General features: G+C 36.1%; 3 protein-coding genes across 3 annotated transcripts; 2 read left to right on the top strand and 1 right to left on the bottom strand.

Moving 5' to 3' along the window:
• Window positions 1–5618: 5618 nt before the first annotated feature.
• On the bottom strand, window positions 5619–96016 carry LOC133327174 (dynein axonemal heavy chain 7). The gene is made up of 27 exons (XM_061535741.1): window positions 95808–96016; window positions 95191–95452; window positions 94786–95001; window positions 93310–93472; window positions 93018–93251; window positions 91657–92946; window positions 91308–91597; window positions 91124–91246; window positions 88608–88761; window positions 87941–88549; window positions 87596–87754; window positions 86996–87523; window positions 86371–86931; window positions 84556–86072; window positions 83706–84492; window positions 82761–82943; window positions 82351–82697; window positions 81547–82282; window positions 81377–81480; window positions 78439–78804; window positions 59114–59401; window positions 58497–58912; window positions 54141–54319; window positions 34701–36074; window positions 32514–32769; window positions 17960–18111; window positions 5619–6125 (listed from the first exon to the last, which is right to left on the bottom strand). Exons 1-27 carry the CDS (start codon window positions 95929–95931, stop codon window positions 5619–5621), a joined length of 11925 nt encoding a protein of 3974 aa, XP_061391725.1. The 5' UTR covers window positions 95932–96016.
• LOC133327172 (cilia- and flagella-associated protein 91-like) lies at window positions 20604–30905 on the top strand (the record flags this gene model as incomplete). The annotated part of the gene is made up of 3 exons (XM_061535739.1): window positions 20604–20839; window positions 26633–27428; window positions 29001–30905. Coding segments are annotated over 3 exons (2937 nt in total), but the record flags the coding sequence as incomplete, so codon positions are not given.
• Window positions 96017–101732: 5716 nt separating the features above from the next.
• On the top strand, window positions 101733–105912 carry LOC133327173 (elongation factor Ts, mitochondrial-like). Its single transcript, XM_061535740.1, has 3 exons — window positions 101733–101905; window positions 105062–105310; window positions 105375–105912. Exons 1-3 carry the CDS (start codon window positions 101747–101749, stop codon window positions 105885–105887), a joined length of 921 nt encoding a protein of 306 aa, XP_061391724.1. The 5' UTR covers window positions 101733–101746; the 3' UTR covers window positions 105888–105912.
• The last annotated feature ends 3874 nt before the right edge of the window (window positions 105913–109786 follow it).

Below are 109786 nucleotides of genomic sequence, written 5' to 3' on the forward strand. Positions count from 1 at the left end.
CAAGTATTTTTGTGAGCAAAATACAGGTCGCATTTATGATCCGATTTTGTTGTAATTTGGCACAGTCCACTTATTTGGCGCAAGGACGAACCCTATTGAAATTGGAGAAAATCGGTTAAGATTTAGATATAGCTCCCATATATAGTTTCGTACGATTTTAAGTAATTGGAGCACCATTTTGCCAATAGTGGTTCGACTTATAGCCTAGACAGACGACAGCCTTAATTTGCATTAACAGCCTTAATTCAAATTAACTTGTACATTATCCTCATTTTTATGTGTTGTTAATGCGCAAAATCAAACTGAATTTATACTGAATTAAGCAATTTCAATATGGCAATGCTGTAGAAAATAAATTGATTGTTGTCAAATTTGTTTACGTTTACGAAAATAAAAATTAAAAATAAAGGCAAAATTCAACATTTCTTCGAATTTGGAGCTGTTTTATCTTCATTATAGCTGTTAGTTTTCCTTCCTGCCATGTATCAATTTCAAAAAGATGTAATCCTAAAAAATATTGTAAAGAAATGTCAATATTTTCTTCCTACACACAGACAAACAATTGTTTTGAAACAAAAAACTGGTTCATAAATGAAGAAACTCTCGTCTGTCAGGGGTAAATTTTAATTCAAATTAAGAACTTTTTAATGCAAATTAAGGCTGTCGTCTGTCTATGGTATTAGACAAAATTTTGCACTGAGTACTGAATGAGGTCTAGATTGATGTATGCGAAGTTTTATTGAAATCGCTTCAGATTTAGATATAGTTCCCATATATAGCGTACTGACTTAGGCCCCAGATTGATGTATGCGATGTTTTGTTGAAATCGGTTCAGATTGAGATATAGCTCCCATATATATTTTCGCCCGATTTAAGGTAAATGGTGCACCGAAGTCCCTATATATCTTTCGATTTGCACGTAATTTGGCACATCGTACTAAATTAAGCCTAGAATGATGTGTGCTAAGTTTTGTAAATATTGGTTGAGATTTAGATATAGCTCCCATATATACATATATATATATATATATATATATATTCGCCCGATTTAAGGTAAATGGCGCACCAAAATCCTTATATATTTTCGACTTACACGAAATTTGGCACAGCGTACTGAATTAGGCCTGGAATGATGTTTGCTAAGTTTCGTGAAAATCGGTTCAGATCTTGATATAGCTCCCATATATATTTTCGTCCGATTTAAGATAAATTGGACACCAAATACCCAAAGTTAAGCTGATTGGGACAAATTTTTATCAAGCTTTGTTGGAATCGGTGCAGACATAGATATAACTCCCATATATAGATTCGTCAGAAGGTTAAGTAAAATTGTGCACCAAAGACCCAAAGTTACGCCGATTGACACACAGTATCACACAACGTACCGAAGTTAGAGTAGTCTAACGTGTGCCACATTTTGTTTAAATCGGTTCAGATTTTTGATATAGCTCCCATAGTGGTGATGGGTATCATATAGTCGGCCCGTCCGACTTTACTACTTTTCTTACTGGTTTTTAATTAGTTTTTATTATAAAATTAAAAATACTTCTCAATTTTTTAAGACCCATTTGGTTTCAATAAATGTCCTCTTTTGTACTGCAACATCCCACATCCTTGTTATTATTTGTCCACCACACTTATTTCATAATGCTATGTTGCCTTAAAAAAACACGGACACATACACACACAACAATACATTCAAAATTTATGTTTTTTTCCTCATTTCCATTTCATTCCACGTGTTATGTTTATTAAATCTCAAATGGAAACAATGCCATGCCCACCAAAAGTTGTTATTCGCCAGATACCAACATTTGTGTTCCCTCTCTCCCTCGTCTGCTATTACTCCTCTGGTCAAGCATTGACTTGTTTTCCATCGAAGCGCATTACTCAACGCCGCATTGGCATGAACAAATGAAAAAAAAAAACATGGAATTTAATAAAAAAAATCGATTTGGCATTTCAAAGAGGCAGCTGCTGCCCATACCATTGTCCTCTGTTATCACAACAAAGGACACGCACTAAACGCGTGCTTTTGTTGTCATCACCCATGGTGTTGTTTTTTTTCGTAATGTCCACGGTGTGTGTATGTGTGTGTGTGTGAAAGCTTTTCACTCAAATCCTAGCAATTCTGCAATGTCTGCGAAAGTTATGCCATGATGACGATACGATGGATGGATGGATGGTCAGGAGGGCATGCTTGGCTGATGGCGTTCATAATGATGAATTCGTGGTCCCACCATCCAGCAGAGAAAAAAAATATCTTCAGAAAAAAGCGACGAATAAGCACCATTAGGCCATTAGTCATTTGGCATTTATTAACATTTTTGATGAAGCTATTCTTTTATGCAAACCGGAAACCGGAGCCATCACAGTACAGACATACAAAATCAACGGCAAACGAACAGAAACAAAAATGAACAGTTTGAAAACGGCATATGCCGGAGATTGCACTGCACGAACATCCCCCAGAGTAGTCTGTATCAGTCTGCATGGCTGTCCGTCTGTCTGTCTGTGTGTCCGTTTGGACATCACCATGCCTGGATGGATGGCAGGATGGTAAGCTGACTGGACGAAATGGCTTTTGTTGAATTTGCATATATTAACAAAGCAACAACAACAAAAACAACTAAAAGACACAAAGGAAAGTGCAACATGAATCGGCCAAAGTTCGTGATGCGACGAAAGTGATGGCAAATGCCGTTGACATTTCATCCGGCGACAGCCACTTATAATGGTCGGCTGGAAGGAAATGCGTACCACTCACCCTTTTTTTATCACTCACAGCAAAGGAACAGGACGAAAAATAAATCTATCCCAATTCCATTTCAAGTCATATGTCTTTATTTAAATGGCAACTACGGTTCGTTTTTCTTCACTATATAAGCTTATTAATTTTGTGTGCTATTGTTGGAAGATGAAGGAAAGGTAATCTGGTTTCCGAATTGAAAATACTGCACAATTTGAGGTCACTCCCAAGGAGGATTTATATTTTAACGGTCTAATAAAGGCGGTATGTTTTTCAAAGATTTTTTTAATTGGATAAAGAATATTTCTTCAAGGACTTCCATAGGCGTGGATTTTTTAAACAATATTTCTTCAAGGACTTCCATAGGCGTGGATTTTTTAAACAATATTTCTTCAAGGACCAATCAAGGCGTGGATTTTTTAAACAATATTTCTTCAAGGACAATACATATGCGTGGATTTTTTAAACAATATTTCTTCAAGGACTTCTATAGGCGTGGATTTTTTAAACAATATTTCTTCAAGGACTTCTATAGGCGTGGATTTTTTAAACAATATTTCTTCAAGGACTTCTATAGGCGTGGATTTTTTAAACAATATTTCTTCAAGGACTTCTATAGGCGTGGATTTTTTAAACAATATTTCTTCAAGGACTTCTATAGGCGTGGATTTTTTAAACAATATTTCTTCAAGGACTTCTATAGGCGTGGATTTTTTAAACAATATTTCTTCAAGGACTTCTATAGGCGTGGATTTTTTAAACAATATTTCTTCAAGGACTTCAATAGGCGTGGATTTTTAAACAATATTTCTTCAAGGACTTCCATAGGCGTGGATTTTTTAAACAATATTTATTCAAGGACTTCTATAGGCGTGGATTTTTTAAAAAATATTTCTTCAAGGACTTCTATAGGCGTGGATTTTTTAAACAATATTTCTTCAAGGACTTCTATAGGCGTGGATTTTTTAAACAATATTTCTTCAAGGACTTCTATAGGTGTGGATTTTTTAAACAATATTTCTTCAAGGACTTCTATAGGCGTGGATTTTTTAAACAATATTTCTTCAAGGACCAATCAAGGCGTGGATTTTTTAAACAATATTTCTTCAAGGACCAATCATGGCGTGGATTTTTTAAACAATATTTCTTCAAGGACCAATCAAGGCGTGGATTTTTTAAACAATATTTCTTCACGGACCAATCAAGGCGTGGATTTTATAAAGAATACTTTTCAAGGACTTTAGAAGGCGTGGATTTTATAAAGAATACTTTTCAAGGACTTTAGAAGGCGTGGATTTTATAAAGAATACTTTTCAAGGACTTTAGAAGGCGTGGATTTTATAAAGAATACTTTTCAAGGACTTTAGAAGGCGTGGATTTTTTAAACAATATTTCTTTCAGGACTTTAGAAGGCGTGGATTTTTTAAACAATATTTCTTTCAGGACTTTAGAAGGCGTGGATTTTTTAAACAATATTTCTTTCAGGACTTTAGAAGGCGTGGATTTTTTAAACAATATTTCTGTCAGGACTTTAGAAGGCGTGGATTTTTTAAAGAATATTTTTCTGGGGGTCCCTTAGAAGGCGTGGATTTTTTAAAGAATATTTTTCTGGGGGTCCCTTAGAAGGCGTGGATTTTTTAAACAATATTTCTTTCAGGACTTTAGAAGGCGTGGATTTTTTAAACAATATTTCTTTCAGGACTTTAGAAGGCGTGGATTTTTTAAACAATATTTCTTTCAGGACTTTAGAAGGCGTGGATTTTTTAAACAATATTTCTTTCAGGGACTTCAAGGACTTTAGAAGGCGTGGATTTTTTAAACAATATTTCTTCAAGGACTTCTAGAAGGCGTGGATTTTTTAAACAATATTTCTTCAAGGACTTCTATAGGCGTGGATTTTTTAAACAATATTTCTTCAGGACTTTAAGGCGTGGATTTTTTAAACAATATTTCTTTCAAGGAGGCGTGGATTTTTTAAACAATATTTCTTCAAGGTAGGCGTGGATTTTTTAAACAATATTTCTTCAGGACTTTAGAAGGCGTGGATTTTTTAAACAATATTTCTTCAAGGACTTCTACAGGTGTGGATTTTTTAAACAATATTTCTTCAAGGACTTCTACAGGTGTGGATTTTTTAAACAATATTCCTTCAAGGACTTCTACAGGTGTGGATTTTTTAAACAATATTTCTTCAAGGACTTCCATAGGCGTGGATTTTTTAAACAATATTTCTTCAAGGACTTCCATAGGCGTGGATGTTTTAAACAATATTTCTTCAAGGACTCCCATAGGCGTGGATTTTTTAAACAATATTTCTTCAAGGCGTGGATTTTTTAAACAATATTTCTTCAAGGACCAATCAAGGCGTGGATGTTTTAAACAATATTTCTTCAAGGACTCCCATAGGCGTGGATTTTTTAAACAATATTTCTTCAAGGAATTCCATAGGCGTGGATTTTTTAAACAACATTTCTTCAAGGACTTCCATAGGCGTGGATTTTTTAAACAATATTTCTTCAAGGAATTCCATAGGCGTGGATTTTTTAAACAACATTTCTTCAAGGACTTCCATAGGCGTGGATTTTTTAAACAATATTTCTTCAAGGACTTGTATAGGCGTAGATTTTTTAAACAATATTTCTTCAAGGACTTGTATAGGCGTAGATTTTTTAAACAATATTTCTTCAAGGACTTGTATAGGCGTAGATTTTTTAAACAATATTTCTGCAAGGACTTCTGCAGACTTAGGTTTTCACTGATTTTTTTTTCTTGGAAAATTCGATTTTTCTATGAATTAATTTCTAAATATATTTATTGAAATAAAAATTGTTACAAAATATGAAAATATAGAGTATTAGAACAATCAATCCTAATAACTCAGCTGACACAGTAACGCCGTGCCCCTTATAATCCAATGAGATGTCTCCGTTTTCGGATTACATTCCAATAACATGGCCACAACAAAATTTGTACTATGACCCGTTGTGGAAAGTACACCCCTTCGCTCAGCTGTCTTATACATGGGACACACATAGACATGCCGTTCCTTTAACTCCGATTTCTTTACCGGTTTCATCCATATCAATGGCATACGATCATACAATTCCCTTGGATATGATTCAGCTAAGCAATTTTCAACACGATCCCAACATGCACCTTCCAGAAAGATTCCATAAACATAAACTCCATCATCTGGGGCTGTCATATTCGCCGCTTGATCTTCCTCAACACGCAGCACCTCATAATCGAATACGAGCAAATCGATGGGTATGACATATTTTCGTGCAAAATTCTGTTGCGCCCCCGTCAGGAATGCCTGAGTGAAAAAGAACCCAGACAGCCAATATGTGGAGGGCGGTCCTTCGTCGTACCATTTCTGAAAAGAAAAAAACATACGATAATAATACGTACTAATTAGGATTTCATTTTTAAGAATAGACAATTTTTTATCAAAGAATTTCTTTATTTTTTTAAAGAATTTTTTCAGGGACTACCACTACCGTTTAAAGCATTTTTATCAAGGACTATGACAGCCTCAAGAGTGGACATTTTTCGAGGACTATAAGAGGCGTGGATTTTTTAAGGCTTATTTTTTAAGGATTATAAGAGGCGTGGATCTGTTATGGAATATTTTTCAAGGACTATAAGAGGCGTGGATCTGTTATGGAATATTTTTCAAGGACTATAAGAGGCGTGGATCTGTTATGGAATATTTTTCAAGGACTAAAGGAGGCGTGGATCTGTTATGGAATATTTTTCAAGGATTATATGAGGCGTGGATCTGTTATGGAATATTTTTCAAGGGCTATAAGAGGCGTGGATTTGTTATGGAATATTTTTCAAGGACTATAAGAGGCGTGGATCTGTTATAGAATATTTTTCAAGGATTATAAGAGGCGTGGATCTGTTATGGAATATTTTTCAAGGACTATAAGAAGCGTGGATCTGTTATGGAATATTTTTCAAGGACTATAAGAGGCGTGGATCTGTTATGAAATATTTTTCAAGGACTATAAGTCAAACCGTCTGTTATAAATCAAACCGTCGACATTTCATCTGATACAGAACGGCAAGAAATTTGAACTATATTCGGTAAAATTGAATAGTTTATTTTGAAAGTGATCTAAGCCCATTTTAGGTTCTAATACAAATCTTGATATTCTAGAAAAGCTTACCAAACATAATACGCCATCATTTTTAAGGGCACAAAGACACATACCAATTTTTTTACAATATTTTTTTTTTTTTGAAATAATTGAAACCCAAATATTTATATATGTTAATAAAAGAAAAAATTGAAGCAAACCAAAAGAAACAACTCTATTGTGTAGTAAAACTTCAGAATTCCCTCTATCCATTGCTGTAAATTTTATGAAAATCGGTTAAGTAGTTGCTGAGTTATTTGCATTTCAATTCAACGATGCTCCGAAATATGCTTGCCATTCGATTCTGGGCGCCTATTACCCAAAAATGAAAATCTCTCAAAAATCGGTTTTTTAAAACGGCAAAAATTTTCCACACACGCACTCACACACAATGTAGGTGTATGAAGAAAAAATGTCCATTTTTACAAGATCGATTTTTGTGGGGTTTTTCATTTTTAGGTAATAGGCGCCCAGCACCGAACAGTAGGCATATTTCGGTGCATGGTATAATTCAAATTCGAATAACTCAGGAAATACTTAACCGATTAAATTTTGCAGCAATGGTTAGAGGGAATTCTAAAGTTCTTACATGCCGGTATATGCCCGTAACTTCGTTGGCGGGAAAATATTTCTTTTCACAGAAAACTGCAACCTGAACGTCTGAAATTTGAAACATTACTTTTTCAAACATAGTCGCCATACAAATGGTTCCGACCGATTTAAGGGATTTGGAATGCCCACCAAATTGAGCCTTTCCGCCACATTTTAACACGTTGACCGACAGTTGCGTCTATAGCCGTCAAGTTCAAGTTTACTATGTGACATGACGGCTGTGCATTTACCAGCGTACAAGTAGAAGCATAGTGTCATGTTTTCGAATTTCACTTGTTTCTACTGTCCCTCAACGTGTTAAAATTTTTTTGGCTGATATTATTCAAATGTTTTCTAAAATTAAAACCTATTTCTTATCTTAAAAAATACATTTATTTAAATTTACATTTTATTTTTCATTTCAGGTGTGGTTGTGATTTGTACAATGCTCGGATTTCCGTATGATGATAATCGAAAACGATCTACAAATAAGTTGAGGATAATGATATCTTTTGGAATTATCCTGCTCTCTCAATCATAAAATTCTCAAAGGAAGAACGGCAAGACAATAGAGGCCAAATAAGTCGGTTAATTTGTTAAGAAAACTTTAATAAAGTTCATATATTTTATATATATTTTTAAATGTATGTGTATATTTTTTGCAAAGAATATTTAATAAAAATGAAAAGAAACCAAATGAAAATATTATTTGTTTTTATTTATGGATACACATACGGTAAGTATACATACATGCCCCTATGCGTCCGACATACGTTCATGTGATGACGTCACAATTTTTCTTTCCCCTGGTTTTGTGTATTTTTGGGCAAATTTCACAAAAATACCAGGCGCCCAGAATAAAATAGAAAGTATCCCGCCAAAAAAAAATGTGTGAAAAATTACAAAATGTGTAGCATACTTTTAGGCGCTCGATTTTTTTTTCGCGGGTAGTTTGTTGCCTGATGCAATTTTTTAATTTTTGGCGGGCTACTTTCTATTTCATTCTGGGCGCCTGGTAGACTAAAGATATATGTAAAATATCGACAATTGGAGAAATATTAGAGAAATGTTTTAAGCACTCAAGAGGCGTGGATTTTTTAAAGAATATTTTTTCAAGGAGTAGAAGAGTCATGGATTTTTACAAGATTATTTTTTTAAGGACAAAAGGGGCGTAGATTTTTTAAAGGTAAAAAGATGCGTTGATTACTTAAAGAACTCTTTCCGAGGACTACAAGAGCAGTGGATTATTTCAAAAATATTTTTTCAAAGACTATAAGAGGCGTTGATTTTTTAAAGAATACTTTTCCAAGGACTACATAGAAGAGGCGTGGATTTGTTAAGGAATATTTTTCAAGAACTAGAAGAGGCATGGGTTTGTTAAGGAATATTTTTCAAGGACTAGAAGAGGCGTGGATTAGTTAAGGAATATTTTTCAAGGACTAGAAGAGGCGTGGATTTGTTAAGGACTATTTTTCAAGGACTAGAAGAGGTGTGGATTTGTTAAGGAATATTTTTCATGGACTAGAACATGCAAGGATTTGTTAAGGAATTTTTTCAAGGACTAGAAGAGGCGTGGATTTTGTCAAGGACTAAAAGAGGTGTGGATTTTGTCAAGGACTTTAAGAGGCATCGATTTCTTCAAGGACTAGAAGAAACGTGAATTTGTTAAGGAATATTTTTCAAGGACTAGCAGAGGAGTGGATTTTATCAAGGACTTTAAGATGCGTCGATTTCTTCAAGGAATAGAAGAAACGTGAATTTGTTAAGGAATATTTTTCATGGACTAGAAGAGTCGTGGATTTTTTAAGGAATATTTTCAAGGACAAGGACTCAAACTCTGCACATCGTCGTATGTTTACCAAAACTAAATCACGATCGAATATGGGATCCACCAGATCCCTCACACACAATAAAATATTCCATACATTATAAAAAAATCAGTCATGAGTCAAGCCGTCGACTTTTCATCTGATATAGAACGGCACCAAATTCGAACTAAATTCGGGTTTCTAGAAAAATTTACAAAACATAACGCGTTATATATATTCTTTCATTCTATCATATTTAAGGTCACAAAGTCACAACCAAATTAATATCAAATACAATTTTCGTTTTGAATCTTTTCAAATATAAGAATTCAGAATTCCCTCTATCCATTGCTGTAAATTTCATGAAGATCGGTAAAGTAGTTGCTGAGTTATCTGCATTTTAACTCAACGACGCTCCGAAATATACTTCCTGTTCGATTTTGGGCTCCTATTACCCGAAAATGAAAATCTCTCAAAAATCGGGCTTTTAACAATGGCAAAGCTTTTCATAACAACTGACGGTTGTTTCTAAAGCAAATCGTAGCATACTTGTAGGACAAAAACAATTCAAGGTCCAATATATATATTCTTGCTTGATATGTAGTTAGAATTGTTTGTTACATATGTAATTTAAAATACATTTACTTACACATACACAAAATGTAGCTGTTATGAAGAAAAATTTCCATTTTTATACCCTTCACCACACTGTGGTACAGGGTATTATGTCTTTGTGCATATGTTTGTAACAGGCAAAAATAATCGAGATAGACCCATGGTTCCTTTTGAGAATATGCATAGAATCACTTTCTGAGTCGATTTATGCATGTCCGTCTGTCCGTCTGTCCGTCCGTCCGTCCGTCTGTCCGTCCGTCCATGTATTTTTGTTAACAAAGTACAGGTCGCATTTATGATCCGATCTGGATGAAATTTGGCACAGGTCACTTAATTGGCCCAAGGACGAACCCTATTGAAATTGGAGAAAATCGGTCCACGTTTAGGCATAGCTCCCATATAAGGGTACCCCCCAATTTTCGGTATTTTGGGGTTCTTGAGCGCGATTTTCAACCGAATACGCTGAAATTTGGTACACTGGGTTCTTATTGGGTACTAAATGTCCCCACAAAAAATTATAAATATAGGTCCATTTTTTCGGGTAGCCCTTATATAAAGGTACCCCCAGTTTTCGGTATTTTGGGGTTCTTTGGCTCATTTTATAACTGAATTCTCTGAAATTTTGTACATTCGGTTCTTATTGTGTACCAAATTATTCCACTAAAAATTATAAATATAGTTCCAGTTTTTCTGGTAGTCCCCATATAACGGTACTCCCAAATTTTTGGTATTTGATATAGAACGTATTTTTCGAAAACCGAATTGACTTTAATTTAGTACATCGAGTTCTTATTAGGTAGCAAATATCTCCACTAAAAATAATAAATATAGGTCCACTTTTTCGGGTAGCCCCCATATAAGGGTACCCCCCAATTTTCGGTGTTTTGGGGTTCTTGAACGCGTTTTTCAACCAAATTCTTTGTAATTTGGTTTTTTGTAGTCGTATATGGTAACAAACCTCCCTCCTAAAAATTACTAATATTCGCCTCCTTTTAGATGATGATGTATGAGTAATTTTGTTGGAATCGGTTCAGATTTATATCTAAATATGCTATATATAGTTTCGTCCGATTTTATGTAAATGGAGCAACATACTGCCAATATTTATCCGATTGAGACAAAATTTTGCACCGCGTACTAAATTAGGTCATTGATGAATGCGAAGTTTTGTTGAAATCGGTTCAGATTTAGATATAGCTCCCATATATAGTTTCGTCCGATTTAAGGTAAATTGTGCACCAAACTCCCAATGTTGGTCCGATTGAAGCAAAATTTTGCACAGAGTACTGAATTAGGTCCCGACTGATGTATGCGAAATGTTTATATCTACAGGATATTGTAGATATTAACATGTCTTGCATGTACCCATAGTGGTGAAGGGTATCATATAGTCGGCCCCGTCCGACTTTTGAACTTTCCTTACTGGTTTAAAGATCGATTTTTGTGGGGTTTTTCATTTTTAGGTAACAGGCGCCCAGCACCGAACAGGAATTATATTTCGGAGCATGGTAGAATTCAAATGCAAATAACTCTGGAAATACTTAACCGATTTTTATAAAATTTGCAGCAATGTATAGGGGGAATTATAAAGTTTTCTCTCATATTTAAAAATCGAACTATAAGTATCCGAAAAGTACTAAATATGGTACAATTTCGTAGCATGTCAACGAATAGAGCTAAACACTTGAATGTTGGAATTTCTAACAAGGTTGTGAAGTGGGGTCGATATAGGTTTGGATGTATGTAAGAAGTACTAAACAGTACTAAATTTGGTACAATTTGAATTTGGAGAAACGGGTGGAGATGGAATCCTCAAATTTTATATTAGCATTGCCGTCGAAGTGTAGGATTGGGATATGTAGGTAGTTTTGGAAATTTGTACTTATGTGTACGAAAAGTACCAAATATAGCAAAATTTTGTAATATATTTGGTACAATTTGGAATTGAGTGAGCCGATAAAGCTGGAAAAGAGGTAATTTTGAAAATTTGGGTACTAAATGATACTAAATTTGGTACAATTTGAATTTTGGGTGGTGAACCGATCGAGCTTGAATCCTGACATTGCAAATAATGATTAGTGTCAGAGTGTAGAATTGGAGTATGTGGGAAGGGTTAGAAACTAGTATTTATGTGTAATAAATTTTGTACAATTTCGATTTAGGTGAACCGATGGGGCTGGAATCCTGAAATTCAGAAATATTATATTTGTTGGATTGTTGAGGAAGGTAGTTAGGTATGGAAATTTATATTAATGTGCACCTAATGGTACTAAATTTAATATAATTTAGATTTAGGTGAACCAATTAAGCTGGAATCTCGAAATAGGGAAATAAGATTTCTATTAGTTTATATGATGTAGGTAAAATGTTTACCATACTTGTCAAAAAGTATCAATCTGTGTTGCCGATAGATATATACCCTATTCTTTAAAAATGCAATCATAGAGTAGTCCCCTATTAGTACTTGAAAAAAATCTTTAAACCCCGCCATAAAATTCAGATATCCTGGTATTTTTAGTTAAATAAAAAAATCAAGCTTGAAATATTTTTTGTTTTGTTTTTATTGACACACATACAAAATACAATATTTCCCCCAATCCAATAGTGAAGGTTTCATCTGAATATCTCTAATCCTCACCGAGTTATTGCCAATTGAAATTGGCTATATGTCAACATATAGCTGCTACACGATTCTGTTTGCCTGGTATGGTAAATGGAAAAACTGTAGAAATTGCAACTCCACAAAACCAGAAAAATTCAGATGTGTTGCCACATCTTCAAAATTACCTACATACCTGCTTTCTACAATACGGCAGTAATCTTACATCCAAAATTTCTGTGTTCCAGATCTATCGGTTCACCCAAATCTAAATTGTACCAAATATAGTACCATTCAGTACTTTTCGTACACATAAGTATAAATTTCCAAAACTTCCTATATATCCCATTCCTACACTTCGACGGTAATGCTAATTTCAAATTTGAGGATTCCAGCTCCACCCGTTTCTCCAAATTAAAATTGTACCAAATTTAGTACTTTTCGTTAACATGAGTACATACATCCAAATTCATAACGAGCGCACTTCACAACCTTGTTCTGCATTCCAAATTTCAAGTTTTTAGCTCTCTCCGTTCACATGCTACGAAATTGTACCAAATTTAGTACATTTTAGTACTTTTCGGTCTCTTATAGTACGATTTTTAATTATGTGAAAAACTTCAGAATTCCCTCTATCCATTGGTGTAAATTTTATAAAAATCGGTTAAGCATTTCCTGAGTTATTTGCATTTGAATTCTACTATGCTCCGAAATATACTTTCTGCTCGGATCTGGGCGCCTATTACCTAAAAATGAAAAACCCCACAAAAATCGATCTTTTAACAACGGCAAAGTTTCTACCTATGTCTGTCTGGTTTGTGCATGCAGACTTTGCCGTTGTTAAAAGATCGATTTTTGTGTGTTTTTCCATTTGCAGGTACTAGGAGCCCAGAATTGAGCAGAAAGTATATTTCGAAGCATCGTTGAATTCAAATGCAAATAACTCAGCAACTACTTAACCGATTTTAATAAAAGTTGCAGCATTGTTTAAAGGAAATTCTGAAGTTTAAATTACAAAATACATATGACACTTATAAACGTCGATTTTTAGCTATTATATTTTTGGCAACACTGTTTTTAACAGCTTACACGCATTTCGTATTTTGTTTCCCAGTCAAGCGTCTTCAGTTCGAATTCCCATGACTGATTTTTGTGTGATTTTTCATTTTCACGGAATAGGCGCCCAGAAGAGAATAGTAGGTATATTTCGGAACATCGTTGAATTCAAATGCAAATAACTCAACGAAAACTTAACTGACTTTTATAAAATTTGCAGCAATGGTTCGAGAGATTTCTAAAGTTTTATTAGATGATAGCAAAGTGCCCGCTACTTTGTATGCGGAAAGGGAATACAAAAATATATATTTCATATGGAAATCGTGAATACCGTATAATTTGTTGTACTATTTTACTGAATTTCACCTCTATTCCTACATCTAATATCAGGTTGATTATAATTTAGTACTCTTCATATACATAAGCACTATTTTACGAAATTTCTTTCTTATTTCCATTACACAGATTAAAAATATATCACAATACCAATTACACATTTCAGCAGATACCTACAGGTGCCAATTTAGTTCCATTCAGCTACCTCCATACCACCACCACAAAATTTAGTACCAAAAACCGTTGGTACCTCTTTTAAATTCTCCGTCAGTGACTCACATTCCAAATTTTAGGTTTCCAGCTCTTTTCGTTACCCAAATTCAAATTTAGTTCATTTTCCATTCTATTTACTATTCGTACACATAAATTCGAGTTTCTAATGTTGTCTCCATAGCTCAATAGCACACATCAACAGTAATCAATATTCGCGGATTCAACCAAATCCAACAAATTTAGTACCATTTACTACATTTCATACTCATAAGTAGGAATTGCTAAAACTGCATCTAGCCTACTCTTTAACAGGAATTTTTATTCCATCAAAGTCCAAAGTCTCGTACTCGTAAGTAAGAATTTCCAAATGTACCCCAATCCTGCTTCAAAATAGTAATCGTAAGACCAAATTTAAAAAATCCATCTCTATCTGTTCATTAAAAACCAAATTGTACCAGATTTGGTAACATTCTGCATTTTTCGTACCCATGTTCCAAACCTATCACAATCGAGTTCTACCTGTTCACCAAAGTCCAAATTGTACCAAATTTTGTGCTTTTCGTAGCTATAAATACGAATTTCCAAAACTACCTCAGCCATGCACTGCAATAATAACCTTAAGTCCACATTTAAGAATTCCAGCTCTTTCCCGTCACCAAAATCCAAATTGTACCAAATATAGTACCATTTATTACTTTTCATAGACGTAAGAACGAGTTTCTAAAACTTCCTTAATTATACACTGCAACAGTAATTTTAATCATAAATTTCAGGATCCCAGCCCTATCCGTCCACATAGGTCCAATTTGTACCATATTTAGTACTTTGAAAGCTTGAATAGCTTCAATTTGGTAGGCATTCCAAATTTCGTTAATCGGTCGGGACCATTTATATGGTGGCTATGTTTGAAAAAAATAATGTTCCAAATTCCACACACTCAGGTTGCAGTTTTCTGTGGAAAGAAATATTTCCCACATTCGCCAACGAAGTGACGGGCATATACCAGTATGCAAGAAAACTTTACAATTCCCTCTAACCATTGCTGCAAAATGTATAAAAATCGGTTTAGTATTTCCTGAGTTATTCGAATTTGAATTATACCATCCACCGAAATATACTTACTGCTTGGTGCTGGACGCCTATTACCTAAAAATGAAAAACCCCACAAAAATCGATCTTGTAAAACGTCAGACATTATGAAAAATTGTGCCTTTGTTAAAAGCCCGATTTTTGAGTGATTTTCATTTTCGGGTAATAGGCGCCCAGAATCGAATAGGAAGTATATTTCGGAGCATCGTTGAATTGAAATGCATAGAACTCAGCAACTACTTAACCGATTTTCATAAAATTTACATCAATGATTAGGGGAACTTCCGAACTTTTTATTACAATATTGTTTTGAAAGTGTTTTGCGTCCATTTTTTATTTGGAATTAAAAGAAGTAGAAGAATTGTAGGATTGAGACGTGGAGGTAGTTTTGAAAATGCGTAATTATTTATTCTAAATGGTACTAAGATAGTAAAATTTAGATATGAGTGAACGGATAGAGATGGAAAACATAAATTTGAAAATAAAATTACTGTTATTGTGTTGGATCTTCGAACTCTTAAGTACGAAAAGTACTAAATATGGTACAAATTGGACCTATGTGGACGGATAGGGCTGGGATCCTGAAATTTATGATTAAAATTATTGTTGCAGTGTATAATTGAGGAAGTTTTAGAAACTCGTTCTTACGTCTACGAATGGTACTATATTTGGTACAATTTGGATTTTGGTGACGGGAAAGAGCTGGAATTCTTAAATGTGGACTTAAGGTTATTATTGCAGTGCATGGCTGAGGTAGTTTTGGAAATTCGTATTTATTACTAAAATAAAAACCAATTTTTTATCTTAAAAAATACATTTATTTCAATTATATTTTATTTTTAATTTCAGGTGCGGTTGTGAATTGTACAATGCTCGTATTTCCGTATGATGATAATCGAAAACGATCTACAAATAAATTGAGGATAATGATATCATTTGGAATTAGCCTGCTCTCTTAACCATAAAATTCTCAAAGGAAGGGCGGCTACACAATAGAGGCCAAATAAGTAGGTTGTTAATTTGTCAAGAAAACTATTTATTAAAGTTCATATATTTTATATATCTTTTTAAATGTATGTGTATATTTTTTACAATAAATATTTAATAAAAATTAAAAAAAAAACTAATAAAAATATTATTTGTTTTTATTTACGCCCCTATGCGTCCGACATACATTTGTGTGATGACGTTACAATTTTTCTTTCGCCTGGTTTTGTGTATTTTTGGGCAGATTTCACAAAAATACCAGGCGCCCAGAATAAAATAGAAAGTAGCCCGCCAAAAATTAACAAATGTAGAAAAAATCACATCTGGCAACGCCATACTGAGAAATTATAAAATTTGTAGCATACTTTCAGGCGCGTGATTTTTTTTCGAGGGTAGGGTGTTGCCAGATGCAATATTTTTTAAAGGCTTAAATGAGGCGTGGATTTTTAAAGAATATTTTTCAAGGCCTAAATGAGGCGTGGATTTTTAAAGAATATTTTTTCAAGGCCTAAATGAGGCGTGGATTTTTAAAGAATATTTTTCCAAGGCCTAAATGAGGCGAGGATTTTTAAAGAATATTTTTTCAAGGCCTAAATGAGGCGTGGATTTTTAAAGAATATTTTTTCAAGGCCTAAATGAGGCGTGGATTTTTAAAGAATATTTTTTCAAGGCCTAAATGAGGCGTGGATTTTTAAGAATATTTTTTTAAGGCCTATCCAAGGCGTGGATTTTTAAGAATATTTTTTTCAAGGCCTATCCAAGGCGTGGATTTTTAAGAATATTTTTTTCAAGGCCGATCAAAGGCGTGGATTTTTTAGAAAATTTTTTTCAAGGCCTATCCAAGGCGTGGATTTTTAAGAATATTTTTTTCATGACCTATCAAAGGCGTGGATTCTTTAAAGAATATTTTTCATGGCCTACTTGAGGCGTGGATTCTTTAAAGAATATTTTTCATGGCCTACTTGAGGCGTGGATTCTTTAAAGAATCTTTTTCATGGCCTACATAAGGCGTGGATTCTCTAAAGAACGTTTTTCATGGCCTATCAAAGGCGTGGATTTTTTAAAGAATCTTTTTCATGGCCTACTTGAGGCGTGGATTCTTTAAAGAATATTTTTTCAAGGCCTATCGAAGGCGTGGATTCTTTAAAGAATATTTTTTCAAGGCCTATCGAAGGCGTAGATTTTTAAAGAATATATTTTCAATGCCTATCAAAGGCTTGGATAAAAAAAATTAAGGCCTATCAAAGGCTTGGATAAAAAAAAATTAAGGCCGATCAAAGGCGTTGATATTTAAAGAATATTTTTCATGGCCTACATGAGGCGTGGATTTTTTAAAGAATATTAAATTTATTCCTTGAGGACATCCAATTAAATTGTATTAAAAATATTTTTTTATTTTTTGTTATATCTTAAATGTCACTTAAAAATGTACTCCCCCATGTTGTTTATAATTTTCCCATAATTAATGACACTGCAGGCTCTCTTATCCCCATGCTTCCTTCCTGCTGGGAATATCACTGCCAATGGTGATAAATCTTTTGGGAGGGAAAAACAAGTCATTCAATATTAATTAACCAACATGTTTACATTTCAGACAAATTACAATCCCCACCCTCTTTTTTCACCCATCGACAAATTTGCATAGGGAGAGCGGAAGCATGGAACATGAATTGAATGAACCTACCAAAACAACCAACCACCCACCCATCCAAATAAACAACGAATGTTGCCAAGTAACCAAGTGAAATGCGCCTAGACCATCTTCACTTACCTGTAAAAATGACAAACGCCCCAGAAAATCGGTAATGTAGGCACCCAAAGGCTTCAAACTTGGATAGGATTTTGCTGCCCACATTGCTGGTATGCGGCTAATTAAAATGGATTTATAGACGGCTTCGTATTGAGCGGACATTACCACCAAACCTGAAAATAAACCCGAAGGAAAAAAATAGATTTAAAAAAATTATGAAGGTCAAACGAGATGATGGCAACAGTGGCAGAACAAAACAGACAAATGATAAACGAAAAAAATAAACACAGAATAAATGCTAAAAAATGTCATTAAAGTAAATTGAAGTTTAAATATTTAATACGTGTGTGCATGTGTGTGTGTGTTTTTTCTCTATTTCCCCACGGACATTCTTTATTGGATTTGGATCAAACGGAAGGACATTTAAGGCTTTTAATTTGGCAAAAAGCTCTAAATTAAGGTCATAAGGAAGCAGTAAACGGAAGCCAATCTCCCTCACCCATACCCTTCATTGTTGGCAACCAACTAAAAAAGGGGAAAAGGAAAAAAGGAAACCGATTACAAGAAACCATTTAGAAATCTAACGAATCAATATTTAGCCAATCTTGGCCATGGTAAGAAATGCCAATTAAGGAAATCCCAGTAAAGCTGCCTTCCAAAGGGTCAAACTATTCCAATGCAAATTATATGCCGGATGGCCATAGTGGAATATCAAAGATGGCAAATGGTAATAATACGGATTCTATAAGACTCCCAATAACAACAACTACAACAAATGACCATCATAACAAGATTTCGAAAAATAAACTCGTAATCAACTATGAAAATATGTTTGCTTCTACCACTGCGACTACAAATTTACCCAATATCTACGATACAAATGGACAACATGACCCAGCAATGTGGGCGAATGATAGGAGCCAGGTGGATAATTGCAGTCTACATAGCCAGGAAAGCTGTGGAAGTCTTAGGGGCAGGAGATTATCGGGAGGTAAGAAAGAAAAATTTTGAAAGAGTCTTTCTTCATGGCCTATCAAAGGCGTGGATTATAATACCTTTCACCTTTCTACGTGCATATGTTTGTAACAGGCAAAAGGAAACGAGATAGACACATGGTTCCTTTTGAGAATATGCATAGAATCACTTTCTAAGCCGATTTATGCATGTCCGTCCATCCGTCCGTCCGTCTTTCTGCCCATGTTAAATTGTAAACAAAGTACAAGTCCCATTTAAAATCCGAATTGGATGAAATTTGGCACAGGTCATATTCGGCCCCAGGACGAACCCTATTGAAATTGGAGAAAATCGGTTTAGATATAACTCCCATATATTTTCGTCCGATTTACGGTAAATGGTGCACCAAAGTACCTATATATCTTTCGATTTGCACGAAATTCGGTATAGCGGACTAAATTAAGCCTAGAGTGATGTGTGTGAAGTTTCGTGAAAATCGGTTCAGATTCAGATATAGCTCCATATATATCTTCGTCCGATTTTAGGGAAATAGTGGACCAAAGTACCTATATATCATTCGATTTGCACGAAATTTGGCATAGGGTACTGAATTAAGTCTAGAACGATGTGTGCCAAATTTCGTGAGAATTGGTTCAGATATAGATATAGCTCCCATATATATTTTCGTCCGATTTTACGTAAATGGTGCATCAAAGACCCTATACATCTTTTGATTTGCACGAGTTTTGGTATATCGCACTGAATTGAGTCTAAAATTACATATGTTAAGTTTCGTGAAAATCGGTTCAGATTTAGATATGGCTCCAATATATAGTTTTGTCCGATTTTATGTATATGCTGCATCAAAGTCCCTATATATTCTTCGATTTGCACGAAATTTGGCATAGAGTACTGAATTAAGCCTAGAATTATGTGTGTTAAGTTTCATGAAAATCGGTTCAGATTTTGACATAGCTCCCATATACATTTTTGTCCGATTTAATGTAAACAGAGCACCAAAGTCCCTATATATCTCTCGATTTGCACGAAATTTGGCATAGAGTACTGAATTAAGCCTAGAATTATGTGTGTTAAGTTTCGTGAAAATCGGTTCAGATTTTGATATAGCTCTTATATACATTTTTGTCCGATTTAATGTAAATGGTGTACCAAAGCCCCTATATATCATTAGATTTTCACGAAATTTGGCATGGCGTACTAAATTGAGTCTAAAATTATGTGTGTTAAGTTTCGAGAATATCGATTCAGATTTAGATAAAGGTCCCACATATATATTTTAGTCCGATTTTAGGTAAATGGAGCGCCAAACTTCTAATGTGTGTCCGATTGACATGGAATTTTGCACAACGTACATTATATATTTCGAACCGGTGTCTGATTGAGATTATATTTTGAACAATGCGGCATACTTAGTCGCGTTTGTCAAGTTTGCTATAAATCGATTTCCATTAATTTGATTGAAATTAAATTTAGCATAGGTTGACACGACATGGAATTGTTAGGACACATATGTACAATAAACATGTAATGGTGAAGGGTATCATATAGTCCGCCCAGTCCGACTTTACTACTTTCCTTACTGGTTTAAAGAATATTTTTTTTCATGGCATATCAAAGGCGTGGATTTTTTAAAGAATATTTTTTAAAATCTATATGAATTCCTGTTTAATTTATTATTCTCTTCATATAATATCCAGGTGCAACTCGTGGCCAACAGGAACTTGATAAACTGCTTTCAATATCACCCAGTCAATGTAAAGTCAAAGCACCGGGAATGAATTACTTTCAGCCAAAACCAAAGGTCAATGTTATCAGCCTTTCAATGAAGGAAATGAAGAAAAGTCATCATCAATGCCAGCTGAAGAAATCACAAAGAAATGCGATTCCACCCAGTCGGAAGACACGTGGCACACAGTCATTGTATCGGTAAGTACATTATTCATGGTTTTTTTGGGGGAAAATTAAGTAGAAATTGAGAAAGCAAAAGCTAACCTATAAATGTGATAAGGGGACACATTGGGTAATGTACTTATACCCATACTTAAGTCTGTAGTAGACCTCTAAGAAGTCTGCAGAATAATTATAATATACCATATATACCTATAAAATGTCTCTGGAAATGCTTAAGTTTATAGTAGACTTCTGGGAGGACTTCAATCCGCAAAATACTTATGATAGACTCTATGCTTTTAGAATTTCACTGAGAGTCGTTCCACATCTCTTAGAACCATTAGCAAACTAGGGGTTAAATACGAAGCACTAAATTTTCTCAACAACACAACATAAATATCCTTAAATACAGATAACAATTCAGAAAGGGTAGCGAATGAAAAAATAACGAAACAGAGGTTGGTCGCCAATTTCCTCTCCTCCCTCCTGCCCTGCAAATTTCATCCAGGGTAGTAACAATGATTTATGATAGATAAATCAGCTAATGTTTTTAACAAATATGAACATACTTTTCTTTCTGTACCCGTTTTCGATGTTGTTGCTGTTGTTTTTTTATTTAACTATGGCTGCTGTTGATGACAGATAAGATAATGATGGTGCTGATGATGACTGACTGGTATGCCCCAAGCCATTTTTGTACTTATATTTATTTTTCCATTTTATAAATTTCTTAGAGACTTTGTAATAGAAGTGCAGAGAATGAGTTTAAGTGAAGAGTGGCTATGTTCGAAACAATTTAAAAAAGTGTTGTTTTTTTCTTCGTTTACAAAAGGGATATTAAAGTTTGACATTAAAGGATTTGTGGAAATATTGGCTTTGGGTAGAAAAGTTTTCTTAGAGATTTTTTAAATATTAAAGGCAAAGAGGGATTTTTAGGTCTCATAAACTTCGCTTTTTTATCAGTGAAGTGAGCTTCGGTTTTTTTTTTCTTGAACAACAACCTCAGAAACCAGAGCCTTGGATAAGACTTGAAAAATATTTCTTAAAAACTTGCACGGACAGTCCTATCCTAGTACATGATTTTTTTTTAAATCCACGCCTATTCTAGGTTTTGAAAAATATTTTTTAAAAAATACACGGACAGTCCTATCCTAGTACTTGAAAAATATTTTTTAAAAAATTCACGCCAATTCTAGGTCTTGAAAATATTTTTTATTAGTACTTGAAAAATATTTTTTTTTAAAAAATCCACACCTTTCATAGCTTGTATAGGACCTGAATAATATTTTTTAAAATATCCACGCCTTTCATAGCTTGTATAGGACCTGAATAATATTTTTTAAAAATCCACGCCTTGGATAGAACCTGGATTATATTTTAAGAAAACCACGCCTAGCATACGACCTGAATGATATTTTTAAGCAATTCACGCCTTGGGTAGGATCTGAATAATATATATATATATATAATATTATATAATATTTAAGACCCGAATAATATTTTTTTAAAAATCCACGCATTTTATAGGCCCTAATAAATACCTTTTAAATAATCTACGCCTTTAATAGGTCCTGAAAGATAGTTTTTACAAAAATATACGCCTTAATAGGCCCTGAAACATAGTTTTTAATAAATCCACGCATGAAAAATATTTTTTAAATAATCCAAGCCCAACTAATGACTTGAAGTATCAACAAATGACTTGAATATTTTTTGGTAAAAAATCAATGCATTTGTTGGGTCTTTGAAAAAAATGTTAAAAAACCAACGCCTTTGAGAGGCTCTGAAAATATTTTTATAAAAACTAAGCCTTTGAGAGGCCCTGAAAATATTTTTTAACCAGTGAGTGGAGCAGTATAGTCGGACGGGGCCGACCATATGATACCCAACACAACTTCCAGGAAAATCTAACTTTGTGTGGTTCTATATACTGAGCTTGGACAATATTTCCCGATATTTGCACCCTCTTATCCGACTAGAGGCCGACAATTATTACTATTATTCAGTACATCCCTTCTAACTACTTGTCCAGATTCCCTTCACCGTGGGTTGTGTTGTGATGTTCGGCTTTCAATTGTGACCTACAGATCGACTTAAGAAACAGAAAAAATAAGTTTTCGGTCCACTTCATTCGAAAATCATTATCGGATCATCACAAAAAAATATAGGCGTTGTCCTTGACCATACCAGAATCCTCATGGAAAATTTCAAAGCGACCAGCGCTATATTTTCGCCCTATAGTATGGCAATGGGTTACTAAATAATACTGACAGATCTTTATCAAAACTGGCATGCTTATTCTTTGGCCCGATCCCCTTCTCCATGTAAAAAGCCACGATGTTTATGCCATAATAGCGGCCTCTAGAGCGACCAGAAAATCAGACAAAAATAAATTTTTAGGTATATTTCATCCCCTAAATATTAACCGCTCTTTACCAAAAACAATAGGGGTCTTCATTCGCCTGAGCCAATCCTACATGCAAAATTTCGTTAAGGTTGGTCCATAACTGTGCCCTGTATCGTGTTTACAAATTATAATGGACAGACGGACGGACACACATGTCTAGATCGACTCAGCTCGTCGAGATATGACGATCGGTACACTTAAACTCTTGGGGCACAAAGCTAGAATACCCTGACAACATAGTTGTGTAGGGTATTAAAATCAACTCCTTTGATATGTCCTGAAAATATTTTTTATACCCTTCACCACACTGTGGTACAGGGTATTATGTCTTTGTGCATATGTTTATAACAGGCAAAAGGAAACGAGATAGACACATGGTTCCTTTTGAGAATATGCATAGAATCACTTTCTGAGTCTGTCTGACCATGTTAAATTGTAAACAAAGTACAGGTCGCATTTATAATCCGAATGGTGTACAAAAGTCCCTATATATTTTTGGATTTGCGCGAAATTTGGCGTAGCGTCCTTAATAAAGTCTAGAACGATGTGTGTTAAATTTTGTGAAAATCGGTTCAGATTTAGATATAGCTCCCAAATAGTACATTTATATGCTTCGATTTGCACAAAATTTTGCATAGCGTACTAAATTGAGTCTGGAATGATGAGTGGTGAGTTTCGGGAAAATCGGTTCATATTTCGATATAGCTCCCATATATATTTTTTTCGTCCGATTTTATGTAAATGATACACCAAGGTCCCTATATATCCCTGGATTTGCACGAAATTTGACATAGCGTACTGAATTAAATCTAGAAAGATGTGTGTACCGAATATGATGTATCAATTTTGCTATAAATCGTTTTCCATAAATTTTCCCCACGTTAAATCTGCTCCAATGAAATTAAACATCGCGGCGTACCGAATATGATGTATCAATTTTGCTATAAATCGTTTTCCATAAATTTTCCCCACGTTAAATTTGCTCCAATGAAATTAAAGTTAGGATAGGATGGAGAAAGAGGGAACATACACATGCAATTGTTAGGATACATACAGTGGCTCCATCGCATAATCGGACAAAAGGAGTATTTACTAAAACCAGAAGTTTTTGGAAGCAGGTAATTTGATGATAGATCATCTTTAAATACATTTCTATTGATAGTTATCATTATATTAAGGTTCTGTTTACTGACGAAAGCAAATTTAACTTGCACGGGTCAGATGGAAAGATATATGTGTGGCGTAAGCCAAATGCTGAATTTAATCATAAGAATACAAAAGCCACTGTTAAGCACGGAAGAGGTTCTGTTATGGTTTGGGGCTGCATGTCGAGTGCGGGAGTAGGCAATTTGCATTTTATTCATGGTAAAATGGACAATTTTGTCTACCTCAACGTTTTAAAACAAAATGTAAAGCAAAGTGCAGACAAATTGGGTATCGCGAACAACTTTGCCTTTTATCAAGACAACGATCCCAAGCACACATCAGGTGTTGCAAAGCTTTGGTTGATCCATAACTGCCCAAAACTTATACAAACACCAGCACAGAGCCCAGACCTTAACGTAATTGAGCATCTTTGGGAAGAATTAGCTAGGAAAGTGTATGGAAAAAAATTAACTCCTTAGTACAGCTTAAGGTGGCTTTACTGGAATCGTGGAACTCTAAAGAGCCGGAGGTATGCCAGAATTTGGTCAAATCAATACCGAAGCGTTTACAGGCCGTTCTGGACAAAAAAGGATATGCAACTAAATATTAATTTCTCGATTTTTTCATTTTTTTACATTGATACTTTGCTTTGTCCGATTTTGCGTTGAACACAATAAATTGAGTTAATTTTGTTTTTCTGACGAAATTTACTGTTATCACTAGAAAAGTTGTTGTTTTTTGTATTGTTCAGAAATATAAGTAAGTAATGTGTAAATACAAGCGAAAAAAACTACACATTTAGACATTTTTTCTGAAATGTATAGCATTATTATATCTGACAACCACTTGTCCGATTATTCGATGGAGCCACTGTATGTACATTATACCCAAAGTGGTGAAGGGTATCATATAGTCGGCCCAGTCCGACTTTAGTACTTTCCTTACTGGTTTAAATTTGAAAAAAAAAATTAAAAAAAAAATCCACGCCTTTTGTTGGAGCTTTAAAAATGTTTTTTTTTAATCAACGCTTTTGAAAGGCTTTCAAAAATAGACATTAAAAATATTATTAAACAAAGTCTTCGATATGCCCCGACAAATATTTTTTAAACTCCATGCCTTTCTTGGAGCTTGGAAATATTCTACAAAAAAATCCTTGAATTGAAATTGGAAAATCCACGCCTTTCATAATCCTTGATTAATTTTCATCTGTTTAACAAATTCTGCAATTAAATTTCCCCAAAAATATTCCGTTCACATCCTTCAAATTTTCCCATCCCCATTAAGGGGTTATCCTGCCAACCCCTTCGTTGCACAAAGTTTTGAAGACAAGTTGCAAACAAACTTATTAGATAAACATTAACAAAACTCTTCTTTAATATGAATGCCTATTACCCTGTCTCTATTTAATATCCCACAACCCTCCGCTACCTCACCCACCCCTTCAACACTTCTGCCCTGCTTAATGGCATTCTTTGGTATTTGAAAGCATTCATCCGTTGAGAATTCTTTAATTGAATTCAAAAGTTACCCCCGAAAAAAATTTTTCGAAACGACGAACTACACACACACAGATGTATAACTTGTGATGATTTACAACAGTGAACAGGGAAAACCGCCACCACCATCAACCTTCAGCATCGTTGCTAGTCGCATCACTTCGCCCGACATTATCTGCAATCTCTTTGTGATGCGAATGGCCATTAAACTAAAAGATAATGTTTAATGAAGCTCCATAATTACCCAGATACAACAAAGAGGACGACAACAGCAACAACAACATTTCACACACATACATTGTGATACTCATACGCATACATAAGCATGCTTTACAATTTAAAATGACTGCTACACACCCATCGATCCCCAACTAAGTGGAGATAGAACCATGATGGTGCTCCCTGTAGTTGACTTTGACTGCCGAAGTTCAGCAGCAACAGTCAGGACAGCATCAGAAACCCATTCATCCGTCCATCCTATCGTTCACTACTGCAACCACAACAACCAAAACGTCAGCAAACAAAGCGTAAAACTCAGTCAAGTGGAAGTTATGCTGCAAAAATATGAGAACTGATTGTAAATCATAAAAACTAAACAAAGACCCATTAAAAGTCCTTAAATTCCCCAAAAGAGGGGAAGAGCAACACGAGATAGTGAAATGGCAAAATGACGACGTGGGGGGAGGCAAGGGCAGCCAATACTAAAGTCATAAATTTTAATTACCTTTAAACCCTAAAAACCAAATAACAAAGAAATTTCCCCCCTCTTCTCTCCTGCAGCGAATCATCTGCCCAAACGCTACCCTATCTGCCGGCCGTCTCCAATGACCCTGACGAATTGGAAAGCCTGGAATTATTTAAATTACCCACAATTCTCCCGGGCACAGGACCACCTGGTCTCTATGAAGTTGAAGTGCTGGAAAGGGCTCGTAAACGTTGGGCCTTTGCCAAAGCCTTGAAGGAGAATTTTCGCAAACAATTAGCGCTGGCGAGGAAGGAACACGTGAAACTACCTCGACATGACCATATCCTGGAAGCATTTGAATGGGAACATTGGTTGGAGCGGGAAGAAAATATACAAGAATGTCAAATGTTACGATTGGAACTGCTCATACGAATGTTTGATCAACGTGAACGGCAAATGCGTTCTGCTTCCCAGTTGAGGATACAACAAAGTTACGCTCGAATTGAAGCTCGCCGCAGGGAGGCTTTGCGCAAAAATGAAACGGAATTTAATCGAGCAATGCGTCGTCTGGAAATACAACACAAAAAACAACCACGTCATTGGCGTAAGGAACATATCAGCCAAGGATTTGGTGATCCCACTTCGGAATTTTATGCCCCCAAAATGCGTCATGGCATTGATCCGGGTAGACGACATTTTGTTGGCTCTCGCAAAGGATTTGATATGCGTATGGATGATTTGGAAAGGAAAACTGTTAAAATGGATCCGAGGAACTTGAAATGTCCATTTGCTAAATTGCGTTCTTGGGCCAAACCCAAAGAGCTAGTTCAGGAGGTTGAACAAAACTTCTGTTCGGAAAGCAATCTAAGGAAACTCTATGAAAGTTTGAGGGTGAGTAAAACTGTTGAAAAAAATCCACGCCTTGCATTGGTCCCTAAAAATGAATCTTTAAAAATCCAAGCCTTGTATTAGCCCCGGAAAAATATTCTTGAAAAAAATTCTCGATTGTATAAGTCCTTGAAAAAATCTTCTTTAAAAAATCCTTGATTGTAAAAGTCCTTGAAAAAAATCTTCTTTAAAAAATCCTCGATTGTAAAAGTCCTTGAAAACATCTTCTTTAAAAAATCCTCGATTGTAAAAGTCCTTGAAAAAATCTTCGATTGTAAAAGTCCTTGAAAAAAATCTTCTTTAAAAAATCCTCGATTGTAAAAGTCTTTGAACAAACCGTATTTAAGAAATCCACGAATGTAAAAGTCCTTGAAAAAATCGTCTTTAAAAAATCCTCGATTGTAAAAGTCCTTGAAAAAATCTTCTTTAACAAATCCACGCCTCAGATAGTCCTTGAAAATATACCCTTTAAAAATTCATGTCTCAGATAGTCCTTGAAAATATACCCTTTAAAAATTCATGCCTCAGATAGTCCTTGAAAATATATCCTTTAAAAATCCACGTCTCAGATAGTCCTTGAAAATATACCTTTTAAAAATTCATGCCTCAGATAGTCCTTGAAAATATATCCTTTAAAAATCCACGTCTCTGATAGTCCTTGAAAATATATCCTTTAGTCCTTGAAAATATATCCTTTAGTCCTTGAAAATATATCCTTTAGTCCTTGAAAATGTATCCTTTAGTCCTTGAAAATATATCCTTTAAAAATCCACGTCTCTGATATTCCTTGAAAATACATCCTATAAAAATCCTCGCCTCTTTAAAAAATCCACGCCTCAGATGGGCCCTAAATAAATATATGCTTTAAAAAATCCACGCCTCAGATAGTCCTTGTAAACATATCCTTTAAAAAATCCACGCCTCAGATAGTCCTTGTAAATATATCCTTTAAAAAATCCACGCTCAGATAGTCCTTGTAAATATATCCTTCAAAAAATCCACGCCTCAGATAGTACTTGTAAATATATCCTTTAAAAAATCCACGCCTCAGATAGTCCTTGTAAATATATCCTTCAAAAAATCCACGAAAATATATCCCTTAAAAATCCACGTCTCAGATAGTCCTGGAAAATATATCCTTTAAAAATCCACGACACTGATAGACCTTGAAAATGTACCCTTTAAAAATCCATGCCTCAGATAGTCCTTGTAAATATATCCTTTAAAAAATCCACGCTCAGATAGTCCTTGTAAATATATCCTTCAAAAAATCCACGCCTCTGATAGTCCTTTCCAAAAATATTCTTTAAAAAATCCACGCTTCTGATAGTCCTCTTCAAAAATGTTCTTTAAAAATCCACGCCTGTGAAAGTCCTTGAACAAATGCTCTTTAAAAATCCAAGCCTGTGAGAGTCCTTGAAAAAATTTTCTTTAAAAATCCACGCCTGTGAAAGTCCTTGAAAAAAAGCTCTTTAAAAATCCACGCCTTTTATAGTCCTGGAATAAATATTCTTTTAAAAAATCGACTTTTATTTCAGTCCTCTGATAAATATTCCGATTTTTACTTTCTTTTAGGTTCTTCGTGAAACTGGTAACAAGAAGAAGACCACTCCCCTTTGCCTCAGGGCCAAAGAAAAATCTATTATCCCAACATCTCCAGAAGTTCCTTCACCTCGCAGCACAAGAGTCACCATTACAAATGAAGTAGCTGCCTATGAATACCCAATGGAAGAAAGTTCTACCGAAGACTCTGAAATTCGCCGATTACGTGAAGAACAAGAATATCAAGATTATTTACATGAGGTACGTCAGGAAAAACAAAACGAACGCCAATTACGCGAACACCTTAAGCGGGAAATGGGACAGGAGGAATTCGAAGTGTTAATCCAGGCCTATGAAGGCAATACCATCGGATGGTTAATGCGTTTTCTTTCCGAGGAAATGATTCGCCTCAAAGAGCAAAGAAAATTGCATTTCTATAGCATGTTGGCCCAGCGAGAACGTTGGCATCGGGAAGCTGCCGAGGCTGGTCTGCGTCAAAAGGAGAATGTCCTGCGTGAAACTTATGAGCAGCTCTATCAGGAATGCAATCAAACAAATATTGAAATGGCTGAGAATTTTGTCAAATCGATATTAAGGGAAGATATAAAAGATTTTGCGGAACAGCAAGTGGAAAATCACGTGGTGGCCCTGGCCAGGGAGTTGGATAAGGAGCTCTCGGCGTGGTTAAATTCCTTTCAGGATGTACAAGCACCAATGAATTATCATCAACTTAGACATGCCTTAAAGGATGCTGTCATACCGGATGTGGAGAAGTTTTTGTATCGCATGGAGAGGGATAATTCGGTTCGTTATATTATCAATGAGGTCCTCTTGCCAAGGGTCTATAAAGAATTGGAACCCTATGACATTTCCTTCGCGGTGACAACAAATTTCGTTGATCGGTTGATTGACAACGATTTGCTGCTAAGTTCTTCAGATTGTTGTTCGGAATGTGATTGTTCGGCCTTTTGTTCGTGTACTGAGGCCCAAAAAGAAGCCAGGACTATTCTAAGAAAACTTCTACGCCATTCCGTCCCTGGCAGACGTTGGCGTACTTCAACCGAACGTATGGTCGATGAAAATGTCAAAGACCTTTTGGATGAAGTTTTCGAAAGAGTTGTACCCAGGGGATCCATAATCGAATCGGACAGAGAGGGATGGATGGAAACAGATCAGAAATTTTCCTACCTCGATTTAGGTGGTGCCCAGATGAGAGAAATATATTATTCCGATGCATCAGGTGATGGTGAAAGCCGTAACAGTACTCAAGATTATTGTAAAATACGATGTCTAGGAGAATTGCCACCGATTAATGTTGAAGATATTACCAGGACCCTAGCGAAGGAAGAGCAACTTCTGCTGGCCGATACCGATAAAATATCAGCTGATCAATTTGTAATGGCCATAGGCCAGTATGAAAGACCACAGCCGCAACATAAACCACCAATTGTCCACCCCATACCAAGTACCCATGATATATCCAGTGTTTGGGATTTTGATAAGACACCGACCTATTGTAGGACCTCATCGGACGACGGTTTGGTGAAGGAAGAGGAAATTTTCGAAGAAGGTCCCCATGCGGAGGGTATGGAAGAACATTCAATAGAAATTTTCTCTTCCCATCAAAGCGAGGGAGAACAAATAGCAGACGAAGAAGGAAATGCTGAAGAAGAACCCTCAACTCCAAGAGAAGTGGGTCATACAAACATCGATTCTGAGGTGCATTTTGATGACCAACCCAAAGTGGAGGAAATAATTGAACCGGCGGAAGCTACCAATGATGAGGAAGATAATAGTGATGACGATGTGGGAGGTGTTATACCCGTAGCATTTTCCTATGATCCCACGGTTAAATTTACCGTCCCGGTACCATCGAACTTTGAAATGGCCATGGAACGTCAAGGGGAGGAAAAAGAAGAGAGTGAGGAGGAGAATTAAACATGAACACTATTTTCACTGATTTGAATATATTTTGTTGTTGTTTTAAATAAATTCAGTACACCTTTTACTGAAGTACCCTATAAAAGAATATTTTTTCAGGGACTAGAATAGGCGTGGATATTTTAAGGAATATTTTTTCAGGGACTAGAAGATTCGTGGATTATTTAAGGAATATTATTTCAGGGACTAGAAAAGGCGTGGATTTTTAAGGAATATTTTTTCAGGGACTAGGAGAGGCGTGGATTTTTTAAGGAATATTTTTTCAGGGACTAGGAGAGGCGTGGATTTTTTAAGGAATATTTTTTCAGGGACTGGGAGAGGCGTGGATTTTTAAGGAATATTTTTTCAGGGACTAGGAGAGGCGTGGATTTTTTAAGGCATATTTTTTCAGGGACTAGGAGAGGCGTGGATTTTTTAAGGCATATTTTTTCAGGGACTAGGAGAGGCGTGGATTTTTTAAGGCATATTTTTTCAGATAATAGGGATTTTTTATTCAATTTGCTCCTAAAAATTGTCTGAGTAGTGTTGGCGGGTTATTTGATACCATTTGTATTTTGATTTTTGCAAAATAAGGCATATTTTTGTTTTTATAAAAAAACAACTATTTATTAGTGGGAATGATTGTCAGCCGAGGGGTAGGAGAGGTTTCGTGGATCCTCATCAGTTCCCTTAGTTTTTTTTGGGATATTCTCCCCAGAAGCTATTAATATTTTTTCAAACCCAAATGTCTCTTGTGAGAGTTCTTACGTTACCAGCGTACGGAGAATTTTTGGCGCCTGACTTCGTGGTCAACAAGGCATATTTTTCCCACTGCTATGTGTCGTCACTTTGTGACGAATGCACATAACGTTGTTGATTTTGCTAGTTAAAGCAATAAACCAAACAGTATGACCGTTTTTTCAGTAGCTGGGACTAGGATTGTCACAAGAGACATTTGGGTATGAAAGGTTTTTTTCTAATGAAGATATAAATATCATCTGAGGACAATATCCCAACAAAAAACTATAGTCTTCCCTGCCTTATCCCTCGGCGGACAATGCCATACATTCCCCACTAATAAATAGTTGTTTTCTTATAAAAACAACAAACTGGGATTAAGCCTGACTATTTTGCAAAAACAAAATACAAATGGTATCCCAAATAACCCGCCAACACTACTGAAGTTGAGACGAGGCACGGTCATACTGTTTGGTTTTTGCTTTAACTAGCAATACCATACGTTTTTTTCACAAAGTGACGACACATAGCAGTGGAAAATGTATTGTAGTTGTTTGTAATTGCCTTGTTGACCACGAAGTCAGGCGCCAACGAAACGAAGTTCTCATTGGGGTCGTATCGCTGGTAACGTAAGAACTTCGAATTGTCACAAGAGACATTTGGGTTTGAAAGGTTTTTTGTAAGGAATATTAATAGCTTCAGAGAATATCCCAACAAAAAACTAAGGGACTTTTGGCGAGATCCGAAACTAAGTCTTCCCTGCCTTACCCCTCGGCTGACAATGCCATACATTCCCACTAATAAATAGTTGTTTTTTTTTTATAAAAACAACAAACTGGGATTAAGCCTGACTATTTTGCAAAAACAAAATAAAATTACTTGACTTACCCTTTATGGCCTTCCTCAGCGTGATGAGACTCGAACGTATTGTCTGCAGCAAAACATTAAAGCGTACCATTTCCTGCACCAATACCGTATTCATACTTTGGTGATAACTTGTCGGATAACGGGCCAATGCCGCATCACGATCAAAATCCTTAGGCAGGCGATCCAAAATATCTGTGGCCACATTAATGACAACTTCTTCAGGTGTTAAACGTTCGCTGGCCCCCTCACCACCATCATCTGCGGCTTCCGATGTATCCTTATGTAAATAGTAGAGAGATATAAATTCAGGTGACGTCGGGCAATCGGGTAGACGTAGATTTTCGGGAAAACGTTTCGATAGTGTCTCAATGTAATGCGGCTGAGATTTTTGTAGTAACTGTAGGGTGTGTGATCGGATGACGTGGCATGTTTAGAATGTAAAGAAGGCATTGGGGGTTAGATTTTTTCTTCAAGTTGGAAGAGTGCGGAAGTGAAAGCTTACCCTTTTTTCATGTAGATCCTAGTGGGAATTGTGTTGGAGGAAAATGTTGTTATTGATGTGGGTGAACTGTTATATTGACCTAGAAAAACTTACCACACGATCCTGTTATGCATGTCAGAATATAAAAATTGTTGTTGTTGTGAATTGAAAAGTGTGTATAGGTTAATGTTGTATTGTTCAGAAAAAATCAATGTAGAGTCAAGACCGCAAACGACCAGAAGAAATGGAAATAGAAAACGGAAGAGAGTTGTTACAGAAGAGCTGAAGAGAGTGCCTATAGACGAGCTGAAGGGAGTGCCTATATACGAGCTGAAGGGAGTCTCTATAGACGAGCTGAAAGGGAGTCTCTATAGACGAGCTGAAAGGGAGTCTCTATAGACGAGCTGAAGGGAGTCTCTATAGACGAGCTGAAAGGAGTCTGATTGAAGTTTCTATAGACAAGCTGAAGGGAGTCTCTATAGACGACCTAATGGGAGACTCTATAGACGACATGAAGGGAGCCTCTATAGACGAGCTGAAGGGAGTCTCTATAGACGAGCTGAAGGGAATCTCTAAAGACGAGCTAAAGGGAGTCTCTATAGACGAGCTAAAGGGAGTCTCTATAGACGAGCTAAAGGGAGTCTCTATAGACGAGCTGAAGGGAGTCTCTATAGACGATCTGAAGGGAGTCTCTATAGACGAGCTGAAGGGAGTCTCTGTAGACGAGCTGAAGGGAGTCTCTGTAGACGAGCTGATGGGAGTCTCTGTAGACAAACTGAAGGGAGTCTCTGTAGACGAGCTAAAGGGAGTCTCTATAGACGAGCTGAAGGGAGTCTCTGTAGACGAGCTAAAGGGAGTCTCTATAGACGAGCTGAAGGGAGTCTCTATAGACGAGCTGAAGGGAGTCTCTATAGACGAGCTGAAGGGAGTCTCTATAGACGAGCTGAAGGGAGTCTCTATAGACGAGCTGAAGGGAGTCTCTATAGACGAGCTGAAGGGAGTCTCTATAGACGAGCTGAAGGGAGTCTCTATAGACGAGCTGAAGGGAGTCTCTATAGACGAGCTGAAGGGAGTCTCTATAGACGAGCTGAAGGGAGTCTCTATAGACGGGCTGAAGGGAGTCTCTGTAGACGAGCTGAAGGGAGTCTCTGTAGACGAGCTGAAGGGAGTCTCTATAGACGAGCTAAAGGGAGTCTCTATAGACGAGCTGAAGGGAGTCTCTATAGACGAGCTGATGGGAGTCTCTATAGACGAGCCTGAAGGGAGTCTCTATAGACGAGCCTGAAGGGAGTCTCTATAGACGAGCTGAAGGGAGTCTCTATAGACGAGCTGAAGGGAGTCTCTATAGACGAGCTGAAGGGAGTCTCTATAGACGAGCTGAAGGGAGTCTCTGTAGACGAGCTGAAGGGAGTCTCTATAGACGAGCTGAAGGGAGTCTCTATAGACGAGCTGAAGGGAGTCTCTGTAGACGAGCTGAAGGGAGTCTCTGTAGACGAGCTAAAGGGAGTCTCTATAGACGAGCTGAAGGGAGTCTCTATAGACGAGCTGAAGGGAGTCTCTATAGACGAACTGAAGGGAGTCTCTGTTGACTGAAGTGAGTTGACGATTTACAGACGATCTGAGGGCCTCTATAGATTATTTGAATTGAGTCAATATAGTCGATCGTTATTCTAAATTTTCTGGTCTATATGGTCTTATATGTTAAAAGTTATTGTTCTCCCACTCACCTGTGTCAGCAGCGTATGACTCAGCAGCATATCTGTTTCCTGTTGATCCTTCATAATATCCGCATTAGCATGAAACCCGAATATGGCTGGCACAGTTTGTTGTGGCAACTCCTTCGTATAATTCAAATAGTTCTCCACCTCTTTATACACCGGAATGTAATAAATCTGTTTATCATCGAAAAAAAACGGAGTTTCAATATCCAAAACTTCAGGGCAATAATAACGATTAAGTAAGGTTTTCAATGTTCGACGATCCCAATCATCTGTGACACGGCCACCATAATTACATTCTCCGGTCAGATAACGCAGGGCATCATAATTCACACCTTCATACTGATCGAGGAACATTTTCAATTGCATCAGACTTATTCTCAAATCTGTTTCGTTAAATTCATAGGGAATATTCCAACCAATCGGTCCGAAGTACCTTCTCTCTTGTATGACGGCATGGAAGAAGCACAGCGAGTAGATCAGCTGTTTAAAGGTTTGACTTTGTTTACACGATTCATACCATTCGGGATCGGAAATGGGATCCGATAACATAGATCTGATAATATTCGATCTCAGGCCTTTGGGTGGTTCATTGGTCATTTTTATGCCATTTTGTAGAACAACAACTGGAAAATGATCCGCAGGGTAGGATGTCAACCATAAACGGAAATCGGGATGTGTTGAATCCGGCACCATTCCTTCACAGATTTTCTCCAAGGTGGGCATAAAACTCTTTGCCAAATGACAATTTTGTAGAACCACCCAATTGCCCTGCTTAATGCCCTCCTCTATCATTTTCACAGCAATGGGTCCCTGACCTTGACCCAGCGACAAAGAGAACAAACGATTTGAACCAAATCCCTGCTCATCGGCGAATTTCAAAAGGGTCGCTGTAGGATCCGAGCCAGGTGTTAAAATAAATATCAACGGTATACAACAGTGGGAGTCTCCAAACGAAGCGGCCAAATCAAATTGTGGTGGATCGACAAATTTCTCTCCCATTTCGAGAGCGACAAACCGCAATATTGCCGGGACCAATTTATCTGGACGAAATACCCTCAGCAATAACAATTTTTCTAGCATTGTCATTTTATCCCACGGCTTGGGTAGTGCTTCGAAATTGTGCGGTATTTCCGATTCGAAAAATGTTTTCCACTCATCCAAATGTTCGGTGAAATTTTCTCGCAGTCCCTTAAAGTGTTGCAATTCGGCTAGACGACATAATTCATTCCAACTTTGTACTCCCAACCATTTGGTCGGATTTTTATGAGGGTTATCTAGGCCAATACCTCCGGTGAGCAAAAACATCCATTCGCTATTATCAATTCGACCCTCCGCCTTCATTAGATTGATGTTGAGAATCAAGGAGAATAATAGCTTGTCCTGTAAGGAGAGGAGAGAATGAAGGAATTAATAGACGGTTAATTAGATCAGGTATTATTTATAGATGAGCTGCAGGTCGGAAGAGACTATGTCAGTGAGGAGTTGGAAGCCACAATCTGATACTGATAGCCTCTATAGGCAAGCTGATGCAGGAGCAAGGAGTCGCTATAGAAGAGCTAAATGACGTCCTATAGGCGACCTGAAGAGAGTCGTTATGTCGAGATAAATGGAGTCGCTATATATGATCTAGACGACCTGAAATTAGTCGCTAAATACGAACTGAAGAACCCTCTATATCCGACCTAAAATAACTCGCTAAGGACGACCTGAAAGGAGTCTCTATGGACGAACTGCAGTGGATCGCTATGGGCGGCATGAAAGGAGACTCTATATTGACGTCTTGAACGGATTCGCTATAGAAGATCTGAAGGCTTCCTTATAGACGATATAAAATGACTCCCTATGGACGACCTGAAAAGAGAGTCAGGTTCATTAGAAATTTTTTCAAATCGTCTATACCGACTTCCTGTAGGTCGTCCATAACACCTGCAGGGGTCGCTATAGAAGATCTGAAGAAGTATCTATAGACGACCTGAAATGAGTTGCTATAGACGACCTGAAGGAAGTTGTATATACGAGTTGAAGCAATTCCCTATAGAAGACCACAAAGGATTCGCTATAAAAGATCTGAAAGGAGTCCCTATGGACGATCAAAAAGGGGTAGCTAAGGATGACCTGAAATGAGTAGCTTTGGACCATCTGAAATGAGTTGCTATGGAGGGCCTGAAATGAGTCGCTATGGACGACCTAAAAGAGGTCCTTATAGATCTGAAGGGGTGTCTATAGACGACCTGAAATAAGTCGCTGTGAACGACCTTAAGGAGGTCGCTATAGACGACCTGAATAGGTCAGTATAGACGACCTGAAATGATTCCCTATGGACGGCCTGAATGGAGTCGCGACCTTAAAGAGGTCCTTATAGAAGATCTGAAGGGTTGTCTATTGACGACCTGAAATAAGTCGCTGTGGACGACCTTAAGGGGGTCGCACTATACGAACTGAAGGGGTCTCTATAGACGAACTGAAGGGGTCTCTATAGGCGAACTGAAGGGGTTTCTGTAGACGACCTGAAGGGAGTCGATATAGAAGTGCTAAAGGGAGTCGCTATATATCAGCTAAAGGGTTGTTAGACAAGCTGATTCACTGTAAATCTGAAGGAAGTTCCTATAGACGAGCTTAACGTAGTCGCTACAGACGAGTTGAGGGCCATGGAACCTCTAAAGAATATCTGAAAGCCAGGGAGTCTCTACAGACGAAATGAAGATCAGTAAGTATCTATAGAAGAACTCAAGGCCAAAGTAGAGTAATTATAGAAGAACTGAAGACCTGGGAATCTCATGAAGTCTTTAAAAACGAGTTGAAGGCCAGGAAGTCTTTATGGACTAGTTGAAAGGCAGAAAGTCTCTGTAACCGAGCTTAGAAGAACTGGAGGCGTGGAAGTCTCTACAAAATAGCAGAACAACTTTAAGTAGACGAGCCGAATGTCTGGAAGTATCTATAGAAGATCTGAAGGTCATAAAGTCTTCATAGGCAAACTAACGGCCAAAGAGTCTTTCTAGATGATCTGGAGATCAGAGTGGGTCTATAGAGGAGCTAAAGGCCATGAAGTTCCTACAGACGAGCTAAAGATCAGAGAGTATTTATAGAAAAATTGAATTGAATGATGTCCTAAAGATAAGGGATTATCTGAAGAAAAATTTAAGGCTAGAGTGACTCAGTAGATGAGCTGAAAGCCTGGCAGTCTGAATGACCGGGTGTCTCTATAGAAGAGCTGAAGTCCAGGAAGTAATTATAGACAATCTAATGGCCAAGAATCCTATAGATAGAATAGGAAAAATATAGACGATGTGCAGGCAGCCATGGAAGTCTGTATAGACGAGCTGAAGGCCTGGGAGTCTTTATAGAGTAGCTGAAGGCCAGGGAGTCTCTATAGACGAGCTGAAGGCCATTTAGTCTGAATTCAAGAACTGAAGGCCTAGGAGTCTCTATAAAGTAGCTGAAGGACAGGAAGTATTTATAGACGAGCCAAAATCCTGGGAGTATAAAAGACGAGCTGAGAACCAGAAAGTCTGTATAGACGAGCTGAAGGCCAGAAAGTTTCTATAGAAGAGGTGTAGGTAGTCTTTATGGACAAGCGGAAACTCTGAGAGTCTTTATAGAAGAGCTGAAGGCCAGAACATCTTTATAAAATTCAGTTCTCCAAGGAGTCTTTCTTGACGAGATCAATGAATATTTCCAGAATAGATGGAGACTAGGGAGTCTCTACAGACTAGGGAGGGGTCTATAGAGGACCAGAAGGAAGGACATTTCTATATGCAAACTAAAAGTAGATCCGAAATCTTTATTTACTATCCGAATGTCTAAAATTTTCCATTCTTGTGAGCACCTAATGTCTTGAGAATTCATTTTGCATTCCTTTCCATCTTCCCCCACCTTTATGTTAGCCCAAGAATTACTCATACCCTCGCTCAAAAGTCTCCACATACACACAAGAAAAAACCGCCACTTTATTATATGAATTTTAATATCAAATAAGAATTGAAAGTAACAACAAAATAAAAATTTTCAAGAAAATTGGATGAAGTTTATTACCCAACACCATTTTCGTAACGAAGAGTCCTTTTCGCAATGAAGAAGAACATTATGTTGCGAAAAAAGGAGAAAATAAATTCTTTGTAAGCTTCACATCACTTTGATATGCCCGTTAGGCAAATATTCATCTCAACACACACCCCCTCCCAACTCCTCTCATGTGTCAGAATGCGTACAACAATATTGTCAAAGAATTTTTTTTTAAATTTAATGAGGGTTGGTGTTCAATGCGATTATATTTGGAAGATTTATTTGCATGGTATGTGTACATATGATAGACTGACAGGACATAAAGAAAAATGAGAAGAAGCAGAAGGAGAACAGGAATATGTAAATTTTAATATTTATGAAATTTATTATTAAATTCCGTTCTTCAGTATGAGAATTTTTATGTTGTTGTTACTTTATGAAATATATTTGGAAATTTTTTGCGAAGTTTTTTTTTTTAAGATGGTTTTAAAAGGAGGATAATACCGAAGGGTACTGAAACTGGGCATTAAGAAAAATAATTTCATTGGACTTTTTCCACTTAATTGGTGGTTGAGGTATATCTGAGCCGTGCATTTTTTGAAGTCTAGCTGAGGCGTCGATTTTTTAAGAATATTTTTGAGGAGCTCTGGCTGAGGCGTGGATTTTTTAAAGAATATTTTTGATGACTAGTTCAAGGACTATTTGAGCTAAATATGCATTAATTTAAAATGTGACTGAACAAAAGAACACCCCGACCAATCTCCACAATTTCGAAATGAATTGTCATTGTTGCCTATAAAAATTGCCGAATAAGCATTTCAAGGCTACAATTTTATTACTGTAAGAAGATAAATGATTTTTCATTTCCAAGAAAATGAAAAACGATATTACAATTCAAATGATACAAATTCGTATGTTATGTGCCCCAACACGGACAGATAATGACCTACATTGGCGTAGGCAGAAAGAGGGTAACTTCGTAACATTTCAGATTTGTTTGAATACCACTCTTGATAAACGGAATGTATAACACCGCCCTGAAAAAAGTTACCACTACGTTCATCCTGCCTTATCGAGTCAATCATAATAAAAGAAAATAAATTTCCAATTGGAAGAAGAATGCCTGAATATTATCGAGAAAACATTTCATCTTTCTGACACCCCCCAAATGCAATAAAGAAGTGAAAACGAATGAAGAGAGGCCGAACAAATACCGCAGATAGTCATGGCAATAATAATGATGAAAATAAATTTCGTCTTGCAGGTAATCTCATACGCTCCATGTTTTTGTTTTATTTTTCCATCTTCGCCAAAGAAAACTTTAGCAATTTGTTTTACATGGATGAGGTGATGTGTTTTTCTTTTGCATTTCATTAAAATGATGCGTATCCGTGAAGGCTGCATCATAAATTCCTGTAGATTTATGAGTCTGTATATATAAAAATTGCAAATTTAAGCATAATTTGTTGTTGTTCATCTTATTTAATGCAGGTTTCCCGCGCTCACCCTCATTCACTTACTTACACGCATACTCATACAAGATAAGGCGATGTGCGGTATAAACTCATTTCACACATGGCTAACACTGTACAGAGAGGAAGATAGACAAAGATCTCCCACTTTTTTGTTGTTACCAAAAACACGGAAGATAATTATGGCCCTTTGTCACTGTCAACAGGCAAACCGCCAGCCATCCAACCAGCGAACTTTACTATAGCATCCGTTTGATGTGGTTCTTGGGGGTTTGTTTTGGTAAAATTTAATTAAAAAGCTTTGCGTATTGCGCGTTAATTTTTTGTCTTTTTTTCGAGGGACCAAGCAGTTTAAAAGAAATTACTATTTAATTCGGAACAAAGGCATCGTTAACAGGCGGTTCATGGAGGATTTAAAACAAGTGCAAATTATGTTGCGTCTAAGAAGTAAAAACCAGTAAGGAAGGTAGTAATGTCGGACGAGGCCGACTATATGATATCTTCCAACACTTTGGGTATATTAAACAGATGCATCCTAACAGAAGGACCATTAACATGAAATTGGATGAAGTAAAATATGTGATCTGTATCTAAATGTGAACAGACTTAGACCAATCTATAAATATGTCATTCATTTGTTACAATGGAACAAAATCATGTATATCGATTTAAAGCAAATATCAATCGGGCACCCGTTGAATATTTGGAGCCCAATTAACACGTAGTCGGTCGGAAATGTATATGAACTATATCTGTACTTCTACAAAATGCAATTAAGTCATTAAATTTTTTACGTTGTGAAAATTTTCATGTCAATCTGACAAACATGGGAAGTTTGGTGCGCCATTTTCTGAAAATCGGACGAAAATATTAATGGAAGCTATATCCAACTATGAACCGATTTCAACGAAACTTGTCACAGGTTAGGTTCTACTAATTTCAGTACGTTTTGTTCATATCGGACATATTTTGGGTCCTATGGAAAATAGATCTAAATCTGAACCATTTTCACCAAAACCTGACACACCTTAGACTATACCAACTTCCGTACGATAAACACATTTTTGTGCCAATCGTCCCAACATAGCGTCTTTGGTGCACCATTTACCTAAAATCGGATGAAAATATATATGGGACCTACATCTAAATCTGAACCGATTGCACCACAACTTGACACAGACTAGACACAAATTTCTGTAGGTTCGTGCCAATCGGCCTAAATTTGTCTCTTTGTCTCTCTACTATTTACTAAAAATCGGACGAAAATATATATGGGAGCTATATCTGTATCTAAACCGATTTTCACGAATCTTAGCACACATTACTCTAGACCCAAATCAGTACGCTATTCCATGCAAATCGAATGATATGTAAGGACTTTGGTTCTCCATTAACATAAAATCGGACGAAAATATATATGGGAGCTATATCTAAATCTGAAACTATTTTTATGAAACTTAGCATTCTAGACTTAAATTAGAACTTTATGGCAAATTTCGTGCAAATCGAAAGATATATTGGGACTTTGGTGCTCCATTAACATAAAATCGGACGAAAATAAATATGGGAGCTAGGTATAAATCTGAACCGATTTTCAGGAAACTTCACACACATCATTCTAGACTTAATTCGATACGCTATGCCAAATTTCGTGCAAATCGAAAGATATATATGCTTTGGTACAACATTTACATTAAATCGGACGAAAATATATATGGGAGCTATATCTAAATCGGAACCGATTTTCCCAATTTCAATAGAGTTCGTCCTTGGGCCAAATATATGAGCGGTGCCAAATTTCATTCGGATCATAAATGCGACCTCTACATTGTTTACAATTTAACATGGACAGGCAGACGGACGGACATGCATAAATCGACTCAGTGAGTGATTCTATGAATATCCTCAAAAGGAACTATGTATCTCGTTTCCTTTTGCCTGTTACAAACATATGTACAAAGACACAATACCCTGTACCACAGTGTGGTGATGTAATACAAAGTGACAGTCGGTATTGCCGACAGATATATATGGCGCAAGTCTTCGGAATTAAATACTGGTTTTAATATTCGCTTAATGTTGATCAAATCGGTTATTCAATTTGCTTCGATTTAAACAATTGTACAAATTTAAACCAGTGAGCGGAGCAGTATAGTCGGACGGGGCCGACCATACGATACCCTACACAACTACCACGGAACTCGGATGTTTATTCTGAGCCTGGACAATATTTCGTGATATTTGCCCCGACTTGCCCGATTAGAGGTCAACAGCACATCTTCCTTACATGTTCCGAATATTACAAATATTCAGTACAGCCCTTCTACTTACTTGTACAGATTCCCTTCATGGTGGGTTGAGTTGTGATGTTCGGCTTATATTCGACTAGAAAACACACAAAAAATTAAGTATTCGATCCACTTCATCCCAATTTTTTTATCACCGAAAATTATAGGCTTTGTCATTGACCATAATTGGAACTTCATGAAACATTTCAAAGCGATCAGCGCTATATTTCCGACCTCTAATTTGGTAATGGGTTACTAAATAATATCTGAATACGTAAGCACCTGTAAATATTTAAGTGTAACTCCCACATCCGAATAGATACATCAATATATTTGGTATCAATTTAAAGGTCAACCACTCCTCTTGGATATACTATCAACTTATCGGGTCTATATCCTTCAGGAGTAAATATATAAGCCATAGAATTCAAATTTTGTAATTTACACACAAAAGTCAGAGTCCATTTGACCCGCTAAAAAAATGACCGATCTTTATCAAAGCAGACATGCTTATTCTTTGGCCCGGTCCCCTTCTCCATGTAAAATTTCGCGATGTTCGGACCATAATTGCGGCCTCTGGAGCGACCAGAAAAGCCGACAAAAAGTATTTGGTCCATTTCATTCCCTAAATATTAACCGATATTTACCAAAAACAATAGGGGTCTTCATTGGTCAGAACCCATCCTACATGCAAAATTTCGTGAAGATTGTTCCATAACTGTGGCCTGTATCGTGTTTACAAATTATAATTGACAGACGGACGGACACATGTCTAGATCGACTCAGCTAGTCGAGATAAGTATACTTAAAGGTGGGTCTAGGACCAATATTTCGCGGTGTTACAAACTCTTGGGGCTGCACAAAGCTATAATACCCTGACAACATAGTTGTGTAGGGTATAAAAATAGTGACACTATGTGGGGAAGTCTTGATGTAGGCATTGTAAAGTAATCGAATCGCATAATATTGAATTTATGAATATTGAAAATGTTGACCGTTTGTGGCGGAGGTGCCAGAAGGAGTGGCCCAATCTTCCTACTAGATCTAGGCTTTTTAGATATAATAGGTTGTGCAACGTTTGGTTCAAATCGAACCTTTCATTCGCTTGATATAGGATTTATAAATTTTGAATTTTTTTGATCATTTGCGGGGGGGTGCCAGAAGGAGTGGACCAATGGGTCCCATCTTTGGATTTGATCTAGGCTTGGTAAGGATAGTCTGCTCGCATGATATTATAAAATTAATTGTTATTACAATCTTGACCATTTTGTGGGGGAGGTACCAGAAGGAGTGGACCAATGGGTCCCATCTTCAAACTTGAACTAAGTTTGGTAGAAATAGTACGATGTGCAAAGTTTGGATGATATCGGTTACTCCCTTAGAGAGAGTTATCGTGAGCACCAGCCGGCCAGATATACAGATGGATGGACGGACAGACAAATTAACTCCAAATTTGATTTGGTTCAATGAAACATGGGGTCTAAAATCAATATTTCGATGAAGCACATTTTTGCCGTGAAACGGTGTACTTACCCTCTTTAGGGTATACAAATTACTAAATATGGTACCATTTGTATTTGGCGAACCGGTTGAAGTAGAACTCTTAAATTTGGAATGAGGTTTTTCAAAATTCGACCTATAAGTATCCGAAAAGTAATAAAATGTACTAAATTTGTTACAATTTCGAAGCATGTGAACGGATAAAGCTAAAAACTTGAAATTTGGAATAATAATCAAGGTTGAGAAGAAGGGTCGATATAACGAAGTGTGTACTCATGTATACCAAAGGTACTAAACGGTACTAAATTTGGTACAATTTGAATTTACGGGAATATATGGAGCTGGAATTCTGAAATTTGAAATTAACATTATCGTCGCAATGTAGGATTGGGATATGTAGGTAGTTTTGGATATTTGTACTTGTGTGTACGAAAAGTACTGAATGGTACTATACTGAATACAATTTGGATGAACCACTAGAGCTGGAAAATTGAAATTTGAAAATAAGATGAATAACGCATTGTAGAATTGAGGTATGTAAGTAGTTTTGGAAATTCGTATTTATGTGTATTAAATGGTACTAAATTTAGTACAATTTGAATTTTGAGTGAACTGACAGAGCTGAAATTTGGACTGCTGTAGAGATGTAGGAATGGGGTACGTAGGAGGTTTTGGATATTTGTACTAATGTGTACTAAATGGTACTAAATTTGGTACAATTTGAATTGTGAGTACCTTGAATCCTGAAATTGGGAAACAAGATCTCTATTGAATGTATGATATAGGTAGTTATAGAAATTTATATTTATGAGTACTAAATTTGATATAAACTGGAGTTAGGCGATCGAATCGAGCTGAGATTTTGAAAATTGGAACTAAGATTACTGTTGAATTGTAAGGTTGGGATATGTGCAATATGATTTCTATTGGATTGTTGAGGTTGGTGGATATGTACATTTATATTCGTGTGTATAAATTTGGTAAAATTTGGATTTGTGTAAACCTATAGAGATAGAATCATGAAATGTTGAATTAGTTTTGGAAATATGTAGTACAAGTACAAAGGTCGTAAATGGTACCAAATTTACTATAGAACTAGATTTTTGTTGCAGGCAGAATTTGTGGGCCAATACAATTTACAGGACGTTTTTATGGGACCTACATCGAAACATGGATCAATATTAAACATTTTTTGCAAAGATGTTCTTCATCATGTACGAACGCGCAATATAAAATTACTACCAAGACAATAAAAACACGAAAATAGGGAGGATCTTTATGAGGATCGACCATTTTCTTCAGAAATGTGTTTCACAATCCAAGAACTCGGAATGCAAATTACAACCCTGAGAAAATTGGTTTAAAACCCTTAAAATACACGAACAATATCAGGTTCTTTTTATATGAGAACAACGTAAAAATATAGACATTCAGGAGATTACCCAAGAACTCGGAATGTCAAATTACCAGACTGAGAAAATTTGTTTAAAACCCTCAAAATACACGAACAATTCTTTTTTTATATGAGAACAACGTAAAAACATAGACATTCAGGAGATTATCTTTATATGGGGGTTTTGTCGACACATGGACCAACATCAAAAATGTTCTTAGCCTTCAAGAACCCGCAATATCAATTCACAGCCCTTTCGGTTTTAACATGTGGCTAAAACCTTCGAAATACAATGTACCCATATAGAAAATTATCTGCAAAAATGTGTGATTGGAGGGTAAAATCACCCGGAATGACAACATGAATAAAATTGACCTATACTGATAAATTTTTTGCATAGAAATATGCCAGCCTCCATAAACCGGGAGTGCGAAAATGCAGGATTTTTAAAATTGGGCTGGACCCAAAACCTTAGAAATACCAAAACCATAGACCTATATCGACCAAAAAAACCCCGAATGCCAAATAGCACTTACTTCAGTGAAAATGAAAATGCGGCAAAAACCTTTAAAACGCCCAAAATGGGGCGGTACCGTTATGAGGATGCTATTTCAAAGCGTGACAATATCAAATTAGAGCCAATTCAATTGAAAAACGTGCCCAATTTCAAAACCAGTAAGGAAAGTAGTAAATTCGGACTGGGCCGACTATATAATACCCTTCACCACTTTGGGTATATTCCACATATGTATCCGAAAAGACGTCACCTTTTTGAAGGAATTTTAACATGAAATTGAACGAACTTAAATATGTGATTTTTATGTCTTTTGGAACCTATGCTAAATTTCATTTCATTTGGGCAAGTTTAGAGCCGTTTGCAGATTTGTGTAAATCGATTTAAAGCAAGCGTGACACACTCTATTCGGTATGCTGCACTGTTTAAAATTTAATCTCAATCAAACACCTATTGATTATTTGGTGTACAATAAACATAAATAAGTCGAAATTATATATGGAAGCTACGATATATCTATATCTGAAACGACTTGAAGCAAACTTGCCAGAGATTAATTTATATTAATTTCAGTACGTTGTGCCAATCGGCCTAGCTGTGGATCTTTAGTGCAAAATTTACTTAAAATCGAACGAAACTATTCTATTATAAATATTCATTCTAGACTTAATTTAGTACGCTATAACAAAATGCTTGCCAATAAAAAGATTAGCAGGGCCTTTGGTGCACCATTTACCTAAAATCGAGCGAAACTATATATGGAAGCTATATCTAAATCTGGACCGATTTTCATGAAACTTAGCACAGATCATTCTTGACTTAAATCAATACGCTATGCCAAAATTCGTGCAAATCAAATGATTTTCAGGGACTTTGGTGCACCATTTACCTAAAATCGGGCTAAACTATATATGGATATCTAAATCTGAACCGATTTTCACGAAACTTAGCACACATCATTCTAGACCTAATTCAGTAGGCTGTACCAAATTTCGTGCAAATCGAAAGACATATAGGGACTTTGGTACACCATTTACCTTAAATCGGTAGAAAATATATCTAAATCTGAAATAGGGTTCGTCCTTGGGCCAAACAAATGAGTTGTGCCAAATTTCATCCAATTCGGATCATAAATGCGACCTGTACTTTGTATTTCGTGCAAGTCGAAAGATATATAGGGGCTCTGGTAGACCATTTACATAAAATCAGGCGAAACTATATATGGGAGCTATATATAAATCTGAACCGATTTTCACGAAACTAAGCACACGTCAGTCTAGACTTAATCCAATACGCTATGCCAAAATTCATACAAATCGACTGATATATAGGGACTTTGGTACACTATTTACCTTAAATCGGGCGAAACTATATATGGGAGCTATATCTAAATCTGAACCGATTTTCACGAAACTTAGCACACGTCATTCTAGACTTAATTCAGTAGGCTATACCAAATTTGGTGCTAATCGAAAGATATATAGGGACTTTGGTACACTATTTACCTTAAATCGAGCGAAACTATATATGGGAGCTATATCTAAATCTGAACCGATTTCCATAGGGTCCGTCCTTGAGCCAAAGAAATAAGCTGTGCCAAATTTCATCCAATTCGGATCATAAATGCGACCTGTACTTTGTTTACAATTTTTTAACATAAAGGACATGCATGAATTTTTTGAAAGTGATGCATATTTCCAAAGGACCATAGCCAATCAAAAAAATTGTTCCTTTAAAAAACATATGCACAAACATAATACCCTGTATCACAGTGCTTAATAAAATAAACTAAATATATCAATTTTGAGGATTGGTTTAAAAAAAAAATAGATATATACATTATACAGAATATAGTGTGCGGTATATAACAAGGAGTTACACATCCTACCTACAATTATGACAAAGATAGTGCAGTAATGTCTTTTGTTCAGAATTAAATAGTTGTTGTTTTTTTGTTTTTGTTTTCATACACTAACTGCTGTTATTCAATTGTCCAACTGTCATTTACTAACTCAGCCACTGTCTGTCTTTTGCGCCCCATTCCTCCTTCCTACTACATTTTAGATAAATACATCTCGTCCATATACATATATACAAATATAAATATATTTTGTTGTTCATAATGTTTCCATTAAAACCACTTAGAGAGCAAAGTAAGCGTTAACATCATTTGCAGCAATTAAGACTTTAAAGTGCATAAAATGGCGCACATCCGCCTTTTTGTAGTGTTTCATTTCGTCACAACTACAAACAAACACACACACACATACGCCTACAATAAATATTCGTATTTATACAAGCACACTCGTACGGGTAAACACGGGCGGGCACCTGCATTTGCTTCAGTCAGGTGCACTTTACCAAACTCAAATCATACTAATGTACAAATATGTATGTAGATATATATGTATGTATGTGTGAGTATAAAACGAAGAGGATATACATACATTATTTATATATACAACTGGAGTAAATAACTTGCAAAATGATGTGGAACAGTGGATTTTTTAAAGAATACATTTGAAAGCCTTCAGGAGGCGTGGATTTTTTAAAGAATACTCTTGAAAGGCTTCAATCGGGCACCCGTTCGAAATACATATGGAAGCTATGGCTGCATCTGCACCAATATCAACAAAACGCATTAACGTCATTCAAGTATCTATTTGATACGTTTTTGCAAAATTTCGAGTTAATGGAACAAACTGGAGTTTAGTGCACCATTTATGTTAAGTCGGACAAATACATATGTATATGTTGGAGCTATATCGAAATCTGAACCGACTTTCCCGAAACTTACAACATCATTCTCAATTAATTACGCTATGCCAAATTTCGTACAAATCGAAGGATATATAAGGACTTTGGTGCACTATTTACCTAAAATCGGACGAAAGTATATATGGAAGCTATATCTAAATCTGAACCGATCTTCGCGAAATTTAACACACATCACTCTAGACTTTATTTAGAACGCTGTGCCAAATTTCGTGTAAATCGAAAGATATATGGGGATTTTGGTACACCATTTACATTAAATCGGACGAAACTATATATCGGAGCTATATCTAAATCTGGACCGATTTTCGCGAAACTTGGCAGACATCACTCTAGGCTCAATTCAGTACACTGTTCCAAATTTCGTGCACCATTTACATTAAATTGGGCGAAACTATATGTATATGGGAGCTATATCTAAATCTGAACCGATGTTCATGAAATTTAGCATGCATCACTCTATACTTAATTTAGTACGCTATACCAAATTTCGTGTAAATTGAAACATATATTCGAACTTTGGTGCACCATTTACATTAAATCGGACGAAAATATATATGGGAGCTATATCTAAATCTGAACCGATTTTTCCCAATTTCAATAGGGTTCGTCCTTGGCCCAAATAAATGAGCTGTGCTAAATTTCATCCAATTCGGATTATAAATGCGACCTGTACTTTGTTTACAATTTAACACCAACAGACGGACGGACAGGCGGACGGACATGCATACATTCTCAAAAGGAACTATGGGTCTATCTCGTTTCCTTTTGCCTGTTACAAACATATGTACAAAGACATAATACCCTGTACCACAGTGTGGTGAAGGGTGTAAAAATACACGCCTCTTATAAGCCTCGAAAACATATTCTTTAAAAAATCTACGCCTCGAAAAAATATTCTTTAAAAAATCTACGCCTCTTATAAGCCTCGAAAAAATATTCTTTAAAAAGTCTACCCCTCTTATAAGCCTCCAAAAAATATTCTTTAAAAAATCTACGCCTCTTATAAGCCTCGAAAAAATATTCTTTAAAAAGTCTACCCCTCTATAAGCCTCCAAAAAATATTTTTTAAAAAATCTTTATACACCAAAAAATATTCTTTAAAAAGTCTACCCCTCTTATAAGCCTCCAAAAAATATTCTTTAAAAAATCTACGCCTCTTATAAGCCTCGAAAAATATTCTTTAAAAAGTCTACGCCTTTTATAAGCCTCGAAAAATATTCTTTAAAAAGTCTACGCCTCTTATAAGCCTCGAAAATATTCTTTAAAAAGTCTACGCCTCTTATAAGCCTCGAAAATATTCTTTAAAAAGTCTACGCCTCTTATAAGCCTCGAAAAAATATTCTTTAAAAAGTCTACGCCTCTTATAAGCCTCGAAAAATATTCTTTAAAAAATCCACGCCTCTTATAAGCCTTGAAAAACTATTCTTTAAAAAATCCACGCCTCTTATAAGCCTTATTCTTTAAGCCTCTTATAAGCCTTAAAAAATATTCTTTAAAAATCTACGCCTCTTATAAGCCTTGAAAAACTATTCTTTAAAAATCCACGCCTTGTGGTAAGCCTTGAAAAACTATTCTTTAAAAATCCACGCCTTGTGGTAAGCCTTGAAAAACTATTCTTTAAAAATCCACGCCTTGTGGTAAGCCTTGAAAAACTATTCTTTAAAAATCCACGCCTTGTGGTAAGCCTTGAAAAACTATTCTTTAAAAATCCACGCCTTGTGGTAAGCCTTGAAAAACTATTCTTTAAAAATCCACGCCTCTTATAAGCCTTGAAAAACTATTCTTTAAAAGTCCATGCCTCTTATAATATTTTATAAAATGTAATCTTTAAAAATTCACGCCTCTCAAAGTCTTGGTTATTTTATTCATACAAAACCACTGTTCAACCATATTTTTGTTGTTGTTTTATTTACAACACATACCAGATCTCTGATGTATAACCGATGCAATTTATATTCGTCCATCCATCCGGGTATGGTTTGGTATTCTGCAGGAGTACAGGTATTTCGATATATACATCTAAGATAGATGTATGTATGTGTGTTTACTCATGTGTTTGTGTTATACAACACAAAACAAAAAGATGAAAATAAATTTTCCAGTATTTACCACCTTGTCGACATTAAATGTGTTCGGGGTTCGGTAGTTCTACAGAGCATCTAAGACTTTAAATATGTTTAGCAGCTATGAATGGTGTAGAAAGGGAGGGGATAGAGACGAGAGCAGTGGCAAATTGAGTACCAAATTCGCAAAATAAAATTCCTATTTTATCAATTTTAAAATTTAAACATAATGAATAATGTGCTGCAGATATTCATTAGGATTCTGATGGGGACCGTAGGTTACCCTGGTTTGGCTCCGCCTTGCCACTTTTTATTGGTTTCCTTTTTTATTTGATTTCAAAAATGTTTACATGCATGCCGTTTCTTATTTGCATTACTACCTTTTTCCGACCTCCATTTTAGACATATTCATATCTATCTGCATGTATCTGTGTTTGTGTGTGTGTGCGACTGAATGCACATTGAATTCTTTGGAATTTTTATTTTTCCACTTGACTGAGTTGACAGTGATGAAAATTGCATTTTACTATTTTCCTACTTTTTTTGGGTTCATTCTGTGAAATACATATAATTTCAATTTTATGCAATATCCTAGAGCCAGGCAACCCTACCAACAACAAAAACAACAACATCCAGCATCACATCTGACATGTAAGTGAAAGTTGCAATTTTTAATGGAAAAACTAAGGGAATTGGAATGGAATGACAACAACAAAAAAAACCAACACACAGTAAATCGATTGTAGTTCGGAGAAAAAAAATTATGGAATATCTTTCGTTAAAAAAACACATACAAACTCATATTTCAAATTAAATAATGTTGAAGGGATAAATAAAGTTAAAAAATATTTAAAATTTAAAAAATTACTTTATAATTTTATTATAGAGTAACCTTTTTAACGTACTATAAGAGAAGGACTAGGTTTATTACAAAAATATTTTCTCAAGGACTATAAGAGGCGTGGATTTTTTAAAGAATATCTTTTCCAACGACCATCAGAGGCGTGGATTTTTTAAATAATATTTTTTTACAACGACCAACATGAGGCGGGGATTTTTTAAAGAATATTTTTCAAGAGGACTAAAATAAGGCGTGGATTTTTTAAAGAATATTTTTCAAGAGGACTTAAATAAGGCGTAGATTTTTAAAGAATATTTTTGTAGAGGACTTAAATAAGGCGTAGATTCTTAAAGAATATTTTTGTAGAGGACTTAAATGAGGCGTGGATTTTTTAAAGAATATCTTTCAAGAGGAATTAATAAGGCGTGGATTTTTTTAAAGAATATTTTTCAAGAGGACTTAAATAAGGCATGAATTTTTTAAAAAAGGGACTATAAGAGGTATGGATCATTTAAAGGCTATATAGAGGGACTATAAGAGGTTTGGATCTTTTAAAGGCTAAATAGAGGGACTATAAGAGGTTTGGATTTTTTAAAGGCTATATAGAGGGACTATAAGAGGTTTGGATCTTTTAAAGGCTATATAGAGGGACTATAAGAGGTTTGGAATTTTAAAAGACTATAAGAGGCTTTTTAAAGGAATATAAGAGGCGTGGATTTTTTAAAGGACTATAAGAGACGTTAATTTCTTAAAAGACTTTAGGAGGCTTGGATATTTTTAAAGGACTATAAGAGGTGTGATTTTTTTAATGAATATTTTTTCAGCAGGTTTGGATATTTTTTCCACTTATCACTGCTGTTCAATTTCGGATCTTTAGAGAGTGTTTGGTCAGGGTTTTCAACCAAATTGACTTTAAGTTTTTTTTTTTTTTTTTTTTTTTTGGATTGTCGTCGGGTAGAAAATCTATTTTCCCCTTATTAATTGAACATTTTTAATGAAAATTTCTTCAATTTTCATTTAGAAACTTTCTATGGCTCTTATAGTGGTTCAATTACAATTTTCTCCACATTTGCAATTAAGTTATGTTACAAATGAAAATGACAAATGTCACGAGCAACATAAATAACACAAAAAACAACAAATGGTCACTATAGATACCCACAAGCCGATTTACATAATGTCAATTTACAATTCCGAACAGCGGACAGCCATGCAATGGTTATGTGAACTTTTCAAATTAATTTGAATATTTTTTTGTGCCGTTGTTAATTAACTTAATTAGCCACAACTGAGCCAATGAACGTGGACAGGGATATAAAATCGAAAAAAATAAAAACACACACACTTATATTAACATGACAGCTACAAGTACAGGCGTTGGCAGATATAATGAACTCAGAGACATTTTTGAAGTTCAAACTGGATTTTTGAAATTATTTTATTTTAAATATTTTTTCAAGGACTATTTGCACTCCAAGAGTGTATTTTTAAAGGATATTTTTCAAGGGGCTATCTGGGCTCCAAGCACAGATTTTTAAGAATATTTGTTCAAAGACAATCTGGTCTTCAAGCGTGGATTTTTAAAACAAAATTCTTTGGAGGAATATCTGACCTCCAGGCGTGGATTTTTTAAAGAATTTTTTTCAAGGACTATCTGACCTCCAAGCGTGGATTTTTTAAATAAAGTTTTTTCCAAGGAGAATCTGGTCATAGAGTGTGGATTTTTTATAGAATTTTTTTCAAGGACTATCTGACCTCCAAGCGTGGATTTTTTAAATAAATTTTTTCTACGACTATCTGACCTCCAAGCGTGGATTGTTTAAATAATTTTTTTCTACGACTATCTGACCACCAAGCGTGGATTTTTTAAATACTTTTTTTCTATGACTATCTGACCTCCAAGCGTGGATTTTTTAAATAATTTTTTTCTACGACTATCTGACCTCCAAGCGTGGATTTTTTAAATAATTTTTTTCTACGACTATCTGACCTCCAAGCGTGGATTTTTTAAATAATTTTTTTCTACGACTATCTGACCTCCACGCGTGGATTTTTTAAATATTTTTCTTCTACGACTATCTGACCTCCAAGAGTGGATTTTTTAAATATTTTTTTTCTACGACTATCTGACCTCCAAGTGTGGATTTTTAAAATATTTTTCTCAAGGACTATCTGACCTCCAAGCGTGGATTTTTTAAAGATTTTTTTCAAGGACTATATGACCTCCAATCGTGAATTTTTATAGAATTTTTTCAAGGACTATCTAACCTCCAAGCTTGGATTTTTTATATATTTTTTTGCTAAAACAATCTGGTCTTCAAGCTTTGATTTTTTAAGAACTATCTGACCTCCAAACTTGGATTTTTTAGAGAATTTTTTTCAATGACTATCTGGCATCCAAGCGGAATCTTTTAAAGATTTTTTCAAGGCTGCTGGCATCCAAACGTGTATATATTAAAGAAGAATAATCTGGTCTACAAGCGTGGATTTTTTCAAGCATATTTTTGGAGTATTATGAAGCATATTACGATTTTTAAAGCATCTTCTGAAATCGTATCGTAATTTTTTATAAAAATATATAAACTTCGCACTTACCCTCTCGAACAAACTCCGACAAATGTTCACATACAGGCTATAGGTGAAATGTGCCCGCAAATCCTTTAAACGCTCCACAATATCATCGACTTTTTCCGTATTATCAATGGAGGCCGTGTACAAACCCACAAACCAGGCTAAGCTGTATTGATACATCGGATCGATGTTGGCCAATTCAACTGTAATGAAAATTAATGAGATTTTTCATTCTCGAGTATTAATTTAGAATGATAATAATGTTATACACGATGGCTGGGTGGCGGGATGACTGGCTGAGTCCACAACGAACCATATGGTTGGCCCCAGCCAAGTGCCAGCAAGTAAATCCGCTGCCACCAAATGCAATGATACGAAGTAAAATGGCATTTGGATTGACGGACGGAGTGGAGCGGAGGTACAGTTGGACAAATGAAATGGATTTGTTAAAATGCTAAATGACACTTGAATGTCGTGGTTATAGAATGAAAAATGTTGTACAAAGGTGGTAGGGGGCCCCGGGTGGAGAGCTATCACTTGATTGGGTGCTGGACATTTCAAATGCAATCCCAAAACCGCAGACATTTTTACGAAATGCATCGATTCATTCATTTGTAAGCCACAAGCACACACACACGCACACAATATGTGCGTACTACTGATAAGCGGCGGATATGATTGTGAAATTGTAACGAATTTTAATTGGAATTACTAACAGCAGATGATAAGCGGGACGGTGGGAAAGAGGATTAAATTCCAATAGCACATAACAGAAATAGATTAAATTACATACATATACTCCACTAAGTACCGACAGATATGTGATTGTATTTAAAATAACGGAAATTAAATTCTTTAAATATTCCTTTTTTTCAATTTTAGTTGAGGACAGGACCTTTAAATATTATCCTGCTGGCTTGACATGGTGTCAGAAGCACGCATTCACAACTGTGAGATTAATTTTTTTTTGTAAATGAAGGAGAATATTTTTCACAGGACTAAAACAAGTCATGGATTTTTTAGAGAAGATATTTTGTCAAAAGAGGCGTGGATTTTTTAAAGAATTTTTTCCACGACTGTAAAAGGCGTGGACATTTTAAAGAATATTTTTTCCAGGACTATAAAAGGCGTGGATTTTTTTAAAGAATATTTTTTCAGGGACCATAAGAGGCGTGGATTTCTTAAAGAATATTTTTTCAGGGACCATAAAAGGCGTGGATTTCTTAAAGAATATTTTCAAGGACCAACATAAGGCGTGGATTTCTTAAAGAATATTTTCAAGGACCAACATAAGGCGTGGATTTCTTAAAGAATATTTTCAAGGACCAACATAAGGCGTGGATTTCTTAAAGAATATTTTCAAGGACCAACATAAGGCGTGGATTTCTTAAAGAATATTTTCAAGGACCAACATAGGGCGTGGATTTCTTAAAGAATATTTTTCAAGGACCAACATCGGGCGTGGATTGCTTAAAGAATATTTTTCAAGGACCAACATAGGGCGTGGATTTCTTAAAGAATATTTTTCAAGGGCCAACTGTGGCGTGGATTTCTTAAAGAATATTTTTCAAGGGCCAACTGTGGCGTGGATTTATTAAAGAATATTTTTTCAAGGGCCAACTGAGGCGTGGATTTATTAAAGAATATTTTTTCAGGGACCAACGTAGGGCGTGGATTTCTTAAAGAATATTTTTCAAGGCCCAACATAAGGCGTGGATTTCTTAAAGAATATTTTCAAGGACCAACATAAGGCGTGGATTTCTTAAAGAATATTTTCAAGGACCAACATAAGGCGTGGATTTCTTAAAGAATATTTTCAAGGACCAACATAAGGCGTGGATTTCTTAAAGAATATTTTCAAGGACCAACATAAGGCGTGGATTTCTTAAAGAATATTTTCAAGGACCAACATAAGGCGTGGATTTCTTAAAGAATATTTTCAAGGACCAACATAAGGCGTGGATTTCTTAAAGAATATTTTCAAGGACCAACATAAGGCGTGCATATTTTTTAAGGACCAAGGCGTGGACTTCTTAAAGAATATTTTTTAAGGACCAAGGCGTGGACTTATTAAAGAATATTTTTAAGGACCAAGGCGTGGAATTCTTAAAGAATATTTTTAAAGCACTAAAAGACGCATGGAAATTTTGAGGACCATAATCCACAGTTCACCACAGACCTGATTTTTTCTCTAGTGCAAGACAAACAAAAGTAAAATATCTGAACGAAAATCTTCTACTTTCTCAACATTTTCCAACAATGTTTCTCTCGACGTATATTCCTGCCTCCATAGTCAGCCATTGCCTGGAAGCTGTTAACCTATCAGTAGCACAATAAAGCGGAAATTAAAAACTATAAACACTTAGACAACAAAAGCTGTGCAACATACAGACATACAACCAGCAACCAACTGAGCCACTGAGGACGTTACAGTAACATCCTTGAAAACTCACTTGGGTTCCAACTCTTTTGTGAAATAGGGATATTGGGGGGTTGGCTTGAAGATGAAAATCAACAACAAAAATAGATCAAGTAAATGGTAAGGGGTAATAGCTCTTTTGTGAAATAGAACAGGATATTGGTTTTGGGGTTTATGTTCGTAGATGAAGATGAAAATGAAGAGTTTCAATTATATTGGTAGATGGAATATTAAATACAGAGGCAATTAGTTTTTTCGACAAAAGGGAAAGAAACATATATAAAGAATATAAAATAAGTAATAATTCGGCCGAACTTTGCTTATAGTACCCAACCAACATGCGGAGGGCATAAATGACAAGTGGACCAACATATTCTCACTACAAAAGCCGTTGATGTAAAAAATCCAGGACTATAAAAAGTCTGGATTTTTAAAGAATATTTTCAAAGACTACAAAAGGTGGGTGGATTTGTTTAAAGAATATTACTTCAAGGACTATATACGGCGTGGAGTTTTTAAAAAATATTTCGTCAAGGACACCAGAGGCGTCGATTTTTTAAAGAATATTTCTTCAAGGACTACAAAATGACACACAGTGGGAAGCCATAATATAAAGTAAGAGCCGATTCGATTTAAAAATTGTGACCAAAGTCCCAAAAATATCGAGTAATAGGAGGGTAATGTTATCTACCCTGTGGATCTACCCTGCAAATTGGATCAATATTGATAAATTTGGGCAGGGAGAAGGACAAATTATCGGTTAAAAAAACTTGACATCCAGTGAGAAGCCAACATATGAAATAAGAGCCAATTTATTTGAAAAACGTAGCAAAAGTCCCCAAAATATCGAGTAATAGGAGGGTGACGTTATACGGGGTCTACCCTGAAACGTCGGTCAATATTGATAACTTATGTAATTGAAATATGCTATGCGGATTCAAAATTACATGCAATTCGGTTGGAAAACATGACAAAAATGCCGACATTTTGGAGGTAGCGTTACGTGGAGATAACTTTTAGCGGAACTCAAACTCTCCAAAATACCGAATAATGCGGCGATAACCTTCAAAATATTGGAAAGGGGGCGTAACTGGGAGCAAAATATGGATATTAACGATATTCAAATTGTTAGTAAGATTTGACACCAATTGAGTAGCCAAAATACGAAATTGAAGCTAATTCGTGGTCAAAATTTTGGAGGTGCCATTATATGGGGCAACTCTAAATAATGGACCATTATGGATAATATTTGGTTGGAAGATTTGATACTCCATGAGAGACCAAAGTATTGAATTACAGCCAATTTGGTTGGAAAACAAAGCCAAGCTCCCAAAAATACCGAATATTGATGCGGTATCATTATACGGGGGCTACTCCAATATCTGGACTGATATAATCCCTTTTTAATACCAAACATCCTAGGAGAAGTCGTAATGTATGAACAAAATTTCTAAGCTCTGTCATAAATATTGGGAGCTCCAACCAGATTTCGACAAGCAGACATACGGAAGGACATGGATAAATCGGCATGGAAATTTATTCCGACCATGAGAGGAGTCCCCGACGAATATTTTGAGGAATTTGCAAACTGAGTGACAGTCTACTTATGCGGGAAGATAAAAATCCATATATATTTCCGAAAATCACCGCCTGTAGTTCCGATACTCTTTTAGAACATATCAATTCAAGATCGAAGCTTATGGCTCGGATAGTCTTTTAGGAAATATTTCTTTCAAATCCACGCTTAAATCTTGAAAAATATTGCTTTTAAAATTCTACGGCAGGAAGCTCTGATAGTACTTGAGAAAATATTATTTAACTACTAGACGCTTAGAGCACTTATATGCCTTGAGAGAAAATATTTTTTTTATTTCTCACCTATAGCTCGACAGTCCTTGAGAGGAATTTGCTTAAAAAATCCATCCAAAATCTGTGAAAATTTAAAATAAATATATGCTTACCAATCGTAAAAAATAAAATTGTCGAATGTTCCGCAATGGGGACATAACTAAGACGTGCCGTATCAATTTGTTTCTCGGTGGCTTCGGTGATAACCTGTTTCTCGTTAATATCATTGGCCAATGCTTTGGCTGAGCTAAGGACCTGCACAGCAGTTTCATCTTCTAAAATATTCTCAGCCGATGATAGAACTTCCAATATTTGATCTTCGGTCTCTTTCAACATTCGTTTATTTTCCGCCCCCTGAACAATGAGAGTATTCTTTTCCGCCTCCAAATCGGGACGTTCACGTGCCACAGTAATGCCCAGCAATTGATCCTGTAGACCCTGTGTGGTAATCATGAAATTCAGCAGAGTGACTTTGACCGCCACTTCGGGTAAATAATGCGGATTGCGAAGTTTTGTTGTCATATAGAATCTGAAAGAGAAGAACGTATTGAGAACAGAGAAAATAAAGTGAGCTACAATTGATCTGGGGTGCGGAGCCAGGGTATATGAATAAAACCCAATATAAGAATCGAATTCTTAGTCTCCTGCCTTTGGCTCATTATATCCTTTACACCACATCCACACCCCTCTCATTTCATATTCGTATCCTGTTCCATTTTTCGAAACTCACTTAAAATTGTGATTATACTCAATAACCGAATCGCCCAATTTGATGCACAATGCTCCGCCTTGCTTGAACAGCTGTTTGAGTAAAATCGATTCGAGCAGTGGATCCAATTCTTCGCCAATATTTTCCAGCAGTACCGGCAAACCAAATTGTATGGCATTTTCCAAGACGCGCGTATAGTCAGGCTGATTAAGTCGTATAACACAAAGTTTATTATTTTTTTCCAAATTCTTTATCCATTTATTGGCCTGACCCTGCGGATCTATCATCAGGGGCCAACGGCGAGCATTTCTAGAAAGGAGAAGTAAAAAAATATACAATTAGTTCGCTTAATATATCTGGGGCTAAATAAAAGTTCAAAACTGATAAATAATCATTGGTTGGACTTCATCTGGAAGAAGCCAAGACCAAAAAACCCCAGATTCCGACAAATGTGAAGGTCTTTGATGACAGAGATGAACGGATAATAATGAATATTGCGGGCAATTCAAGGTCTACTAAACTACCGAAATATTTTTTAGGGACTATGCGCACTAAGTGGGTGGCGTAGGGGATGATATATACCAACCAACGGATCTGATTGGCTCTAATATGGCGTATCGTGGTCCCTCTTTCATCTCAATTGTGGACACTGACCTCCCCTCGGTGTCACCTGGGTAGCTATTTTCATCACCCGTTCAAATAGTGAGCTGATATGTGCCGCGAATTCACCCATAAGAACTATAAAAAAATGGGTTGAGGCGTCGGGTTAGTTGCCCCCACTCGGAAAACCTCTTCTAATATGAAAAAGCAAAGAAAAAGAAAACCAAACCCCCTAATTTTGACCCCCGCAAATGTATAAAGGACCACGATCTGCGAATCTGTACTTGGAATGTGCACAAGTTGTACTCAAGAAGTACAAAGCCGATATTATTGCCTTACAGGAAATGCGATTGAACGGGACTGTCGTAAGTATATCAGATGGTTACGCCCTGCATTATAGGTGCAATGAAACGAGACATGAATTTGGCTGCGGATTTATGGTTAACAGAAGAATAAAAGACCTCGTCTATGAGCGAATTATTATAATCCGCATAAAAGCGAATTTCTTCCACAAATTCTGCTCCGACGGAAGACAAAGATGAGATTTTAGTTGCCCCGGTCATGACATTAAAATTCTGATTGGAGATTTTAATGCAAAAATCGGAAGGGAAAATATTTTTGGCCCCACCGTCGGAAAATTAGGCCTCCATGAAGAAACATCCGACAACGGCATGAGGTTGATTGACTTCGCGACAGCAAAAAAACATGGTAGTTAGCAGCACCAGATTCAAGCATCTTGGCATACACAAGGCCACCAGGATTTCTCCTGATCAAGCAACGAGAAATCAAATTGGCCATGTTGTGATAGACGGAAGGCATTCATCCAGTGTTTTAGGCGTTCGATCGATCCGTGGAACGAATATCTATTCGGAGTGCGAACCTTAGCTGCTATAAGGTAGCCAAGGTTCACACTCGTCTTAATGTAGCAAACACAAAGGTGCAGAAGCCTACTCCTCTCAAATTACCCATTTGCTTGACGAAAGCTCCCCTTGTCCCGATATAGATAGAAGCACAATGGTAAAGAAGCTCCCTACAAACAACAAAAGTTACCAAAGCAGAAGCCTATTCCGCTCAACTTACCCACCTGCTTGACGAAAGCACGAAAGAGGGAGGAGAAACGTATTTTCAGAAAAAAGAAGAAAGAACAAGAAAAACGTGAGCATTAACAAATCGACATGTACAGGAGTCAGAATGAAGTCCTAAAATTCTACCAACGGGTAAAAACCGAATGCTGTGGTGCAGGCACATCCTCCTGTAGAGATGAGAAAGGAAACCTGGTAACAGATACAGACAGCGTGCTGAGGATCTGGAAGGAGCATTTTGAAAAAATTCTGGTATCAAATAGTAGCGCTGAAGAGGATATCCTAGAACCAATAAGAGATGGCGGTATAGAGTGTATACCAAGATGAGGTCAGAATAGCAATTAATCGGCTAAAGAACAATAAAGTAGCAGGAGCCAATGGGTTACCAGCCGAGCTATTCAAGACTGGTGGTCCGATGCTGGTTAGGAGCATACACCAGCTGATTAGTACAATTTGGCTAGAAGAATGTGTCCTGTGCACAAAAAAGGAGGCAAGGCGATATGTGTCAACTATAGAGAATATATCTCCTTCCCAAGGCATATACAGTGCTATTCAGAGTGCTGTGTGAACGACTGAAGCCAATGGTCAACGACATTGTTGAAACATACCAATGCGGCTTCAGACCTGGCAAGTCCACCACTGACCAGATTTTCACTTTGCGCCAAATCCTGGAAAAAGCCCACGAAAAACACATCGACACATTCCACCTATTCGTCGACTATAAAGCCACATTCGAGAGCCCTATCCGCTCAGAGGTGATTAAAGTCACGTCTGCGTTTTGCATTCCTGCAAAATTAAATCGGCTATGCAGCATAACTTTAACTAGATCAACAGTAAAAGTCGGAAAGGACCTCTCGGAGCCTTTTAATAGCGAACGAGGATTCAGACAAGGTGACAGTTTGTTGTGTGACCTTTTTTAACATCCTGCTGGAAAAGGTCATACGAGACGCAAAGGTGAACAGAAATGGCAATCTGTACACCAAACAACACAAGTTACTCGCCTACGCCGATGACATCGATATAATGGGTCGAACATTGCGATCGTTAATAGCCACCTTTGAAAAAATGGCGAAAAGACCAAACTGTTATCAACGCGCAAAATGCCAGAGTATTCGAACCAACTGTGGAACTTGAAAACTAGAGCTTTGAGGTAGTGAACGATTTTATATACGTCGGTACGGCCATAAACAAAATAATGGCATCAGTTTTGAGTTTCGGAGAAGGAGGTTGTCCAACAGATGCTACTATGGTCTAAGTAAGCAATTGAAAAACTAGGCCACCTCCCGCCACCCAAACTCAAACTCTGAATGACGCTGATACAACCCATGCTGTTATATGGATCTGAAGCATGAGTACTTGCGCAAGTAGATGAGGCAGCTCTTGAGATGTTTGAGAGAAAAATTCTCCGATAGATCTATGGACCAATCTGCTTGGACGGTGAATAGCGTCGTCGAATGAACCATGTACCATCAATTCTCGGACATCGGCATTATTAGACGCATTGACCTGAAGCGACTACGTTGGCTAGGTCATGTTGTGAGAATGGATAAGGATGCCCAGCTCAAAAGGCACAAATGCCACAAAAGCTGCGCACAAGACCGTCGCGCCTGGAAATTTTCTTTATGCTTTGTTTATGAAACAAATGTTCTGTCACAAGCCAGCTAAAGAAAGAAAAGAAAGACCCAACTTCCTGTAAAAAAAAATATTGCAAAATATTCTTTAAAAAATCTACGCCTTTTGGAATCGTTGAAAAAAATATATATTTTTTAAATTCACGCCTTTTGGAATTATTGAAAAAATATTTTTTTTAATCCACGCCTTTTGGGATCCTTGAAAAAATATTTTTTTAAAAATCCACGCCTCTTCTAACCTTTCCAAAAATATTCATTAAAAAATCCACGCATCTTCTAACCAAAATTATTCTTAAAAAATCTTTGCCCGGTGGAGAGTAGAGGAGAGAGTTCAACCTGCCCGATCTTAACGACTTTTTTTTACTTATTTATAAAAATGTATTTGTTTCCTTAATTCCTGATTGTGCATGAAGTTTTACTTGTATCTTGTTCTCCACATTTTTATTGCAAACATTTTATTAACTTCCCTTCATTATTCCAAATGCCTATAAAGCTATGAATAAAAATAAGCTAATACATCAAAATATACAAACATGCCTTGCCTCGAGGCCTTAATAAATCATAAATAAATTTATTGCTTCATCAAATCCCAAATTTAATGGCTTCAGAAATATTACAAGGCAATAAAACCACTGCGAATAATAAAACCACAAAGTCGGATACAGAGATAAAAAGAAAATATTGATTGGTAAATATTCTAGCATTCTGATATCACCCTTAGCCGTGGGAGAAAAATGCAGCACAATCAGCAGTTGTATGAATAATCAGAAATCCTATCATAAAATTAAAACATGGAGGAGAGCGGGAGTCACAAACACCCACTTCCGATTTAAACAAACTGCAATGGAAGAAATGTAACATATTTTTTAATTACACGCAAAGTTTTCATATGGAAAATTTCTAATTATCCATGAGAAGTGTACCACATTTACGCAAGTAATGAACGAAAAATGCTCAAAATTCATTTCAATTCACATAAAAATCACATGCCACTTTAACCTGAAATCCATTGAAGGCCTAGGGTGGGGGATGGAAAAGCGTGGCAAAATATTTGTGGAAATGGCGTAACGATTACCACACATTACACGATATTGTTGCCATAGAAAATAATCTACAACATCAATAAGTAGCTGGCAAATGCAATAATTCCAATCAATAAAAACGATTATCGTAATTTGCGATGCTATGCGACCCTAGCGAACGACCAACCACCACTATAATTTTTCTCAACATCACAGCAATCGCTACTACTTGGTAACTAGGTAACATATTGAGATAGAATCGTATTTGCGTGTGTGTGTTCGTGTTTTCAATATATTATGCCGCAAAATTTGTTACGCTGCCTGCATGAAATTCATTCGTCCTAGATCTGAACTAAATTTCACAGTGGTACGAAATGGGAAAACTTAAGGGGAAACTAAAGGTCCTTAAAAAGAACTTAACAAATATTCTTTCAAAAATACGCGCCTCTTATAGTCGTTACAAAATATTCTTGAAACCCCCCTTGAAAAAATATTCCTTAAAAATTCACGCCTCTTATAAGCATTGCAAAAAATTTCCTTTAAAATCCACGCCTCTTATAAGCCTTGAAAAAATATTCCTTAAAAACTCCACGCCTCTTATAGGAAAAAATTTTCCTTAAAAACTCCACGCCTCTTATAGGAAAAAATATTCCTTAAAAAATCCACGCCTCCTTTAAAAAATCCACGCCTCTTATAAGTCTTGAAAAAATATTCCTTAAAAAATCCACGCCTCTTATAGGAAAAAATATTCCTTAAAAAATCCACGCCTCTTATAGGAAAAAATATTCCTTAAAAAATCCACGCCTCTTATAGGAAAAAATATTCCTTAAAAAATCCACGCCTCTTATAGGAAAAAATATTCCTTAAAAAATCCACGCCTCTTATAGGAAAAAATATTCCTTAAAAAATCCACGCCTCTTATAGGAAAAAATATTCCTTAAAAAATCCACGCCTCTTATAGGAAAAAATATTCCTTAAAAAATCCACGCCTCTTATAGGAAAAAATATTCCTTAAAAAATCCACGCCTCTTATAGGAAAAAATATTCCTTAAAAAATCCACGCCTCTTATAGGAAAAAATATTCCTTAAAAAATCCACGCCTCTTATAGGAAAAAATATTCCTTAAAAAATCCACGCCTCTTATAGGAAAAAATATTCCTTAAAAAATCCACGCCTCTTATAGGAAAAAATATTCCTTAAAAAATCCACGCCTCTTATAGGAAAAAATATTCCTTAAAAAATCCACGCCTCTTATAGGAAAAAATATTCCTTAAAAAATCCACGCCTCTTATAGGAAAAAATATTCCTTAAAAAATCCACGCCTCTTATAGGAAAAAATATTCCTTAAAAAATCCACGCCTCTTATAGGAAAAAATATTCCTTAAAAAATCCACGCCTCTTATAGGAAAAAATATTCCTTAAAAAATCCACGCCTCTTATAGGAAAAAATATTCCTTAAAAAATCCACGCCTCTTATAGGAAAAAATATTCCTTAAAAAATCCACGCCTCTTATAGGAAAAAATATTCCTTAAAAAATCCACGCCTCTTATAGGAAAAAATATTCCTTAAAAAATCCACGCCTCTTATAGGAAAAAATATTCCTTAAAAAATCCACGCCTCTTATAGGAAAAAATATTCCTTAAAAAATCCACGCCTCTTATAGGAAAAAATATTCCTTAAAAAATCCACGCCTCTTATAGGAAAAAATATTCCTTAAAAAATCCACGCCTCTTATAGGAAAAAATATTCCTTAAAAAATCCACGCCTCTTATAGGAAAAAATATTCCTTAAAAAATCCACGCCTCTTATAAGCCTTGAAAAAATATTCCTTAAAAAATCCACGCCTCTTATAAGCCTTGAAAAAATATTCCTTAAAAAGCCACGCCTCTTATAAGCCTTGAAAAAATATTCCTTAAAAAATCCACGCCTCTTATATGCCTTGAAAAAATATTCCTTAAAAATTCACGCCTCTAATAAGCCTTGAAAAAATATTCCTTCAAAAATCCACACCTCTTATAAGCCTTGAAAAAAATTCCTTAAAAAATCCACGCCTTATTTAAGCATTGAAAAAATATTCCTTAAAAAATCCACGCCTCTTATATGCCTTGAAAAAATATTCCTTAAAAATTCACGCCTCTAATAAGCCTTGAAAAAAAATTCCTTCAAAAATCCACACCTCTTATAAGCCCTGAAAAAAAATTCCTTAAGAAATCCACGCCTCATTTAAGCCTTGAAAAAATATTCCTTAAAAATCCACGCCTCTTATAAACCTTGAAAAAATATTCCTTAAAAAATCCACGCCTCTTATAAGTCTTGAAAAAATATTCCTTAAAAATCCACGCCTCTTATAAGCCTTGAAAAAATATTCCTTTAAAAATCCACGTCTCTTATATTACTTGAAAAATTTGTTCCTTTTTCAAAACACTGTGCCCCTGCACATACCCTTCACCCTTTTCTGCTTCATTTCCTCATTGGCATTCAATTACAACTGCATTAGTAACGGATGAAACCATAGTAATAAATGAATGCGGAACATGCGGACGCGCTGCGAAAAGGAAGAAAATATTTAACGCTAAAAAGGCTTTGCAGCGAAACGAATTTTATCCCAGCAGCCTAGCTTAAATACAGCGAAAAATTATTTTACGGGGACGAAAAGGGAAGCTGAACTGGTAGGAACTAATTTACTCGCATTTTAATCCGTAAAATAACGCACATGTTACAAATACTATTTTTCACACAGGCACACACACGCATCACCATCATGGAACCCCATCAGTTCAGTAGCTCAGCATCGTCATCATTACCATCACAAACAATCAATCTTAATAGGAACTCCTACATTTATGTCGAACCAAAATAATTGTTCATCACAAAAAAGAGAAGGACATTTGTGGCACCCAGCCGCCATATGATAAAATTCACAGATAAAATAGACACGCACACCCACTCGTATACAACGATCCGCGGTAATATTCAAATGTGATATGTTAGTATTCACATTTATAACCCATTGTAATTGAAAAATGGAAAATCAAATTGGAATCCCTTGGTAATGACAGGAATGATAAGGCAACCACGAGGATAATGAGCAGGATGATAATGATGCTGATGCGAATTCTTATTGGAATTATAAAAAAAATTATCCAAATTTGTAAAACGATGTAAAAATATTCTTGAAAAAATTCACGCCTTGTATAGATCCTTGAAAAAATCCATGCCTTGTATAGATCCTTGAAAAAATATTTTTTACAAAATCCACGCCTTGTATAGATCCTTGAAAAAATATTCTTTAAAAAATCCACGCCTTGTATAGATCCTTGAAAAAATATTCTTTAAAAAATCCACGCCTTGTATAGATCCTTGAAAAAATATTCTTTAAAAAATCCACGCCTTGTATAGATCCTTGAAAAAATATTTTTTACAAAATCCACGCATTGTATAGATCCTTGAAAAAATATTTTTTACAAAATCCACGCCTTGTATAGATCCTTGAAAAAATATATTTACAAAATCCACGCCTTGTATAGATCCTTGAAAAAATATTTTTTACAAAATCCACGCCTTGTATAGATCCTTGAAAAAATATTCTTGAAAAAATCCACGCCTTGTAGAGATCCCTGAAAAAATATTCTTTAAAAAATCCACGCCTTGTATAGATCCTTGAAAAAATATTCATTAAAAAATCCACGCCTTTTATAGATCCTTGAAAAAATATTCTTTAAAAAACCCACGCCTTGTATAGATCCTTGAAAAAATATTCATTAAAAAATCCACGCCTTGTAGAGATCCTTGAAAAAATATTCTTGAAAAAATCCACGCCTTGTGTAGATCCTTGAAAAAAATATTCTTTAAAAATCCACGCCTATGAAAGTCCTTGACAATTTTTTTTCTTTAAATCCACGATTTATGCTACCCCAGCCCTTACAAAAATTGTATCCTCCTTCCCGGGTTTCTCCCTATCCATCCATCTAAAAATTCCTAACATCACCCAACTATCAAAATGTTTGCCATTGACAAATGAGTTATTTTTTAATGAAAAACAACTTTGACCAACCAGCCAAAAAAAACGAAAGTTGAAAAATATCTTCGAAGCTATTTGCCATGGTTGTCATGGCAAATGGTCGGTCGGCAATACAAATCTCTTCCACATATCAATGGCATGGAATGTCTTCTATATGACTTTTTTAGCAACAACACTTTGGTGGCATTGCATCCATCCGTCCATCCATACCACTTTCATGTCACACCACTGATGAATGACCATGAAGATTCGTTTCATTTTGTTCTTCGATTCGCTGAGTCCAATTTTTGCAATTCTTCAGCCAACGTTCCAGAATTCAGTCATTCATTCGTTTCTTCCTTCATTTATTACGAGGCATACATTCTTCATGTGTTGTATGACTCGAATCGATGTTTAATGGCCAAATTTGTATGTGTGTGTGAATGTTCATCTTTAATCTGCCATAGAACACATTAATCAATTTTTTCCCCATCGAAGTTATGTTGGTGTTGCTGTTGTAATTTGGCAATGGACTTTGAGGAAATGGAGGTGGTTATTGTTAGTGGTGACGCTGATAGTCCTGAACAATTTCATCGCCGTGTATCCTTTGTATGTGCGTACGTGTAAATGAGTTACCGTGAAACATTACCGATGTTTGTTGTTGTTTGGAGAGAGACATTTGGAGAATTCTAATGGACGGAAATGGAACAGTGGGGGAAATTTAAAAAATTTCGTTTTTTGGAGATGAACATTTTTTAAAGAATATTTTTCAAGGCCTATAAGAGGCGTGGATTTTTTAAAGAATATTTTTGAAGAGGACTATAAGAGGCGTGGATTTTTTAAAGAAGATTTTTTTCAAGGCCTATAAGAGGCGTGGATTTTTTAAAGAAGATTTTTTCAATGCCTATAAGAGACGTGGATTTTTTAAAGAAGATTTTTTTAAAGCCTATAAGTGGCGTGGATTTTTTCAAAGAAGATTTTTGTTAATGAAGACTTTTTCAAGGCCTATAAGAGGCGTGGATTTTTTAAAGAAGATTTTTTCAAGGCCTATAAGATGCGTGGATTTTTTAAAGAAGATTTTTTCAAGGCCTATAAGAGGTGTGGATTTTTTAAAGAAGATTTTTTCAAGGCCTATAAGAGGCGTGGATTTTTTAAAGAAGATTTTTTCAAGGCCTATAAGAGGCGTGGATTTTTTAAAGAAGATTTTTTCAAGGCCTATAAAGGCGTGGATTTTTTAAAGAAGATTTTTTCAAGGCCTATAAGAGGCGTGGATTTTTTAAAGAAGATTTTTTCAAGGCCTATAAGAGGCGTGGATTTTTTAAAGAAGATTTTTTCAAGGCCTATAAGAGGCGTGGATTTTTTAAAGAAGATTTTTTCAAGGCCTATAAGAGGCGTGGATTTTTTAAAGAATATTTTTGAAGAGGACTATAAGAGGCGTGGATTTTTTAAAGAATATTTTTGAAGAGGACTATAAGAGGCGTGGATTTTTTAAAGAATATTTTTGAAGAGGACTATAAGAGGCGTGGATTTTTTAAAGAATATTTTTGAAGAGGACTATAAGAGGCGTGGATTTTTTAAAGAATATTTTTGAAGAGGACTATAAGAGGCGTGGATTTTTTAAAGAATATTTTTGAAGAGGACTATAAGAGGCGTGGATTTTTTAAAGAATATTTTTGAAGAGGACTATAAGAGGCGTGGATTTTTTAAAGAATATTTTTGAAGAGGACTATAAGAGGCGTGGATTTTTTAAAGAATATTTTTGAAGAGGACTATAAGAGGCGTGGATTTTTTAAAGAATATTTTTGAAGAGGACTATAAGAGGCGTGGATTTTTTAAAGAATATTTTTGAAGAGGACTATAAGAGGCGTGGATTTTTTAAAGAATATTTTTGAAGAGGACTATAAGAGGCGTGGATTTTTTAAAGAATATTTTTGAAGAGGACTATAAGAGGCGTGGATTTTTTAAAGAATATTTTTGAAGAGGACTATAAGAGGCGTGGATTTTTTAAAGAATATTTTTGAAGAGGACTATAAGAGGCGTGGATTTTTTAAAGAATATTTTTTTATAGGACTATAAGAGGCGTGGATTTTCTATAAACGAGAATTTTTTATAGAATATTTTATCCAGGACTACCACGTACATACAAACAACAAAATTAAATGCATTTTACGTATATCGGAAGGGGAGATTCCGAGTTAGTTGAGCGTGCGACGCCAACAACCATCATCATCATCATCGTTGCCAGCATCACCCAACTACCACCACCACCAACAAACAGCATCACCATCCACACATACTGCCCCGTTTCTACCCACCTACTACCTTATGAGAAAATTGCTATCGAACAACAGATGTGGACCTTTCAATTTGTTCATCGTCATCTTGTGATTTTCATCTACCGCGTCCGTGAAATTGCAAAATGCCTGGGATGCGTAGTACAGATGTATGTACGAGTATGGAGGAAGGTGGGTACTTGCCGAGCTAGGTGAATGGAATTTGTAGTTTGCCCATTCTCCATTGCGTGCTTCCCATGTATTTACATGAATGTGTATATGGCTTGATATATGCGCTTGTGTGTGTGCTGTTTTGCCCCACCATATTGGCTTGATTGGTACGTACGTGAGCATTTCGAATAGAATTTAAATGCCTTAAAGATTTATTCATTAGTGGGTGCGTGAGCTTTTCTGCGTAATATCAGCAATTTATATTTAGATGTGTGTGTGTGTGTTTTTGTGGAAACTGGTATGAAGGTTTCGTTTTCCTCGTAAATATGCCATCATTAGGTATTTTATACGAAACCATTAGGGAACCATTTTTATATTGAAATTCGTTCATGAATTAAAGAAAATATTAATTGGTGCTGTTATTACGGAGGAAAATTTCAATTTTGAATGCCTTCAGATATATTCCAAATGACAGCAATAAACGTGCATTTTATAGGAATATTTTCAGAGGGCGATTACTGTCAGAAACACAGATTTTGTAAAAGTAATTTTTGGAGGCCCTCACAATATTTTGTGAAGGATTATTAGAGGTATAAACGAAGGTTTTTTTAAAATAAATTATATATGTAAATTATAAAGAAGTCATAAACTTGATTTGAAAAAAAAAATCAAGACCAATCATGTTATACATATGAATATTTATAAAAGACCATCTGAACTATAATCGTGGATTTCTAAGAATATTTTCTGAGACTATCTGAGTCATAAGAGTGAATTTGTTTTTAGATTTTTTAAAGAATCTTTTTTCAAGGACAAAAAGAGGCGTGGATTTATTAAAGAATAATTTTTCAGGGACTATAAGAGGCATGGATTTATTAAAAAATATTTTTTCAAGGACTATAAGAGGCGTGGGCTAAAAAGGTGTGGCTTTTTTAAAGAGCAATTTTCCAGGACAAAAAAGACGTGGATTTAAAAAAAATCCAGGACTAAAAGGCGTGTCCCGTCATAGTTTGGATATTTTTAAGTTTTTTCCATATAAAGGTCCTGTAAAGGTTTGATAATTGCCATTTAATGGTTCTGACCGATTTGAGAAATTTTTAAATGAACATCACATAATGGAGGGTAATGTTTCAAACTATTTTTCGAAGGTCTACCAGTTGACTTTTAAGGAATATTTTCTTAGGGTTTTTTAAGAATAAATTTTCAAGACTATATGCCTGTCATTTCTAAGAATATTTATTGTAGATCATATCGACAATAATCTTGATCATTTGTAGACTAATTTATTGAGGGTAATCTAAACATAATTTTTTTGGGAATATTGTTCAAGGTCATCACAAGTGTAGGTATGAAAAAATTATTATTTTTTGAGGGTCATAACAATGCAGGATGTTAAGGATACTTTTTAAGGGTTGTAGGATCTATATATATTATATTTTGTTAGCATAATTTTAAGAGAACCATGTATGTGTGTGTTTCTTTGCAACACTTCGAAATAATCACCATAGGGATTAGGTTACTTGACCAGAATAACATTATATGTCAATTTAGCCATGTCTGCCAGTGACTCTGCTGAAATCATTATAGAGCTCACAGTATTTAAGATATAGTCGGGCTATTTGCCCATACTCGAAAAACACCTCCTACTTTGAAAAAGCAAAGAAAAAGAAAACCAAACCCCACTAATGTTGACGACCCCCGCAAACGGACCACGATCTACGAATCTGCTCTTAGAATTTGCTTACGCTCATTTCAATTGTGGACACTGACCTTCCCGCGGTGTCACCTGGGATAGCTATTTTCATCACCCATCGAAATAGTCAGCTGATATGTGTCTCGAGTTCACCTATAAGAACTATAAAAAATAAGTGGAGGCGTCGGGTTAGTTTCCCACACTCGGAAACCCCCTCCTACTATGATAAAGCAACGAAAAAGAAAACCAAACCCCACTACTGTTGACGACCCCCGCAAACGGACCACGATCTACGAATCTGCTCTTAGAATTTGCGTACGCTTTGCGTAAGAAATACAAAGCCGATATTATTGCCTTACAGGAAATGCGATGGAAAGGGACTGGCGTAAGTAAATCAGACGATTACGCACTGTATTATAGCTGCCATGAAACGAGACATGAATTTGTCTACGGATTTATAACCAGGAGAATAAAAGATCTCGTCTCCAGATGCACTCCAGTAGATGAGAGAATTGCTATAATAAGCAAACAAAAGCAAAATTCTTCTAAATCGATTTTGCTTTAGTTGATAAAAGTCGAAAATCGATTTTGAACAGTTTTGACAAAATCGAAAGATCGAAAAGTCGACGTTTTAGTCAAAGGCAAAAATCGAAAAGTCTAAAAATCGACTTTTTGGTCAGAGACAAAATCGAAAAGTCTAAAAGTCGACTTTTGCGCTCGACTACTTATCCCTACCCCATATAATGGGGTCTCCCAAACGTTTTAAACCAAATTGACTGTCATTTAGTGATTTGTATTATCATTGGCTAGAAAATCTTTATAACAAAAATGATCAATATTGACGCAAGTTTCAGGGTAGACCCCACATTACGGTACCCCTCATTATGCAGTGTTTTATGAATTTTGGTCACGTCTTCAAGCGAAATGGCCCCTTTTTTATATTTTTGGTTTTTGTAGATTGCCAAATCTTCATACCGAATAACCTGACATAACCTGACATAATCTTTACATAAAAGTTCAGATCGATTTCAGCTGTTCTGAATGTCCACCTACGGTGGAGGTTATCAACATTCGGAACGGTTTATTTTACCCTCATTTATATATTTTAGTTACTATTGCCATTTTTATATTTTATCTCTGTGTACTCAGAACTTCCAGTACAAAGACGATTTAATGGTGCTGCAGGACCAAGCTAACCCTTCTTCTTAAGTAGTATTTTCGTTAACAGAAAATGAGATTAATTTTTTTTCTGAAAAAAATCCTATTTCTTAAAACGTTTAATATTTTTGCCTGCACTAAATTGTATTTAGATTTGGGATGTGGTTCCATGCCTAACCACCCCACTTCCGAAGCAAGCAATTATACACATTTAACACAAGTTACCCTTTTCGCAATAAATACGGATGTTGGCGATATTAAACGAGTGCGTAAGGATTTTTGGTGCAAATGCAAAAACACAACCCTCCCACCTACTTCACTCCCCCACCATCAGCAATTGGAGACAGCAGCAGAACTTCTGCCAATAATTGTTGTTGATTACGACCCCGCCTTTTACATCCTTTGCTTTCAGCTGTGCTTTAATAACCATTTGAACATTTTTAGGAAATACCAACAAGATCAGATGTTCGGAACGCTCAGAAAAATGAAAGATTGTTCAAAATATAAGGCGAGACAAGTGTTAAATTAAAGAAATGAAAATACAACTAAATGACATTTAATACAACACCAACAACAACAAATCAAATAAATGTTTTTTTCTCGCCATTTTCAATCATCATCTGCCATACAGATGTCTACCTTCAAGCCTTTACAAATATTTTCAATAAGAAATTCCTAGGAAAATCAAATTTGTATATCGAATTTTTATGTAAATTAAAATTTAAACGAACATTCTTCGACTTCGTGTGTATACTTTGATGATGAACTTTTGTTGTTACATTTTTTACTCGATTATTGTTGTTGTTGTTGTTGCTATCGCTGTCACCCCATCATGTTCGTTAGCATTAAAATGTCGTGAACACAAAAAACAAAACATAAAAGAGAGCTCGTAAAGTTTTTCATTTTATCGTAATTACCGTAAATACATACACTCATATTAAATATCACTTGTCTAATAAAAATAAAACATAACTGACATATTCGCTACAGAGATGGGAAGGTGGAATTGGTAAATAGTTTTAATATAAACATTTTGATATTTTGAAAAGATATTATTCCAAAAATCCACGCCTCTTATAGTCCCTTAAAAAGTATTATTTTAACCAGTAAGGAAAGTAGTAAAATCGGACTGGGCCGACTATATGATACCCATCACCACTTTGGGCATATTCTACATATGTATCCTAACATACGTCTTCGAAGGAATACTAATTTCAGTACGTTGCGTCAATCAATTTACATTAAATAGGACGAAAATATATATGGAGCTATAACTAAATCTGAACCAATTTTCACGAAACTTAGTACACAACATTCTCGACCTAATTCAGTACCCTATGCCAAATTTCGTGCAAACATTTACATTTACATAACATCGGACGAAACTATAAATGGGAGCTATATCTAAATCTGAACCGATTTTCTCGAAACTTAACACACATCATTCAAGACTCAATTCAGTACACTATGCAAAATTTCGTTCAAATCGAAAGTTATATAGGAGCGCTGGTGCACCATTTTCAAAAAATCGGATAAAAATATTTACGGGAGTTATATCTAAATCTGAACCGATTTTCACGAAACTTAGCACACATCATTCGGGATCTAATTCAGTACCCTATGCCAAATTTCGTGTAAATCGAAAGACATATAGGGTCTTTGGTGCCCCATTTGCCTTTAATCGGAAGAAAATATATATTGGAGTAATATTTTAATCTGAACCGATTCTTTCAAAACTTGACACACATCATTCAAAACTCAATTTAGTACCCTATGGAAAATTTCGTGCAAATCGAAAATTATATAGGGACTTCCCGGAACCATTTACATAAAATCGGACGAAAATATATATGGGAGCTATATATAAATGTGAATCGCCTCTTATAGTCCTCTTCAAAAATATTCTTTAAAAAGTCCACGCCTCTTATAGTCCTCTTCAAAAATATTCTTTAAAAAGTCCACGCCTCTTATAGTCCTCTTCAAAAATATTCTTTAAAAAGTCCACGCCTCTTATAGTCCTCTTCAAAAATATTCTTTAAAAAATCCACGCCTCTTATAGTCCTCTTCAAAAATATTCTTTAAAAAGTCCACGCCTCTTATAGTCCTCTTCAAAAATATTCTTCACAAAGTCCACGCCTCTTATAGTCCTCTTCAAAAATATTCTTTAAAAAATCCACGCCTCTGAAAGTCCCTTTCAAAAATATTCTTTAAAAAATCCACGCCTCTGAAAGTCCCTTTCAAAAATATTCTTTAAAAAATCCACGCCTCTGAAAGTCCCTTTCAAAAATATTCTTTAAAAAATCCACGCCTCTGAAAGTCCCTTTCAAAAATATTCTTTAAAAAATCCACGCCTCTGAAAGTCCCTTTCAAAAATATTCTTTAAAAAATCCACGCCTCTGAAAGTCCCTTTCAAAAATATTCTTTAAAAAATCCACGCCTCTGAAAGTCCCTTTCAAAAATATTCTTTAAAAAATCCACGCCTCTGAAAGTCCCTTTCAAAAATATTCTTTAAAAAATCCACGCTTTGTTGGATGATCCTTGTATCCCTTTCAAAAATAGTCTTTAAAAAATCCACGCCGTCCCTTTCAAAAATATTCTTTAAAAAATCCACGCCTTATGTTTGTCCCTTTCAAAAATATTCTTTAAAAAAATCCACGCCTTCTGTTTGTCCCTTTCAAAAATATTGTTTAAAAAATCCACGCCTTATGTTTGTCCCTTTCAAAAATATTCTTTAAAAAATCCACGCCTTGCGTTTGTCCCTTTCAAAAATATTCTTTAAAAAATCAACGCCTTGTGTGAAAGTCCCTTTCAAAAATATTCTTTAAAAAATCCACGCCTTGTGAAAGTCCCTTTCAAAAATATTCTTTAAAAAATCCACGCCTTGTGTGGAAAGTCCCTTTCAAAAATATTCTTTAAAAAATCCACGCCTTGTGTGAAAGTCCCTTTCAAAAATATTCTTTAAAAAATCCACGCCTTGTGTGGTTGAAAGTCCCTTTCAAAAATATTCTTTAAAAAATCCACGCCTTGTGTGAAAGTCCCTTTCAAAAATATTCTTTAAAAAATCCACGCCTTGTGTGAAAGTCCCTTTCAAAAATATTCTTTAAAAAATCCACGCCTTGTGTGGAAAGTCCCTTTCAAAAATATTCTTTAAAAAATCCACGCCTTGTGTGAAAGTCCCTTTCAAAAATATTCTTTAAAAAATCCACGCCTTGTGTGAAAGTCCCTTTCAAAAATATTCTTTAAAAAATCCACGCCTTGTGTGAAAGTCCCTTTCAAAAATATTCTTTAAAAAATCCACGCCTTGTGTGAAAGTCCCTTTCAAAAATATTCTTTAAAAAATCCACGCCTTGTGTGAAAGTCCCTTTCAAAAATATTCTTTAAAAAATCCACGCCTTGTGTGGAAAGTCCCTTTCAAAAATATTCTTTAAAAAATCCACGCCTTGTGTGAAAGTCCCTTTCAAAAATATTCTTTAAAAAATCCACGCCTTGTGTGGAAAGTCCCTTTCAAAAATATTCTTTAAAAAATCCACGCCTTGTGTGAAAGTCCCTTTCAAAAATATTCTTTAAAAAATCCACGCCTTGTGTCTGAAAGTCCCTTTCAAAAATATTCTTTAAAAAATCCACGCCTTGTGTCTGAAAGTCCCTTTCAAAAATATTCTTTAAAAAATCCACGCCTTGTCTGAAAGTCCCTTTCAAAAATATTCTTTAAAAAATCCACGCCTTGTGTGGAAAGTCCCTTTCAAAAATATTCTTTAAAAAATCCACGCCTTGTGTGGTTGAAAGTCCCTTTCAAAAATATTCTTTAAAAAATCCACGCCTTGTGTGAAAGTCCCTTTCAAAAATATTCTTTAAAAAATCCACGCCTTGTGTGAAAGTCCCTTTCAAAAATATTCTTTAAAAAATCCACGCCTTGTGTGGAAAGTCCCTTTCAAAAATATTCTTTAAAAAATCCACGCCTTGTGTGGAAAGTCCCTTTCAAAAATATTCTTTAAAAAATCCACGCCTTTTGTGGTTGGGTCCCTTTCAAAAATATACTTTAAAAAATCAACGCCTTGTGTGGTTGGTCCCTTTCAAAAATATTCTTTAAAAAATCCACGCCTGTGAAAGTCCCTTTCAAAAATATTCTTTAAAAAATCCACGCCTCTGAATGTCCCTTTCAAAAATATTCTTTAAAAAATCCACGCCTTGCGTTTGTCCCTTTCAAAAATATTCTTTAAAAAATCCACGCCTTGCGTTTGTCCCTTTCAAAAATATTCTTTAAAAAATCCACGCCTTGCGTTTGTCCCTTTCAAAAATATTCTTTAAAAAATCCACGCCTCTGAAAGTCCCTTTCAAAAATATTCTTTAAAAAATCCACGCCTCTGAAAGTCCCTTTCAAAAATATTCTTTAAAAAATCCACGCCTCTGAAAGTCCCTTTCAAAAATATTCTTTAAAAAATCCACGCCTCTGAAAGTCCCTTTCAAAAATATTCTTTAAAAAATCCACGCCTCTGAAAGTCCCTTTCAAAAATATTCTTTAAAAAATCCACGCCTCTGAAAGTCCCTTTCAAAAATATTCTTTAAAAAATCCACGCCTCTGAAAGTCCCTTTCAAAAATATTCTTTAAAAAATCCACGCCTCTGAAAGTCCCTTTCAAAAATATTCTTTAAAAAATCCACGCCTCTGAAAGTCCCTTTCAAAAATATTCTTTAAAAAATCCACGCCTCTGAAAGTCCCTTTCAAAAATATTCTTTAAAAAATCCACGCCTCTGAAAGTCCCTTTCAAAAATATTCTTTAAAAAATCCACGCCTCCTACAGTCCTCTTCAAAAATATTCTTTAAAAAATCCACGCCTATTTTAGTCCTTGGAAAAATTATTCTTTTAAAAATCCAATCCAATGCAATGTCCAACGTAGAGAAAATCGAAACGAAGGTTAACTTGAGCGGAATACTATTTAAATTTCAGCTCATTGAGAAAATGTGTAAGAACAACAGACTCAACAACAAGCATTACAACAACAATACTAATAAAAAGGTATTTTTATTATAGTGGCCATGATGGTGGTGGCCGAGGTCCTTTATTATCCTTACTTGCTTGCTGCACATTAGCGTTCGGTGTGCGGTGCGTTAAGAAGCTCTGTAATTAAAATATCTTGTAATGTAAATGTAATTAATTTTTCTTGTTGTTGTTGCTGTTGTTGGCTTAAGATGATGCTGCAAATACTAGCAGCGAATGGAAAACTTCTATAATTAAATGCCAAAACCGAGAAGGCGGGCAAGAGGTGGCGGAGGGTATGAGCGATTTTTAGCAAAAGAGGTGTCTAACCTTCACTACAACAAGGAGTAGTTGTGGAAATAGAAAAAACGGATTCGAAGGGTGGGTGGTGGTAGTTGTGTGTGCATAACTCCCACCACCAAGCCCGGGATGTGTTGCTTTTGATGTAAACGTTCTGCAGAAAAGGGATTAGCGTTGGGAAATTTAATAATGACAGACTCTACAAAAACGAAAAAACGCCTGAAAACATTCTTATTTGAAGTTTGTTTTGTTGTTGTTGTTGCGTTTTTTCTGTTCACTGCATCCCAACTGTTGTGTATTCTCTGTAATTGATGTTATCTGGTCTCATATTACATTTTTATCCCATTCTTGTTTTTCAGCCCTTAATAAATAGCCCCAAGGGATTTTGTTTTGTATTCAAAGGATATCTATTTTGTTGCTATTGTTGTTATTGTACTTACTGCATCATAATGGCACTCTCAATGGAAAAGGAATCAGTGGGTAGGCCGCATATATTCCAATTACGTATTTCAACGGGTTCACCCAGTACATTGACCAATTGGAAATCTTGACTACAGACAATACCAAAGCTGGCACATTTTTCAGCCCATTTACGGGTCTGCTCGACACGATATTCAATGGTAAATGGTCCTAAATAGGAGACAACACCGGAGGATATTAGCACATCTCCGGTAAGGGTATTGTAAATGCGTCCCAGCTGTTTGGCGGTCTCTGACCATCGGGTGCGTTCACCACCCAAGCCGGAGATAAGATCCTGCGCTCGTTGTAATTTTTTCGTGCAAGCCTCATGTTCCGCTTGGAGGATGCTGAAAGAAGGGGAAATGAAAAATAATAAATTACACTGAATACCAATAGCAGATTGGCCTTTCAAAAATATTCTTTAAAAAATCCACGCCGCTGAAAGTCCCTTGAAAAAATATTCTTTAAAAAATCCACGCCGCTGAAAGTCCCTTGAAAAAATATTCTTTAAAAAATCCACGCCGCTGAAAGTCCCTTGAAAAAATATTCTTTAAAAAATCCACGCCGCTGAAAGTCCCTTGAAAAAATATTCTTTAAAAAATCCACGCCGCTGAAAGTCCCTTGAAAAAATATTCTTTAAAAAATCCACGGCGCTGAAAGTCCCTTGAAAAAATATTCTTTAAAAAATCCACGGCGCTGAAAGTCCCTTGAAAAAATATTCTTTAAAAAATCCACGGCGCTGAAAGTCCCTTTCAAAAATATTCTTTACAAAATCCACGCCTCTGAAAGTCCCTTTCAAAAATATTCTTTAAAAAATCCACGCCTCTGAAAGTCCCTTGAAAAAATATTCTTTAAAAAATCCACGCCTCTGAAAGTCCCTTTCAAAAATATTCTTAAAAAAATCCACGCCTCTGAAAGTCCCTTTCAAAAATATTCTTTAAAAAATCCACGCCTCTGAAAGTCCCTTTCAAAAATATTCTTTAAAAAATCCACGCCTCTGAAAGTCCCTTTCAAAAATATTCTTTAAAAAATCCACGCCTCTGAAAGTCCCTTTCAAAAATATTCTTTAACAAATCCACGCCTCTGAAAGTCCCTTTCAAAAATATTCTTAAAAAAATCCACGCCTCTGAAAGTCCCTTTCAAAAATATTCTTTAAAAAATCCTCGCCTCTGAAAGTCCCTTTCAAAAATATTCTTTAACAAATCCACGCCTCTGAAAGTCCCTTTCAAAAATATTCTTTAAAAAATCCACGCCTCTGAAAGTCCCTTTCAAAAATATTCTTTAAAAAATCCACGCCTCTGAAAGTCCCTTTCACAAATATTCTTTAAAAAATCCACGCCTCTGAAAGTCCCTTTCACAAATATTCTGTAAAAAATCCACGCCTCTGAAAGTCCCTTTCAAAAATATTCTTTAAAAAATCCACGCCTCTGAAAGCCCCTTTCAAAAATATTCTTTAAAAAATCCACGCCTCTGAAAGTCCCTTTCAAAAATATTCTTTAAAAAATCCACGCCTCTGAAAGTCCCTTTCAAAAATATTCTTTAAAAAATCCACGGCGCTGAAAGTCCCTTGAAAAAATATTCTTTAAAAAATCCACGGCGCTGAAAGTCCCTTGAAAAAATATTCTTTAAAAAATCCACGCCTCTGAAAGTCCCTTTCAAAAATATTCTTTAACAAATCCACGCCTCTGAAAGTCCCTTTCAAAAATATTCTTTAAAAAATCCACGCCTCTGAAAGTCCCTTGAAAAAATATTCTTTAAAAAATCCACGCCGCTGAAAGTCCCTTGAAAAAATATTCTTTAAAAAATCCACGCCGCTGAAAGTCCCTTGAAAAAATATTCTTTAAAAAATCCACGGCGCTGAAAGTCCCTTGAAAAAATATTCTTTAAAAAATCCACGGCGCTGAAAGTCCCTTGAAAAAATATTCTTTAAAAAATCCACGGCGCTGAAAGTCCCTTTCAAAAATATTCTTTACAAAATCCACGCCTCTGAAAGTCCCTTTCAAAAATATTCTTTAAAAAATCCACGCCTCTGAAAGTCCCTTTCAAAAATATTCTTTAAAAAATCCACGCCTCTGAAAGTCCCTTTCAAAAATATTCTTAAAAAAATCCACGCCTCTGAAAGTCCCTTTCAAAAATATTCTTTAAAAAATCCACGCCTCTGAAAGTCCCTTTCAAAAATATTCTTTAAAAAATCCACGCCTCTGAAAGTCCCTTTCAAAAATATTCTTTAAAAAATCCACGCCTCTGAAAGTCCCTTTCAAAAATATTCTTTAACAAATCCACGCCTCTGAAAGTCCCTTTCAAAAATATTCTTAAAAAAATCCACGCCTCTGAAAGTCCCTTTCAAAAATATTCTTTAAAAAATCCACGCCTCTGAAAGTCCCTTTCAAAAATATTCTTTAACAAATCCACGCCTCTGAAAGTCCCTTTCAAAAATATTCTTTAAAAAATCCACGCCTCTGAAAGTCCCTTTCAAAAATATTCTTTAAAAAATCCACGCCTCTGAAAGTCCCTTTCACAAATATTCTTTAAAAAATCCACGCCTCTGAAAGTCCCTTTCACAAATATTCTGTAAAAAATCCACGCCTCTGAAAGTCCCTTTCAAAAATATTCTTTAAAAAATCCACGCCTCTGAAAGCCCCTTTCAAAAATATTCTTTAAAAAATCCACGCCTCTGAAAGTCCCTTTCAAAAATATTCTTTAAAAAATCCACGCCTCTGAAAGTCCCTTTCAAAAATATTCTTTAAAAAATCCACGCCTCTGAAAGTCCCTTTCAAAAATATTCTTAAAAAAATCCACGCCTCTGAAAGTCCCTTTCAAAAATATTCTTTAAAAAATCCACGCCTCTGAAAGTCCCTTTCAAAAATATTCTTTAAAAAATCCACTCTTATAGTTCTTGGAACAATTTTCTCTACTCACTCATATTCCTTCATTTGCTTGTCCAACACCTTCTGAATCGCTGCCAAATTTGCTTCGACCCGAGCAAGTTGGGCCAGTTTTTCGTTCAAAGTTTTTTGAGCAGCCTGGAAAATAGAAACATCATCGAATTTAGGATTTAAGAAGTTATTTTTAAAATTTTGAAAACTCACATTATAGGTAGCCTCCGCCTCGGCCAAGGCAATCTTTTTCGGGGCAACAATTTTCGCCACCACATCATATTTCGTTAGGGCAATAACCCATTTACACAACCCTTCACAAGCTGTGGAGGCGGTCTTAATTTTTTCCGGATCAAATGCCTCATTCGTTAAGACCCTTTCCTGCAGCTTCTTTATGACCGCTGGAGGTATATTATCCTTATCGAAATTTAAAAGACTATCCAAAAATTTAATATCACTCAGAACTTTCTTCGATGGACCCCAGTAATCTTCAATCATGCCCACACCACTGGGATTGGTAATACGTTCCGGTTTAACTTCTTTCAAAATGCACACAGCTTCCATGACAATACGCACCCCCACCGGAGGAGATTTCATTGTCTTAACAACGGCAATATCGGCTGTGGTCAGGGTATTTAGGGCAGCCATTGCCTCATTGAGTATGGGTAGGGCTTCGCCCAATTTTGCATCACATTCATCCTTTATGGCCTGAGCCAATTGAGCCTGTTCCGCAGCCACTGCCTCATCTCGTTTGACAATTTCACGTTGTTCCTCAGCTGCCTTGCTGTCTTCCGTGACCTTGGCTACTTGTATGGCAACGGTTTCCGCTGCTGCCTTAATTTTCGGTTCCAAAGCTTCCAATTGTTCCTGCATCACACCCACTTGCTGGGCGGCAATATCCAATTGGGATATGCCAGTCAAATAGCGATTTTTGTTGAGCATGACAGATCTGGAAAAAATTAAATTTGTATCTCCTTTGTTCTCTCTTCACCCCTCCCCCCCCCCCCCCCCACTTACGCCCTTTTCTTGTTCAGCAACGTCTTGAAAGTCTGTATCAATTCCAAATAGGAAGTTGGTGTGACATAATTATGCCGCTTTAGCCTCAAATAAAAAGCCTCCGATAGAGCCTGAGTGGAGGTATGGAATTCCATGCACATATCTATGGCTGCACGACGCTCCAAATCTGTTAGATCCTCCTGGGCCAAAAACCTGGTGGACACTGCCAACAAAGCATCCTCTGGCCATGCCTGGAACCAATCAATTGTACAGCAGTTCACAATGGAGGGAAATTTACGTATCCTTATCCTTAAAGCCTCGCCAATGGGTGACATGGCCAGGACTACATGCAACTGATCTTTACAAGTCTGGAAGAGGGAAAATTCGAAATTAATAATTGATTATTTGTTCAGGTTCAATTGTGGACTTACCGTTACAAAGAAATTAAACAAGGCCACCGGACTGCCATCCGTCTGCACTGCCTTGTCCCGTTGCTTATCGATTTGAGCCATCTTCTCGACAACTTCCATTTTCTCTTCATTGCTAAACAAGTTCGGAACTTCACCCGAATTCAATAAATTGTTGATATCCTCCAAGAAGGATTCATCTTTTATCTGAAGTAGATAAAATTGTAAATTGATTGTGTCGAGATAAAAATATGATTCGGTTTTTCCAATATTGGAAATGGGAAAATTTTAAAATCGATTAAAAAATACATTTCATAGATAAAAGATAATTTACCCTAAATCATGTAGATACATTATCTATGCATTTAAATGGCGTCGATGTATTATCACCGCTACCCAAAATGGCTTAGATAAATTATCCATGTTACCTAAATGGCTTAGATAAATTATCTATGATATCTAAATGATTAAGATACATTATCTATGACATCTAAATGACTTAGATACATTATCTATGATATCTAAACGACTTAGATACATTGTCTATGATACATTGTCTATGATATAAATTATCTATAAAATATAAATGGCTTAGATACATTATCCATGACATTTAAATTGCATAGATATATTATCTATATGATATCGCAATGACATAGATTCATTATCTATGACATCTCAATGATGTAGATACATTACCTATAACATTGATATATTATCTTTGTTATCTAACTGACACATATAAATGATCTAAGCCACATTATCTAAGTTATCTAAATGATATAGATAAAATATCTATGTTATCTATATCATATATCTATATATTTTATATACTTTTAACAGACTGTATACAAAAAACAACATCACAATGTTGTTGCGGAACGAACACAAAATACTAATTTGAGGTCCGTACATTCCCAATACCTCCAAAATAATGTTTTGACACACACACACACATATCTACATTACCTGAACATCTGTAAACAAGAACACCCCATGCATTTCCGACGAACTGATCTTACGCAATATACCCTTGATATCTTCATGCCATTCATTCGGTCCATATGATCGAGATATTTCAACTTGAAACAATTCATAGTCACATATATGCGAAGCCAAACGAGTCAAGCTCTGACGTCCGGAGCCACCGACACCGATAAGTAGAGCATGACTACGTGGCTGCTTTATAATGCGACAAATTCTCGACAAATGTTCCACGGCAAAACGAAACAATACCAAATTCATTGGCTTTTTGGACATGTTGTTGTATTCGACCAAATACGATTCGACCACATTGCGTAACTCGTCTAAATCTTGTACTTCAATGTAATTTTTCGTATCGGCTTTGGGATTGGTAAAATCACAAAAGATTAAATTACGAAAATCTGATTCGGTTAGTTTTTCACCCTTTTGAACGAAACGTTCGAAGATGACTTCAGGTTCGATGGCGAAACTGTTGCGCATTTGTTCACAGAGAGCGGTGAACAGCCAACTGCGATCGGAGTCTTCTACAAGGCGATCACCGTATACGCGAAATACTTCATGGACCCAAAGTCGTCTCATGGAATTAAGATCTTCTGTGGCTTCGGGAACGGAAAGTAAAACTCCCTGTATCACCCGAGAGAAGTCACGTAAATTGAAGAGATAATGGGATTTCGCTGGTGTGGGTAGCAGATTCATTTTGGCCTTATTGTAAATTGTCAAGGTGGCATTGACTATTTCTTCGATGCAGGGATCAAATTCTTTGGAGAAGCCTCTGTAGGGATATAAAAGAAATTGTTATATTTCCCATTTAAATGAGACAGGTTTTGGGTCTTACCTCGTATCCAAATGCCACAGGATTATTTTACTAAAAATCGTCTTCAGAATATCATCATTAAATTCATCAATGGCCACCACATTAAAATGCCGCTGGAAACGTGGTGTAATGGTGTTACCCGTCGATGGCGGCCCCATGGCACATATCATTTGTATATCGATTAATTTCAGTGGGACAATTGCCTTCCGATCATACCACATCCAATGATCCATCATCATACGCAGCAACTCAATTGCAGGTTGGGCGCCATAATTCTCTTTCAATGGCATTGAAACATCATCGACAAATATGACAAATCGCTTATTTAACGGTGGACCATAGACACCCTTGCGTCTCTTATCCAATTTCGACATAATTATATCCTGAGTCTGATTCGCCGAAGTCTGGGCGGAAAAATTAATTAGCAAAGGCTTGTAGACGGACAAATCCATTTTCTTCAGCATATAATCGATAATATAACAACTCTTTCCGGTACCGGTGGGTCCCACAAATAATACGGGCTTTCCATGTCGCACAAGTAAATCCAAAACCGCTGTGGATCGGACATTTTCATTGGTCACAATAATAATTTGATTTACGGGTATATCACGACTTATGGCCGGAGCGGCGGCCACATCATCCTGCCATGGCTTCCATTTACCTTTACCCTCCTTAATGAAACGATAATCGAACACCGAACCCTGTTTGGGTATGGGGAAAATAAAAGGCTTGGGCAATGCTGGAACATGTAACTCCTCCGGGATGCCAAACGTTTCATACAAATTCTCGGGGAAATTCTTTTCCATAAGGCCGCGAAAAACCAAATTGAATTTCTCACGACTATTCGAGTCCAAAGAGGCACCAATGGACCAAATGCAGGAAAACAAAAACACTCCCTCGATTTGGGCCCTCATATCCAAATCGGATAGATTCTGGACATATTTCTCATCCTTAAAATCATCCAAGAAACAATCGAAAAGATTCATCAAGGCCACCATTAAATTGGCATCCGAAGTGGGGGCAATTTCCACCAACGAAGCTTTCCTTACAATATACAGCAAAATTGGACAGAACCGCTTGATGAGAGACGACACCAATTGCTTGGCCACAGCATGGAAACTGGCAGGCAAACGATTTTTCCACGATGTCACCAAAGGTTCCCAACCCAGCGATGAAGGTTCCATATAGATCATACCACATCGCGACACTGTGGCCGGTGAAGCCACCTCCAAATCCATTGGTTCAAATATTAGATTTGTTGTGGGCGACAGCTGTATAATTTCTCCGGACATTAGACACAGTTTCTTATTATCATCCAGTACCGTGTTCATATTTTCAATCCAAATAGCATCGACCGGACCATCAAATATTAGCCATTTGCGGTCGGGTGTCTCAGAGACAGCAAATTGTCGATAGCTTACGGCCAGCACGCCATCACTCCATTCATGGGAGACAGCATCAAATTGGCCATACAATTGACCCATGGTAATGGCCTTGGGATTGATGATGGTGTAAATTGCACGATTTTCTCCGGCGTTCTGCAAAAAAAATAGAATTGAATTAGAAAATATTGGGCGAGAAAGATGGGGGACGTATTTTTCAAACGATAAATTATCTACGACATTTAAATGGCATAGATAAATTATCTACTACTTCTAAATAGCATTATCTATGAAATTTAAATTGCATAGAAATCGATACATTATCTTCGACATCTTGAAGACTCAGATAATTTATCTACATCACGTAAATTATCTACATGTTATCTACGTTATCTATGTGACATAGAAACCTTATATTTAAATCCACAAAAAATTGCATCAAAACAAATCCTACCCTTTTCTCCATATTCTCCAAAGTTTCCGCCAATATCCGATAACACGTCGTCTTACCACCAAACGGCAAACCGACCAGCATCAAACCATGCCGTACAACAATCATTTCATACAACTGTTGCACCTTTTCCAAAAAGAAATCGGTACATTGTTTATTATTACGTTCGCATGCCTCGCGACAGCATTCATTGAAGATGACATAATCTGCCTCTGGCAATACAGTTCCTGGGAACAAATCCGAAGTTATACCTTGGAACAAGGGGACATCTTGATTTAAGAATTTCGGTAAATTGACATCTTTTATCGAACGTAAGACTAAAATATCTTCATTTTCATCGCGATAACGTAATTTCAGAGCACCTGCAGCTTTGAGAACCGATTTTACGGCCCGCATACCATAATCATAATGGCATTGGGTACTCAATTGTTCCGAACACAAACGATAGGTGGCCACAATTTTTACCGATAATGGTTTGGCGGTCAAGAAGCCATAGGAATATAACTCAATTTCTGAAATCAGGGCATAATCGGGTACCATCATGGCCACAGAACGGAAGAGGGCCTGAAAAAGAAGAGAAATCGGGTTTTAATTTTTGTCTTTGATATAATTTTTGTCCTAGACTTACCTTCAAATTATCCGGCAATTCCGATCGCCCTGCATAACCAGGATTCATGGTAATAAATACCGCACACGTGGGATCCAAGGTGAGGGTGGTACCTTCAAATACCAATGTTGGACTTCCTGAATTAATACCCCGTTGTATGGTGAGGATTTGTTGGGCCACCACCGATAGCACCTCCAAATCGATACGATTAAATTCATCAAAACATGACCAGGCACCACATGAAGCCAAACCCTTAAAGAATTTCCCCAGGGCAATATAATCCAAACCATCGGAACAATTAAAGACAACACATTGTTTGGCCACAGCCTTGGCTAAATCTTTTGTTGTCTCAGTTTTACCAGTACCAGCCGGGCCTTCCGGTGCACCACCCAAATGTAAATGGAGAGCACTAAAGAGAGTTCGATAACAACGATCTGTCAGAGGTGTTACAACCAACCGCGTGGTATTTCCCAAATATTCATAACCATATTTTAGGGAACAATTTATCATCCGCGTATCCAAATTGTTGTCCTCCCAATAGTATCGAAGCTGGGTGGGGAGAGAAAGGGGATTTAGTTCTGATTGACAAATTTATGGATTAAGGAAAGGGTAAAGACTCACCTGACACAGCCACTGAAAATCATTGAGTTCGGATACTTTTTTCTCCACAATCTCGGCCAAGACATCACGGGCATGAACATCCAATACCACCAAGGCACCCAGCGTAATGCGATTTTGGGCACTCAAATCACCTCTGACCAAATCCACAATGCGATTGATCTGAAAGAAGTATTAAATGCGGAATAAAAAAATAGGCAGGAATATACACTTCTAGAAGTGCGGAACGGCCTTCAACATAGAAATTGGACATATAAATTCCCCATTTCTATCCTCCTTCAAATTTGAAAATTTCTTGAGAGATTTTTCTGTTCGCCCCTCACTTTTTACCCCCTACCATTCACCTACCTGCGTAACATTTGTTTCCAAATATTTTTCCAAATTTCCACACGGATCGTCGGACATAAAACATTCGGTTATATTTAAAGTCCAATAGGTCAACGATATCGATTGGACACACTGGCCCGGCCATATCAGGACCCATTCATGCCGAACACTATTCGGATAACTATAGAATGCTTCACTCATTTTCTTGTGAATACTTTTCTTCATGTCCAACTCTAATTCCAAAAGCCATTTCTCCACTTGACCTCGGGCCTTAGCTGTCGATATAATATCGACAAGTTCAACCTCTTCACGTTCCGATGAACGCATTATTGTAACTTCCAGCTCTTCCGTAAATTTGAGAGTTGCAATACCCTCGAAGCATTTTTTCAAATGTGGCTGCACCCTTGTCGGATCTTTAGTTTCGGATAGGATTTCCAGCAGCTCATCATTGGATAGGAAAAAGAATCGCGGGAAATATAAACGTTTCTTTTCCAGATAGGCATTCAGACCCTTTTGTATGATTTCCAATAGATTGAAGGCCTTTTTCAATTTCTCCGACATTTTGTCAATTTCCACCACGGCCATGACCCGGCAATCGGCATTGACTTGTTTCATTAATTCTTTCCAGATCTGAAAAGGAGTATCAAATTAGAGATTTTTGACATTCGGATCCGAGTCGAATTCATACCTTATCCACGGCGCTGAACCGTCTACCCTCCTCGGGCATTTGTTGTTGAATATCGGGGCTAGAGAATATTGGTTCCAAATACATCCAGGTGGCTTGGACACGTAACCAATCGTCCAATATGTCTTGCAATAAAATTAACTTGGCTTCCCATTTTCTGGAAGCAGAAAGGATACCATTAACCATTTTTTACCATTTTTCAGGGTCCAACTAAGGCGTGGGTCTACAAGAGGCGTGGATTTTTATACCCTTCACCACTCTGTGGTACAGGGTATTATGTCTTTGTGCATATGTTTGTAACAGGCAAAAGGAAACGAGATAGACACATGGTTCCTTTTGAGAATATGCATAGAATCACTTTCTGAGTCGATTTATGCATGTCCGTCCGTCCGTCTGTCTGTCGATGTAAAATTGTAAACAAAGTACAGGTCGCATTTATAATCCGAATTGGATGAAATTTAGCATAGATCACTTATTTGGCCCAAGGACGAACCCTATTGAAATTGGGAAAAATCGGTTCAGATTTAGATATAGCTCCCATATATATATTTAACCGATTTAATGTAAACGGCCCCTATATATCTTTCGATTTGCACGAAATTTGGTACAGCCTAATCATTTAGGTCTAGAATGATGTCTGCCAAGTTTCGTAAAAATCGGTCCAGATTTACATATAGCTCCCATATATAGTTTCGTTCGATTTCATGTAAATGGTGCCCCAAAGTCCCTATATATCTTTTGATTTGCACGAAATTTGGCATAACGTACTGAATTCAGCCTAGAGTGATGTCTGCCAAGTTTCGAGAAAATTGGTCCAGATTTAGATATAGCTCCCATATATAGTTTCGTCCGATTTCATGCAAATGGTGCCCCAAAGTCCCTATATATCTCTCGATTTGCACGAAAATTGGTACAGCCTAATCATTTAGGTCTAGAATGATGTCTGCCAAGTTTCGAGAAAATCGGTTCAGATTTAGATATAGCTCCCATATATAGGTTCGTCCGATTTAAGGTAAATTGGGCAACAAAGTCTCTCTACATCCTTCGATTTGCATGAAATTTGACATAGTGTACTGAATTAGGTGCAGAACGATGTGTGCCAAGTTTTGAGAAACTCGGTTCAGATTTAAATACAGCTCCCATATATAGTTTCGTCCGATTTAAGGTAAATGAGGCTCCAAAGTCCCTCTATATCTTTCGATTTGCATGAAGTTTGGCACAGAGTACTGAATTAGGTCCAGAACGATGTGTGCCACGTTTCGAGAAAATCGGTTCAGATTTAGATATAGCTCCCATATATAGGTTCGTCCGATTTAAGGTAAATGGGGCACCAAAGTCCCTATATATGATTCGATTTGCACGAAATTTGGCATAAAGTACTGAATTAGATCCAGAATGATGTGTGCTAAGTTTCAAGAAAATCGGTTAAGATTTAGATATAGCTCCCTTATATAGTTTCGTCCGATTTAAAGTAAATGGTGCACCAAAGTCCCTATATATCATTCGATTTGCTCGAAATTCGGCATAGAGTACTGAATTAGGTCCAGAATGATGTGTGCCAAGTTTCGTGAAAATCGTTTAAGATTTAGATATAGCTTCCATATATATTTTCGTCCGATTTTAAGTAAATAGTGCACCAAAGCCGATGCGTGTTGAATTTCATGAAAATCGGTTCGGATTTAGATATTTCTCCCACATATATTTTCGTCCGACTTAATTAAATGGTATACCAAAGTCACTATATATCATTCTTTATCAAAGTGCCTAAAATTTGGAAAGTTTTGGTGAAATCGGCTCAAATTTTGATAGAGCTACCATATATATTATCTCCCGATTTTTAATAAATGATGCACCAAGATCCTTAAATGTTTCTGATATGCATACTGAAATTAGTATAACATAACCTGGGACAAGTTCCGATGAAATCGGTTTAGATTTTGATATAGCTTTTTTATTTCCGTCCGATTTTAAATTAAGTAACTAAATTTTTGCAACATATACTAATGTTGGAAAAATTTAGTATAGGTGGCAGAATGACATGTTTATGGATCCAATTTCATTTTACTTGTCCTTCAAAAATGCGACAACTCTTAGGATTCATCGGTTGAATATACCCAAAGTGGTGAAGGGTATCATATAGTCGGCCCCGTCCGACTTTACTACTTTTGAAAGAATATTTTTTCAGGGTTTACAAGAGGCGTGGATTTTTTAAAGAATATTTTTTTCAGGGTCTACAAGAGGCGTGGATTTTTTAAAGAATATTTTTTTCAGGGTCTACAAGAGGCGTGGATTTTTTAAAGAATATTTTTTTCAGGGTCTACAAGAGGCGTGGATTTTTTAAAGAATATTTTTTTCAGGATCTACAAGAGGCGTGGATTTTTTAAAGAATATTTTTTTCAGGGTCTACAAGAGGCGTGGATTTTTTAAAGAATATTTTTTTCAGGGTCTACAAGAGGCGTGGATTTTTTAAAGAATATTTTTTCAGGGTCTAAATAATATGGTTCAAAGTTTTTACTTACAATATATCCTTTTCAAAGGGTTTAATATATGGCGAACTCTTCATGGTTTGGGTCTTGATAATTTGATCATCCAATAGAACCTGAATGTCATCAATGGCCGACAGCTTATAGGTGCCTGTATCTCTGTAAAAATAAATAACACGTTGAAATATTCATTCAAAATCAAATATGTATTTCCCCTTACCTATATGGTGATACGGAAAACGATATATCTTCCCATTCCGCAACCATTTTAGCCATGGCTCTTTCCAAATTATTTTCCTTTGTGGCACTTTCGGAAATTGTCTCAAATTTCCCTACATAATCCTCCAGGCCATATTCAATGATACGAGCTAATGTCAAGTCCGGTGAAACCTTGATGGGAAAACCGATAATCTCCGAAACCAATTCCCAGTGGCGTGTTTTCATGCCCGGATTACCCAATGTGGAAATAATGGGCATGTGTTCACGGAAGGCCTCAATTTGTTCTTTGATCTGCAAAGGGATATGTAAATTAAATATTTTGATAAATTTTTATTGGCAACCCGACTCACATCCTTTATCAGGGCCATTGTGGTGGGATGATCACCCATTTGCTTTTCCAATTTCTGAATGATCCGATACATATTTGCCACTTCAGTTTCAATTTCATCTGGATCGAATGCTCCCACTTGGGCATTCATCCACAAATCATATTTATCCATAAATTCTTGACCCGCATCGAATAGGGTCTTATATGGCTTTAGCTGGTCATGAGCCTTCTTCCTTATGAAGTACTGTGATAGGTCCCATCCATACGAAGTCTCCTCTTCGTTGATACGATCTATGGTATCCATGGCCATAACCAAACGATTATCCAGAATATTAGCCTTCCGTTTATATTTCGCCAATTGTTTGATATCACCCCATTCATCATAGGTTTGAACCTGATCAAAATAGGTTTGCAGTTCACGGCGAAAACTATCGATGCGTTTCTTTAGCAACTCCTGATATTCAATTGTCTTGTCGGCAATTATCACCCGATGATCTTCAAATATCGAGGGTAATTTCAGATACCATTGGAAGGTATTGGAGTTGTTTTTAATTTGCAATGGGGAGTACAGGGTATGGTCCATCAGCCACAAAATATGACCCATATTCACCCTTAAACGCTGTTCCATTTCCGGCACCACATTCTCCTCGGTGTTTATGACATAGGCCTTAAGGCTCATCAATTCCGCTGTGTCTTTGGGTATGGTCAAGGCCTTCTTGGCAATTGACTCATACTCCTTACCCAATTTGGAGATTTTATTCTGCTGATCGTTGACCATATGATTGAGTAACTGCTCCTGCATATACCTCCCGAAACTTTCCAAGTTACCAATAAATTTTTCTCTATGAAATTCATAGAGGCCCATTCGGATAACACCCCATATATCTCGGGAAATTTTATCTTCCTTCTGACGATACTCGTGAACCATTTGACAGAATGCTTCGAATTCCGGCTGGGCGGAAATAAATTTCGATACACGCTCTGCATCACGACCATTCATTAAATCAATATATTCATCGAAATCTTGCAAGCGCAATTCGGGTCCAATACGCTCCTCTTCGAGTAGGGCACAAATACGATTACGCGTCTCAGCAATTAATGATTCCGGTATGGCGGGAGTCAGGGTAAGTTTATCGGATATTTTTAAATCTGTATATAGTTTACTTTCAATTCTCGGGAGATTTTGCACGGCCAAGACAATCGATTCGATTATGCGCACCATTTCACTTTGGAACTTGGAAAAGTTCGGATTGAAAACTATTACATCCTCATCTTCCAACATCAGAGATATTTTAAAGCCGGGATTACATTTCTGAAATGAAAAAAAATAAAGTCCACGCCATTGTTAGGCCTTGAAAAAATATTTTTAAAAAATCCAATTACCGCATAATCACATATAAAATCGGCAAAACGATTTAAACTTCGTATACACATATCTTCCAGCTGTTGGGTCATTAGAGCCGCCACACAATTATAGAAACGTTGAATGAGTCGCGTTTTCCTTACATCAGGCAATTGGCCACGATTACTGGCCCTCAAGAGAATTGCATGTATTTCACCATACCATTCATTTTCCAGCATATTTTTAGCCTGGTCCACATGGCGCCCAACAGTGTACTGAATAAAAATTTAAAAATTATTAAAATTATTTCCCAATTAATTTTTAACTACTTACCGCAAATTCGAACAGCTCAAATGGTGTTGTGACCTTGGATAGTTCTCGAGCATCCACCAAAGTGATTTCCTTGTACTTCGTGTTCCACAATTCCAAGATGTGGGCAACAGAGCGATGTATGCAGAATAGGGTTCTCTTTAAACGGCAACGATTTTCATCGTATCTAAGAAAGAGGGGTGGATATGAGGCGTGGATTTTTTAAATGACTATTTTTCAAGGCTTATAAGAGGCGTGGATTTTTTAAAGGACTATTTTCTAAGGCTTATAAGAGACGTGGATTTTTTAAAGGACTATTTTCTAAGGCTTATAAGAGACGTGGATTTTTTAAAGGACTATTTTCTAAGGCTTATAAGAAGCGTGGATGTTTTAAAGGACTATTTTTCAAGCCATATAAGAGGCGTGGATTTTTTAAAGGACTATTTTTCAAGCCATATAAGAGGCGTGGACTTTTTAAAGGACTATTTTTCAAGCCATATAAGAGGCGTGGATTTTTTAAAGGACTATTTTTCAAGCCATATAAGAGGCGTGGATTTTTTAAAGGACTATTTTTCAAGCCATATAAGAGGCGTGGATTTTTTAAAGGACTATTTTTCAAGCCATATAAGAGGCGTGGATTTTTTAAAGGACTATTTTTCAAGCCATATAAGAGGCGTGGATTTTTTAAAGGACTATTTTTCAAGCCATATAAGAGGCGTGGATTTTTTAAAGGACTATTTTTCAAGCCATATAAGAGGCGTGGATTTTTTAAAGGACTATTTTTCAAGCCATATAAGAGGCGTGGATTTTTTAAAGGACTATTTTTCAAGCCATATAAGAGGCGTGGATTTTTTAAAGGACTATTTTTCAAGCCATATAAGAGGCGTGGATTTTTTAAAGGACTATTTTTCAAGCCATATAAGAGGCGTGGATTTTTTAAAGGACTATTTTTCAAGCCATATAAGAGGCGTGGATTTTTTAAAGGACTATTTTTCAAGCCATATAAGAGGCGTGGATTTTTTAAAGGACTATTTTTCAAGCCATATAAGAGGCGTGGATTTTTTAAAGGACTATTTTTCAAGCCATATAAGAGGCGTGGATTTTTTAAAGGACTATTTTTCAAGCCATATAAGAGGCGTGGATTTTTTAAAGGACTATTTTTCAAGCCATATAAGAGGCGTGGATTTTTTAAAGGACTATTTTTCAAGCCATATAAGAGGCGTGGATTTTTTAAAGGACTATTTGGACTTTTTAAATATTTTCAAGGCTTATAACAGGCGAGGATTTTTGAAAGGACTATTTGGACTTTTTAAATATTTTCAAGGCTTATAACAGGCGAGGATTTTTTAATCCACTTTTTAAATATTTTCAAGGCTATAAGAGGCGTGGATTTTTTAAAGGACTATTTGGGCTTTTTAAATATTTTCAAGGCTTATAAAATTCCACTTTATTTTCCTTTTATCCTCTCTATTATCTAAAAAAGGGACAAAAGCATCTTACCGATATCTCCATTTATTCGACATGGCATTGATTTCCTTTCGCTCCTTTGTCAATTCCAGCTTTGTATCCTTTTTTAGATTTGTCAAAGAATTTTGCAAAACAAAATCCACCACAGCTTTTTTCATCGAGAAGATATAATCGGATTTGATTTCATTGATATTCTCTGACAGAGCCACCTCCCATTTATTTAAGACTGGCGGAATTTGACTCTTAATTCTACAGGAAAAAATGGAACGAAAAGAAGACATAAAAGAAGAAGACAAAGAAGAAAAAGAAACCAATTATATGCTAATCATTAGATCCCTCTTTTGATAAAAGTCAATGCCAATAATGCATGGCACACTCATTTTCCAGCATCCAACTCATCATCATCATCCTTCTCGGTGTCTCTATGTCTTCGCTAACCTGTTTAAAACTTTTTTGCTCATTGGCGATACATGAATGGTATCGATGCCATGCTTAATGTAGTAGTAATAACGTAACACCTCTTTTTCCTGCTGATTGGGGAATTCACTGTCCCAGTCCATGGTATCGGGGCCAACACCACCAGAATCATCATTTATGGCATTGGTGGTGGCCGCCTCATCATCTTTACGGGCAATTAATTCTACCAACTTTTTGCGAAAGTTTTCTCGTTCCTGGCGCATTTGCATGTATGAAGGACGTCCTGCAAGGAGTGGAAGCATAGAAAAAGAGAGGAGTGAGGAGCAATGGCAAACAGTGTTTTTGGCATAAAGAAGGTAACAAGTTTTGAAGTTGTTTTGTTTTTGTTGTTGTTATTTGTGGTAATCACCCAATGGAACTTTAAACGTTCTGTAGATGGCGCTCATGATGATGGCAGTGGTGGCGACCGCAGAGGAATAATGCCAAAAACAACACACACACACAAAATTCATTTCTAAGGACCAACTTTTCCTGCTGCTGATGCTGCCTTTGATCCCACTTTCCCAACTTCATCAGCAGCTGTTTCTGTCACCATCCATTCCGACCACCCACATTTTTTGTCTGCTAATGTTACTTACGTTCCTTTTTCTTTGTTGGCACCTTACGTTTAGGACGCATCTCCCGACTATGACATAGCAAACTTTCAGGTATCGTAGTCGACAACATTCGCCCATCTAATATTTCACTGGTACACTCGGGCATATTCAGTTCATACCAGAGACGTCTAGCATTGTAGGCGGGATTGGCTTTCGATTGCAGTATACTCTGTAGGACATCGGGTTTGGGACGATTATAGACGAATTTCTGTTTTGAACAGGGTCGTTTAATGGATGACGTAGTGGTACCGCTGGTGCTACTGGCATGTTGTTGCTGGGAGCTGCTGTAGTATTTGGGTTGTGCTGAAAGTAATAAAAATGTATTTTATTACGATTAGGTTCTTTTGGAAATAATAGGTTTTTTAAAATCCGACATATAGAATTTCAAGAAAACATAGGCTGCTATTAAAAAATGAGTTAGGGTATAAGGAAAATTCGGATACATTGTATTGAAGCATAAGATCAATAATCGAATTTTTTATACCCTCTTCGATGGAAACCAAGAAAAGAAAGGAAAATTCCGCAATGGTGGGTCGAAACATGCATTTCATTTGAAAATGTTCCTGCAGAGAACATTTATCATCTGATAGCGACTATATATCACCAGTACTGAGATTTGACGATGTAGAAGGCGTTATCCCTAGTAGAGATGGCTGGAAACGTATCAATTCTCCTCTGGATGGTCTAGCTTTGTATACAGAAGGATCCAAGATGAAAGAAGGTACGGGGACAGGCGTCTATTGTGAAAGGCTTGGCCTTGAGCTTACCTACAAGCTGGATAGCAAGTGTTTTCTAAGCTGAAATCTTCGCGATCTAGAAGGCAGTGGCATTGATTAAAAGTTTGGATGCAGAGATCGTTGAATCGGTAACTATCTTTGTGGAAAGTGTGGATAGGCGTCTCTTTATTCACCAAGAATCCGATGTACCAATTTATAGCCAATCGATCGGTGAGAAAATTCGGCTGAAAACTGGGCTGGGGGAGGGACCTTTAAATGAGATACCAAACGATCGTATGTATTTGGTCCTGATCACTTCCTTGGATGAAGAGCGGAGTCCGTCTTAAACACCTGTCTTTCTATGGGTCAGTCATCCGGTTGTAATACAACCATGCAAAAACTCTACTCTCGATTTGGATATAAACCACCTCCAGCACGACTTTCCCGAAGTGCAGCACTAAATAGACCCGTAGATTTGGGGATAAAAGCAAAAGTGACCATCAACATCTTACGTAATTGTATTGAGCCTACCCCAAAGCTTCGGCCAATATTGATAATTTTTGTTAGGGGGATTTTCTCCTCACGGAGAATCCCTAATATACAATTAGACAATCCCAAAATGCTTTAAAGTGCCGAATATTGAGGGATATCCGCTCTAAGAGACATATCCCGAAACATGGACCAATATTGATTGATATTTGGTAAGCAGGTTTTTTTCTGCCCAATGAGAATCTAAAATATTAAAGAAGAGTGAATTCGGTTGCAAAACGTGCTTAAATTCTACAAAATTCTGAAATTCGGAAGGTACCGTTATATGAGAACTATCCCCAAAACATGGGCCAATATTGATAATTTTTGAAACTGATATTTTTTTACACAGTGACAACCCAAAATACTAAATGCATATTGAAAAACGTGCCCCAAAGCTTAAAAAATCCGAATATTGGGGGGCTACCGTAAATACTGGGCCGCCATATGCAATTTTCAACATGAAACAGAATTGCATCAATGTCATGAATATAACATATTATTAGGATCAAGAATAGGGGTTTTTAAATAATATAACCAACATTTTGTGTTGCGGGGTGTTCGAATTAATACAACCTCCATTTTAGTTGTACGACTTGTATGATACGAATTATGCTTGTAATAAGAGTTCGTGGTGCATGTCTTAGGTACATTCTGCTGACAAGCGCCATCTGTATTCGAGAACGATTCAATATACATTGTCCGGTGGTGAGATTGGAATTTCCTACATATGTGGTTTATACACACCACACTGTGGATGGTGAATATTATTATAATAAAATTTATAACACTACGTTTACAAAGCCAAAATTCACAACCTATAAATAGTCCGACCTTTTATTAAAAATACTTTAAATCGATTTGTGGAAATTTCACACCCAATGAAAGCATAAAATATGAAAAATATCTAATTCCGTTGAATAAATTGCAGCAAATTTGGAAAGAAAACTTAAGCAAAATACCGACATTTTGGAAACGGAATCTGCGGAAGCTATTATTAAAATTGGGCGTATGTTGATAATTTTTGGTAGGAAGATTTCCTACCCAATGAGAATACAAAATGAATGACCAAAATTCCTTTATATGGAGGCGATTATATACATAAAAAGTTCGGAAAATCGATGTTTAGAAAATCAAGTGAACTTTCAGACGAACAATGAAAATTGTAATAGATTTACACATTGTTATAACATCTTTACGGGAGATTGCAATTATAATAACGTGCATTGTTTCTACAATATAATATATCGTATCCAGTTAAAAAAAGTGGCAAATTATAAAAAATGCGGACAAAATTTAAACCATTCCAAGTTCTCAAGAAGACACTGTTCATTTCTACGACGTAAAATCGATCGATCCTTCTGTAAGTGGCGTACAATCGGCTGTAAGTTTGGAAAGACGAATTTGGAATTCGTGTTACACCTCCAACGGTGCGAAATTAGATCAGTAAATTTGGATTTAACAGCCTGTTTTTGTTAATGTAAAATGACCATTCGTTCGTCGAAAAAACGAACAATTACTCATTTTGGTTTTTGCAAGCAAATAACGAGTGCCAATAAAATTCGAATTGTTGAGTAGCGAGCGACAGGTGAATATATCTTGTTGAAGCCTTTGGTGACACCATTTACATTCCTTTTTATGGCATAGACCCACATACATGGAATAGATTTTTGTTCTCTAGGAAGATCCACCAGCGACCAAGTCTTATTCTTGCAAAGAGCACGGTATTCATCTTCCTTTGCCTTTAACCATTTGTTTCCATTATTACCAGATAATGCCTGCTCCACCGTCAACAGCATGACAAAGGACCTCATTACGTTGCTTTCGTGTACGACCAAGCTTTCCCTTGCGAATAATTTTAGGCCTACCTGCACCAAACTTCTTCGGCAAATCCTGTGCAGCACCAATTTCCTCATCTCTGGATTTACTTTCATTTTCAGCTGTTTCGAACCCTTCGAAGTCACTCATATCATCCTCGGAATACACTGCATTTCCACCATCCGATGTAAATTATTGTCTGTTTAATTACCATCGGATTCAATTTTGTCTTGCAGAATATAATCAAAAAGTGTATCACTCGTGGAAGATCCTTCATCATCAGATGTCTCACTGCATTTACCAAAACGATTTTCATCAAATAGCACATTCCGGCATTTGATGACTTTATTTTTATTCGCATCATACAGACGGTATGCCTTAGCTGTCGATGAATATCCAACTATTATATATCGCCTGCCTTTGGCATCGAATTTGGATTAATTCCCAGACTTATCTAAGGCCACAGCACATGCTCCAAAAATCCTGAAATGTTGAACGCTAGTCTTTCTTCCACACCATTCTTCATACGGCGTTTTGTTTTCCAGCTGCTTTGTGGGACACCTATTTCTAATATAAGCCGCGATGTTTACTGCCTCTGCCCATAAAGCTGGTTTCACAGCATACACCATCATGGATCTGCCCATTTCCACAAGGGTACGGTTTTTAATATTCGTTTTTTTTTATTTTATTATTTTATTAATACAAAACAAACGAAAAGCAAATGCCCTATTACCTTGTAATAATTATATCATGCGTGTAATTGCCAGAACAAATTACAAAAACAGGCTGTAAAAGTCGGAATGCTATTAGAAAACCATTTAGTAGCGTCAACATAAAGACTATAACTTCAGGAAAGAGTTGCTTTTTACGGATGAGTCCAAACTGAATATAAAAATGTCATCGGATGGACGCGTACAAATTTGGCGAGAGAACAATCCAAGCTTATATCGTTATAATCTCATTCCCACATTAAAGCATGTTGGCGGCTCAGTGGTGGTACGGGTGTGTAGTATGTAGCTGGAGTTGATAAACTCATCTTTGTTGATGGCGTCATGGCAGCAAAGGACTATATAAACAAGCAAAACTTGAACCAAAGGGCCGTCATAATGGGGATATCGCGGGACTTTATCTTTCAAGAGAATAATGATTCCAAGCACACTGCGCTAAATACCTCAAACAACTCCTTAAAGCCCAGATCTATAGAACTTTTTACCGGGTTAAACTTTTTATGAAGATTTATTTGACATATATGCAAAGGAAATGACAATTGAAACCCACTGGGTTAACGAAATCCGTTTAAATGTAAACGTACTATAAGCCCTATTATCTATTGTTGGTCATCAGATCTTATATAACGGAACCCCATAATTTTAATTGGAATTTTGTACACTTTTTCCACTCCAATGGACTCTAATTTGGTATTTTGGGTCTCAGTACATGCCAGATGTTCCTACCAAATATAAGCCATATCGGTCCATATTTTGTTATAGCACAAGTATACCGGAACCTCCCAAATTTTGGTACTTTTGGGATACGTTTTTCAACCAAATTTTACATTTCGCAAAGCAAATAAATAAAATAGTTTTTGTGAGTGTTCGGCGTTTGGCTGCGGATTTAAGACTTTATCCAAATCTCTATGTTTAATTTATCCTCTAATTAATTTCTTTGAACTTTAATATGATACTCATATTATCTCGTCCAGCACTAAACACAATAAAGATATTCTAAAGTACTTAGCGAACTTTGAAAGTTTCAACTTCTTCGATAGGACAGATCAGGACTTCAACTGCTTTAAATATATCTCCATATTGCTTTTGAGAATTTTATAATGCTGGAGAAAAAATACAAGTGCACCAGCGGAATTTTGTATCTCAGGAAATATGATGTTTTTTAAATATCATTACATTTTTGTAATCATTAGTTCAGTAGTTTCAGAAGTTTGAAATCGGGTTGATTTAGTAGTATAAACGCCTTGTAAGAGAATTTTAAACTTTGGAAGTCCATATCTATAGAAATATGACCCGATTACTTATCGTAAAAATCATATTTTTTCATTTTCCACCATATACAACGAATGTGCCAATAGTTGACAATACTCCAATCGTTTAAACCTAAGCAAAACCGCTAAATAGGCATCACTTATTTCATGTTAAATGTCAAAAACCAAACATATGTTTCGTTTGCACACTCTCTCGCTCTCAACTCAACAATAACCGGCTGACTGACAGACTCTCCCGTTATCAACGAGTGCTCCCACTCTCTCAAAACGTGTGCTGTCAAAAATTTCTTATTGTGCAACACAGAATCACAAATAAGTACAAATTTCCATTAATATAATTTTTAAATTATTTAAATAAAATCTCTATTAAAATACTTAGATATTGAATGAAAACCCTTACCAGAATCCGAGCGACGTTTCATTGTTGTAAAATCATTGAAGATAATCGAATTACGAAGTGTTATTTCTCCGGGAAAACTTAGGTCACTTCCTTGACTTTCCTTTGGATTGTTTCAAATGGAAAATTGTTTTACACCAGTCTTTCAATTTCGTTCGCGATTTTCTTCACAGATTGTTTAAATATTTATCAGTTTTCTATTTATTTTTTTAATTAATTATCAAAAATATATTATTTTTTTCCAATTGAAAACTTTTCCTTCCCAATGTTATTTGCTATTTGATTAGTTTTTCCTTGTATTGAATTTTGTTTGTTTTTCCCCAGGTTGTTTTCACCTTGGTTACCAGCCGGTGTCGGAAACTAATTTCAGCACTAAGGAAAACGCAACCGATTTGAAAATCAACAAGTTTCATAACCCAGAGTTACTATCCGTCGCCGCCACCACCATCGTCATAGCATAACAATGGTTGTTTTCCAACAGTTCACCAGATTCCTTCACACCACACGTGCTGTATATGCCGGTGCCGAGAAAAGCGCCTTGGCCGCTTTGAGAAAAAAGACCGGCTACACCTTCGCCAATTGTAAGAAGGCATTGGAGCTGCACAATAATGATATTAATTTGGTAAGATGGGGGCTACATTTAATTTCAATATAATAGTTCCCCAATAGGAGGGGCCCACTATGAAACAAACAAAACATTTTCAGGAGAAAGCCTCAGATTTTGGTATTTATACCCTAGATAACTATGTTGTAAGGGTATTATAGTTTTGTACAGACACATCTTTAAGTATACCAATCGTCATATCTCGACTAGCTGAGTCGATCTAGACATGTGTAGCCATCCGTATTTCCATGATAATTTGTAAACACGATACAGGACATAGAGGAGTGGATAATTTCACCATATGTCCAACATGGGAAGGACATACATATAAACCAATTGAGGCCTGTTGTACGTTCTAGAAGTGCGGAGAAAGATAGAATTGGGGAAGGTTTAAATTAAAACGTTTTGGGTTTGATCCCCCTATTCGTGTTTTTTGAGAACTCCATCTGTCTCTCCATTCACACCCCGTCAGATCGATTAGTCGGTGAAAAGTGTCCTTTCCCATGAATTGTGTCCGAAGGCATGTAAATGCTGGGCAATGACACAGGAAATGTTCCAGCGTTTTACTGTCTTCCCCACACGCTCTGCACATGCTGCGACCTTCGCATCCAATATTGAGTAGATGTGCCTTCAGGCTGAGGTGTCCCGTAAGTCGAAAAAATTGAATTATATGGCGAAAGACAGGGACTGAAAAAGTTGGTGTGATTGGCCTTTTAATTGGTACCAATTATAATGACTCGAAAGGGGGAGGTATACTTAAATATGCACAGGAGTAGTCTACATATTCTTATATTGTTAAGTATTGCCATTGCCAAACTAGAGGATGGAAATGTACCGCTGATCCCTTTGAAATTTTACATCAAGTTCCAGTTATGGTCAAAGACGACACCCAATGGTTTTCGGAAGTGATCAGGTGATATTCAAGAGGTGACAAAAATAGCAAATGAAAAGTTTATTAACGTACCTTCTCTAGACACTGACCCTTCGTACTATTCAGGGACCTAGTTAGTGATGGGAATTTTGATTACATAAAATATGAAATTCTAAACTGCTTTAAAAATTTACATCTAACGCCATTGGTCCCGATGGTATTGACTCTAAGTTTGTACGAATACGACTCCCTTCTGTATTGCCACGCATAACATATCTTTTTAATTCCATACTCACTTCCAGCACATTTCCTAGTCGTTGGAAGCATGCAATCATACATATACCAAAATCCTTTCAAAAATATTAAAAAAAATCTCAGTTTGTTGTTTTTATAAAATATAACTATTTATTAGTTGAGAATGTATGGCATTGTTTGCCGACTAAGGGAACAACAAAACTAAGGGAACTGATGAGGATCAGTGGCGTGATCCGAAACTATTGTATTCCCTGCCTTACCCCTCGGCAAACAATGCCATACATTCCCCACTAATAAATAGTTGTTTTTTTATAAAAACAACAAACTGGGATTCAGCCTGACTATTTTGCAAAAATAAAATGCAAATGGTATCCCAAATAAACCGCCAACACTACAAAAAAATCTCGCTGAAACAAATGTCCGAGTATCTTCAAAGAGACTCACGAGTCTAAACGGTGCGAGATTGATGAAAATAAGATATTTTCCCTTGTTTTGTTCAATCATTCAAAAGCATTTGATACCGTCTACCATCAAAACTTGTGTTTTAAACTTCGACGTTTTTTTTTATTTTTCCCACATCTTCTACTAAACTAATTGCATCCTATTTTCAAATAGATCTCAGTCAGTTTACACTGGACACTTGATCTCTAAACCCATGACTGTTAAAAAAGAAGTGCGCCTAGGGTCCATCATAGGTCTGCTCCTCTTCTCTTTATACGCCAACGATCTTCCTGATCCATTTCACCATAGTCAAGTACACATGTACGCAGATGATGAGCAAGTATCTATGAGTAGCTCCCTAAAAAATATAAGTCAGTGTTAAGAAATTCTTAATGGGCGAATGGGCTGAGGATAATAGCCTATTATTGAATTCGCTTAAATCAAAATGCTTGATCATTCATAAAAACAGAAAAATATCATACCAGCATATTGACATTCTTGTCAACAATGGAAAAATCGAGCTGGTATCCAGCGCTAAAAATCTTGGAGTAATTTTCAACAAATCATTAAGCTGGAACAATCATATCAATACTGTCGCAGGACAAACCTACTCAAAACATACACACCTCCCAATATTCTTATGACTCTGATAGTTCTTGAAAAAATATCCTTCTGAAAAATCCACTCTTATGACTCTGATAGTCCTTGAAAAAATATCCTTTTAAAAAAATCCACTCTTATGACTCTGATAGTCCTTGAAAAAATATCCTTTTAAAAAAATCCACTCTTATGACTCTGAAAGACCTTGAACAAATTAAAAAAATCCACTATTATGACTCTGAAAGACCTTGAACAAATTAAAAAAAAATCCACTCTTATGACTCTGATAGTCCTTGAAAAAATATCCTTTTAAAAAATCCACTCTTATGACTCTGATAGTCCTTGAAAAAATACCCTTTAAAAAATCCACGCCTGTTGCTCTAATAGTCCATGAAAATATATATCCTTTTAAAAAAAACCACGCCTGTTGCTCTAATAGTCCATGAAAATATATCCTTTTAAAAAACCATGCCTGTTGCTCTAATAGTCCATGAAAATATATATCATTTAAAAAAAAACCACGCCTGTTGCTCTAATAGTCCATGAAAATATATCCTTTTAGAAAAACCACGCCTGTTGCTCTAATAGTCCATGAAAATATATATTCTTTTAAAGAAACGCCTGCTGCATGAAAATATATATTCTTTTAAAGAAACGCCTGCTGCTCTGATAGTCTTTGAAAAATATTCTTTAAAAAATCCACGCCTGCTGCTCTAATAGTCCATGAAAATATATATTCTTTTAAAGAAACGCCTGCTGCTCTGATAGTCCTTGAAAAATACTCTTTAAAAAATCCACGCCTATTGCTCTGATAGTCCTTGAAAAATATTTTTTAAAAAATCCACGCATGTTGCTCTGATAGTCCCTGAAAAATATTCTTTAACAAATCCACGTTTATGATATTTTAAGAAAAATATTCCTATAATATAAACGCTAATTATCCATATAGCGCTAATTATCCTGTTTATCTTTTGAATAACAAAACAATTTCTTTTCTTATTTTTCAGGCCGAAAAATGGTTAAAAGAGCAGGCTCAAAGTCTTGGCTGGTCCAAGGCCACCAAATTGGCTGAACGGGCCACAGCTCAAGGTTTGGTAGGTGTATTGGTGCGTGGCAATATTGGAGCCATGGTTGAGGTGAACTGCGAAACAGATTTTGTGGCACGCAATGATAACTTTAAAAACTTTGTGGATCACGTATCGCGGGTATGTGCTCAATACACCGAATTGACACAATTCGATGGGGATTTGTGGAAGGTAAGTTTTTAAGAAAAAAAAAACATTTTTATGGATATAAAAAATAAAAAAATTTTCTTTGTAGTCCGGTTTCGAAGCTGAAGCTTTGAAAAATCTCAAAACACCCGATGGCAAGTCTCTGGCCGATCATTTGGCCCTGCTCATTGGTACAGTGGGTGAAAATGCCTCCATTAAGCGAGCCATTTGCTTCAAAGTTAGCAACGATTTACAGTTGTCCGGTTATGCCCATCCCCAATCATCGGCTGCCATTTGCCCACAAAATGTTACTCAGCTGGGTAAATATGGTGCTATTGTTGCATTCCGTGGTAATAAAATCGATGAGGAATTGCAGAAAAATCTCTGTCAACACATTGTCGGTTTGAATCCCAAGAAAGTGGGCGAAGAGGGCAAAGATGAACCCAATGCCAATAAGGATGAAGAGACCTGTTTAATTCATCAAGAATATCTCATCGATGATGATAAAACTGTTGGTGAGGTGTTGAAGGAGAATAATGTTGCCATTATTGATTATCAACGTTTTGAATGTGGTGAAGTGGCAACCAATGATGATTTGGAACAGGCAAAAATGAGTAATTGACAAATGCGCCAAGGAAAAGTTATGAAGGGTCATCGTCATAATGGTGACGAGGAGAATAAGTAATGGTTAATTTTTTTATTATCGGAATACTATGTGATTCGAGTATATCTTTAAAAAAAAGAAAAAATGCTAGATAATTTCCTTAAAAAAATTATGTGCGCTTTTTTTCCATTCAATGTTATTGTTAAAAATAAAATATAAATAAATATTTTTGATTATATTGTAGTTAATAAAAATACAATGTTAACAGAAACTATTTGTGATTTAAAGAATACTTTGAAGAGGCTTATAAGAGGCGTGAATTTTTTAAAGAATGTTTTGAAGGGATATATAAAAGGCGTGGATTTTTTAAAGAATACTTTGAAGAGGCTTATAAGAGGCGTGTTTTTTTTTTAAAGAATGCTTTGAAGAGGCTTATAAGAGGCGTGGATTTTTTAAAGAATATTTTGAAGAGGCGTAGATTGTTTAAAGAATATTTTGAAGAGGCGTATATTTTTTAAAGAATGTTTTGAAGAGGCGTATATTTTTTAAGAATATTTTGAAGATGCTTATGAGAGGCGTAGATTTTTTAAAGAATATTTTGAAGAGGCTTATGAGAGGCAAAGATTTTTTAAAGAATATTTTGAAAAGGCGTAGATTTTTTAAAGAATATTTTGAAGAGGCGTAGATTTTTTAAATAATATTTTGAAGAGGCGTAGATTTTTTAAAGAATATTTTGAAGAGGCGTAGATTTTTTAACCCTGCTACTACGTTGGGGTCTTTTGATGACCCAAATCGTATTAATCATCATGTTACTTCATACTGGTGGATTATAATTAAAAGTTCTTACTACTCAGTGCATGAATTGTCGAGATGCACTTAATTCGTTTATTTTTATTAACATTTTATGTTTAGAAGACTTTTTATTGCAAGTAGCTACACATAACATGTTGGGGTCATTTTATGACCCCGTATAAAAATTATGCGTAAGTAATAAAATATGTTCAAAAAATTTGTTTTTTTTTGCGTTTGCCTTACACTGTTTTCGTTATTTACATGATAGCGAAACAAACCAAAAGACGATTGGCAATTACAGTTATATTTATGACATTCAATAATGACAAATCAGTCGTGTTGAAGTTATTTTTTAGTTCTATGCTAAATTTTATAGTGATCAGTTACATTTGTAAGTCTAATATTGAAAAATCATTGGGGTAAAACATGGAGTCTAGTCATACCGTAAGTATATTATACATTTTCCAAATTCATAATTTATGTACGACAATTTTTATTTCGTGAATATAATGCCAGAGAGAACAAATGAGTGAGCATGAAATGGAAGAACTCTTGAGTGGCATTGAAGATGAAGCAAGTGATGACTTCGATCCTAACTATGTAATTGAGGAAGAGGAATGTTTATCTTCAGAGCAATCAATTTCGAGTGATATAGGATCCAGCAGTTCATCAGCCGTAAATAATGGCACTGAATTTTTTGACAAGGATAGGAAGATAAAGTGGAGTACAGTTCCTCCATCACAACGTCTAAGTCGTGCACCCAGTGAAAATATTCTTCACACAAAACCTGGAGTGACTGCTTATGCTATTCATCGAATTTCTAAAATTCGTGATGCGTTTGATTTATGTCTAACCGAAGCTATGAAAAGGGAAATAATTCACTATAGTAACTTGGAAGGAAATTCTATTTTCGAACATTTTGAAGATATAGATGATTTTGAGTTCGATGCTTACTTGGGACTTCTTATACTCATTGGTATTTGTGTTCAATTTGTGTTGTCTATTATAATTGTATAATGGATATATTATTCTTTTAGGAGTCTACAGGTCATACGGAGAAAGTTTGAACTCTCTGTGGGATGAATTTCATGGGCGCCCTTTTTTGAGAGCAATCATGTCTTTGGAACGATTTAGCAATATTTCACGCGTTCTTGCATTTGACGATAGACAAAGAAGAAGATCAGCACAAAGAGGAGATAAACTTGCGCCTATTCGAAACTTTTATGAACAATGGACTCAAAACTTGCAACTGCTTTACTTTCCAAACGCTAATATAACGGTTGATGAACAGCTTATTCCTTTCAGAGGTAGATGCCCATTCAAAGTATATATTCCAAGTAAGCCCGGGAAATATGGCATGAAAGCCTGGATAGCAGCCGATTCTGATACTGCATTTTGCTTACAGTTCCAAATTTACTTGGGCAAATTGGGAGACAATGCTGAAAGGAATCAAGGAGAACGCGTTGTTCTAGACTTGGTTACCCAATATCGTGGACGCAATGTGACAACCGACAATTTTTTTACAAGTCATAAACTTGCAATAGAACTGCTAAAGCATAAAATTACTATTGTTGGCACAGTCAGAAAAAATAAACGCTTTTTACCGGATCATGCTACAACACAACAATTGCGTAAGCTTCCAGTACATTCAAGTAAATTTTTTTTCCATGAAAAAGAAACGATTGTTTTGTATATACCTAAAAAATACAAAATGGTTTATTTGCTTAGCACTCTTCACCATAACAGCAAAATTTTGGAAAATCATCCAAAAAAAATACCGGAAATAATTGAATATTACAACTCGACAATAGGAGGAGTCGACACTTTGGACCAAATGGTTCGTACATACTCATGCAAAAGAAAAACCAATCGGTGGCCAGTTGCTCTGTTCTCTAATTTAGTAGATATTTCTGCTCTCAACGCATTTATAATGTGGACCGAAATAAATCCTGAATGGCAAAGAAATAAATTGCACAAAAGGCGCCTATTTTTAGAGCAACTTGGTGAAGCTTTAGCTCATGACCACATCAAAAGACGTTGTCGACTTCCCCGCGCAGAAGCCTCTGCAACTATAGTACAAAGAATTCGAGAAGAATCACCATCTACGAGTTCGCCTTCTCCAGAACGACAACGCCTTAGTAACCGGAAAAGGTGTAAATTTTGTCCATCAAGGAAGGAACGAAAAACGTTCACTGAGTGCATAACTTGCAAAAAACCAGTATGTCCGTCTCACCGACAAACAATTACGGCAACAAAGACATATTGCAAAAATCACAAGCCTTAAAAAAACTTTTTTAAATTAACATATTTAAATTTTATCAATAAAAAAGTGGGGGTCAAAATATGACCCCAACGCAACATATGTGTTTTTTATCTAACATAATAGCAGGGTTAAAGATAAAGATTAGTCATTATTTAGCGGGTCAAATGCGTCCTGACTTTAGTGTGGAAAATGACAAAATTTGTATTACTCCTGAAGGACATAGTATATCCAAGAGGAGGGATTGGCCTTTAAGTTTATACCAATTATATTATCGTATGTACTCGGATATGGGAGTTACATGTAAATATTTTCAGGAGCTTATGTATTCAGATGGTATTTAGTAACCCATTACCACACTAGAGGGCTGAAATATAGCGCTGATCGCTTTGGAATTTTCCATGAGGTTCCAGTTATGGTCAAGGACAACGCTTATAATTTTCCGTGATGGTCCGATAATAATTTTGGGATGAAGTGGACCCGAAATTTATTTTTGTGTTTTTTTTTTTTGGAAGTCGATATATAGGCCACAATTATAAGCCGAACATCAGAACCCAACCCATAGAAGGGTTGTACTGAATATTATTAATATTCGAAAATATGTCAGTGTAAGGAAGAGGTGCTGTTGACTTCTAATCGGACAAGAGGGTGCAGATATTAGAAATATTGCCCAGGCTCGGAATAATCCCGTCCGATTATATTACTCCGCTCACTGGTTTAGGTTATTCATGAGTCGTGGAATTTTTAAAGAATATTTTTAGTATATATAGCATATTTTTTAAAGAATAATTTTAAGCGTCCATATGAGGCGTGGACCAACACAGGCTTAGATTTCTGTAAAGAATAATTTTGAGGGTCTATTTTT

Source organism: Musca vetustissima, unplaced genomic scaffold (genome assembly GCF_032173495.1).
Source record: "Musca vetustissima isolate MV318-11 ecotype Yass unplaced genomic scaffold, APGP_CSIRO_Mvet_v1 utg64588, whole genome shotgun sequence".
Taxonomy (NCBI): domain Eukaryota; kingdom Metazoa; phylum Arthropoda; class Insecta; order Diptera; family Muscidae; genus Musca; species Musca vetustissima.

Coding starts and splice junctions, on each gene's coding strand:
- LOC133327173 (XM_061535740.1), top strand. CDS start 101,747: ATGGTTGTTTTCCAACAGTTCACCAGATTCCTTCACACCACACGTGCT. Junction 101,906..105,061: donor ACAATAATGATATTAATTTG/GTAAGATGGGGG, acceptor CTTATTTTTCAG/GCCGAAAAATGGTTAAAAGA. Junction 105,311..105,374: donor TCGATGGGGATTTGTGGAAG/GTAAGTTTTTAA, acceptor TTTTCTTTGTAG/TCCGGTTTCGAAGCTGAAGC.
- LOC133327174 (XM_061535741.1), bottom strand. CDS start 95,931: ATGCCCGAGTGTACCAGTGAAATATTAGATGGGCGAATGTTGTCGACT. Junction 86,073..86,370: donor TGGAGAATATGGAGAAAAGG/GTAGGATTTGTT, acceptor TTTTTTTTGCAG/AACGCCGGAGAAAATCGTGC. Junction 82,944..83,705: donor TCTTGTTTACAGATGTTCAG/GTAATGTAGATA, acceptor TATCTACTTCAG/ATAAAAGATGAATCCTTCTT.